At 39.6% G+C, this 124,397-nt stretch overlaps 7 protein-coding genes across 8 annotated transcripts; 3 read left to right on the top strand and 4 right to left on the bottom strand.

Annotated features, from left to right (window-relative positions):
* Positions 1-6,597: 6,597 nt before the first annotated feature.
* Positions 6,598-24,973, bottom strand: LOC122843955 (FH1/FH2 domain-containing protein 3-like). Its single transcript, XM_044139110.1, has 4 exons — positions 24,416-24,973; positions 15,419-15,528; positions 11,299-11,366; positions 6,598-8,269 (listed from the first exon to the last, which is right to left on the bottom strand). Exons 1-4 carry the CDS (start codon positions 24,578-24,580, stop codon positions 8,253-8,255), a joined length of 360 nt encoding a protein of 119 aa, XP_043995045.1. The 5' UTR covers positions 24,581-24,973; the 3' UTR covers positions 6,598-8,252.
* An 8,096-nt stretch (positions 24,974-33,069) lies between these two features.
* LOC122843954 (sodium-dependent neutral amino acid transporter B(0)AT1-like) lies at positions 33,070-35,843 on the top strand. Its single transcript, XM_044139109.1, has 5 exons — positions 33,070-33,489; positions 33,904-34,044; positions 34,345-34,482; positions 34,605-34,786; positions 34,882-35,843. The coding sequence occupies exons 1-5, from the start codon at positions 33,285-33,287 to the stop codon at positions 35,011-35,013; spliced, it is 798 nt and encodes a 265-aa protein (XP_043995044.1). The 5' UTR covers positions 33,070-33,284; the 3' UTR covers positions 35,014-35,843.
* A 1,426-nt stretch (positions 35,844-37,269) lies between these two features.
* LOC122843953 lies at positions 37,270-46,032 on the bottom strand. Of its 2 annotated transcripts, none has more exons than XR_006372803.1 (3): positions 45,691-45,867; positions 42,136-44,845; positions 37,270-40,695 (listed from the first exon to the last, which is right to left on the bottom strand). XR_006372803.1 is itself a non-coding variant. In XM_044139107.1 (3 exons), exons 1-3 carry the CDS (start codon positions 46,021-46,023, stop codon positions 40,015-40,017), a joined length of 912 nt encoding a protein of 303 aa, XP_043995042.1. In that variant the 5' UTR covers positions 46,024-46,032; the 3' UTR covers positions 37,270-40,014. The 2 variants fall into 2 exon arrangements, 1 of the variants encoding a protein (XP_043995042.1); XM_044139107.1 differs by lacking the exon at positions 45,691-45,867 and adding an exon at positions 45,970-46,032 and having other exon boundaries at positions 42,136-42,312.
* Positions 46,033-67,740: 21,708 nt separating this feature from the next.
* On the bottom strand, positions 67,741-72,806 carry LOC122843952. The gene is made up of 8 exons (XM_044139106.1): positions 72,721-72,806; positions 71,854-71,919; positions 71,511-71,536; positions 69,554-69,597; positions 69,394-69,467; positions 69,052-69,357; positions 68,825-68,972; positions 67,741-68,298 (listed from the first exon to the last, which is right to left on the bottom strand). Exons 2-7 carry the CDS (start codon positions 71,878-71,880, stop codon positions 68,826-68,828), a joined length of 624 nt encoding a protein of 207 aa, XP_043995041.1. The 5' UTR covers positions 71,881-71,919; positions 72,721-72,806; the 3' UTR covers positions 67,741-68,298; position 68,825.
* Positions 72,807-73,202: 396 nt separating this feature from the next.
* rpl14 (ribosomal protein L14) lies at positions 73,203-76,308 on the top strand. Its single transcript, XM_044139105.1, has 6 exons — positions 73,203-73,326; positions 73,837-73,938; positions 74,025-74,119; positions 74,528-74,627; positions 75,559-75,612; positions 76,215-76,308. Exons 1-6 carry the CDS (start codon positions 73,324-73,326, stop codon positions 76,272-76,274), a joined length of 414 nt encoding a protein of 137 aa, XP_043995040.1. The 5' UTR covers positions 73,203-73,323; the 3' UTR covers positions 76,275-76,308.
* A 4,066-nt stretch (positions 76,309-80,374) lies between these two features.
* LOC122843949 (SNF-related serine/threonine-protein kinase-like) lies at positions 80,375-102,371 on the top strand. The gene is made up of 8 exons (XM_044139104.1): positions 80,375-80,689; positions 85,130-85,502; positions 85,915-86,133; positions 88,176-88,422; positions 95,971-96,112; positions 97,697-97,909; positions 98,164-98,298; positions 99,556-102,371. The coding sequence occupies exons 2-8, from the start codon at positions 85,380-85,382 to the stop codon at positions 100,892-100,894; spliced, it is 2,418 nt and encodes an 805-aa protein (XP_043995039.1). The 5' UTR covers positions 80,375-80,689; positions 85,130-85,379; the 3' UTR covers positions 100,895-102,371.
* Positions 102,372-113,356: 10,985 nt separating this feature from the next.
* LOC122843947 (1-acylglycerol-3-phosphate O-acyltransferase ABHD5-like) lies at positions 113,357-117,548 on the bottom strand. Its single transcript, XM_044139103.1, has 7 exons — positions 117,369-117,548; positions 116,577-116,659; positions 116,081-116,489; positions 115,458-115,609; positions 114,053-114,164; positions 113,787-113,967; positions 113,357-113,702 (listed from the first exon to the last, which is right to left on the bottom strand). Exons 1-7 carry the CDS (start codon positions 117,410-117,412, stop codon positions 113,583-113,585), a joined length of 1,101 nt encoding a protein of 366 aa, XP_043995038.1. The 5' UTR covers positions 117,413-117,548; the 3' UTR covers positions 113,357-113,582.
* Between the last annotated feature and the right edge of the window lie 6,849 nt (positions 117,549-124,397).

Genomic DNA, 124,397 nt, shown 5'->3' with positions numbered 1-124,397 from the left:
CTTATGCAGCAGATTTTTACTTGGACGGTGGTTTCTCCTTTTTATTTTGAAGTTGTTTTATTTTCCCCTACACTAAGCTACTGTCAAGAAAATATATTTTCCCCCCACTGATTCTGTTGCATTTACCGTTTACCAAACCTGTTCTTTCTCCTAACTTGAAGCACTGACATTGACAATTCGTTCAACGTTGAGAAGGGGACAAAAAAACGAACAATTCACAATTTTCCCCCCCCGCACACACACATTCACCCCAGTGGATCCCTGAAGCCCCTCTAGCCTCCCCCTGGGTCGAGCCATTAGACGTGTTGACGTTCAGAGCTCTACATGTTTCTGTGCCGTCAAGGCTTTCTAAAGATAACACCTCGCCGTCATTCCACCTCTCTACGCCCTCCTAACGCACAACGACTCCGCCGTGAAAGAGACAACTAAAACTAAACCTCAAACAAGAGGCTCTCATTAGCAGAGGGGGAAAAAAAAAAGATGCGAGAGCGTACAGGGGTGTAAACAAGATCTGAACAGGAAAAATAATGAGCTCCTGGTTGAGCTAAAGCTGACACCTTGGATATCGGATACCCGCCCTGCATGAGAAAGACAAAACAGCCAGATTCCCTCGTGGGACAAAAAGCGTCTCTTTCTGTATGCGGAGTGGAGTTCGTCCCAAAAATGAACCTGGCCGTTTTGCTGACCTGACCACTGTTTCCCCTCGTTTTTTTGTTTTTTTTTCATCCACAACATAAAACCTCATTAGCTCTCATATACACTGCCACACCCTCACACACACACACATCAGAGAGCTTCTTTAATCCCAAGAAGGGGAGCCTGCATGTAATTTGATCTTTCTAAGAAATCCTCAGGAGAGTCGTGTTTCCCATAGTCATGCTCTGGTTTTTTTCTTCTTCTCACGCTTATGAAAAGAGACGAGCGGCGCACCGGGGAAGGCCGCGGGTTCTCCCTCACGTCCGACATCGACGCGAAAAACCGCAGGCGGAACTGAGGCGATTTGTGGAAAACTCTTTTCTTGGGTTTGAAAATGCCTCGCGGAACCGTTCGTACGCCCGGAACTCTTTTCACGGCACAACCAATCGGACGAGTCGCTTAATCCCAACCCACGGCTCGCAATCGACTGCCTAGCGACCACGCCGCGTCCTCCCCACGCAAACAATCTGGACGTGACAGATTTTTCATTTAGCGGAGAGTCGGTTGACCGCTGCTGAAGGGATTTGAAGGTCAACAGCCAGAGGGATTACAGAATAGTCAGATGCGTGGACGACTACAAGTTACGGGCCAGGAGATCTGCTGAGTGAATGGATCTGTTTAGAGTGTTTGTGTTAATTAGGATAGGTTCTCAGGTATTTGTAGCCAACAGGATGGTGTATCGGTCAGGATACAGGAAAGAGGACACGAGATCAAACTTCACTTTGGATGTGAGCTGGTTTATTTGTCGTGATGCTCAGTGTTGCCAGCAGTCTGTAATAACAAATAAATTGCCATTAGGCTAACATATTACAGGACCAGAGGTTCAACTAATACACTCAAATAAATATCCAATAAGGAATAAACTTAACTTTCCACTTTGCATGTAAAACCACGACATATAAGTAACTCAATTCACATAAAGGTTAGGCGCAGCCTCTATGATAAAACACGAACATAGACAGTCCTTCGGCTCAGCTGAACATAAAATGTACTTTGGCGCCATCATGTGGCTGGATAAAATCCCGGCACAATGGCGGCAGCTGGCAGCGCATGCTCTTAATAATGCCGCAATAACTCAACGGAAAACAACAACAGATACAACCGAAATGCAGTTAAATGGTATTTATGGTAAACCTATGAATTTTAAGCAGGCTCAACTTAGTTCCAGCGCTCAGAGCCCCCGCAACATCACATACCCGTCCTCTCGTAGCTTACACATATAATGACTGAATCTAGAGTAAACAAACAGCACGCTAGGTGCGATAACTTACGTTTTGTCATCAACTTAACACTGAGCATCACTTATCAGAACTACACCGAGAATGCGGTCTCACATGTCGAGAATGCAGCAAACTGAAGTATATAAAACTGCTTTCCTGAGCGGTGGCGCAGCACTAAACTGAGGCTTACGTCACTTCCTAGAGTAAACTAAACCAATATTACAAAATAAAATACAGAAATGTCAGAGCCTTTTATACAGCCGCCCCCAAATGTGGTTACACATTTGCTAAACATAAAAGGCTTTACTAAGTTTTGGGAGGTGACTGGCTTATCTTCTCAGTGTCCCTTTCTTCAGCTGGCACAGCTGGTAAAACAACCAACCGAGCAACTGGCCTAGTGTAGACATGTTCATTAACTTTCACGTCCGCTGATCTGATGAGTCCATCATCGCTACGATGAATCTTGACCACATGACCTATCGGCCATGAGGCGCGAGGCAGCTGGGGATCCACAATCATAACAATTGCATTCTGCAGAAGTCCAGGAGGGTTTGATTGCCATTTGTGTCTTGTCTGTAATCCAGGAAGGTATTCTCTGATGAACCTTGCCCAGAATTGATCAGCAAGAATCTGTGAGTGCCGCCAACGTCTTCGACTGAGGTTTTCTATCTCTGGGTAGACCACCTGGGGTAGGGATCCATCAGGCCGCCCCATGAGGAGACTATTTGGGGTCACAGGGTCAACGTCAGCCACGTCAGTTGATACATAGCCCAAAGGCTTTGAGTTCAGTATGGATTCCACCTCCAGAAGAACTGTGAGAAGTACTTCCTCCTGAAGAGGTTGGGAACCCACACAGCTTCGGAGAGCTGCCTTCACTGAAGCAGACCTCTGCTCCCACTCCACCAAAATGTGGGGCTGCTGGGGGGTTGAACTGAAACTTAATCTTCTGGGAGGCTAGCTGCTCCTGTAGCGTTTCTGACATATTGGCAAAGGCTTCTCTGAGTTCTCGGTCTCCTCCCTTAAAATTGGTCCCACAGTCAGACCATAGCTCTGCAGGCTTTCCTCTTCTGGCAATAAATCGTCTCAGGGCCATAAGGAAAGCATCTGCATCCAGGCTGCTTAGGAGATCCAAGTGTACTGCCCTTGTTGTCAGACACTTGAAAATGACACCAGCGCTTCTCCTGCCGTCTTCCTATTTTAACAATCATGGGCCCAAAACAGTCCACACCAGTGGAGTAGAAGGCTGGCTTGTATAACCTAAGCCGAGCAGCAGGCAGATCAGCCATCCTCGGAATAGAGGGTTGAGCCCTCCAACGCTGGCACTCAGGACAGGTGCGCTGATATTTGCGTATCGCTTCTCTTCCACGCAGTATCCAGTAAGATCTCCGCAGCTCTGCGAAGACCCGTTCAGGGCCTGGATGATGAAGATCAGTGTCATATTTCTGGATAAGAAGACGTGTGAAGGGGTGAGTAGGATCCAGGACAATAGGATGCAGTGTCGATTCATCAAGACTTCCTAGACGTCGTAATCGACCTCCTACTCTGATAAGGCCTACTGAGGTATCCAGTTCAGGTGCCAAGGTGAGTAAGCGACTTCTGGATGAAACAGATTTTGCTTCAGCAAGTAAAGCGACATTCTTCTGGAAATGACTCCTGTTGAGCTCGCCTAAGAATGGCCTGTTCTGCTGCCTGATATTCCTCTGCACTAGGTGGAGAAGTTGAGAGCGTTTGCCCTGGAAGTTCCTTAACAGAAGCATCCAAGAGCTCCTGCCATGTCTTGTACTCCATTTCACCCTGACAGATAGGTGTGGAGGTGGTCGCTGTTCCACAGAAGACAGCCTTTCGGAGCTCTGATTCTTCATTAAAGGGTTCAGAGTTAGGCTTTTCTGGCCATGTTTCGGGACTGTGGAGCAGAAAGGGGGGTCCATCTGACCACCTGTTTGGCACTTTGAGTTCTGCCAGAGCCTTCCCCCTTGTCAGGTCATCCGCTGGATTGCTTCCGGAGTCTACATAGCGCCAGGTGCAGTTTTCTGTCAACTCCTGTATCTCAGCTATCCTGGCTCCTACAAAGATTTTATAGTGACAGGACTGGGAGCTCAACCAGTTGAGGACAGTTGTCGAATCTGACCACAGGATTGTCCTTGTGATAGTTGAGGTGAGTTCTTTCCTCAGGATACTGCTCAACTGTGCTGCCACCAAAGCGCCGCAGAGCTCTAGGCGAGGGATAGAGAGGGTGCGTTTTGGAGCTACACGGGAACGAGCTAGGATGAAAGTGAGGTGAACCTGACCGCTGGACTTTTCAGTCCTCATGTAAGCTACGGCACCATAGGCTTTCTCAGATGCATCTGCGAAGATGTGCACTTCACGGATGTCCTCTTCTAAGTTTGTTTGAGTAGGAGCGTAAGCACGTGGGAAGGTAAGCTGAGGTAGAAACTTAAGCTCCTCCTCCCAGTCGTTCCAAGCTTGAAGGAGTGAGGATGGAAGGTTTGAGTCATCCCAACCATGCTTCTTATCCCACAACTGCCTAAGGAGGAGCTTGGCCCGAGTAGTGAAAGGTAGCAAATAGCCTAAAGGGTCATACTGTGACGCCAGAACTCTATAAATATTTCGAAGAGTTGGCATCTCATAGGTCACAGGTCTGTGCTTATAGCCCAAGGAGTCTGTATTCCAGTCCCAACTGAGCCCAAGTGTTGTCTCTGAAGAGTTGGATTTGTCTTCTGCCAGCCACAGATCCAGGCTTTGAGACCTCGCTTCAGGAGGCAAATGACTCACAACACTCGGATCATTGCAAGCCCACTGACGTAACTCAAAGCCGGCTGATTTTAGCAGTTCTCTCAGTCGGTCTACCAGGATTTTGGCCTCTTGAGGTGAACCAACACTCTGTAGACAGTTGTCTACATAGAAACACTTCTCAATGGAGAATCTCAGGTGGTCATCAGGCTGAGTATGTTCTGTCACATGACGCTGTAGGGCGAATGTTGCACAGCAGGGGCTTGAGGTTGTCCCAAAGGGCAGGACCTGCCACTCAAAGGTTTTAGGAGGTTCATCCACCTTCAAATCCCGCCAAAGGAACTTCAACAGGGGGCGATCCTCCGGGAGGAGAAGTACTTGATGGAACATACCCTTGATATCGCCACTCACAGCTATGGGGTATTCACGAAACCTAACTAGGACTCCAAGTAGAGGGGCTCCAAGAGTGGGGCCAGGCAGCAGAAACTGATTCAGGGACTGTCCAAGGTATTTATGAGAGCAGTTGAAAACCAGGCGATTCTTCCCATTATGACTGACGAGATGATGGGGAATGTACCAGCTCTCCTTTGATGAGGTGTTTGGTGTTACTTCTTTTACTACTCCAGAATGAATCAACTTCTCCATTTCTACCTTGTAGGCATCAGCCCGATGGGGATCCTTTAATAGGCGTCTCTCTGTGCTTCGAAGCATAGCCATGACAGATTCCTTTGGAGCATTCAGTTGTGGCATCTGTGCATGTCGGAGGAGAGGTGTGGCATACCTCAGCACACCATCCACCATTATGCGAACTGTTTTAGCTTCGAGCAGAGCTACAGCTTGAAGATCCTGCTTTGACCTGGTCACTTCCTTTTCAGATGTGTAAGGCACTGCATCCATCTGCCAGAGTCGCTCTACATGCTTAAAGAGCTCATCTGATTGGGAGGATGTGTATAAACTTAAGGTAGGCTGGGTTGGCCGCCCCATCAAAAGACTTGGTCCCTGAAGGGTCCACCCCAACCGAGTATGGACAGCTGCTGGACTGCCAGGTGGGCCAAGCCGAACCGGTTCTATGGGGGTAATCAGGTGTGGCTGGTCTGAACCAATAAGGAGCAATGGTTCGACTCGCTTCAACGCCGGCACTGGGATCCCTTGCAGGTGTTTATGCTTCCTCTGCAGCTGATCAACAGGATATGTATGATGGGCTAAGTTGAGGCTGTCAGCTGTAAAGGCTCCCTCAATCTTGTGTTGCAACCCAGGATTGGTCGCTGCAGAGACACTGAAAGTTACATTACGTCCATGTAACATCTGGATGTAAGTAACGGACAGTGCGTAATGGAAGATCCTCAGGAATGCCTGTCAGACCAAGGATTTTTGCAGCAGCCGGGAGCAACATGGTTCGCTCCGAACCGTCATCCAGGATTGCAAAGGTATTTAGGGTGTGTTGCCCATGACGTAGAACCACAGGTACAATCTTGAGTAGAACACGATGGCCGACCCCATGTCGATCTAAGTAGAGGGAACCTGACGCTGAATTGGTAAGGCAACTTTCTTCCTTTGCTGAGACGCCCATGTCGTATCTTTCAGTTCTGACATTTACCTCATGAAGAGCCAGCAGGTGTTTTCCCTGGCAAATACTACAGGGTTTCTTCAGTGTGCATTGAGCAGCTAGATGATTTCGGGCACAACGCCAGCATCGTTTGTTGGCTTGAATCCAGCTCTTTATTTCTTCTTTGGAGAGCTTAGACACGCCATCACATTGACTAAAATAATGTTCTGTGCTCTCACAATAGGCACAATAGGCTTTGCTCTTAGTCTTCCCTCTAGCTTGACTCTCCTTTGTTAGCAAAGAAGTCTGTTCTGAGGATCCTTTCACATTATGCAGGACTGTTAAGTCTGTTTGAAGGAATGGGCATCCGCCTTTCTGCAGGTCTGCTCTCTGCTACCCTTCCCACCAGCTTGGTTATCGAAGCCTTGACACCATGACTCTTGGCGAAGCCATTCAGATAAGTCATGGAGGGTGTAGGTGGTGCCAGGCTGTTTGAACTGATGTCGACGAAAATCAGCTCTTTGCTCTGGAGGGAGCTTGCTTATCAGGCGGGCAACGTGAGAGCCGCAATTCAGTTCCACTTCTCCCTCAAGGCCCAGTGTTTGCAACAGACCAACTAGTGACTGCACCTGGAGAGAGAACCTTTGGAAAGCTACTATATCACCTCTCCTTATTTCTGGGCCATCTAGGACACTTGCAATTTTTCTTAAAGCAAGTTGATGAGGTTGTCCAAATTTATCATGGAGGGCAGCCATGGTATCAGTATAAGGCTTTGGTGAATTCAGGTAAGCGTCAGCTATTAATCGAGCTTCATCAAACTTAAGGTGATCCACAAGTATTTGATACTTAAAGAGTTCGGTTGCGTTAGGAGGGAGTAGGTTCTCCAGGGCCATTCGGAGCCTGGCAAACTCAGTAGGATCTGAATGGATGAACTTGGGGATTGTGGGTTTGGGCCCCCTATATACCATCTCAGATGAAAGAGGTGGGGCTGAATCATGCCAGTTCGACATCTCACACGCCGCCCCTGTGACTGAAGTAGGGGGTTTAACCTGAACAGGGTTTGGTTGCAGCAGACCTGCATTTCTTGATGTCCGCTTTGAGGATGGCTCAGGATGTTGTGGAGGAGCGTAGAACTCATTTTCTCTATGCTCCTGAGCCTGAGGCATGCGTGTCGGCAGAAAGGATTTACGGGGCGAAGATGCTGTATTAGGCGGAGGGTAGTACTGTAATCCATGATCTGAATACTGTTCTTCAACCTTTAGTTTGGAAAATCCTGTAGGCAGCTCCTCTCCAGGTTCAGGCCACGGAGGTGGATCAGGCCACTCCTCCTCATCTTCATCTTTAATCGGTCCTGTGTTAGTGGTGGTAGTGTACACCCTTTCTGAGCTACTCATAGGGAGCTGATACGTGGTATATTTTGAAGCAGTCAGCTGAGCCATGTCATTTCTCAGTGAGTGGGCAGCTTCAATCAGTGCTTTGATGTCACTCCTCGCTTCATTAAGTTCTCTCAGGCCCTCCTGTAGAACTTCCTGTGATTGAAGTAGCTTCTCTCTTTCCACCTGCAAAGCTCTAAATCTTGTGTGAGGGGGTTGGATGGGGAACTCCCGCAGGTTGTAGGGGGAAAGTTCAGGTGTGAGATTCCCATAGTTCCTCCCTTGTTCACTTCTCTCCAGCCGAGGAGAAGTAGGAGGGCAGGTTACATCACTATCACCGTAGAAAGGTGGTGCATTGCTATACTCAGGTTGGCGTTCCACATGTCTTGGGATAGGCGGGGGGATTTCCCAATGTGGTGTTTCCCTAATGGAATGATGTGTGTACTCAACTTCGAAGTCATCAAATCGGCTTGGTCGGCGTGACTGCCGTTTAGGTCTCACATCAGGGAATGTCGCTCTGTCTGGCTCCATCCTGATAGCTTCTATCCGGCTCGAAGGACCAGTGTTAGTTAGGATAGGTTCTCAGGTATTTGTAGCCAACAGGATGGTGTATCGGTCAGGATACAGGAAAGAGGACACGAGATCAAACTTCACTTTGGATGTGAGCTGGTTTATTTGTCGTGATGCTCAGTGTTGCCAGCAGTCTGTAATAACAAATAAATTGCCATTAGGCTAACATATTACAGGACCAGAGGTTCAACTAATACACTCAAATAAATATCCAATAAGGAATAAACTTAACTTTCCACTTTGCATGTAAAACCACGACATATAAGTAACTCAATTCACATAAAGGTTAGGCGCAGCCTCTATGATAAAACACGAACATAGACAGTCCTTCGGCTCAGCTGAACATAAAATGTACTTTGGCGCCATCATGTGGCTGGATAAAATCCCGGCACAATGGCGGCAGCTGGCAGCGCATGCTCTTAATAATGCCGCAATAACTCAACGGAAAACAACAACAGATACAACCGAAATGCAGTTAAATGGTATTTATGGTAAACCTATGAATTTTAAGCAGGCTCAACTTAGTTCCAGCGCTCAGAGCCCCCGCAACATCACATACCCGTCCTCTCGTAGCTTACACATATAATGACTGAATCTAGAGTAAACAAACAGCACGCTAGGTGCGATAACTTACGTTTTGTCATCAACTTAACACTCGGAGCATCACTTATCAGAACTACACCGAGAATGCGGTCTCACATGTCGAGAATGCAGCAAACTGAACCGGAAGTATATAAAACTGCTTTCCTGAGCGGTGGCGCAGCACTAAACTGAGGCTTACGTCACTTCCTAGAGTAAACTAAACCAATATTACAAAATAAAATACAGAAATGTCAGAGCCTTTTATACAGTTTGTTTATTGCAACATTTCAAGCATACAGGCTTCATTTTATGGAGAGCTAAAAGGGACAAAATTAAAAACAATAAATACATCCGCAAATCATGAATTAAATATATCATGAATTAAAATAAATGTCTAACTGATATATTTGATTCTGGATCGGATTTCAGGTAAATGATTGAGAATTATCTCTACTGCTATCGATCCCTCTGATGCGATATATATTGTTACTGATTTATCGTCCAGCTCTACATCACCAGGAAATAACTTTGTAGGGGCGGAGTTAGAGGCGGACCTGTGGGCGGAGCTAATCCTTTTGAACTCCACTTTTTGATTCTTTGTACAACAAAATTGATAAATTAATTGTCTATTAAATACAATTCAAAATGATTATGTCATGGAACGGTTGGCTAATAATTTATTATGTATATCTTTTTATATGTCAGAAAAAATATATTTCAACCATTTAGGTCGATACTCAGTGTTGCTATTTCCTGAAAGCCTTCAAAAATATAATGCATCAAATATTATAAGGAAGAACCTTTTATCAGAAGAGACCAGAGGTTGGTTTTCCTCAAAACTTGTGCATTAAGTTTGCATTACATACATCAGCGTGATTTATCAGTGCACGGTTACGACCGTGTAAACCCATGGGATCAGAGTTTACAGTGTACAGAAACTGAATCAGACATTTTTACTAGATGTTGCAGCACACATAAAATATCTAATATTCTAAAATCAATCTCATATGTTTGATGCAGCCTGCTCAACTGCGTTTCAAAAAATAAATTATATTCTAATTTTCCTACATGAGCAACTTTTCTCTCCCTGACATCCGACGTCCCGGTTTAGAGCGACCTTTCACCTCGTCACGTTCTCAACCAATTGGCTGGAGCGATTCTGTGATCCAGATTTAGCACGGCTATCAGTGGCACGGGGAATGCTGGCCAGTCATGGAGGAAGCAGAAGAGAAGCGTTTACCAGGTAGAGAGAAAGCGAAAACCTGCAGAATAGCGAGCAGCATTTTGGTTCTAGTTTAAAGTCAAACAAATAAGTGTCCTTCCTAAACATTATTCAGAAACCTTATTGTGGAAAGTAGCAAGTGCTTGAACATTAATTTATTACAATAAATCTAAACAACAGCCTCAGATTCTTCATCTCATTTATTTTCAGTTTGTGTTTTTACATTTTTACTCCCCGTGTTGCCATCTGACATCTGCAAGGTTGGGGTTTTTTTTATTTTTTTTATTGCTAATTGGCTAGCATAAAAATGGATGGATTTTAGACTGGAAATGGAGATGACTAGTATGCTGTCCTCTGAAATTAAGTGAGTATTTAAGGATCTGCAACCTCCACGAAATACAAATAGCAACTGATGTTTATTGCTACATAAGCTAATGGGGATTACGAAAACATCGCTAATCATGGAGAAGTATAAAATGTTAAATAAATGCTTCTCGTCGGGTTTGAAAAAGTAAAATAGATTCTTAACTCTCCCTGTCTCAACCATTTTTAATTGTCACTGATTGTGTTTCTTAAAGACATATCCAAAACACCTACAATCAGTAGCTAACAGATGCTAACGGTGTAAATAAAAATATCGCTAATCACAAGGAAATATAAAATGCCATTTAAATCCTTCTGAGTTTTGACAAAATAAAATAGATTTTAAGTCTCTCTGTCTCCCAATCATTTCTAAATTGTGGGTCTTAAAAACATATTTAAAAAACCCCAGCTAATATCAGTAGCTAACAAGTGCAAATAAAAACATTGCTAGTCACAAAGAAGTTTAAAATGCCAACTAAATCTTTGTCTCTGGATTTGGAAAAAAATAAATGAGATTTTAAGTCTCTCTCTCTCCCAGCCATATTTGAATGTTATTAACTGAGTCTTGAAAACATATTCATAACAGCTAAAATCAGTAGCTAACAGATGGCCGTAGCTGTAGAGGAACTGGAGATCTGACTTCACCAATATTTGATTTGTGCATCTCTATTCTCTAAACTTCTGCAGTAAAAGGAGTGGTGAGCTGCAGTGTGTCAACACCTACCTCAAAGCTCTCACTGCTAATTTAAATCAGTTCACAGCCATTTGTTCTTAAATGATGGTAAAATTAGAGACATTTTCACACGCTAATCAACGCCGCACATGATGCCGCTTTTCAGGTCTTTAAAAGTACCTTGAACACAAGGTGTGACGTGTGTCTTTTTAGGAGACGGTGTTTCAGGTGACACGTGTGTGTGGGTGTGTGCGTGTGTGTGAGAGCGTCAGGAGAAATAAAGAGTGTCGCACAAAAGCAGAAACTCATCATACAGCACTCACCGATGCAGGCATGAACACGGACGGTCAGCTGGGTCCGCAATATAACACTGTGCTTCTTCCCTCTGGACCTGAAACAGTGGGGAGGACAAATCAACCATAAAAATTACTAATAAATAATCATTGATTTTTCTTTTTCTTTTGGACACATGTAATAATTTATGTTGCTGTGTGAGAAGTGACAGAGGTTTTGTATTTTGCAGTGACCTGCATCAAATTTGCGCCCCTATACTGATACACATCTGAACCTGGAGATTAGACAGCAGAAACGCAAGGAGACACAACAAACGTTTACACACATCCATCCATCCATCCATTTTCTTTACACCCTTGTCCCCATTTACACACACACACACATATGCAAAAATAAAAAAACACACACATACACACAAAAAACTCTGCATGCCAACATGTTGATGTGCTTTCACACTCAGCAAGATGTCCCCTGATCTTTCTGGACAAATCAGTGTCTTCCATCACCAACATGATAAAATCCAACAAAAGCAGGGAAAGCACCGCTCTGACAGTGTGTAGTACTGCTGCAGTGCTGCTACTTATGCAAAACGAGCAGAGAAGCAAAATCTAAAGAAGAGAGCAGACGGATTTCTGTTATCAGCTGCGAAGTGAAGGAAAATATCAACACAATCCAAAAGTGTTCTCTATAGTCTGTTGCCTCAGCAAAGCAACAATAATGTGGCGCGGATTTTCAAAACAAGCAAAGAAAAACTTGCATAAAGTGGATAAAAAAAAAAAGCAGCATTAAAGATCAGAGACTCAGTCTAGTTCAGATTTATTTTTAATGTTTTAATTAATACAAAGGCAGATAAATAAATAAAAAAAAAAACAGCTCAGAAGGAGGTCAGTGACATAATCTCAGCGATTTTCTCTCCCAGGCTGAGATGTCCGTGCCGTGGAAGGACTTTGTTTACTGCGAGCTGCGGTGAGCAGCGTCCCGCCACAGCTGGAGTCCTGACGCATATTTGACTTGTGGGAAAATTCGGAGTGAAAATCTGGTGACCAAAATGCTTTATCGTGTATTAGAAACTGCAGTTCTCTGGGCAACGGGGCTTTTTTTTTTCTTCTTCTAGGCCTTCCATCCATCTGAGAAGTTGAAATATTTAGTATAAAAATAATCCAGGTAAAACCATCTATTTTGGCGTGTGTTGTGTGTGTAATATAAAATGGGGATTTTGTCAAATGCAGGTATTGGAATTCCCCATTACGTAACCGAACAAAGAGCCACGTCCAATCAGGAATTAGCCTCGCCACATGTTGTTGATTTTCAAAGTAGTTCCAAGATCTTAAACTAGAGAACACAAATTAAACCAAAAATAAAAAAATAAAAAATTAAATAAATAAGTAATTCTGACTCTGCACAATTTACAAATTTGAAAAAGTGTCCATCTTAAAAAGTGACCATGGGGCAGGAAAGTCATACCAATACAAACCAGTCAGAAATACTTCTAAAATATTCTTCACCTGTCCATCCTCTGGACTCTTGGGCAGACGGATACTAAGAAATGTCCACATGGAAACAAGCACGCATACAAATAGACAAAAAGAACATCGCTCATCTGGGGGACAGCCAGCACCGATCACGCTCCCCAAAAGATCAACATACCGCAACTCTCCACGAACACACAATGTCCCAACCGTGCCAGCAGCCCCCATTAGCAGCTGCCGTGTGCATGCGTTTATTTCTAATACCTTGTGGGGACCATTTTCCTGACACATACTACGCAGCGGACCAAAGCCTGGTCCCCACAAAGGGAAGTGCTGTTTTGGGGTCAGGGATCAGATTTAGGACTAAGGTGTGAATTGCGTTTTGGTTAGGGTTAGGGTAAGGTTTAGGCTATAGAAAAGAATGGAAGTCAATGGAAAGTCCTCGCAAAGATAGCTGTGCAAACATGCGTGTGGGTGTGCGTGTGTGTGTGTGTGATACTCAGGGGTCTAATGGGAACACGCTTCAGGCGCAAAAAACAAAACCAGACAATAAAAAAGTTCCTCTAAAGTGTGTTTTAATTAATTTGCTAAAGATGGCCGGGGCTGCTCGTTGTTAAGCTAGGAGTTAGCTAGCGAACGTGGTTAAACGCATTCATGATTGTTTAGGGCTTTCAAACGTTTTGCTGCTTACAAAGTATCTTTTGTGTAGTTTCTTGTGCAACTATCTTAATTTTGTCTCATTTCAGGTGTACTAACTCACAAGTAACTTTCCAGTAAGATGTGTTAAGTCAATAATTCCTTAATTTTGATATAAAAAAGAAGCACTAGCTCCCCTGACAGATTTCTAATCTTTTGTACATGGGAAAAAATGTCTTGTTATTAGTGAAGGCAACTTGCCAGTGGGACTACAACTTTATCATCAATGTTAAGAAATTATTGACTTAAAACAAGCTCCAGTTCTGTCTTAATTTAAACGTATTGAAATGTTTAGACTAGAAAGCAAGTCAAAATTACTTTGTGTCTTTGTTTTTTTCTGCAGTGTGCTCAATATTTGTTTTTTTTTTATGTCACTGAATATCTTCCTAACCTCACCAAAGTATTTCCAGTTATAGAGAGAGAAAAAACACACAAGCTATTAAGGCTAACTTTGCTAAAAGGACATAATTTGTTTGGGTGTCTTGAAAACGGGGCTGTGAAAATGATTTCTAGTCACTTGTTTTTGGAAGGCACATGTATCTGTAAAGGTCATCGTTTCTAAGCGAGGGCTCAAACGGGAGACTTAGAACCTACCCTACCCTAACCCATAACCCTAACCCTAACCCTATGAAAACATTAAGTAAAACTGAGTCTAGCGGCGAGATTACGGCTGGACGATTCCCAACAGCGTGATTTCTCTTTCTTGTAAGAAGGAAGAAAGCGGAGTAAGTTGTCTTTGAGCCAGCTGACCATCAGTGCACAGCAACAGACGGGAGAAGGTCAGTGCTGCGCTACTCTTGACTCTTAATGGCTTTGGCCAAAAATGATAAAGATCTAACATTTAAAAAAAATATATATATACTAAGACAAAATTATTTCAGGCAATGTCTGCGCAGAAGTTCCACTAAGAAATCTCACTGTTAGTTGCTACGATATTCAAATTCAGACAACTTTATTAATCCCAAGGCCGTGCATTCACCGCTAACATTCATCCACTAACTAGAGTCACTGACTAATTGAATAACAATGTGGCGTGAATAAAACAAAAGATAAACACAATAGAAAAACAATATTAGCAGACAGATAAATTAATAAATTTTTTGCAGTATTTTTTTTATAAATATGTTAAACATGAAATTTATTTATTTTATTTTTGTAAAGGTTCGATGTTTTTTATACACGTATATTAAACCTAAAAATAGGAGTACAATTGTTCTGGAATTGAAACATGAAAGCAAATTTCCTAGAGCAGTTGTGGGGGGGGGGAAAGCAAACAAACAAAAACTAATCAAAATATTAACTTTTCGGGATTGTTTCCGCTTGATTACGAAAAAAATAAAAAAATAAAGAGAGATGACTCCTCGGATTGTAAAAGGTCTCTGACTGTTAGTCTGGAGTATAAAATCCTAATAAATTACATTGGATTTGTGGTTGCAAGTGACAAAGTGTGGAAAATCTCAGTGGGTATTAATACCCTCGCAAATGGCAACGAATGTTCTCATAGTTTCGGGTTTTATAGCAAATCCTGAAGCCTCAAGGGAGAGGTTTCTCTTGGCTCTAAACAGAAACACAAACTGGAAAACTACGGCGATGTACGTGACGACGTTTTGTTGCTACAATTTAGTGTCAGCACAACCTGTCCTTTATACCTTCCAGTTTTCTTTTTTGAAATTATTTTTATTTTACTACACTAAAGACCAGTGTGTCGTTTATTAAAAGAAGAAAAAGAAACAAGAGAGAAGAGTTATTGCTCTGGAAAGGAAAGGAGGGCACATCTGACCTGCTTTACAGAGTGCTTCATACTTTCCATGAACTTGTGCTTCCCAAAAAAAAAAAAAAAGAAAAGAAAAAAGTCCACATCCAGCAGCTTGTGATTCGGCTCGTTATGTGAGAAAAAAAAAAAAAAAAGGAACTCAGAGAATATGTTTTGTGAGGGGGCAAAGTGGCGGAAGAGCCTCTGTGGTGCTGAGCGGAAGGGTCTTACCCTGCATCGTCCGCCTGAAACCCCTCCAGCTCGTCCCTTTGCTCGGCCAGCGAGGACTCCAGGTCCAGGTAGGTCCCATTGTGGGACAGCTGAAGTGTGCAATCGTCGAGCTGCAAAAACACGAGAGAGACACGGCCGTCATGAAACACGGAAACGGAACCAAAAACAACCGAAAACGTCTCGTCGCTTCCATTTCACCGCAACTCACACCTCGCTTCCCGGCCGCCGGAAAAGGCCAGTAAAGTCCATCTGGTGATTGACGCAGGCGACTCGACCCGCTTTTCCAGCGGTCACTTACTTATGTCTATTTATGTTTCACACCCTTGAATTACAAGAAACAATGTGAGACTCTGAAATAAAGCCGCTCTATTGGGTCGAGCCAATGTCATGTACAAGTTGTCGGTGGAGGAGCGGCGGCCGCTTGCAGCGGTGGGGATTCTGCTTTTGGCATTACGGCGGAGCTGCTGAGGGAATTAACTCGTAATAAAGCTGCAGGGACGTGAAACCAAAACCAGAGTGCAACAAGGGGCAGCTCTTAGTGCATGTAAATACCAGCTGCGGGAAATGTGAGACTTGAATTTTGCTTCAATTGGTATTAGGCGAGAAGATCCAGCATTTTTAGCTGTCTCTGCATCTGTGGACAGGGTGCAGGGGGTTTCACCCAAAACCTTTCTCACATGTGTATGAGTTAGCACAGTCTGTTTCTCGTAAAAAACGAAAACAAAAACAAAAAAACTAAGCTCAGATCTCGCACCTAGACGCTGTTCAAACGACAAAAAAAGGAAAAAAAAGCACCCCACCGGCGTGGATCTTTTATGAGCGCAGTCACCAGGTGGGAGCAGGTGCAAACAACTATGGAGACGACTCACAAAAAGCAACTTACATCATTGTTGCAGACGAGACCCTGGGAGTGTTGTTCCCTGGTTAAAAGCCGTTCGTATCAAACCTTCCACCTGTGACTGGGTCGTTCTGGTTCTGGTTCTGGTTCTGCTCTGCTGACCCCAGAAGCAAATATGAGGAAGCAGCATCCAGCTTCTACGCACCACAAATCCAGAAGAAACGTCTAGAACAGCAAACAGCTGAAACACTGTCCAGAGTTGCTTTTGGTCAACATGATGTGCTTTTGCTTGATGATTCTGATGTAGACAGTTGACAAAATGTAATGTTTGTTGCTTGTTTCATAGTTGATAACTATCTGACGATTTTTTTAAAAAACATTTTTTTACGTTGTAAGGACCTTTGAACCTCCTGGTCGCTGAAATGTGCGATACAAATAAACTTGACTTGGAGATCAGAGGAGTCATCCATCGGTATTTAGCAGGTCGGTGGTATCGTTGGGAATCTCACAAGCTTAGGTGTGCCGCCAATAAACTCCCACCCACACACACACACACACACACACACACACACACACACACACACACACACATACCTCCACAGCCGACCATTCAAGTGGCCTGACGACACTTTGTGACCAGGGCAAAACCTGCTCCTGCTCCCCGTCTGTCCGTCCCTCCCTTTCACGTAGAAACAGGGACGGACTATCAGACGGACTCGCAGCATAAATATAACTCTTGCTATATTTACTCTGTTCTGAGGCAAGCGTGCACTCGGGCCGCAGAGGGTGAGTGAGTCCACAAGGACCTCAAGTCAAATGGGGGCACAACCAAGACAGACACCAACGTTGGCATGTTGTTTGATTTGAACATGTCCAGATCATAAACAGACAGGGCTTCTTTTTTTTTTTTTATGACTTTTGACCAACGATTAGCAAATGGAACATCAGATTTCTGGACAAATATAAATAAATTAAGTTGAAATCGAATGTTAGGACATTCAAATTAAACTGGATTGAGAACAAATTGTCATTATTCATTGGTGCTGATAGACTGGGTGAAGGACGTTCACCATTTTTATCATTTTGTTAGATTTTCTATTTTAATGGAAATGTTCCTAATTTAAAAAGACTAAAATCACAAACCCTAACCTCATAAGCCAACACCAAAGTTGTTTTTCTAAATTTCTTTTGCTGTACAATTTAATCTTCCACCAACACAGTTCCAGACAACCTTCTTTACCAAACTTGTTCCACAACGTTGACAAATATAATGCAGAGAACATATTATTAGCTTGCTTCCCCAGAAGCAGCCGGCCTGGTCGCTAAGCATATCTAAAAGAGAATCCCACTGATTCTCCAGTTTGGAACTGGAGCATAATTGGGTTTGATGCAATCCCCACATCCGAGTGCCAACCTCAGAGTTAACTGGAACGTAACACACCACCCATAGTGGAGTCAGAGTCCTCTTCTTCTGGAAGTTTCTGTATCAAGCAACACACCTTCCTTGGTTGTTGGTGGCTCTACAAGCAACTAAATTATTCGTATTTGTCTTGTAAATAATTAATTTGAAAATTTCTACAGAGTACCAATAAAAACAGGTACTTCTACTACAGATTGATCTTAATCTTACACAATAATCAGGCATAATGACAGCAGTCCTGCAAAAGTTTCCCTCTCTTTCCCTCAGAGGAACATTAATCCATCTGTGTCAACTAGCTAATCCACTTAGCAAAAGCACCCCTGATGCACACAGGTCCAACTGCAGAGATGTTTTGGCCCGCTAAACACCTGGGATTTGTGTATTTTCTCAAACAAAGCACACTACGGTAGCTGGCAAAACACAAAGGAAGCAAAGAATTGCAAAAGAAAATGGTTACAAAAGAAAAGCTAGCATAAAAAAGAGGAACCCAGAATGCTAAAGCTAGCTTAGCATCGTTTTTTTGAGGGGGTAAAAGGGAGGTTGGTGTTCACGGCAACATCAGGTCAATGTTAATGGAAAAAAAAGTGAAGCAGTTTTTAAATTGTTTTCTGTGCACATTTCAACAAAAATATTTACGGGTTGTTTACAGAAAGTGTCAGAATTTTATTCTATGGCCAAAATGATGCTGGTTTGCAGGGCTTTATGAAAGAGAAATCTGGGTTTTCATGCCTACAACACAGTGAGGTAAGGTGAATCCAAGTAAAGTTAATCCCAAATGTGAAGCCATTGTTGTTCACACTTTCTATGTGTGTGAGAACTGGTAAATCTGTCCAGGACTGGGACAAAAGGACTGGAAACAACACGTGGGGGGTGGGGTGGGGGGTCATGTCCTGTCCCACTGCCCCAGTTTTTGTGGGTTTTTTTTTTTTGCTGCTGTGAGAATTAAACAAAAGCATTTTTAATCCCATTCCACAGTCGTTCTCCAACATCACCTGAATTTTCACCAGTCAGGTTTTTCTTTATAACTGTTCTCTTATTTTTTTTCTTTTAAGGTTTGATTATTCCAATTTTGACCCATTCATTTGTTTGTTTGTTTTTCTCAATTTTTTTCTCTTTTTAATTTTTTTTTTATCCAAAAAGACAATTACTTGCAGGTTAAAATAAAAAAAGGTGGCAATAGTGGGAGTTCTTAGTCTTAATGACCTAATGCAAAGGTGTGAAACTCATTTTCATTTTGGGCCCAATGAAGATTATTAAGGCTCTTAAAGGGCCGGTTGTGCCAAATGTATTGATAAAACCATTCACAAACTGTTAATATATGAATGAATTCCTAAAAATAAATATTATTGTACATCTTTTCAGTCCCTCCAGGACTGCATAATTCATTTTGTAATTTTTTTGCAATTAAAAAAAACAAAGCGTTTGTGACACTAATTTGGAAATATTTGAAACATTTGCACTTCTATCGATGACAGCATATGTGACTTTTATTACTTGCTGTATGGATTACGGACTATAATCTGACATCAGTTGAAGCTGAGGCAGCTGTTCAGTACAAGTAAGAAAGTTTTTGACAATTTTTGAGAAAAATCTGCAATTACCTTCCAATTATATATTAGCTCAAAAAAAGTCAGAGGATCTGTTGATTTTGCATGAATTTCCACAATAATTCTCAAGGAGCCCGAGGGACTGATTGATTGATGTAATTTGGCAGTAAACAGATAAAAACAGCATTGATTTTATTGATAACTTTATGTTTAAGCACACTTAGTGTTTAGTCTAGAATCTAGGGGGCCACATAAAAAGCTACGGCCCAGCTTGAGTTTGGCCCAAATGAACAGGAGGCGGGGGAACTAAAACATTGATACAGAAAATGTCAAGCGCAGATAATAATCGACTGAATTTTCCTTGATGGATTCTGACTTTTGACCTATTGAAAGACGCATCTCTACTGGAATCTGGTTGGCAAATCAAAGACGGAAGAAATCGACTCTCATTAATTGATGCATTAATGAGAATCTTGCAATTCCATCATTTTTCGATGGACTCAAAACTCTTACATCATCCACCACAGCACCTACGACCTCCTTCTCTTCTATGTCACATAATCTTTCAAATAAAAAGATCAAGAAAACGTCACAAACACACCTCCTAATACAGCGTCAACCAAAGCCAGTCTCTTCCTATGAACTCTTGTCTCGGGGGATGCAGGTATTAATATACCAAAAACACGTCTCGCTGTTTGTAGATGGAAGAGAGTCGGCTCCACAAAACGGGGGCCAGAGGAACATAATGACCGATCTGCTTTACACCCATTTAACCAAATTCTCCCAGAAGGAGTGAAGCAAAGAGAGGAAGGAAGAAAAGCAAAAAACACAGGAGGGCGAGAGGGGCGGGATGTAATTACTTCCATGTTAAAATAACACCCAGCCTGCCGATGATCGTGGTCAGTCGACAGTTATAGATGCCCTTACGTAATTTAGCCGGCGACTTTTAGCGACGCAGGAGATTCTGTTCTAGAAAGAGCGTGGGGGGGAAGGCTTTTCCATGTGGCCATTAAGTCTCTCAGGGCTGCTTTAACAAGAGCTATTCGCTAATTCAATAAAAGTCGACCTCTGAAGTGCAGGATTTACTGGGGATTTTTTTGTGTTTTTTTTGTAGGGAGGGAGTTTCTTACTGTAAAAGTGTGCAGGCAAAGTATTCATGCCCCTTGGGCGCATTGTGTGGCATTACATCCACAGACTTCAGCGTATCTTACTGGGAAACTGTTTGGTGGACAAAAGCATAAACGACACTGAAAAGACAAGAATGCACAATTTTCAAATTGTTTATGACTAAAAATCTGTAAAGTGTGGCATGCATTTGCACTGGAACAGAGTTTGCAAAATGTCTTCAGGAAAAAAAAAAGATTTTGACATGGCTTTGAAATAATACTTTATTTGCTTGTTTTGTCATTTATTTTATTTTGATTCATATATTTTTAATACTATTATGCATTCTTGTACATTTTGTTATTGATCTGTTTCCCCCCCCAACATTTTTTAGCTTTAATGCCCATTTATTTAGATCAAATGAAGGGAGTGACATTTTGGGGAGCGCCTTGAGCTACGTTTGGATTCGTTACACACGACATTTAAACACAAGCTCATTCTTAATAAAAATCTTCAGAAATCACCTCATTAGTGGAGAGCTTCAACCTGTGTGTAATCGAACAACAATCGGCAACAGGAAAATCCTTTTTGAGGGTCAACTTTAAAAACAAAATAGTACTTTCTGGTGTACGTGCGAACCCATCCCCACCGCGAGACATGACAGCTTGAGCGCCGGCGATCAAAACAATGCATAAACTCTACCTTGATCCCACTGAAATTCACTACAGTTTGCTGTTGTGATGGTACAAGATATGAAAAAAAGTACCACTGCAGTAGACCGAAACCCGTGCGGTGAGCTGGATCTCTTTGATGATGATTTATCCGAACTGTTCTGACAGAAGGGCAAGAGCAGCTTGGACCAAGCAACACATCCAAGGCTCTCCGATTTAGCCCTAGCAACCCGGGCTGTGTGTTTATGCTTGTGTTTGGTCAGAGAGGTGGAAGAGGACGTAGAGGAAGAGGACAGGAAAACCACAGCGCCCAAAGTGAGGAGAACAAAGTGTCGTAAGGATCCAGGCCACGGCCACAGGAATTCTGGGACAAGTGACCTATACTTTACATGCAGCCGAGCCAGTCGAGCGCAGAATTCTCCCATCACAGCATAATAACCCAGGGAGAAAAGTTCAGGACGCTGAGGGTACAGTGAGAAGAAAAAGCCGCTTTAAAAGACTGAGAAATAACCCAAGAAGTGAAACAAATCACTTTAAAAAAAGTGTCATTTTTCAGATTTTTCCATGTTATCTCCAGAGCAAATCCTTAAAAAAGCCCCAAAGTTCGGATCCCGACTATGCGACGGGCAAAAGCGCAGCGATTCCATCCCATCCCTATAATCTAAGCACAATATCCAGTTGCCATAGCACACAGTCTTCCTCTGGGATGGGAATAAAATTGCAAACACAAACACAGACTGCACCATCTGTCCTTGCGTAAGTTGTAATCATAAGCTTTTCTGTGCTGTGGGCTATTTTTCATTTGTTTTGTGGCTTTTAAGGATCGGGCAGCACAAGATCCACTGGTTTTGGAAAAAGCCATTCCACTGTCGAGTGCTGGCTCGCCGATGGGGTCATGCGGCAGCACTTCAAACTCCCCGAGTCTCCCTTTGATTTTCAATTTAAACTTTACTGTCTGCTTATTTGAAAATCACACAAATAAGAGGGCGTATAATAAGGTCTGCATCACTTTGACGGCTCGCCTGGGTGAGTTCTGGGCATCGGCTGGTTACCGATGCTGAGGTACTAAAGAGTTACGATTTTAAAACCATTGGAATTCTCCATCATGCAATCCTACGGTGCAACGAGCTTTCAATGAGATGCCAGAGAATGTGCCGCCATAGTTTATGCTTTGAAGCATTCCCCACTTGTTGGTCAGCATTAGCAGCTAGGTTAGAGAGGGCTGCTACAGTTTATGCACGAGAAACAAGACTGACCACTTGATATTACACTGGACTATTGAAAGTATTTACTTGAAGGCTTTCTTCCAGGCTTAGCAGTGTGTTTACATGACTTTTTGGAGATTCCTATATCTGTGAGGTCAGACTCAAATCAATCAGCAATTATAAAAAGCTTGAATTGCCAATTGGTTGTTTTTGTTTTTGCTGAAATGTTGCTAAATATAGGAAGAAATTCACAGAGTTGGCAACAGTGGAGTGACTATTGCCAACTGCATTGCCAGCTGCAAACCTGAAGACACGACCCGTTGGGCCAATCCTCTCAGAGTACAGTGGCTAGTTTTTAGACCTTGAGGACGTAGATAAGATCAGCTTCACACTCATCGGAGTCCCAAAATTAAGGAAATCAGATCCAATTTATCGGCTGGTCCATTTTTCGACACACCCCTAATCTCTACTCTAATTTACCTACAAGGTATTCTACAGGGTTAAGCTCAAGAAACACCTATTGTGACCGACTATTCAGGCGCCGATATGATTTTTTCTCTCATGAAGATCGACTATTCATGTGAGAGTAAAAAATCAATCGTAGGAAATTGCTGGCGGTCTGCGAGGCCCCGTTACCTTCAACGTGTTCTAACTGCTGTGCAGATCATCCGCAAACTTGACTTGATGTTGGGGAATGTATAGAACATTCCAATACACTCTCTGCACTATCATAACCACAAAGAACAGCCAAAATGTAACATTGGGTAGGTTTATATTTCAGGTGCCATGCAGTAGAATTAGATTTTCCAGTGATGTATTCCACATTTATCCAAAAACGCCTTCTAATATCACGCAATCCAAATCAGAAAATCGGGGATCAGCAGGTCAAGTATTTTTTAAAAAGGGATTTTTTTCCCCTTGTTCATCAAGACATAAGAACTTCCACTGTTTTTTATTTCTAAAAATACATTAACTCAGAGCATAAACCTTTTTTTTTTTTTTTTTTAGCGCAATAACATATGAATATAAGGTTTAGGAACACATGCCATGATAAATAAATAGAAACCAACTTTGCCAAAGAACCTGCAGCAGAATCTCTGAGTTCTGATGTTATTTTAAAGCATCAGTCAGAACAGAAGCGGCCAGTCAGATCTCAGAGGAAATCAGAAATCGGTGTATCTCTAATAATAACTCTAGGAAAGGTTTGTGTTCATACCAGTATCAAGTGGAAACCATGTTATTTTTACTCGATTCTATCATCCCTGGAGAATGTCATACCAGCCCATGCCTGGTGTGATCATGTGTTCCAGTCAGCCTTGTCAGTGAGGAATGTACCGTTTTGTTTCAACGTCATCTTTTCTCCCCATCAAAACGGCCCTAAAGCTGCATCTTTTCTGCGCCGACACGCTCCTCTGACTGAGCCGGTCATCTGGGATTGGGGTTGCTGGGCGCCTGAGCAGTGGGACTGTCATTTGGGGGCAGAGGAGTGGGACAGCTAGGGATATATCTAGTCGCCCTGTTGCGTTTGCAGCCACCTGTTAGAGTGACGAGTAGAGCACAGATACGCAGCAATCGGGTTCACTTGGCTGGAGGAGATTTCAACCTGACAGGGTTCATTCTGAGACTGAGAAACCCCTAAAACGGCAGGGTCAAAAGGAAAGACCTTTTCTTTTTACTACTGTAGAACTGGTAAAGACAGTATACACATTAAGACCTCAATAAAAAGTGTACTTCATTGAGGAAAACTCCATTAAAATTGTGAAATTTCATTCCGGCTTTTGTTTTTAACGTGTGCCAACCCAGATTATCAGTGACCCCCTCTCTTTTTATAACCTTCCTGCGACCGCCCCTGGATATTTAATCTTTTATAAGTGAAGGCAGCGTTTCGAAGCTGCTGAAGGCTTTGTGGCAACCTTGTTTCATTCCACAGATTGGAGTCACTTGTGTTCTGAAAATAGCCTCTGAATACTGGCTGCTGGAGTGTATTTGCAGGAGCCTTGAAGGGGAGAAAAACAGAAGTCCAAAAAACTCCATGTGGTTCTGCTCTAACTTTTCCCCAAACACACCCAAACGTTAAAAATATAAACAAACTGATATTCTACAACAGATTTCTGTCAGATCAACTCATCAACACTCCTTGTTTCGTCTTGTTTTTGTTTGTTTCCATAAAGGAAGGTGATTCCAGCGCTGTTTACCAAAGGGATTATCCTACCTTGTGTGGAGCTTTGAGGAGCCGATGGACGCCCGCTAGCTGGTTGATGAGGGGGATGTCCTCCCGGAAGGTGTACACCGGGGGTCTGGTCGGCTCTGGAAAGTTAGTGCTGTTGAACGGATCGGTGTCATCTAAAAACTGAACCCTGCAGACGAACGTGGCCATGCTGCATCCATGCAAGTGGCTTCTTCTGAGGGGACGGACGGGGCAGGGTAGAGGGTAGGAGGGCAGTCGAGAGGTTTTGAGGGTGGAGGGTGGTAGGAGAAGCAGGAGCGCTCCTCAGCCGGTAACGACGACAAATCCCCGTCGCCAAGAACGCCCGGAGCGAATGTGGGGGGATGTCGCCCTTTCTCCGTCTGCGGCGAGGCTCGCTCGGTCCTGAGCGGTCGGGAGTTATTCTCGGAGAGGCAGGTGGCCGGTGATGAAGAGGAGGGAGCAAAGCGGAGAGTGAAGGATCAGCGCAGCCTGGCTGGGACAGCCGGTCTGCTGTCTGTCTGAGCCTAATCCATCCCACCCCTCTCTGACTGAGCTGTGTCTATTTTCCCCTCTGCCCTCCTTCTCCTCCTCCCTCACTCTCTCCTGCTTTCCATTGGCTTCCTCCATGAAAATCATCTGAGCACTAATCCGATAGTCATCTGAAACAACAACAGTAAAACATTTTAGACTGAATAACTGTAAAAATAATTAATAAATAACAATAATAATAATGAGAGGTTTCGGGATCAAATTTAGGCTTGGAAATTTTGTAATATATACTGCTTTATTTTAGTTGTAATTTATTCATTTATTTATGTCATTTATTGACACCAGAACTTTGTTTTTAACGTTATTCCTGTGGAAAACTGTTGATCTCTGGTGACATCTTGTGGCCACATCTTGCAGCTGCAGCCTCTTCAGTCTGTCATTACAGCAAACTGCGCTGTACTTTACTGGAATTTTCTATACTGGACAACAAAAAGTAATTTTTTTGCTTGATAATTTGAATGACCAATTACTGTATACCTCTTTACTAAAATTTTTTTATTACATTTTAAAGATAACAAAATATCAAATTGATTTTAAGTAACTTTGAATTAGCTTAAAAATATAGTTTTAAAATAATAAACACAAAATAAAAAATAAATCTAATTCCTATGAAAAATCCGTCAAAATAGATGATTCTATCTTTAAAAAAAAGTGTGAAAAGCATATCAGTATCGCAATGCTGCCATCTGCAGGCTGCCTCGGGAAGCTATTTTGATTACGCAGGACTCACAAATTTATCAACAAATTAAAAAAGATAAGCGGTTAAAGATTATAGCCTAAAAATTATATTTATATTTTTGAGTCCATCAAGTTTTTAACCGTTTTACCTGAAGACATGAAAAAAGGAAATAGAGTCAGATCCAGCTTTTACAAACCTCAGTAGAAACTGGGTAGGATTACAGGTTAAACACAAAGCACAATAATATATATATTTTTAACTAATCAAAATTAATACTGAAGATGCTGGCCGTCTGGCAGCTAAATCTAGCGTCAACTTCCTGGTTAATTAAAGAGACGAATTGGCAAAAATATCTCCTTCATACCACCAGGGGGCAGAAACCCTCTGTTTTAACCGCAGCTAAATTAAGTGAGTGGTTGGAAAACTTAAATTAAAACTGTGATTGGATTTTGTCACCAATCTGAATACAACTCCAATCACAGGACAATATTATGAAGATTGAATAAATAGGGCTGTTGAGATGTATTATTCAAATCCAATAAATATTTCACAGAATCTTTACCTGTAACAGACTTCATGTTTCTCACAACGACATGTTTTTATCTCTACTTTTGGCCTGAATGCCTAGGGGTGCAAGATGATTTCTCAGGGCAGGAAGTTAAACTTTGAAAAAAATCTTTTCTGCTTTCTTTTGCGTTAACTGTACCACCTCAACAGTTTCCAGGCGACTGCATGGCGTAAATAACTCACTTATCAGAGAATCCTGTTTTATTCCTGTTTTACACCGGTGAGTAAGTGACAAAGTCCAGTTTCGGCCGATTTTGCTGAGGATCTGGAAATCTGTTTATGTATTTGGCAGCTCCTCCGTCAACCTTTGGACGTGTGGCTTATGGCGTTCCTTCCTGGTCACACAGGCGGAGCTGGGTGAGGTTTTCTCGGATATTTTCTGTTTTGCATTTCTTTCAAAAATGAAATGTCGGCATCTTGACGGCAGAATTTGCGGGATTCAATCAGAACGGCCGAAGCCCAATCTTATTGTGTTGTCGCTAGCGTTTCAGAAGAGGATAGCATTTGCATTTTTCCCACAGAGTCTTTTTGTCACTCATTTACAGTTGCTCCTTACTTTAAGAGTTACTTAATCTTTCGAGCCCATTGACCTTCTGGTCGGGGGAGTGTGACCAAATCTAAATACATTTTTACGAAGCGAAAAGGTTAAAATATAGCTGAGGGATGCAGATTGTTTTATAACTTTTTTTTTAGAACATTTCATCATCATAGGTTTGGGGCTTGGAGACAAGCCAGACGATTCCTCTGGTTTTATTTATCGAGACGAACAACTGAATTTACCACAGCTGGACTCCATTTAATCTGACCAAACATCTCAAGGATAACCAGTGGTTTTGAGCGTTACTGTGAATACTTATGTAAATTAAATTTCTTGGGCGTCTTTTTTTTATTATTATTATTTTTTGATTAATTTGCAAAACAGGGGAGTTGTGTGTGGAGTTTCGAGGGGAGAAAATAATTCAACACAACTTGGAACAAGTGTAGCATAGTGTGGAAAAAGTGAAGTGCTTTGAATTCTTTCCAACTGCGATTAAAAAAATAAAATAAAAAATATTTCCATATTATTTATTGGACAACTTTAAGTATTTCTTGCTTTCATGAGACTTCAGTCAGAGGCATCTTCAAATTCGTTGCGATACAGATCGCTACAGGCGATCTTTCCTGCCCACTACAGCCATCACCATCAACAATATCTCTTCATACAACTGAGTCACAACAACATTAAATTGTCCCTTTGAGACCAATAAAGCATTTTTTCAATTGAATTGAATTAACACAGTGACATAAAATCATAATAAAACACATTGAGGTTTGTGTAGGGTAGAAATACTTTTTTTTTTTTAATGCTCTGCACTGATTTTCTTTCAGTGCTGGTGGGGATATTGTCTCATGTCTCTGTCATGAGACCGTCCTCTGAGGAGAAGCATGTAAATGTAAATAGAGCATGCTGTTGTTTTGAGTCTGTCGCCGTGTGATAGCCTCAAACACGGCCCTGAAAAACAGATCTCCCAACATGGGGGACAGGAAAAGCAAATAAAACACACAGCGACGGTACATAATGGCTCAGCAGCTGTTTATTTATGCAGCCTGTAATGTTTCTGACTTGTTTTGCTGCGTTTTAGACCTCCGGTATATCCACACAAAACAGGGAGGGAGGGGAGTACTCTCTTCAGCCAAGCACTCCATTTTAATGCTCAAAACTGATAAGGAAAAGTAGAAAGGTTAACATTTAAAAGGCTTGAATTAGAAATACTGAAAGCCAGCCTTATACAACTGGGATGTGTGACCGTGAGCCAGCATTTACATGCGCTTTGAAGCCATTTGTGTTAAATATTAACTCAGACGGATGAGATGTGTCTTTACAATAAAATGCTAAGAAACCAATTTAACAGAAATGAATGACTCGCACTTTAAGTCGTGGGTTGTAAATGCTTTTTAGGCGTGTTGCCGTTCTGCTGTATAAGGAGTGAAGAAATAACTGATTAGACGGATTCTGATCTTTGGGTTTTTATCATTCATGTGAAAGTTTGTGAAAAAAATGACAGTCGTGCTTCATCTGGTTTGGCTTTTTTTTTTTCCCTCCTACACATCTAAATGTTTCAGATCATCAAATATGTTGTGTATATATATATATATATATATATATATATATATATATATATATATATATACAACAAAGACAATCTGTGAAAATAGAAGAAAGCAGTTTTTAAATGATGATTATATTAAAATTACACCATGTAACTTGAATAAACAGTTTTTTTTGTGTTTTCTTTTAACAAATTTGTTAAAACTATTTATGAGAGACAATCTGTGAATAAATGAAGCTTTTCCTCCTCCCTGAGTTACGATAGATTCTCCAAAAAAAAAACAAAAAAAAAAAACCACGGTCAAAAGCATCCAATCAGCACCAGGAGGAGTGTCTCACTGTTAATTAGTGTTGTCAATCAACCTTATGTACACACTGCTAAACGTGCTAACAGCAGAGAAACAACTTACTGCTCCATTAAAGATGTTTATCCGCCATCATTGGTGGCCATGCTAACTAGCATGAGCAGTGCACACACAAGGATGACTGACAGGACCACGATTTGATTTTGCCTCCTTATTAAATGTGATTAACCACGTTGTTCTGGGCAGATGAGTTCAACTGACCTGTAGCTTCAGTTAATCATTTAAATAGCACCTGCATGACGACGTGAAGTAGGATGAAGGATCTAAAACAGCCACAAGTCACAGCCGGAGCCAATATGACAGAAGACACTGAGATCCATCCGTCTGGAAAGGAGTACAAAGTCTCTTCCAAGAGTCTCATTTGTTATTGTGTTTAATACGTTTCAATAAAGAACTGAACTTCTTGTAACGGCAGATGTTTGCGCCCCTCTGCACCACATACATCATGCTATTTACTCAGTGCACAAAACGCTCCCTAATTAAAACAAACACTAACCAGGCAGAGCGTGAGCTCCTACCACAGCTAAAAATTTAAATAAAGTCAAAAACATGCTGCGCCTCGTGCCTTATCGTGTTTTCTTTCCTTTCAAACCGCTCCTGTTGTTATTTGGGGATGCAACCTTTGGTTTCTCCTGCTCTGTCTCCACCAGCGTCATGATGCCACGTGAGCGGGGCTGTAAAAATGTCATAAATTCATTTTGCTGTCCTCTGCCTGTTATCCGTCTGTGGGCCCGAGCGAGATACGCGATCAGAGCCTTTACCGTTTTGTTGTCATCAATTTTAAAGGTGCTTTATCAACTTTTATTTGTTTAGAAAAAAAAAAAAGAAATCAACTTTCGTCGCAGCTCCACAGTGAAAATCCTTTTCAACAGCTAAATCTCCAAATCGAGGTGTTAGAAAACAACAGCCGCGGTTGGCATCTCAGGATTACCTTGTCTCCATAGCAACCATTAGAAGCTACTTTCATGCCAACCACTAACTGGGATGCATGTTGGGTGGGGGGAGCCTTGTCTGTTCTACCATGTGGAGTTTGTTGTGCCCTATTGAGGCTTTAACTGAATTTAAGAGATGACTTTTCAGCAACAGAAACTCTGTGCTTTAGAATGCATAAAGCTGTGGGTCTGTAGCTGGATCTTTAACAGGAAAATTATCCAATTTATAAGAGAAATTAGGTATTGGACACAAAATCAACCACTATCACATATGTCCCCCAGACTAAAATCCTTTGAAAGAAAAGATTGCGAGTAGAAGATAGCATTGAAGACCCTTGATGATGATGATCTTAAGAGATTGTGTAAAGATGAATGGTCAAAGTTCCCTTCCGTTGTTTGCTCTAATCTCGTGAAATGATACAGGAGAAGATTAGGTGCAGTCCTGCGGGGAAAAGTGCTTCTTGCCATAACAAAATGCATTAGAGGACAAAAATGCTTTCTAATGTGAGATTTCTAGAAGGTCTGAATGAGAGACGAACCAACTAAACAATATGTACAGTGGCAGAGGGAACCATTCGTAAATAAGCAGGTTTAGCTTGAAGAATTTCCAGAGGTCTTCAACAAATCACTGCGACATGTTTTGGGAGTAAAGATGTTGACAAAATTAAAAGATTACCGACTTAAACCTATAAATCTGCTATAGTTTATGAATAATTCAGGTCTTCTTGTTGAGAACAAGTAGTGAGAATGTCAACTTTTTTTTGTTATTTACATTTGACACTGAAAAGAAAGGGCAGTGCACTGTATCATATGACTGGGCTAAAGTGCCTGAAACGTGCACATTCCTCTGGGGAGAGGGGGTCTGTGATGAGATTGGTCAGTGTTGTGGTCTGACCAGAGACCTCCCAGCATCAGCCCTCCGGACACCAAAGCATTTCCTACAGAGAGTTCACCAGAGAATAAGAAAATGAAAAACACGACAGTTAAAAGAGGATATTCATGATGTTATGTTTTGCAGCAGGTGTTGCTTTAGAGAGGAAATAAGGCAGAAAATAAAATAATAAAAATAAAAAAGGAAATGCAATAGCTGCAATTTCCACTAGAAATTTGTGCAATATTCAATATTCCAGTAATGTCAAAACAGTCAAAATGCTCAATTTCAAACCCTAAAACCTAAAGGTAATGCTGTCATGTTGGGACTTTACAGAAACCGTGGCAATATGAGACAGTGTGAAATTTGTTCCGATCAAGTTAATTGGTTATCGAAACAATCGCCAAAATTGAGAGCGCGCCATACGTCTGTGTCATCATGACAATGGAAAAAGAAAGAATAAAATCAGCCAACAGTCGTATTTCCAGCGGCGTCAAGCTGAAGTGCTTAACATAAAACCGGGACTGCAGATGATTTACGTCTCAGCTCACTGACACCATTTGAAGTTGGCTGTAATCGCCACCTTCTTGCTCAAAACGTCTTTTAAAAGGGAAAATTTACAAGGACCATAATGTGGTGCGTCATTCATCGTTTCCATATCAGCGTGTTGACCTCGCCTACCCAAGGTCGCCGCGTGTTAACTGAATGAACTTTCAGCTTCAGGCCGGCTCCACCTTCACGCTCGATAATAAAAGCACCGGGGGCTTCGCACATGTTCCTTCGCTGACTGCTTCGCTGAATGAGCACCTGCCTCAGCGAAATGAGATAACGAGGAAATTAAGAGCAGTAATGTTGAAATATACAAGCCACTTTCTCATGTAGTGTTATGTTACTTTAAATTATCATGACAAATCTCTTTGCCTTATAGAACAAACTTATGTCCATCATGGGCAAGCAAACGTTTAGTCTAGCTTTGAAGGGAATGGAAACCTTACAAATATCTGTAGCTGGTATCTTACTGTAGTGCTTGAAATTTGATCCTTTGTTGTTTGGCACAGTCATGAGTCTCACTGTTGATCAGTTATTTCACTTGCTTCTACTTAGCTCACTTTCAGGCAGGTTTAGATGGGGATTATTTTTCAGCTATTTCAAAGTAGATTTCTGTTTTTGAGATCGCACACCTGTTATGACCAAAGGACAAAGCTTCAACCACCCATTCCAGTCACCTTGGAAGTTTGAACTGGGATCTGGGGTTTGAGGTCAGACCCGAAGTCACAACTTTCTAGTTAAGAAACCAGAATTTCAACGTGGTTTGTTTGCAGTAGCTTATGTTTAACGCTACTTTAAATGTAGAGCTCTAGGTGCTACATGTAACACTGATTTTAGACGTACTCTTACGTGCATGTCTTGTAAATTAAGCGTTTCTATTTACTTACTTACTATTCTTGACGCGAGGAGCGACCATATTGAAGCGCAAAGACCGCCTTAAAAGTCGTACCTGGGAGCTAGCCGTCGTGTAGTTATAAAATCTGACTGGAAAGCATCCCCGTTGACTTTTCCAACTGGGAAGTCAAAATTTTACAGTTCTGAGTTCAACTGGAAAGGAGTTCATGAACAACTGAATAGCTGTTTTTCCATTGACGATATCCACAATTCCACATTTCCCAAGAAATTTTACTCAATAGAAACCAATTTCAAAACTCATTTTGCAGTAAAATGTTTCGGGAATGTGATGAGGTGGGTGTTTTTTTTGGGGGGGGGGGGCTGTATTGACATTGGTTTATTACGCAAAACTACAACAGAAAAACTTTTTTCGCATCACACGAGTCACATGATCAACAACCGGATGTTGCCACGGAGAAGAAGAAAACAGGAAGTAGTTGGATGATGATGGCGAGGGATGATTTTTAACCTTATTCAAATGGGATTTTAATTGTGTTTCTAATGAAATAAAAACGTCACAATTGCAAAATTATGCTGTCGTTTTTTTGACATTAATGGAATACAGACAAAGTTTTGTGCATATTTGTAATGGCTGCAATGTGCCCAGGTTCTGCAGCTGATGAGCCTAAACCGTCATCCCAACACAAAAATGGACGTGTTCTCAAACCGACGTTGCATTTAAAACACAAAAAATACAAAATAAAAACATCTTAAAGGTGATTTTTAGAGACTCAGTTCAAATAAGCCCCACGCTAACCGGTTGGCCCAAATTTGGTTAATTATTGCAATATATAGAGACGCTGAAAATATTTGCTCGCACACATTTGGTCGTGACAAATTACACTACTGGTGAAGCGACATGAGTGCTACACAAAGAGACTGGACATCAGCTTTTTTTATTTAAAGAAAATAAAAAGCTGTCCTTCAAAAATGTCTTTGCATTGGACTTTAGTCTTCCCATGATTGGTCTTCTTAAACTTAAAGAGCAAACTCATCAGCAGAAAGACGTAGCTGCCAGCAGCTCCTGTGATGCATTAACCACTATCAATGAGGTGTTGCTGTTTTTTTTTCTTCTTCTTGTTTCGCCCGTGCGTACCTGCTGACATTGCATAATGCAACACAGACGGTAATGAGCTACTGATAACTGCAGTTTAGGTGCCAGATGTGGCAGTCAATACCTCACTGACTCTTCCATCCGCAGTCAGAAGGGACTGAGGACTCAGAGGGAGAGAGTCAGCAACCGTCTCCAGAGAGAAGGCTGTTTCTCAGAAAGAAAGAAAAAAAGAAGAAGGATACGGCAGCTGGGAGGGTTTGCAAAAGAGTAACAAGTGGTTAATCAAATTTAGGAGCTACTTTTTTTTCTTTTTTTTTTCTTGGAAGTTTACAAAAGGAGACACAATGAAGCTGAAGCTGAAGCTGCCAAATCCGGGATTGGATGACAGGATCCCATCCCACGGGGACCTGGAGAGGATGGAGAAGGACGAGGCTGGGGACAGACCCCAGTGGGACAACAAAGCCCAGTACCTGCTCACCTGCGTGGGCTTCTGCGTGGGGCTCGGCAACGTCTGGAGGTTCCCGTACCTGTGTCAAAGTCACGGTGGAGGTAAGAGGAGAGTCCTAGCATCTGTGACTTTAATGGAAATGCGTGGAGTTCGCTCTATTTGAAGAGATTTCAAGCATTTTTAATTAAGTGTTCATAAGAAAACGTCATTCCAAGTAAGTTTTAAAAAGAACTTTTGAGTGAAATTTTAATGTCCATTAAGTTTTTTGTGTGAAAACTTAATCCATTCAGAAAAATGGATTGATGCATATAAAGGGAAATAAAATTAATTACTCTCATTTGTTCCAAGGGGAAACAAAAATGTAAATCATGGTTTATAAAATAACTTTTTTTACAGGTTTGTTTATAACTGTTTCATGACTCACTGCTCAATACAAAAAAAAGAAGTGAATTAGTTTGTAGAAACACGCAAAATATAAACACTGTTTTTTTTGTTGTTGTTTTTTTTACTTACAGGAGCGTTTATGATCCCGTTCCTGATCCTGCTGGTTCTGGAGGGAATCCCACTGCTGCACTTAGAGTTCGCCATCGGTCAACGTCTGAGGAAAGGCAGCGTGGGCGTATGGAGATCCATCAATCCTTACCTGGCAGGAGTTGGTGTGTACAAAAAATAATAATAATAAAAAAAAAACATTAAAGCAACATGTGATTTTGAGAATTGTAGTTAGCAGAACAGCTTCAAGTAACTTTGTGTCAACATCCCTTACTGTTTCTTGTAGTTGCAACAATTCTAAAGTTGCTAAAATCTCGAGGATAATTATTTAATACAATTGGGTGTTTCTTATTAAAAGATATTGAATTACACAGTAACTAATTATGATTTTGAGTTACTTGGTCAAAGCGAGGCTGGAGGGACGTCAGTAGAAAATGTTTCCCTTGTCTTTCGTTGACTTTCAGGCATTGCCTCCATGCTGGTGTCCTTCCTGGTGGGTGTCTACTACAACACCATCATGGCCTGGATCATGTGGTATCTCTTCAACTCCTTCCAGGACCCTCTGCCCTGGAGCCAGTGCCCACTCAATGCTAACAGGACAGGTAGGTGCTTGGAGCGGAGCACCCATTTGCTTTTATGGCGCAGGGGTAAAACGTTTCCTGCCCAGGCTGTTGACACTCGGTTTCTGCTTGACTGATCTTGAATTTTTACCGCCCCACTTAAGGATACGTGGAGGAGTGTGCGCGGAGCACCACCGTCGACTACTTCTGGTACAGAGAAACGCTTAACACTTCGACAGCCATCGATGAGTCTGGGGGACTGCAGTGGTGGATGGTTCTCGCCCTCATCGCCGCCTGGACTGTGCTTTACGTCTGCTGCATCAGGGGCATCGAGACGACCGGCAAGGTTTGAAGGCCGTGTTGCATCTGAAAAACTCTTCTACTGCGGTGACTCCTGTGTCACTGTTTAAAAATCCATCTCTTTTTTTAATTTTATTTAAGGCTGTGTACATCACCTCCACTTTGCCGTATCTCGTCCTCACCATCTTCCTCATCCGGGGATTGACTCTAAAAGGCTCTACAGAAGGAATAAAATACCTCTTCACACCAGATGTAAGCGATATTATCGCCTAGTAACAAAAAAAGGAAGTTTTACTATTTTTGATAAATGTTGTGTGTCTTGCTTTCTTGGCACTATGTTGGTGTAGCAGTCTTTTGGCAATGATAGCATTCTGTTTGGGAAGATCATTTTCCTTGGTCTGAAAACTGTCTTCTGAGGGTTTTTAGGTGATTATCCTTCTGAAAGTGCTAGTAGATTAAAGAGTGAAACAGTGTTCAGATCTTCCACCACTTCTATGCTGGGTTTGACTTCTTGTTCTGCTAATCTGCAGCAGGAGAATGAAGTGACCACTGAGTCCAGTTGTTCCTTTAGCGATTGGTACTCTCATGTGGTAGCCTTATGCTGCCATTTAGCCCCAAGCAATTGCACAGTGTTCATCCATTGCATGCTTATTTATCTCCCTTTGTAGTTAAGTATTTGAAGCAGCATGTAGGTAAATAATGCTAAAACAATGCTCAGATCTCACAATGATTTAGTCTGACTGTAGGAATTTTCCCACGGTTTCGCAATATGCCTTTTTCCCCCATTTTGGGGGGTTTTTGTCCTCAGCTAGCCTAGTCTTACGATATACTTTCTTTATTTTTAAAAATGAGACAGGACAAGACATATCCATGAACATTCTGATGTCAATATGTTCGCTTCGTTTTCAATTCTAGTCCCATTGGCAAGATATTTTGACAGATTTTTGACAGACTATGATTCCTGACCAGCTATAATTTTGTGTTAAATTGCTTAAGTACAGTCAGGAGTTAATAGACTAATTTAATTTACGTGGCTATCAAGAATTTGTTATCTGATTTATTGCTATTTTAATAAATTACCCACTTGGAAGTTTACAAGGCTTTGCGGTTTTGAAATATTATTTAGTGTAAGCTATTGTTCCGAGTTAGACTCATTGACAGATATGGACAATAAGATAACTGACTTAATAGCATAAATATATGCTTTTAAAGCTAATAAACTTAAAATCACTGCCTGTTTGGGCAGCCATGTTGGATTTTAAACTTCAACTTCATGGTTTTTGTTTGAGATGAAATTAAAAATGAATCTTGAAAATTTAAAGTGCGAGGTTCAAGCTCAAAACAGCATGTCGTTAAGCTGCATCACAGCAAAGGATGGGGAAAGCGAACGTAACAAACACACAACACATTTTATGACTTATTGCTATGCTCATCTATCAGTTGGTAAATGATAAAAGTTGGCACCTGCAACCCTATATTTACAAGATGGCCGTAAAAGTGCTATTAATCTTATCTGGACAGGGCCCGTATGTCCAGAAATGACCCGCTATCCTCTTATATATGTGAATATGTGAAGTTCCAAAGTAATGGATTTGGATGGATGGTTAGGAAATGGATTAAAATGTATGGATTGGAGGACAAGGAAATAGTTCAGTTTAATCCAACTAGCGTTATTCCTCCATGGTTAATACCAGAGGTTAATGTAGATTTGAAAATTAGCATAATGAAAAATGATTGGAATTTAAATGAAATAGGGATAAAGACTGATATTTATTTAAGAAATACATATAATAATTATCTTAAAATTTATACAGATGGTTCTAAGAATTTAAAAGGATATGTGGGAGTAGGAATATATATTCCAGAGTTTAAAAAATGTATTTCTAAAAGAATATCAGATCAATTGTCGGTTTTTACAGCAGAAATGGTGGCAGTTATATTAAGCTTACAGTGGGTGGAGGAGATTCGACCAGACAGGGTGGTGGTGTACACAGATTCTAAAGCAGTAGTAGAAAGTATCAAGGGAGAAGGAAATAATAGAAAAGATCTGGTATTAGAAATTCATCATATTTTATTTAGATTATATAGGGGTGGCATTGATGTTTGGTTTTGTTGGGTGCCAGCACATGAAGGAGTAAAAGGCAATGAAAAGGCAGATAAATTAGCTAAAAGGGCTTTAGAGGGAGTAATAGCAATGTTAATTCCTTTTGGGAAAGGGGAAGGGAAATCACTTATAAAAAGTAAAGAAATGGAGGAATGGCAAAAAATGTGGAATGAAGATAAGAAAGGAAGAAGATTATATGAAGTACAGAAGTCAGTTCGAATTCGAAGCATTAATGAAAGAAACAGAAGAGAAGAAATAATAATTAGTAGATTAAGAATAGGTCATACCTACTTAAATGACATGCTTTATTTAATAGGGAGGAAAAATAATGATAAATGTGAGAGATGTGGAGAGAAAGAAAATGTAGAACACATACTGATGAACTGTAAGTCATATGAACACAAAAGGAAAGAATTAAAGAGAATAGTTAGAAGTATAGGGCATGAATGGAATCTTAAAGGTATATTAGGAAATGAAGGAAACATAACAGATATTCACAAATTAAGGAAAGCATTGTTTATTTATCTTAAGAATACAAAATTAAAAAGTAGAATTTAATAGATGTGAAGTAATGCAGCTACACACTCTTGTACAGTAGGTGGCGGTATGCACCTTAAAGTTGCTTGTGATCCGAATAGAAAAGAAGAAGAAGAAGACAGTTCATTCTGTAAAATGAGTCTCATGTTGTCCTGTGTTCCCCTTGATTGCTCCCAGGTGTTTCTCATTCCCTGATTACCTCCTGTGTATTTAATGTCACCTGTGTCTCTGTCAGGTCCTTGTCAATGCGTTCTTGTCCATTCCTGTAGCCAGTTGCTACCTGTGTTGAGCCCTGGTCTTCTGCTCAGCAGTGCTGCCTGGCCTTTTGGACTGTTCATAATTAAATACCATCATTTCATCTCATTTGGATCTGCTGCGTTTCCCTCACCACCAATTCATGACACAACCAGGGACAAAGCTTAATGAACCTCTAAATCAGTGGTAACTAGGAATGTTGTAAACAAATATTTTAGTAATAGAGTAATCTAATGCTTATTCTTACGATTAATTGAAAAAAAATTAAATAAAATACTGGTAAATTTGGCATAACACTGGATATCAATATCAGTCCAATTTTTCAGTTTTAAGCATCTCAAACAGTTACTTTAGAGGGGGGAAGACAAACGAACAAACCTAATGTACGACCGGTAGACCAGGTGACGAAAGTAATAACAGGGGGAGCAATATGGGAAGCTTAGTTACGATAACTTCGTTCATCACACTCAGAAACTCATCTACCAGCCATGTACTGCCACGATGCGCTTCGCCACCCGTTTGTTGAGACCAAGATGATATAAAATTTATTGTGCGCTTCGTCTGTAAAGCTACACTTACACTTTAACCATCAACTACTCAGCCGTCCGCCATGTTCAGTCTATCCGCTCACCTGTATAAATACTCCCACAGCGCTCGCTCTTCCCACCCAGCAGCTCCCGGAGGAGAAAGGCTGCCGTACTCCAGGCATCTCGCCAGTCATTTTAAGAATGTTTATTGGGCCACCAAAAACTATGAAAATCAGGGCGTTATCCGGGTTTTATTGATTTTTATCAATCAATAAAATCCCCACAGGCTGAACTTGAAAATTGGACGTTATGCCGCTAACACTTAGCTTTCGTCAACAACTCAGAGGCAGAAGTCAGAGCTCCGCACAACGCAAGTAATGTAACCCTAACCCGGAACATGGTACGCTAAATAATAAAACATAAATTAATGAGCTTCGAGAACACGAATTATTTGGGGAATCGTTTCAGCGTTAGTGGTAACAGCCAAGTCACAAAGACTACGGCCATCACCACCCAATGGAGGGGACCGCTGTCTTAGGAAAAAAAACCAAGAAGCTCCCTTTTGACTTAGACATTTCTGCCTGTTCTTTTTTAAATTTCCTTATTTTCCAATGTTCCCTCTTCGTTTTCCGAAGAGGGAACATCACCACCCAATGGAGGGGACCGCTGTCTTAGGGAAAAAAACTAAGAAGCTCCCTTTTGACTTAGACATTTCTGCCTGTTCTTTTTAAAATTTCCTTATTTTCCAATGTTCCCTCTTCGTTTTCCGTAAATGCAGTTTTGTGTGTGTACCAGGCGAATTGTGTGTACTTATTTAACATTTGTAGGTGTAGGAGAAGGTTTGTGAGGTTGTACTTAAAAAGTTTGAGTGTAGAAATTTAACTGTTGTAGAAATTGTAATTGTCATATGTAGCGGTGTGAGAGTGGTGAGGCAGACGCTGAGACCCAGGGAGGATGATTTTAATTATGAAAATAATCCAGAAAATCCCAAACCCAAAGTCCAGGCAGCACAAAGGAGCAGAGGCAAATGCTCAAAAGTAACAGGTAAACTGGACGAACGCGACATGGACCCGACAAAGACTCAGAGACACAAGAGGTAATCAGGGAACAAGACACATCTGGGAACAATCAAGGAGACAGGACAACACGAAGACTGAAACTCAAAAATAAACACACAGAAGACTCAAACCATAACAGTCATTGTGTGTGTGTACTTTTATTTTGTATTCGTAATTTCTTCATATTTGTGACCACATATTTACAAAAACCCAGAGTTCCGCACAAATTTTCTTTTCATGGTTTACAAATCATGTTTCACAGATACAACTCTCCAAAGTTATTTGTACACACACACAGAGGTATTTTGAGACTATTGTCACTCCATACAGACCATGGAGTCACTTTAGCATTGATTATGAGACCAAAAAACTGAATTGTAAAGCTTTTCTTGGATTTTTAATAAACATGCATGACTTTGCTACGTAAATAGTAACCAACAAAGTTCTTCCTACAATAACATTGTTCCAAGGTGCTTTAGGACAGAATAAATCAAAGAAAATACATGAAAAGATAACTAGAGACACAGTGTACAAAATATAAGTAACAGTGCAGAGACACATCTTGATTATGCAGTGAAGAACCATAAAGCAAAAAGATAAATGTGGCTCAGAGAGACATGGCCGTTTCAACTGATTTGCCATAATGAGAGGCTAAGCAAGGAATGCACAATGAATTAAATTTTTAACCTGAATAATATTTTTCCCCAAAAAATGTTATGCTTTGCATTTTGCAGAAAAGATTAAAAATGATTTCCCATTCCCAACTATTGAAATCTCTCAGATGTTTGTGACTTTACAGTTGAGTCATTGTTAATATCTGCTCTTCATCTTGTAAAAGCAGCACCTCAGCAGATGAAGCTCTTTGTGGAACGTAGAACTCGTCGTCCCATCCAAATTGAAGGTTCCTCAGTTCTGTTGTAAGCTTATACCTAACTTCACATCTAAGCCTTTTCTTGTTTATTTCTGTCCAGTTTCCATTTCTTTGTACTCTAACTTCATTCTCTCTAAGCAAGTTGCTCAAACTTTCAGCTTCAGCGCAGTTGCCATGAGGATAATTATGGTCGTCAGTTGTAGCCAAGCCAAACATTTTGTTACAAGACAAGCAGGGAATGATTGTATTTTCGCTTGTTAGTTTAAAGGCGTCACACCTGACACCTGTAGGAAGTTTGATGGTTACTTTAAAGTCTGTCCTCTTTTCATTTTTAAGATAGTAGCTCATCACTGCATCAACTACAGGTTCCTCCCAGAAGCTAAGGCAGGATGCAGCAACCATGATTCGGCTTGCGAAACCACTTTTGCTGGACATGGAGACTCCGTAGTGTTTCACTGCATCTCTGCTGTTAGCAGCAGAGATGCACATTGTGGAGGAAAACAATATCGTGTTGGAAGAAGCATCTATCATCAACTCTGTGACGAGTTTCCGCAGGGTATCTCTAATAGCTTCCTCATTTTCTTGACCTTCCAGATGAACAACCTGAGATGAAACAAGCATAATAAGACAAAAGCTGAAATTATTTCTCCAGTAGGATCATTTTTGGGGATACATCGAGTTCACTTTTCAATAAATGTGAGCTCAAAACTGCAAACACTAAGTTACTTTAAATTAAGGCGAAATCTTTGTGTTTATATAATTTAAAGCTCTTTGAACCGCCTTACTGCTGAAATGTGTTGTACAAATAAACTTGATTGGTTGATAGATTGAACTTTGATAGATTTCTATTTGTGAAAAAAGTTGATTTTTGTGACTGTGGCAGCTTCTTTCACATGTTTGCTCCACCTTCTACCTTTACTGTATAAAACTATCAACAAGTCATCATCATACTTCAAAACAGAAACAAGAGGAGAGTCGGAGTAAAGGGGCCAAATACACACTAAAACCTTCATGTTTCATTATAAAATTGGTTCTTTCATGTAATTTTTATTCCACTTCACAATTGTTCACCACTCACTGTCAGTCTGTCACATTGACCTCTGTGGTTGTAAAATCACAAAACCTTGAAAAATTGTTGGAGCATAAATTCTTTAGCAAAGCATTTGTCAAGAAAACCCTGAGATCATCCTGCTTCCCCATGCTGGAGATTTTAGTTTAACAGTAACAATAAATAAAGTTTCCTTTAAAATTAATCACACAAGTGACATCTAAACCTAACAGTAAGACCTAAACCTCAATAAAATCAATCTGGTTGTGTTGATTTTGTCTCCTGCAAACTTTGCTTAAATTCTACGTCTTTTTTCTATCTAATCATAAGAAATCATAGTCAGACAGAGGAAGTAAGTTTCCAGCCTGCAGATTTATAAAAATAGTTCAGACTATTCCTCATTACAGAACAAAAATGTTTTAAAGAATGAAATCTAAACATTTTGAGTAATTGGATAATTTTCAAAGTAAAATACTTTTATTAATATTGGTTTACTTATAATAACATTTACACTTACATTTGTGGAAATGCTTACAATTAAAACAAGTAGCTGTAACTTTGGTATCAAATAATTACAATAATAGATTATTCTTGGTATATTTTCAGAAAACATCTGTAATAACTCACATTAAGATTATAATAAGAGTAACTAATAAGTTATAGTTATCATAAAATTATAAATTAATGCTAAATCAAAATAAAAAAGGGTATGGATGTGATTTTGACATTGAACTTGAAATGGTGTAAAACATGTAACTGTAATTAAAGATCACTGATGTGTTGGAGGTAGATGGGAGGTGAAAGGTTAGAGAGAAAAAGGGAAACTAAGAGGAGAGCAGAGATGATCAACGCCTTATTTGGAGATAGATTGTTGAACAACCAATAGGGTGGAAACATATCTACCCTCTTTGAAGAGGAAGTAGAGAGAGAGAATATAGAGGGAAGTGAAGCACAATGACAATGTATGAACGACTGTACAAATAAATATATCTCACCATGTCCAGCACACATGAAAATGGACTCCGTCTTGGTAGACTAGAGGAATAAAGTCTGAAAGGCCCCGGATAGACTTTCTTTAAGCGATGAAGCAGGGCAGCATCATTAGCAAAAATCTCTCCGGGAGAAATCTGTGGAACGTAAATTTCCCCCAAAAAGAAGATGCTGTGAAAAATCTAGAGAGTGGAAAAAGAAAAACATAAAAAAGTTTATGTTCTACATGCATGAGAAACATTAAGTGAATGTGTGTGAAGCGTCAAACCACAATCAGACACACCTCATCCACTAGTTCTGTCGTGTCTTCTTGAGTGAGTGAAGCTATTACCATTTCCTTAATGAACAGGAAAACATTTCTTTTGAAAACGACTCTGTCCTCCAGATATTGCTGTCTACATTAATAATACTAATAAGAAGAAGAAGAACACAATTAAGCAAAATTAAAAATCAGGGGTCAGCTTTTGTATTTCTATAAACTGACTTACATCCGTTCCTGTTCAGCAGCCTGTAAATGTGAAACAAGTGAATTAATATGTTACGGGGAGGGGACCGATGTCTTAGGAAAAAAACCAAGAAGCTGCCTTTTGACTTAGACATTTCTGCCTGTTCTTTTTTAAATTATCTTATTTTCCAATGTTCCCTCTTCGTTTTCCGTAAATGCAGTTTTGTGTGTACCAGGTGAATTGTGCGTACTTATTTAACATTTGTAGGCGTAGGAGAAGGTTTGTGAGGTTGTAGTTAAAACGTTTGTGTGTAGAAATTGAACTTTTGTAGAAATTGTAATTGTGTGTGTACTTTTATTTTGTATTCATAATTTCTTCATATTTGTGACCACATATTTACAAAAACCTGGAGTTCTGCATAAATTTTTTTTCACGGTTTACAAATCATGTTTCACAGATACAACTAACACAAAGATGAGTTACAAATCCAGTATTTCGCAGGCGCAGATATTTTTACACACACGCACATGTATTTTTAGACTATTTTCACTCCATACATGATGAACTGAAAACTTCAGTTTAGCTGCAGCATTGATTATGAGACCAAAGACCTGAATCGTAAAGCTTTTATTGGATTTTCATAAATATGCATGACTTTGCCACAAATAGTTATTACTAACCAACAAAGTTCTTCCTACAATAACATTGTTCCAAAGTGCTTTAGGACAGAATAAATCAAAGGAAATACATGAAAAGATAACTAGAGACACAGTGTACAAAATATAAGTAACAGTGCAGAGACACATCTTGATTATGCAGTGAAGAACCACAAAGCAAAAAGATAAATGTGGCTCAGAGAGACATGGCCGTTTCAACTGATTTGCCATAATGAGAGGCTAAGTATGTGTTAGGTTTCAATACCTGAAAACAGACCCAAAGAAGAGAACAAGAGTCAGAATTCAGTTTTACCTGCAGGGAGGACACAGTCAAAACCCAGTGACAGATTTTGGCCTATGTTCTGAAGCTTCAACTGAGCCCCCTTCCTGCTTTTATTATAATTAGGAACGCCCTTGTTACATCACAGCGTGCAGCTCTAAAGGTATGGGGAGTAAAGCACAGCTGCACACTCAAATGCACAGAACTTAACTATACAACCTTCAAAAGCATATTTCATAAGATAAGAAAATCAGTTTGCAGTTCATCTGGATAAAGAGCTCCAGAACGTCTCATTCATGGTACTCTCCTTTTCACTCCTCAGCAGGCTGCTTCTCACAGCTTCCTTTTCTGCAAACACTTCAAAACTCTTAAAGCGCACCATTAAAATGTAAATAAAAAGATGATAATATAAGACCATGTAAAACAAATAAATGATAATAAGCCTTAAAATTATTCCAACAGCCTGGAATGCACAATAAATGACACTTTTAACCACAATAATTGTTTTCCAAATAAAATTTATGCTTTACAATTTTGCAGAAAAGATTTAAAATGATTTCCCATTCCCAACTGTTGACATTTCTCAGATGTTTGCGACTTTACAGTTGAGTCATTGTTAATATCTGCTCTTCATCTTTTACATGTAGCAGCATTCAATTCACAGAGTATCTTAAGCTGCTGCTCTTTGTGCAGTGTAGAACTGGTTGTCCCATGCAAAGTGAACCCTCTCCAGGTATCTTCGAAGCTGATCCCTAACAGCACGTCTAACCCTTTCCTGGTTTTTTTCTGTCCACTTTCCATTTCTTTGGACTCGCTCTCTAACTTCTTTCTCTCTAAGCAAGTTGCTCAAACTTTCAGCTTCAGCGCAGTTGCCATAATTCCAACGTGGCTCCTGTGCATCTGCAGGCTGTCTCAAGCCAAACATCTCACTACAAAAACGGCAGGGACTTTTTACTGTTCCGTCTATAAGGTCAGATTCTTCTGTTACTTTTATAAGGTCAAAGGCTTCACATCTGACACCTGCAGGAAGTTTGATGGTTGCATCAAAGTATGTCTTCCTACTTTTTTCAGGATGGTAGCTCATCACTGCATCAGCTACATGTTCCTCCCAGAAGTTAAGGCAGGATGCAGCAATCACAATTCGGCCTGCAGGATGACCAGTGGTGGACATGGATACTCCATAGTGTCTCACTGAATCTGTGTTGCCAGCAGAGATGCAGATTGTGGTGGAACTCAACCTTGGTTTGCGAGTTTCTCTCACCAAAGGTTTGATGAGTTCCTGCAGGGTTTTTCTAATAGCTTCCTCATTTTCTTGACCTTCCAGATGAACAACCTGAGATGAAACAAGCATAATAAGACAAAAGCTGAAATTATTTCTCCAGTAGGATCATTTTTGGGGATACATTGAGTTCACTTTTCAATAAATGTGAGCTCAAAACTGCAAACACTAAGTTACTTTAAATTAAGGCGAAATCTTTGTGTTTATATAATTTAAAGCTCTTTGAACCGCCTTACTGCTGAAATGTGTTGTACAAATAAACTTGATTGGTTGAACTTTGATAGATTTCTATTTGTGAAAACTAATCAATTTTGGTGACTGTTGCAGCTTCTTTCACATGTTTACTGCACCTCTACCTTTACTGTAAAAAACCATCAAAGTAAAATACTTTTATTAATATTGGTTTACTTATAATAACATTTACACTTACATTTGTGGAGATGCTTACAAGTTAAACAAGTAGCTGTAACTTTGGTATCAATAATTACAATAATAGATTATTCTTGGTATATTTTCAGAAAACATCTGTAATAACTCACATTAAGATTATAATAAGAGTAATAAGTTATGGTTATCATAAAATTATAAATTAATGCTAAATCAAAATAAAAAAGGGTATGGATGTGATTTTGACATTGAACTTGAAATGGTGTAAAAGCTGTAACTGTAATTAAAGATCACTGATGTGTTGGAGGTAGATGGGAGGTGAAAGGTTAGAGGAAAAAGGGAACTAAGAGGAGAGCAGAGATGATCAACGCCTTATTTGGAGATAGATTGTTGAACAACCAATAGGGTGAAAACATATCTACCCTCTTTGAAGAGGAAGTAGAGAGAGAGTAGAGAGGGAAGTGATGCACAATGACAATGTATGAACGACTGTACAAATAAATATATCTCACCATGTCCAGCACACATGAAAATGGACTCCGTCTTGGTAGACTAGAGGAATAAAGTATGAAAGGCTGCGGATAGACTGTCTGTACGTAATTAAACAGTCCAGTATAATTACCAAAAATCTCTCTAGGAGAAATCCTTGGCTTGTTAATTTCCCCCAAAAAAAAGATGCTATGAAGCATCTAGAGAGTGAAAAAAAGAAAAACATAAAAAAGTTAATTTTCTACATGCATGAGAAGCACTAAGTGAATGTGTGCAACGTGTCAAACCACAATCATACACACCTCATCCACTAGTTCTGTCGTGTTTTCTTGAGTGAGTGGAGCCATTTCCATCATTTTATTAATAAGTATGATAGCATTTTCTCTGAACTCTCTTCTTATGTTGTCCTTAATTTCCTGTCTACATTAACAATAATAAGAAGAACACAATTAAGCAAAATGAAAAATCAGAGATCAGCTTTTGTATTTCTATAAACTGACTTACGGTTTCCGCTCAGCAGCCTGTAAATGGGAAACAATTGAATTAACATGTTGCATTAAAAAGCACATTTTACTGATGATTACTACAACTAGAAATGTATTAATATCTATAAATATATATTAAAGATAAATCTAACAGTAACAGCAAAAATAATCACACACAAGTATATCTGCTTACCATCGTAGCTTCCAGGTAAATCGATCTGTTGAGTCAAGGGCAGGACTTAACTTTTATGTCAGATTTAGTTTCCTTTGTGTGACGTAAAGTCAAACCATGTTTGTGTGACCCACCTATCTGGTTATAAAGAGGAAGAAGCATGAATGCTTCAGTCTGTTCATGATTAAACTGTAAGTATTTGATCAAAGTTTGCCTACACACAAATATGATGTTAAAATTTGACGCTGCTCTACTGATTTCATTATGAACTCTTCTTTTTCCAGGGTTGAATGACTATAAGGAGTTTATTTATTTTTTGTTCCTAATACACACAGGACCACACTTACACCCACAGAATTAAATAAATGTTTTACATCTTGGCCTCACAGACCTAATATGACAATTGTGAAGGTCTATTAATTCCTTCTTTGCCAGAATGATTTCATCCATACAGGAAGTGAAGAGTGTTTCACTGTTTGTGAAACAGTTGCAGTGAACAAAGTAAATGGAATAATGAGGAAGGAGAAGGAAACTCAACTTTAAAAATCTTGCTCCTTTTGGTGGATAAGTGGGTTAACATTAACCACACTAAGCTTTGAAGACTAGTCCACAAATGTTCAATAAGATTAATATCAGGGCTTTTGGAAAATCATTCCAGTAACTTAAGGTGTAAGTTAATAAGGAACATTTAACCAGGAACCAATGAATATATTGGTTCCTGGAACATATCTTGACCATGTTTGAATTGGGGAGAATTCATTAAAAAGTTAAACTTGTGTGCAGAATCCTTGTATTTAAGTTATTTGCTCTACAACATAATCATTCCATTCCTGATAACAAATAGTTATAATGGAGAATTAAAAGTCCTAAAAAATACAAATATCCATTTTCAAGACTGGCAGCAAAATTTCTCCTCAGAACTGCATTTTTGTTGGTGTTTGGTGCAGATTTTGAATTTGATTTGTATCCCAGCTCAAACCTGAAGGGAAAGACTCTATAAAACATCTTTACAAACTTTTATTGAATCAAACTTAAAGTACAACTTGATTTTCAAACATGTTGTGAACGCCATTCGAGACGTCAGTATACAATGTGGATGGAAAGAAAATGTTTTTGTGTTGTATTGTGCAAACAAAGCTAAAGTAGAAAACTGAAGACCAAAGAACAGAAAAATACCTTCAGCATCCCAAAAGGTTCTAGATCACAGCTACTGGTGTCCAACACCACTTTTTGTAACTAAATGATAAAACCTTTATCCAAGCTAGCCTTTGTTGGTAATCCAGTGTCATGTGAAGCTCTTCACTTCAAGTGGAAATAGAGTGGAAACAAAGCAACCAGAAAATGTTTTATGTTTTGTGGAAATCTCTTCAATGTCTTTTTTTAACAAAATTTATTGTTTATCATCAAAGAGTGAATTGATAGATAAGAAATGTCTATCATTGTCAGTCACTAATTGAATGTCCATTGGTAGGTGTGAAGAAATGTTTCCCTCTTCTTTATTTCAGGACCTTACTGCTGAAATGTGTTGTACAAATAAACTTGATTGGTTGATAGATTGAACTTTGATAGATTTCTATTTGTGAAAAAAGTTGATTTTTGTGACTGTGGCAGCTTCTTTCACATGTTTGCTCCACCTTCTACCTTTACTGTATAAAACTATCAACATGTCATCATCATACTTCAAAACAGAACAAGAGGAGACTCGGAGTAAAGGGGCCAAATACACACTAAAACCTTCATGTTTCATTGTAAAATTGGTTCTTTCATGTCATTTTATTCCACTTCATAATTGTTCACCACTCACTGTCAGTCTGTCACATTGACCTCTGTGGTTGTAAAATCACAAAACCTTGAAAAATTGTTGGAGCATAAATTCTTTAGCAAAGCATTTGTCAAGAAAATCCGAGATCATCCCACTTCCCCATGCTGGAGATTTTAGTTTAACAGTAACAATAAATAAAGTTTCCTTTAAAATTAATTATACAAGTGACATCTAAACCTAACAGTAAGACTTAAACCTCAATAAAATAAATCTGGTTGTGTTGATTTTGTCTCCTGCAAACTTTGCTTTTTTCTGTCTAATCATAATAAATCAAAGTCAGACAGAGGAAGTAAGTTTCCAGCCTGCAGATTTATAAAAATAGTTGAGATTATTCCTTATTACAAAACAATAAAGTTTTAAAGAATGAAGTCTAAACATTTTGAGTATTTGGATAAGATTCAAAGTAAAATACTTCTATTAATATTGGTTTACTTATAATAACATTTACACTTACATTTGTGGAGATGCTTACAAGTAAAACAAGTAGCTGTAACTTTGGTATCAAATAATTACAATAATAGATTATTCTTGGTATATTTTCAGAAAACATCTGTAATAACTCACATTAAGATTATAATAAGAGTAACTAATAAGTTATAGTTATCATAAAATTATAAATTAATGCTAAATCAAAATAAAAAAGGGTATGGATGTGATTTTGACATTGAACTTGAAATGGTGTAAAAGCTGTAACTGTAATTAAAGATCACTGATGTGTTGGAGGTAGATGGGAGGTGAAAGGTTAGAGAGAAAAAGGGAACTAAGAGGAGAGCAGAGATGATCAACGCCTTATTTGGAGATAGATTGTTGAACAACCAATAGGGTGGAAACATATCTACCCTCTTTGAAGAGGAAGTAGAGAGAGAGAGTAGAGAGGGAAGTGAAGCACAATGACAATGTATGAACGACTGTACAAATAAATATATCTCACCATGTCCAGCACACATGAAAATGGACTCCGTCTTGGTAGACGAGAGGAATAAAGTCTGAAAGGCTGCACTGTTAGACTTTTTATTGTAATTTTACAGTACCTTACTGGCAACACTGTTGCCAGTAAGTTACTGTAATTACCATTCTACAGTACCTTACTGGCAACAGTGTTGCCAGTAAGTTACTGTAGTTGCCATTCTACAGTAACTTACTGGCAACAGTGTTGCCAGTAAGTTACTGTAATTGACATTCTACAGTAACTTACTGGCAACTTACTGGCAACAGTGTTGCCAGTAAGTTACTGTAATTGACATTCTACAGTACCTTACTGGCAACAGTGTTGCCAGTAAGTTACTGTAATTGACATTCTACAGTACCTTACTGGCAACAGTGTTGCCAGTAAGGTACTGTAATTACCATTCTACGGTACCTTTACTGTCATGATATTTCACAGTTAATTTTTACTGTGAGTGTGCTTTGCAGTTATAACTGCTTTACTGTAAATGTAGTTTATAGCATAAAACTGTAAATGTATTTTATAGTAAAGCTGGTCTACTGTAAACTTGTTTCACAACATAAAGTCAGTTTTACTGTAAATTAAAGTTTACATTTTTTAATACAAGAATATTTTGCCATAAACCGAAAAATTTCATAAAAGAAATTTTAGTCCAAGTACTGTGAATAAAAACGGGTATTTATTTTCATCAGATTTGTTGAAATAAAATCCATTTATATATTCACAATATCATAAAGAACAATGTCACAATACAATATAATGTGCTATAAAACAACAAAACCATAGAACACACTACAGGTCATGTCAATATTTTTTATGGCACATGTATGTATCAACATGAACATGTGTGCATCAAGTACCAGCCATAAACTATTTAAAGACTGACTTTTAAAAAATATATAGAATATACTTAACTTCATTTGAATATGAACTGTATTTCATTCAATATGGACACTTGAATGCATCTGGATCCAATAACAGTAACAATCTTTACATAACCTTTTCTATTTGTTGCACACTGTACAACAAAAGAACAACTAAAAAAACTGGGCACTACAAATTTTATGTACCACATCAGGTATGCACCAACATGAACACGTATATCATTCAAATGGTGAACAGTCAAAAACCAGCAGAGGCTGCATTGTCAGAAAGCAGTTAACAGTAGCTTAAATGTGCTCTGTTACACAATACATCACAAAAACAGTGCAAGTGTGATAATGTACTGTATGGTAGACATTCATATCAATAATTATTGTTATATCAGATGCATTTCCTACATCAGAAGAACTTTTATTCCATTCGTCAAACAAAATCAGTGAGATCCATCTTGTGGAAGCTGAACTGTAAAGAATAAGACAGACGATGTGGGAGGTCATGAGATGGTCAGGAAGTTATCTACATTTTCAAATCAACAGGAAGGCTGACAAATTAAGCTGAAGTGACAATGTCCAAATGCATAAAATCATTGGCATAAAGCAGCATTAAGGTGATAATTTGTTTAAAAAAAAATCAATTACACTGAAGTGATAATAGAAGCTGCATAAAGAATGAGCAGGACTGGCTTCACTTCAGGTTTTGGATTGTTTATGGCAAAAGCAGTCAGTCAGTCTTCACTAATTCAAACGATTTGCGTACTGTATTGAGACCCTGCAAATGTCCCCAAGGAGACGATGAAATACAACATGTCATAACAATCTTTTTAGTCATTTTGTTGGTGGACAATAAAATAATAAACATTTGGTAAAATGCTTACCTAGTTGGAAGTCCTCCATTCAAATTCAGCGAGTCGTTTGAGGAAGGTGTTGATCCGGGAGTTGACACTGACTACTTTCCTCTTGACTTCCTGTCTTGCAGCTTGTACTGACTTTGGCTGTGCATTTGGTACCAACATCTGGATTGATCCTCACAAAGAATCTTTTAACAGAAATAAAATATATTAATTGTATTTTTTTTTAAATGAAGACATACAATACAGCAATCAGCTATGGTTCTTCATCATCAGTCAAACTGTCATTAAATTTAATTCATAAATGGTTTGGTGTAAAGTACTTACCGTTGTATCATCTCCAGTGTGGTGGATGCTGACTCCTGATACTCCAGATTGAAGTCATAATATGACCCAAAAAGACAGCAAGGACGCTGGTAAAGTTATGTAGTTGCTCAGGCTTGAAAAATACCTTCTCCTCCATACTGACCATCCACCAGGTTGCAGACATCAAGCTATTTCCTAAAATAGACAAACCCTTGTCAGGCTAACGCTAGTGAGTAAAAGTACAGACTACCATAACTATTACATACATTGCTATATACACAATTATAGTGATAGAAAATATTCCTCTTACCAAGCATGATTACCCTTGGTGTTGTAGGTAAGGTCATTTCCATCTCAACAGACATCTTGGTGGAAGATACCTTTGAAACATAAAAGGAAAACTCTTAAATATGAATTACTGGTAGTAATTTATATTTAAAGGGCCAGTTCACCCAGATTACAACAGGTTTTTGAGAACCTCACCCCGGAGACTAGACTAGACTTTACCCCTACATCCTGCTACCACTCTGAAACAACGGATGTGAATGACAGTTTGTGAGGCTAAACGGATTTTTTAAAGCATTACATTCCACAAATACAGTATCTGAATGGCTAAGTACAATATGGGTTAACAAAATGTTTGTGATTTGGGTGAATTGATACCTTTAACAAATTAATTGAACAATTCTGATTTAAGATGTGTGTTTTAAGTTAAGAGTTGATATAAAATTACATCAACCAAGATGAAGATTGAGTCTTTTTCTTTGAAATGTTTTCTTTTTCTCTGACGGAAGTAGGACATTGCTGTATTCCACAACGAAACCAATAATTAGCTGTGTGTTGATGTTTCTTCACATGACTACAAAATTCTCTAAATTATGAAGTACAAATACTGCAGAATTTACACCTGTACATAATTGCACCTGTTAGTACTGACTTAACTTTAAATTTGTAAGAGCATGGTTTAAACAGGTGAACAGTCCTTATATGTAACCAGGGTTGGAAATTAACTTTTTTGTCCACCTGCTGAACCAACTCAAAAAATAACAGAAACCACTTGAATGTTTTCCACCTTTGTCCTCATTTACAGACTCTTATATACTATGTTGGAGATGTAATGCTACTTTAGCAGGCTAACTAGCTGTAGCAAGCTCAAAGTTATAGATTAGGTTAGCTGCTCCTCTACATTTCCAGACTATTTTGTGGCTTCAAATATGTTTGAAGAGCTGTCTTTTTACCTGTTGTCTTGTCTTTTCAAGAGTTGAAACTATGTTAGCACTCAGCAGGACAGAACTGCACAGCCACTTGGAGGGAAAAAGCTTGGGAGTTAAAAAAAAAGTCATCTGACAAAAAGAAAAAAAAGAACAAATTAGAATTCATCCTTGTTGACCTAGCTAATCTGCACTCTTAACATTTGCAAGGTCATGGTTTAAACAAATGAACAGTTAATAGATTATTTTATTATCTAATAAAATAATTAGATAATTAGTTATTAGTTATTTTTTTTAAAAAGGGGGATCAATTATCAGTTAACGTTATATTGTTCGACAAAGGATGTAACAACAATGCTAACAGACACTCAGCACTGAGCTTATCTCAACCCAAAGCTAGTCGTTCGAGGAAGATTTAGCGGCAAAAGTCAAGCTAAAACCTTCGGTAAAATTAGCACCTTAGCTAACGTTAATTCCGAACCAGCTCAAAAAATAACACCATCATATTTTTCTATCTTTCACCTCATGCTAAGTTATAGCATTACAGCATGATGCTATAAGTTACGTTAGCTCCATCTAAAATGTACATATCCAGATTAGGTTTTGGCTTCAAACAGTTTTCTAAGAAGTGTTTTTTTACCTGTATTGCGAAGAGCTGAAGCAGTGTGAGCCCACAGCACGGCGACAGAGCTGCACTTGCACTTGGACGGAAAAAGCTTCGGAGTTTAAAACAAACGTCATCAGAAAAACGTTGGAAGCCCCACCCTTGATGACGTAGCCAGATAAACTGCATATTAATGTTAGCTAGGATGTGAAAAAACAAAAGTACACGCTCTCTTTCTGCCTTAAAAATATGTTAACCACTAAAGGAGTAAAAATACAGAAACAGGGAACCACGATGAAACATCTATGATGACCGTTGGAAATCAAATAGAATTCTTACATGGCCAGCGCAAAGACATTATAAGTGCAGTACCACTACTGCAATGTGTAAACAGTAAATTACAACTTCAAAACATACAGTAAGTTAATGTAATACTATGTACTATACCCATAATGCAATGCAAATTACAGTAACTAATTGTAAAGATGTTTTATGTTAGTTTACTGGGCATTTTGCGGTATTTAGCTGTAAAAAATACAGCAAAGGCTAACAGTACAAGACATTATAAATACAGTACCACTACTGCAATGTGTAAACAGTAAATTACTGCAACTTCAAAACATACAGTAAGTTACTGTAATACAATGTCCTTTACCCATAATGCAATGCAAATTACAGTAACTAATTGTAAAGATGTTTTATGTTAGTTTTACTGGGCATTTTGCGGTATTTAGCTGTAGAAAATACAGCAAAGGCTAACAGTGTGCGGATAGACTTCCTGTAAGTAATCAAGCAGGTCAGCATCATTAGCAAAAATCTCTCCAGGAGAAATCTGTGGAACGTTAATTTTCCCCAAAAAGAAGATGCTGTGAAGAATCTAGAGAGTGAAAAAAGAAAAACATAAAAAAGTTTATGTTCTACATGCATGAGAAACATTAAGTGAATGTGTGTGAAGCGTCAAACCACAATCAGACACACCTCATCCACTAGTTCTGTCGTGTCTTCTTGAGTGAGTGAATCTATTACCATTTCCTTAATGAACAGGAAAACATTTCTTTTGAAAACGACTCTCTCATCCAGATATTGCTGTCTACATTAATAATAATAATAATAAGAAGAAGAACACAATTAAGCAAAATGAAAAATCAGGGGTCAGCTTTTGTATTTCTATAAACTGACTTACATCCGTTCCTGTTCAGCAGCCTGTAAATGTGAAACAAGTGAATTAATATGTTACGGGGAGGGGACCGATGTCTTAGGAAAAAAACCAAGAAGCTGCCTTTTGACTTAGACATTTCTGCCTGTTCTTTTTTAAATTATCTTATTTTCCAATGTTCCCTCTTCGTTTTCCGTAAAGGCAGTTTTGTGTGTACCAGGTGAATTGTGCGTACTTATTTAACATTTGTAGGCATAGGAGAAGGTTTGTGAGGTTGTAGTTAAAACGTTTGTGTGTAGAAATTGAACTTTTGTAGAAATTGTAATTGTGTGTGTACTTTTATTTTGTATTCATAAATTCTTCATATTTGTGACCACATATTTACAAAACCTGGAGTTCTGCATAAATTTTTTTCACGGTTTACAAATCAGGTTTCACAGATACAACTAACACAAAGATGAGTTACAAATCCAGTATTTCAGATATTTTACACACGCACATGTATTTTTAGACTATTTTCACTCCATACATGATGAACTGAAAACTTCAGTTTAGCTGCAGCATTGATTATGAGACCAAAGACCTGAATCGTAAAGCTTTTATTGGATTTTCATAAATATGCATGACTTTGCCACAGAAATAGTTATTACTAACCAACAAAGTTCTTCCTACAATAACATTGTTCCAAAGTGCTTTAGGACAGAATAAATCAAAGGAAATACATGAAAAGATAACTAGAGACACAGTGTACAAAATATAAGTAACAGTGCAGAGACACATCTTGATTATGCAGTGAAGAACCACAAAGCAAAAAGATAAATGTGGCTCAGAGAGACATGGCCGTTTCAACTGATTTGCCATAATGAGAGGCTAAGTATGTGTTAGGTTTCAATACCTGAAAACAGACCCAAAGAAGAGAACAAGAGTCAGAATTCAGTTTTACCTGCAGGGAGGACACAGTCAAAACCCAGTGACAGATTTTGGCCTATGTTCTGAAGCTTCAACTGAGCCCCCTTCCTGCTTTTATTATAATTAGGAACGCCCTTGTTACATCACAGCGTGCAGCTCTAAAGGTATGGGGAGTAAAGCACAGCTGCACACTCAAATGCACAGAACTTAACTATACAACCTTCAAAAGCATATTTCATAAGATAAGAAAATCAGTTTTCAGTTCATCTGGATAAAGAGCTCCAGAACGTCTCATTCATGGTACTCTCCTTTCCACTCCTCAGCAGGCTGCTTCTCACAGCTTCCTTTTCTGCAAACACTTCAAAACTCTTAAAGCGCACCATTAAAATGTAAATAAAAAGATGATAATATAAGACCATGTAAAACAAATAAACGATAATAAGCCTTAAAATTATTCCAACAGCCTGGAATGCACAATAAATGACATTTTTAACCACAATAATTGTTTTCCAAATAAAATTTATGCTTTGAAATTTTGCAGAAAAGATTAAAAATGATTTCCCATTCCCAACTGTTGACATTTCTCAGATGTTTGCGACTTTACAGTTGAGTCATTGTTAGTATCTGCTCTTCATCTTTTACATGTAGCAGCATTCAATTCACAGAGTATCTTAAGCTGCTGCTCTTTGTGCAGTGTAGAACTGGTTGTCCCATGCAAAGTCAACCCACTCCAGGTATCTTCGAAGCTGATTCCTAACATCATCTCTAACCCTTTCCTGGTTTTCTTCTGTCCAGTTTCCATTTCTTTGGACTCGCTCTCTAACTTCTTCCTCTCTAAGCAAGTTACTCAAACTTTCAGCTTCAGCGCAGTTGCCATAATTCCAACGTGGCTCCTGTGCATCTGCAGGCTTTCTCAAGCCAAACATCTCACTACAAAAACGGCAGGGACTTTTTACTGTTCCGTCTATAAGGTCAAAGGCGTTACATCTGACACCTTCAGGAAGTTGGATGGTTATATTAAAGTCTGTCGTATTATCTTCTACAGGATAGTAGCTCATCACTGCATCGGCTTCATGTTCCTCCCAGAAGTTAAGGCAGGATGCAGCAATCATGATTCGGCCTGCAGGACGACCAGTGGTGGACATGGAGACTCCATAGTGTCTCTCTGAATCTGTGGTGCCAGCAGAGATGCAGATTGTGGTGGAACTCAACCTCGGTTTGCGAGTTTCTCTCACCAAAGGATTGATGAGTTGCTGCAGGGTATTTCTAATAGCTTCCTCATGTTCTTGACGTTTCAGTTGAACAACCTGAGTTGAAACAAGCATAATAAGACAAAAGCTGAAATTATTTCTCCAGTAGGATCATTTTTGGGGATACATTGAGTTCACTTTTCAATAAATGTGAGCTCAAAACTGCAAACACTAAGTTACTTTAAATTAAGGCGAAATCTTTGTGTTTATATAATTTAAAGCTCTTTGAACCGCCTTACTGCTGAAATGTGTTGTACAAATAAACTTGATTGGTTGAACTTTGATAGATTTCTATTTGTGAAAACTAATCAATTTTGGTGACTGTTGCAGCTTCTTTCACATGTTTACTGCACCTCTACCTTTACTGTAAAAAACCATCAAAGTAAAATACTTTTATTAATATTGGTTTACTTATAATAACATTTACACTTACATTTGTGGAGATGCTTACAAGTAAAACAAGTAGCTGTAACTTTGGTATCAAATAATTACAATAATAGATTATTCTTGGTATATTTTCAGAAAACATCTGTAATAACTCACATTAAGATTATAATAAGAGTAATAAGTTATAGTTATCATAAAATTATAAATTAATGCTAAATCAAAATAAAAAAGGGTATGGATGTGATTTTGACATTGAACTTGAAATGGTGTAAAAGCTGTAACTGTAATTAAAGATCACTGATGTGTTGGAGGTAGATGGGAGGTGAAAGGTTAGAGGAAAAAGGGAAACTAACAGGACAGCAGAGATGATCAACGCCTTATTTGGAGATAGATTGTTGAACAACCAATAGGGTGAAAACATATCTACCCTCTTTGAAGAGGAAGTAGAGAGAGAGAGTAGAGAGGGAAGTGATGCACAATGACAATGTATGAACGACTGTACAAATAAATATATCTCACCATGTCCAGCACACATGAAAATGGACTCCGTCTTGGTAGACGAGAGGAATAAAGTCTGAAAGGCTGCGGATAGACTTCCTGTAAGTAATCAAGCAGGTCAGCATCATTAGCAAAAATCTCTCCAGGAGAAATCTGTGGAACGTTAATTTCCCCCCAAAAAAAGATGCTGTGAAGAATCTAGAGAGTGAAAAAAAGATAAACATAAAAAAGTTAATTTTCTACATGCATGAGAAACATTAAGTGAATGTGTGTGAAGCGTCAAACCACAATCATACACACCTCATCCACTAGTTCTGTCGTGTTTTCTTGAGTGTTTTTAACTTTTATGTCAGTTTCAGTTTTCTTTGTGTGACGTAAAGTCAAACCATGTTTGTGTGACCCACCCATCTGGTTATAAAGAGGAAGAAGCATGAATGCTTCAGTCTGTTCATGAGTAAACTGTAAGTATTTGATCAAAGTTTCCCTACACACAAATATAATGTTAAAATTTGACGCTGCTCTAATGATTTCATTATGAACTCTTCTTTTTCCAGGGTTGAATGACTAATAGAAGTTTATTTATTTTTTGTTCCTAATACACACAGGACCACACTTACACCCACAGAATTAAATAAATGTTTTACATCTTGGCCTCACGGACCTAATAAGACAATTGTTAAGGTCTATTAATTCCTTCTTTGCCAGAATGATTTCATCCGTACAGGAAGTGAAGAGTGTTTCACTGTTTGTGAAACAGTTGCAGTGAAGAAAGTAAATGGAATAATGAGGAAGGAGAAGGAAACTCAACTTTAAAAATCTTGCTCCTTTTGGTGGATAAGAGGGTTAACATTAACCACACTAAGCTTTGAAGACTAGTCCACAAATGTTCAATAAGATTAATATCAAGGCTTTTGGAAAATCATTCCAGTAACTTAAGGTGTAAGTTAATAAGGAACATTTAACCAGGAACCAATGGGAGGATGTGAACATATCTTGACCATATTTGAATTGGGAAAATTCACTAAAAAGTTAAACCTGTGTGCAGAATCCTTGTATTTAAGTTATTTGCTCTACAACATAATTGTTCCATTCCTGATAACAAATAGTTATAATGGAGAATTAAAAGTCCTAAAAAATACAATTCTCCATTTTCAAGACTGGTGGCAAAATTTCTCCTCAGAAGTGCATTTTTGTTGGTGTTTGGTGCAAACTGAATTTGATTTATGTCCCAGCTCAAACCTAAAGGGAAAGACTCTATAAAACATCTTTACAAACTTTTATTGAATCAAACTTCAAGTACAACTTGATTTTCAAACATGTTGGGAACGTCATCGGAGACGTCAGTGTACGATATGGATGGAAAGAAAATGTTTTTGTGTTGTATTGTGCAAACAAAACTAACGTAGAAAACTGAAGACCAAAGAACAGAAAAATACCTTCAGCATCCCAAAAGGTTCTAGATCACACCTACTGGTGTCCAACACCACTTTTTGTAACTAAATGATAAAACCTTTATCCAAGCTAGTCTTTGTTGGTAATCCAGTGTCATGTGAAGCTCTTCACTTCAAGTGGAAATAGAGTGGAAACAAAGCAACCAGAAAATGTTTTATGTTTTGTGGAAATCTCTTCAATGTCTTTTTTTAACAAAATTTATTGTTTATCATCAAAGAGTGAATTGATAGATAAGAAATGTCTATCATTGTCAGTCACTAATTGAATGTCCATTGGTAGGTGTGAAGAAATGTTTCCCTCTTCTTTATTTCAGGACCTTACTGCTGAAATGTGTTGTACAAATAAACTTGATTGGTTGATAGATTGAACTTTGATAGATTTCTATTTGTGAAAAAAGTTGATTTTTGTGACTGTGGCAGCTTCTTTCACATGTTTGCTCCACCTTCTACCTTTACTGTATAAAACTATCAACATGTCATCATCATACTTCAAAACAGAAACAAGAGGAGACTCGGAGTAAAGGGGCCAAATGCACACTTAAACCTTCATGTTTCATTGTAAAAATGGTTCTTTCATATCATTTTTATTCCACTTCACAATTGTTCACCACTCACTGTCAGTCCGTCACATTGACCTCTGTGGCTGCAAAATCACAAAACCTTGAAAAATTGTTGGGTCATAAATTCTTTAGCAAAGCATTTGTCAAGAAAATCCGAGATCATCCCACTTCCCCATGCTGGAGATTTTAGTTTAACAGTAACAATAAATAAAGTTTCCTTTAAAATTAATTATACAAGTGACATCTAAACCTAACAGTAAGACTTAAACCTCAATAAAATCAATCTGGTTGTGTTGATTTTGTCTCCTGCAAACTTTGCTTTTTTCTGTCTAATCATAATAAATCAAAGTCAGACAGAGGAAGTAATTTTCCAGCCTGCAGATTTATAAAAATAGTTGAGATTATTCCTTATTACAAAACAATAAAGTTTTAAAGAATGAAGTCTAAACATTTTGAGTATTTGGATAAGATTCAAGGTAAAATACTTTTATTAATATTGGTTTACTTATAATAACATTTACACTTACATTTGTGGAGATGCTTACAAGTAAAACAAGTAGCTGTAACTTTGGTATCAAATAATTACAATAATAGATTATTCTTGGTTTCTTTTCAGAAAACATCTGTAATAACTCACATTAAGATTATAATAAGAGTAACTAATAAGTTATAGTTATCATAAAATTATAAATTAATGCTAAATCAAAATAAAAAAGGGTATGGATGTGATTTTGACATTGAACTTGAAATGGTGTAAAAGCTGTAACTGTAATTAAAGATCACTGATGTGTTGGAGGTAGATGGGAGGTGAAAGGTTAGAGAGAAAAAGGGAACTAAGAGGAGAGCAGAGATGATCAACGCCTTATTTGGAGATAGATTGTTGAACAACCAATAGGGTGGAAACATATCTACCCTCTTTGAAGAGGAAGTAGAGAGAGAGAGTAGAGAGGGAAGTGAAGCACAATGACAATGTATGAACGACTGTACAAATAAATATATCTCACCATGTCCAGCACACATGAAAATGGACTCCGTCTTGGTAGACTAGAGGAATAAAGTCTGAAAGGCTGTGGATAGACTTTCTGTAAGTAATCAAGCAGGTCAGCATCATTAGCAAAAATCTCTCCGGGAGAAATCTGTGGAACGTTAATTTTCCCCAAAAAAAAGATGCTGTGAAGAATCTAGAGAGTGAAAAAAGAAAAACATAAAAAAGTTTATGTTCTACATGCATGAGAAACATTAAGTGAATGTGTGTGAAGCGTCAAACCACAATCAGACACACCTCATCCACTAGTTCTGTCGTGTTTTCTTGAGTGAGTGAAGCTATTACCATTTCCTTAATGAACAGGAAAACATTTCTTTTGAAAACGACTCTGTCCTCCAGATATTGCTGTCTACATTAATAATAATAATAATAATAAGAAGAAGAAGAACACAATTAAGCAAAATGAAAAATCAGGGGTCAGCTTTTGTATTTCTATAAACTGACTTACATCCGTTCCTGTTCAGCAGCCTGTAAATGTGAAACAAGTGAATTAATATGTTACGGGGAGGGGACCGATGTCTTAGGAAAAAAACCAAGAAGCTGCCTTTTGACTTAGACATTTCTGCCTGTTCTTTTTTAAATTATCTTATTTTCCAATGTTCCCTCTTCGTTTTCCGTAAAGGCAGTTTTGTGTGTACCAGGTGAATTGTGCGTACTTATTTAACATTTGTAGGCATAGGAGAAGGTTTGTGAGGTTGTAGTTAAAACGTTTGTGTGTAGAAATTGAACTTTTGTAGAAATTGTAATTGTGTGTGTACTTTTATTTTGTATTCATAATTTCTTCATATTTGTGACCACATATTTACAAAAACCTGGAGTTCTGCATAAATTTTTTTTCACGGTTTACAAATCAGGTTTCACAGATACAACTAACACAAAGATGAGTTACAAATCCAGTATTTCGCAGGCGCAGATATTTTTACACACACGCACATGTATTTTTAGACTATTTTCACTCCATACATGATGAACTGAAAACTTCAGTTTAGCTGCAGCATTGATTATGAGACCAAAGACCTGAATCGTAAAGCTTTTATTGGATTTTCATAAATATGCATGACTTTGCCACAGAAATAGTTATTACTAACCAACAAAGTTCTTCCTACAATAACATTGTTCCAAAGTGCTTTAGGACAGAATAAATCAAAGGAATGAAAAGATAACTAGAGACACAGTGTACAAAATATAAGTAACAGTGCAGAGACACATCTTGATTATGCAGTGAAGAACCACAAAGCAAAAAGATAAATGTGGCTCAGAGAGACATGGCCGTTTCAACTGATTTGCCATAATGAGAGGCTAAGTATGTGTTAGGTTTCAATACCTGAAAACAGACCCAAAGAAGAGAACAAGAGTCAGAATTCAGTTTTACCTGCAGGGAGGACACAGTCAAAACCCAGTGACAGATTTTGGCCTATGTTCTGAAGCTTCAACTGAGCCCCCTTCCTGCTTTTATTATAATTAGGAACGCCCTTGTTACATCACAGCGTGCAGCTCTAAAGGTATGGGGAGTAGAGCACAGCTGCACACTCAAATGCACAGAACTTAACTGTACAACCTTCAAAAGCATATTTCATAAGATAAGAAAATCAGTTTGCAGTTCCTCTGGATAAAGAGCTCCAGAACGTCTCATTCATGGTACTCTCCTTTCCACTCCTCAGCAGGCTGCATCTGACAGCTTCCTTTTCTGCAAACACTTCAAAACTCTTAAAGCGCACCATTAAAATGTAAATAAAAAGATGATAATATAAGACCATGTAAAACAAATAAATGATAATAAGCCTTAAAATTATTCCAACAGCCTGGAATGCACAATAAATGACATTTTTAACCACAATAATTGTTTTCCAAATAAAATTTATGCTTTGAAATTTTGCAGAAAAGATTAAAAATGATTTCCCATTCCCAACTGTTGACATTTCTCAGATGTTTGCGACTTTACAGTTGAGTCATTGTTAATATCTGCTCTTCATCTTTTACATGTAGCAGCATTCAATTCACAGAGTATCTTAAGCTGCTGCTCTTTGTGCAGTGTAGAACTGGTTGTCCCATGCAAAGTCAACCCTCTCCAGGTGTATTCGAAGCTGATTCCTAACATCATCTCTAACCCTTTCCTGGTTTTCTTCTGTCCAGTTTCCATTTCTTTGGACTCGCTCTCTAACTTCTTCCTCTCTAAGCAAGTTGCTCAAACTTTCAGCTTCAGCGCAGTTGCCATAATTCCAACGTGGCTCCTGTGCATCTGCAGGCTTTCTCAAGCCAAACATCTCACTACAAAAATGGCAGGGAGTTTTTACTATTCCGTTTATAAGGTCAAAGGCGTTACATCTGACACCTTCAGGAAGTTGGATGGTTATATTAAAGTCTGTCGTATTATCTTCTACAGGATAGCAGCTCATCACTGCATCAGCTACATGTTCCTCCCAGAAGTTAAGGCAGGATGCAGCAATCATGATTCGGCCTGCAGGACGACCAGTGGTGGACATGGAGACTCCATAGTGTCTCTCTGAATCTGTGGTGCCAGCAGAGATGCAGATTGTGGTGGAACTCAACCTCGGTTTGCGAGTTTCTCTCACCAAAGGATTGATGAGTTGCTGCAGGGTATTTCTAATAGCTTCCTCATTTTCTTGACCTTCCTTATGAACAACCTGAGATGAAACAAGCATAATAAGACAAAGCTGAAATTATTTCTCCAGTAGGATCATTTTGAGGATACATTGAGTTCACTTTTCAATAAATGTGAGCTCAAAACTGCAAACACTAAGTTACTTTAAATTAAGGCGAAATCTTTGTGTTTATATAATTTAAAGCTCTTTGAACCGCCTTACTGCTGAAATGTGTTGTACAAATAAACTTGATTGGTTGAACTTTGATAGATTTCTATTTGTGAAAACTAATCAATTTTGGTGACTGTTGCAGCTTCTTTCACATGTTTACTGCACCTCTACCTTTACTGTAAAAAACCATCAAAGTAAAATACTTTTATTAATATTGGTTTACTTATAATAACATTTACACTTACATTTGTGGAGATGCTTACAAGTAAAACAAGTAGCTGTAACTTTGGTATCAAATAATTACAATAATAGATTATTCTTGGTATATTTTCAGAAAACATCTGTAATAACTCACATTAAGATTATAATAAGAGTAACTAATAAGTTATAGTTATCATAAAATTATAAATTAATGCTAAATCAAAATAAAAAAGGGTATGGACGTGATTTTGACATTGAACTTGAAATGGTGTAAAAGCTGTAACTGTAATTAAAGATCACTGATGTGTTGGAGGTAGATGGGAGGTGAAAGGTTAGAGAGAAAAAGGGAACTAAGAGGAGAGCAGAGATGATCAACGCCTTATTTGGAGATAGATTGTTGAACAACCAATAGGGTGAAAACATATCTACCCTCTTTGAAGAGGAAGTAGAGAGAGAGAGTAGAGAGGGAAGTGAAGCACAATGACAATGTATGAACGACTGTACAAATAAATATATCTCACCATGGATAGACTTTGCAGGTCAGCATCATTAGCAAAAATCTCTCCAGGAGAAATCCTTGGATTGTTAATTTCCCCAAAAAAAAGATGCTGTGAAGAATCTAGAGAGTGAAAAAAAGATAAACATAAAAAAGTTAATTTTCTACATGCATGAGAAACATTAAGTGAATATGTGTGAAGCGTCAAACCACAATCAGACACACCTCATCCACTAGTTCTGTCGTGTTTTCTTGAGTGTTTTTAACTTTTATGTCAGTTTCAGTTTTCTTTGTGTGACGTAAAGTCAAACCATGTTTGTGTGACCCACCCATCTGGTTATAAAGATGAAGAAGCATGAATGCTTCAGTCTGTTCATGAGTAAACTGTAAGTATTTGATCAAAGTTTCCCTACACACAAATATAATGTTAAAATTTGACGCTGCTCTAATGATTTCATTATGAACTCTTCTTTTTCCAGGGTTGAATGACTAAAAGAAGTTTATTTATTTTTTGTTCCTAATACACACAGGACCACACTTACACCCACAGAATTAAATAAATGTTTTACATCTTGGCCTCACGGACCTAATAAGACAATTGTGAAGGTCTATTAATTCCTTCTTTGCCAGAATGATTTCATCCGTACAGGAAGTGAAGAGTGTTTCACTGTTTGTGAAACAGTTGCAGTGAAGAAAGTAAATGGAATAATGAGGAAGGAGAAGGAAACTCAACTTTAAAAATCTTGCTCCTTTTGGTGGATAAGTGGGTTAACATTAACCACACTAAGCTTTGAAGACTAGTCCACAAATGTTCAATAAGATTAATATCAGGGCTTTTGGAAAATCATTCCAGTAACTTAAGGTGTAAGTTAATAAGGAACATTTAACCAGGAACCAATGGGAGGATGTGAACATATCTTGACCATATTTGAATTGGGAAAATTCACTAAAAAGTTAAACCTGTGTGCAGAATCCTTGTATTTAAGTTATTTGCTCTACAACATAATTGTTCCATTCCTGATAACAAATAGTTATAATGGAGAATTAAAAGTCCTAAAAAATACAAATATCCATTTTCAAGACTGGCAGCAAAATTTCTCCTCAGAACTGCATTTTTGTTGGTGTTTGGTGCAGATTTTGAATTTGATTTGTATCCCAGCTCAAACCTGAAGGGAAAGACTCTATAAAACATCTTTACAAACTTTTATTGAATCAAACTTAAAGTACAACTTGATTTTCAAACATGTTGGGAACTTCATTCGAGACGTCAGTATACAATGTGGATGGAAAGAAAATGTTTTTGTGTTGTATTGTGCAAACAAAGCTAAAGTAGAAAACTGAAGACCAAAGAACAGAAAAATACCTTCAGCATCCCAAAAGGTTCTAGATCACAGCTACTGGTGTCCAACACCACTTTTTGTAACTAAATGATAAAACCTTTATCCAAGCTAGCCTTTGTTGGTAATCCAGTGTCATGTGAAGCTCTTCACTTCAAGTGGAAATAGAGTGGAAACAAAGCAACCAGAAAATGTTTTATGTTTTGTGGAAATCTCTTCAATGTCTTTTTTTAACAAAATTTATTGTTTATCATCAAAGAGTGAATTGATAGATAAGAAATGTCTATCATTGTCAGTCACTAATTGAATGTCCATTGGTAGGTGTGAAGAAATGTTTCCCTCTTCTTTATTTCAGGACCTTACTGCTGAAATGTGTTGTACAAATAAACTTGATTGGTTGATAGATTGAACTTTGATAGATTTCTATTTGTGAAAAAAGTTGATTTTTGTGACTGTGGCAGCTTCTTTCACATGTTTGCTCCACCTTCTACCTTTACTGTATAAAACTATCAACATGTCATCATCATACTTCAAAACAGAAACTAAAGGGCCAAATACACATAAACCTTCATGTTTCATTGTAAAAATGGTTCTTTCATATCATTTTTATTCCACTTCACAATTGTTCACCACTCACTGTCAGTCCGTCACATTGACCTCTGTGGCTGCAAAATCACAAAACCTTGAAAAATTGTTGGGTCATAAATTCTTTAGCAAAGCATTTGTCAAGAAAATCCGAGATCATCCCACTTCCCCATGCTGGAGATTTTAGTTTAACAGTAACAATAAATAAAGTTTCCTTTAAAATTAATTATACAAGTGACATCTAAACCTAACAGTAAGACTTAAACCTCAATAAAATAAATCTGGTTGTGTTGATTTTGTCTCCTGCAAACTTTGCTTTTTTCTGTCTAATCATAATAAATCAAAGTCAGACAGAGGAAGTAATTTTCCAGCCTGCAGATTTATAAAAATAGTTGAGATTATTCCTTATTACAAAACAATAAAGTTTTAAAGAATGAAGTCTAAACATTTTGAGTATTTGGATAAGATTCAAAGTAAAATACTTCTATTAATATTGGTTTACTTGCAAGAATACTTTCATTTCCACTTACATTTGTGGAAATACAATTAAACCAAGTAACTGTAACTTTGGTATCAAATAATTGCAATAATAGATTATTCTTGGTTTATTTTCAGAGAACATCTGTAACAACTCACATTAAGATTATAAGAGTAACTAATAAGTTATTACCATGCATAACTTAGTAGTTATGCATGGTAATAACTAATAAGTTATGCATGTCACACAGTCACCATCATATCACAATCATACACACCTCATCCACTGTTCTGTCATGTTTTCTTGAGTGAGTGAAGCCATTTTCACCATTTTATCAATAAGTAGAAAAGCATTTCTTTTGAAAACGACTCTCTCATCCAGATATTGCCGTCTACATTAATAATAATAAGAACACAATCAAGCAAAATGAAAAATCAGAGATCAGCTTTTATATTTCTATAAACTGACTTACTCCAGTTTCAGCTCAGCAGCCTGTAAATGTGAAACAATTGAATTAATATGTTACATTAAAAAGACTTAGACAGACTTTATTGTCATTTTGCATGCACAGGGAGTATACATAACGAAATTTCGTTGCATACGGCTCAGACAATGTTTTGAGGTTCCAATGAGGTTACTCCAGAATAAATAAAATACAATATAAAATATAAATATTAAATATAAAGTGCAGGAATGACAGTAAAATAGAAGTTATTTAACTATGATGTTTATTGATGTTTACTACAACTAGGAATGTATTAAGATCTATAAATATATATTAAAGATAAATGTAATGGTAACAGCAAAAATAATCACACACAAGTATATCTGCTTACAATCATAGCTTCCAAGTAAATGAAACTGACAGAAGAGTTAAACCCTTCTTCTTTATTCAACAGTCAAAGGGAATAGAAACAGGAAACTGTTGTTACACAAAGAAAATTTTGTGTGATAGAGATGATTTCATCCCTACAGAACAGTGAAGTGTGTTTCACAAAGTTTCCTTTGTGTGACGCAAAATCAGACGATGTTTCTTCTTCAATAATAAACACCATAATTTACCAGCTGCATTTTGTGTTTATGTTGTCTTTAACTGATATTTGATAATATGAAAAAAAGATGGAGCAACACTGAAAAAAAAGGAAATCAGGAAGGGTGTAAACACTTTTTCATACCACTACAAATTTTCATACAGAAATTCCCCTTTTTCATACGTGAATTGGTATTTTCACATTGACAGCTGATGTCGTTAAAAACAAGTTTTAAAAACAAGTTTCAGTCTATATGACAACAGTTTCTGAGGTTCGCTAAAAATGAGCATAAATTTAACAGCCAGGTTTTAAGCCTCAAAACTGTTTAACTACGTTTAAGAAGAATAAACTAATTAAATTAGGGTTCATGTTGAGGTGATTCTGAAAAATGATTTAGTGTCTAAGATCTCAATACTGTATTATACTGCAATATTATAAACAGTTAACAGCTGGTTCCTAACCAGATGATGTAATTTCAGGTTCCAGATCAGATGACCTAATTGATCGAGGTAATCACTTAGACAAAACTGTTACAGAGTCAGGCAGGAACCATCACAGTCTTAGATTGTGCAGATAATTTATTTACTAAACTGTATCTGATTGGTTCCCAACTGTTCTGCTGAGAGGAAGAAAACACCAGAAAGTTTATGTCATTTATTATTTAATAACACAATCCATAATTCTCAAAATTATGTAAAACATCCAGAGGAACAAAATTACTGAAAATGGTTAGTTTCTTGAAACTTTGAGCTGCAATGTCAAATTTATTTATGTAGCACATTAAAAACATGTGTAAAACTGCACTGAAAAGCTCTACAAGAACAACACAAATTGATCAAAACAATACTTCAAATAAATGCAAAAGAATAAAAATGAGTTTTTAGAAGCGATTTAAAATTATCCAAGTTGTGGGCAGATCTAATTTGGAAACGTAGATCGTTCCATAGAGTAGGAACAATTTTTGTCATTGCATGAATGACAAAAACTTTAATATTTAATTAAAACTTTAAACTATTTAATAACACAAGCCATAATTCTCAAAATCATGTAAAACATCCATACAGGAACAAAATTACTTCAAATGCTTAGTTGTTTTTTATAACCTTGAGCTTTATGAATGACTAAATGTCACGTTCCACCTTTCTGTGACTGAGTCATGTTGCTTTTGGGGAGGATGTTGCCATTCTGCTGATGACACCTGCAGGGAAGAGAATAGAAAATTATGACTATGCTGGGTTTACCCCGGTACTATGAAGAGCTCCACTGCTTTTTATGAATCCAAATGGACCCAACAGTCGGTCTCATCTGTAGGAGGATCCAGTATCATTTACTGGTCAGTTTCAGTCTAAGACTGTTAGTCGTATTTAGAGATGCAACACACAGAACTTTCATGCCTCAAGTTGGGTTAGCTCAGTGTTTCTCAATTCCTGTCCTCAGGCCCCCCTGCCCTGCATGTTTTAGGCGTTTCCCTTCTGTCACACACCTGATTGAATCTATGGGTGAATAACAGGTTTCTGCAGCACTTGATGGTCATGCAATCATTTGAATCAGCTGTTCTGGAATAGAGGCACATCTAAAACATGCAGAGCAGGGGGGCCTGAGGACTGGAATTGAGAGGCACTGGGCTAACTAAAGAAAGACAGTTCCAAGTTTTAAAAAAAGACATGTTTGTGTTTTAAATATATAAAAATCTTTAATGTTTCATCACTTATCCTGACGCCCACCTTAAATACACGCCAAACTCTGTCTTTCTTGGATGATTTTGAGATTCTTCAGGAGAGTGGATTTGTGAGAAGCCACCAGTTTACGATGCTCCTCTTCCAGCCTCTTCCCCTCAGGGCTCAGCTCCACCTTCTCCCAGTCCTCTGTGGTCTGAGCATAAAACACATTGTTAGGGATCCCAGGCTGGCATTCAGGATAAATGTTCACACATTCACAGTCAATCACTCACCATGTCTTCGAAGGTCTCCCCATGGTAATAACTCTGTAATGCAGGATCGGCTATTCCAGTATCTAACACCTGAATCGGGGATGAAGCCACCAGATGCAGCTCGTCTCCGTCAAAGCCGTACACCTTGTGGTCCCCACAGATCATCAGGACAAGCTGGTCACATGGGTACGGAGTTCCCTCCACATAGCCGATAACCTCCATCTCTGTTGTTTTGGGAAGATAAAACATTTCCCATGCGTCCACCACTGCAGGCCTGTCCTTGTACTCTGTGTCCTCCACTGGTCCAAAGGTCAGTTTGGCCCCAACGGTCGGTTTGGCCCCAATGGTCGGTTTGGCCCCAACAAGACAATCCAGATCGACTTCTGTGTATCTATATTTAGACACAATCTTTGACACTGCTTCCAGATAAGCTGGACCTGAAGGATATCACAGACATCAGGAATTTGTGAAGAAAAAAAAATACTTTTCATTTTCAAATACAGCAGAAATATATGAGCCCTACCTCTTTCTCCGTCGCATTGTTGGAAAGCCTGCTTAATTGTTGATCTGAGAGATACAAAAAAAAAAAAAGAATACCTCAAACATGTTATAAATAACACAACCAGCCTCATCAAAGCATCTATTTTGAGTCTGTATTATACATTTCACACTTTTTCACTCAATTTAAATGATGAAAAAATAACTTTAATTATCTGTTTTCCTTAGAAGTAGCATCACTAACAGCAATGGGCGAGAATTTTTTTTTTTTCCAAAAAATGATGTTTGACTCTTCGGCTTCTGGTTCTACGAGTTTATTCAGAGATAATGTACAACACAGGTATGGGATCTGGAGTTTGGGTTCTGGGTTTTATTCTTCTCCCTCTTCTTCCATCTGCTCCAGTGGAAACAGAGTCCTTAGACCAGGGGTCTCAAACTCCAGTCCTCGAGGGCCCCAGTCCTGCAGTTTTTAGATGTGCCACAGGTACAAAACACTTCAGTTCTCCAGAGATTTAATTATTTTATTCAGGTGTGGTGCAGCAGAGGCACATCTAAAGGTAGCAGGACTGCGGCCCTCGAGGACTGGAGTTTGAGACCCCTGCCTTAGATGAACATCATCCACTTTAAACGAGTGGATCATCATCCCAGAACATTCCACAGCTTCTTCCTTAATCCACATTCTGAAGATTATTTAACTATTGGAGCAAGGGGCCTTCCTGGATGGAGTCTTCATGCTCTCCCAGTCCTTGTGTGGGTTCACACCAGTTTCTCCAGCTTCTTCCCAACATCAAAGCCGGAAAAGGGTAGAGTGCCTTCTCCGGGTCAGGGGGTGTGTCATGCCCCATGTGGAGGAGTTCAAGTATCTCGGGATCTTGTTCACGAATGGGGGAAGAAGGGAGCGGGAGATCGACAGGCGGATTGGTGCAGCGTCTCTGCGTCAGCGGCGCTTGTACCGCAGTCCGTCGTGGTGAAGAGAGAGCTGAGCCAAAAAGCGAAGCTCTCGATTTACCGGTCGATCTACGTTCCCACCCTCATCTATGGTCATGAGCTTTGGATGGGTTCAATTCCAGATTCCTTCCATTATGGGTCAATGTTGAAGTCTGGACAAGACTTTAAAAGTGTTCATCTACGTTATTGGGCCTGGTAACTCATCCTTCCCTCAACAATACTCCACAGATTTTCTATTCTGGAAAAAAAAAAGCTATTTTCAACATTTCAGCCATGAGAATTGAGAAAAGCGCAACAGATTTCCTGGGGTGGGTTTACGTTCCAGCTGATATGGGGTCAGTCTGGCATCATCTTCAGAATTTATTTCAATCCCCTCCTGGGGTTATCCTGAGGACTTTATTCAGGTCAGATCGTGTTTCTTGTCATCAGTTATGCAAGAGGCTTCTTCTCAGATTGACGTCGCAGGAACAGCTCCAAATGAAGAACCAAGGCTGCTTCTAGTTAAATGCCGTACAACATCAAGAACCATGGTTCTACTCACAGAACTCCTGACACGTTTCTGGGCTTCCTCCTTCAAGTTTACTCTGTAAATCTAATTCTACTAGATAAGTTCTATGTAATTCATATTCAAAAACACATTTAGAAGAAATCTGAAAATTGAGTCTATTGTTCCAATCCTGTCAACAGTCAATTGTCCTGATATTCTCCACACATTATCTAGTGTGTTTTCACTTTTCTAATTTATCCAAGGGCAAACACACTGAATAATTTCCTTTCACAAGATATGATCCATTACGCCAAATAAACTAAATAATAAAAATAACTACTGAATCTTGAAAAAGTTTTTTGTGAAAGTAACATGTTAAAATAAATCCTGATAACCTCTAAGGGACGGCTGTGGTGGAATATTTTTCAGACTGACTCAGACTCATCACATAATGAAACTATTTGTATGACTCACTATTAAAGTCACACTGACGCACTTTTCATGTCAGTTTACAAAGCATCAAGTTTAAGAGAAAACTGGTACTTACTTTAGACTCTCTGCCATTGTGGGGTTCTGTCAATTTAAACAACAAGCAAATAAATAAATATTCTTCAAATATGGATATACATATAAAATGCAGATAATTTGATGAAAAATCCAAATAAAAAAGGCCAATTTTAATAGACTTTATAAAATTATTTCATAATGATAGTGTCTTAACAAAAACCAAGGGTATTTTGCTTTAATACCATATTTCAAACAACACACACATACAAACTTGGATTTATTTTGTAAGTGTGTTATTGCCAGTATTTCTGCTTCGATTTAAACTAACAAAAATAAGAGTAATAAATCCACATGGGCATGTTTGTATAAATTAAACCCGTTACCGTGAGAGTAGCAGTAGCAGTAGCCATCAGATCAGATTCTCCACACCTTCGTGCTGCTTTCAGGGACTGATGGAATATTGTAAACAGAAACACCATAAATACATTAAGAATGAAGAATAACTTAATCAAATTATGAATCTAAGCAGAGTGACTTCAATTTTAATTAAAACAGCTCAGAGAGTAGCTGTGTTAGTCTTAGCAAATCTGACTTTTAAGTAGTGTTATATAAAATCGTAACAATCAGTAGAAACAAATCTACAATAACAAAAAAAAGTTCTTCAGAGAAAATATTAAATTAACAAACAGTAAAAGTCTTTTTTTTTAATAGCTTAAGACTCAGAACCTAACCAGCTTTATTTGGCAAGATTGTCGTAAGAGGAATCAAGCATATGCTTTTTCTATAGTTTATTTATAATTACATTTATTGTAAAACGCTGCAAAGAGGGTTGAGGAAAAACTAAATACATTTTTATTCCATCTTACCTACCTTTAATGTGTCTGCGTTTGATTATATAATTTTTGAACAGATGTTTTTTTTAATTATTTTTATGGAAACATTCTGTATGGAAAAAAACGCTTCGAAAATTTCAGCTGCGCAACAAACAGACTCTCCTTAAAACGCCATCTTTGTTTTCACTTCCTGTTGTTGAAAGCCTTAAAAACCTTTCGACTTTCCGCTTTGCTTCTTTTAAGACTATATCTCAGATGTACCTAAAACATAAAATATGGGCATTCTTACTTTAAAAATGTTATTTTTCACCTCCTTATGTTTTTGGTAAAATATTTTGAAATGTAACTTAACAGTTTTGGACTCAACGTGGAATTAAAATAATCACAAATTAGTTTAAAATAAGACCGTCTACATACCTTTAACAAGTAGTTGTTAAGAATGTCAAGAAATTAGACTTGTTAGCTTTAGAGCAACAGCCTCGTTCTTCTTGTTGCCACAAATGAACTTCCGCACTTTGATCTGTTTCGCCACACCTTCGTGCTGCTTTCAGGGACTAACGGAATATTGTAAACACAAACACTCTTGTTCAATTTGACGTTGTGCTAGCCAAGAGGTTGGCTATTTTGACGAAACCCTTTGACTTAGAAACTATTCACAAGTTAACTGTAGGTATCAATCCCTTGGTGTGTAACACTCTATTTAGATTTGAGTTTAGCAGTTTTAGCTGACGTTGGAATCGTCTTATATCCCATGAAGGCAACAAAAGTATTACGTAACCACATGTTATTTAACCCGTTCAAGGGTATAAATAACACATATTAAATACACCAAGATGACAGTTTTGTTATCCGTTTCCTATTTTCAATTATAGTTGACACTCACGGTTCGTGTACATATTTATAAATGTTTTATTGTCCGTGACTTCGTGATAATTTCACTGCGCATGTGTGTAGCGAAGGGAAGTCGTATGAGCGCCGAGCGGAAGCTGTGACGTCCTTTCTGCTCCCGGACTGCCAACCATGGTGAGTTCGCCATGAGAGTCGGAGAAATTTTTACGTGAATTTCGTCTCATTTAGAGGTTCTCACATCGCTGAAGTTTCCACACGCTTTACTGAGATCCTTATAAACCTACAATTGACACATTATAAAAAGTCTGGTTAGTTTGTGATGGGTTTTGTTGCCTTGTCGAAGCGTGTTGTCGGCTACTAGCCGCAACACAACGTGGTCTGTCAGGCCGTGTAGGCCCAAAGCTACCCGGTGATCGACTGAAATACACTGTTTATGCATTTATAACTTCAGTTTCATTAAGTGTGTGTTTTCGTGTTGTGTTGTTACTTATTTTAAGGTTCTCAGTTGTAGTTTGCAAAGCGTTAGAAACGATGCATTAGCGACGCCAGCTAAGCTGTACACTGCTGTTGTATTCGCACTTTAATATCCATTGTCTTCTTGTCACGACATAAGAAGTTAATTTATTTTCATGCAGCCGGTTACTCTCAGATTGAGTTATGTCTGTCTTCTTATTTTTTCTGTAGGTGTTCAAACGCTTTGTAGAGATCGGCCGTGTCGCCTACATATCTTTTGGTCCCCATGCTGGCAAGCTGGTGGCCATTATAGATGTTATTGACCAAAACAGGGTAAGTAATTGGAGGATTTTGTATTATTGACCGGGGGGAGCAGAGCTAGAGTTTGATCAACTGAAACTTGCCTTTGCACCTTCCAGGCGCTTGTCGACGGTCCCTGCACAGGAGTGAAGAGGCAAGCCATGCCCTTCAAGTGCATGCAGCTCACTGACTACGTCATCAAAGTTCCTCACAGGTGAGCTCAGACACCTCTCTGCTTTAGATTCAAAGATTCTGTCATTATGGCTGCCGAGGAAAATGAGATTCGACTGCATGTCGGCTTTGTTTGCAAACGCTGCAGGAGATTACGTTGACTGCATCTTTGCTTTTCTTTCACCAAACATTTACGTTTTCTGTGTCTGTGGGCTTCTCTGGGAATGTCGTGGTAGAAGTTTGTTTCATGAAAACATCGCGATTGCCTTCGCCAGCGCTACATGTCTCGCTTTCTAGTTTTAAGCTGCACTATTTGACATCCCTTTCATGAGAATTTCAGCAGGTTATTGTTTGGTATCCAAATAAATTTCGGTAGATTTTTGGGGCCCTTTCCCCCCCAGTCTGCAGAAAGACTTTGTGTGTTTCCTAATGAGTGTGTGACGGTTCCCAGCGCCCGGCAGAAGTTTGTGAGGCGAGCCTGGGAGAAGGCCCAAGTCAACGAGAAGTGGTCTCAGAGCAGCTGGGCCAAGAAGATCGAGGCCAGACAGAAGGTAAAAATCATGTCACAATCTGTTCCTTGTTTGTTGTTTTTTAAAAAAGTTCATTTTTGTCTTAATATTATTAGGGGTGGTCGATATGAATTTGAAGTTTTATTATGATTTTATGTGGTACTATTGTAATAATGGTTTTTATTACTACTTTTCTTGGGTGACTGTATGACTGACTGACTGTCACAAATACTGATGTTGAGAAACACACATGTGTAATGCACTTTTTTAGGACACCAGTCACATAAAGCAGTGTGATGAGCTGCATATAGTATCTGTATTTAGTCATATTTTCAAATGGAAATGTATTTATCGACCCTCTCATTAACCAAAGGAGAAATAAAATAGTAAAATTAACAGACAATACGGACAGTTTTAGGGGTTTCAGTGGCATTAATTGTAATTTTTCGTGACATAAATGTTGTCCATCATTCCATTTTATTTTACCAAATCAAAGTTAACAGGGAGTTAATCTCAGGTGTTTTGTTAAAGTATTCATTTGGATTTTTTAATTTTTTCCAATAGATATTCTGTTAATTTATTGGTAATAGTTCCTTACCTATAGTTATAAAAATACATCGACTTGCTGGGAAGAGTAAAGACCTCCTCTGAGTGTTGGGAAAATGGCGTACAGCTTTAGGGGTGTGTGCTATACAAGTCTGCCTCACTGCGAGTTTGCTGGGATGAGATCTGGAAAGCAGTAAAACGCACCAACTAACGGATAGATCTAACAGGTAGATCTAACTAGTCTACACACCAGCAGGCCGAACCAAGAGAAACAGTCGCTATTCTCCAGGTTCCATGTTAAAAACCAAAATATGTACTTTTACAAAAGAAAAGAAGAAAAACTCTGGAAATTTGAGTGTTGAAAAGAGAAAAGTTTTGATATAAAGGATGAGTTCTGTCTCTGACCTCTGGATCTTCATGTTCACAGAGGGCCAAGATGTCTGACTTTGACCGCTACAAGGTGATGAAGGCCAAAAGGATGGTGAGTACAACAGACACAGGAGCCGCCGCGATCAGGACGTTCTGATTAGTGACGCAAAATCCAACAAGACTCACATTTTCACACTGAGGTCCTGAATGCTATTTCTACAGAACTTCCTGGATCTTGTCTGGAACCTTAGTCCATTTCTTGTTTCCGCTTATAAACCAGATTATTTATGTAAATTACCACTAAGCAACTGATTCTTCTCAGTCTGGGTACGCAGATTTCTGAAAACGTCAACAGCAGAGTCGTGATGCAATTCATTTTGTCTCATCTGATTATGATTTCAAAGCCTCATATCGCCAGTACATATATAGATAGGCTGTTCAAATTCATAATCGAATCCATAAGCAGTGATTGATCAAGAATTGAAGTAAGTTGTTGGTTTTAATCTGTACCTCAGAACATAAACGTTGTAAAATGTTCCTACTTAACAGACATGACTTGTTAAAAATGTTTTTATCAGATGGTTTCTGAAAGCAGAATTCCACTTTCATTTTAAATATTTCCACTAAGACTTTGATATTGTCAATTACAAAAATTAATCATTTTGAAGCAGCACATTAATCAGAGCACTATTTTTTATGTTTTTATTTGTGCAGAGGAACAAGATCATCAAGCATGAGGTGATGAAGCTCCAAAAGGAGGCGGCAAAGAAGTGAACAATTTTCACAAAATAAATTCTCTGTTCAGTTATTCATCTGTCTTCTGTGTATTAATTTATTGTAATTTTAATATAACTCACTATTGAACATAGTGGGTTATATTCATGAAGTTTTGCATCATTCAACAAATAGGCACAGACTTCCTTGAACTTTAATGGGTCAATGTGTGAGTCCATTTGTTCAATGTAGCCTGTTTCCCTGCATCGATCGACTCCTTTCAAAGGAATTGATTACCATGGCAACATTACTTTTTTCTTTTTTTTAAAAGCAGTGAAATGCATAAAACTTGTATGGCAGTGTCCTGTGAGTGACCAGGGTTTAACACAAATTTAGGCAAAATAGGGAAAATATTCTACCCTGTTACGTCAGAGGTTAACATAAAGTATATTGTCACATGTCAAAACATCTGGCCTGTAATATTGGCTTCTTGTAAAATTTTGTTCTATCGCAATAATAATGTATTTACTAGTCTGGAATATTGAAAGTCATTCTGCTGCAATATAAATTTTTTGTAAGACTTTCCATATATGTTAAAGTTTTGTTTGTAAGATAGACTAAGTTTTATATCTTTAGGACAAAAACGCACCACAAAATGCAAAATGAAGGTAAGAGATCAAATGTGGGCTTTACATCCCTACTCCAAAATATGAACTTTATGTAAGAAGAAAATAAAGAAAACAGGCTATTACTTTAAAATGAGGCTCCCCTTGTAAAAGGTTAGTAAATAGTTTAGATATACAAATTATGTCCAAACATTTATAAATGAACTGTTTATGTATTATTTAAGGATGAGAAGGTACAATCTCTTGATAATTTGCCAAATAATTAGCCAAATTTGTCCTCCATTTCAGGCTGCTTTGTGAGCACAATAAGCATTTGTAAATGTAATTCTTTAGCCTATATTCTCCTTCTCACCATTACTTAATACATAAAAGTTGTTAATGATAGATGAATATATAAAGCATCTATTTGGCCATCATAAGGGCAGCCTTATTGTGAAGTGGTACCGAAAAGAGCTCCCCCAATTTATTTTTGAGCTATTTTCATGGTTAATACCGCCATCTGCTGGCAGTTTTGGTTGTGTGTTTTTCGAGTTGGTAGTATACTTCATAATGGACCCGTTTTCATGTGCAGTCCCGTCTCCTACTTTTTATTTGTAGTAGGAAGATATTACACAAACATGAACACTAAACCTGTTTTCCGCACCAAATAATGTATAAACAACACCTTTACATTAAGCACTTCCAATGTATACATAGTGCAGTTTTTAAATGAATATTTTTATAGCCGTAGCTGTATGTCAGTGTATTTACAGATTTATTGCAAAGGGACGCTTGAATTGTCCCCCAAGGGACTCCGTAAGAACAAAAACCAGGAATTTTACCACAGCGCAATTTTATTAAATGTCCACTAGGGGGCAATGTCTACTCGCTCTAGAGGAGAAAACAAAGCAAAATTAAAATTTCAGCTTTGAAGAGAGAGGAAAAAAATGCTGTTTTAAACCAAGTCCGGACACGGTGTGTTGTCTTTTTTGTGTTTGTTAATTACTATCCGCTGCTGCTGGTGGAAGGAGCCATCTTGGTATCTTTTTATAGAGCCTGCAGTCTGGACCTGGCTGAAACAGGCCCGCGTGCTGAGAGACAGCGCAACCAGCCAAACAGGTTGCTGCTCAGATCTCAGGCGGAGCTGGTAAATATTGCATAATGGTACACTTGAACACGGCCCAGCTGGTTGAGTGAAGAGAACAGGAACAAAGAGCGTTGCCAACACACACACGCACACACACACCCTCTGTCACTACCGTGAGCCAGCCGTCTACTTCTGTAAAAACAATTAAGAGGATGAGCTGACCGGAGAGGTCAGAGGCTGTTTTAATCCAATCACTGTGTTTTCATACATCTGAGCAATTTGATTTATAATTTAATTCATGTCACCTTCACGCTGTTAGTACGTTTTATAGCGTTACAGCAGACTTTGAAATGAACAGAGATCAGGAGGAGAGAAGTAGGCTAAAGTTATATCTGTTCATTATCAGGGCAGATAAACGCGCTGCTTTCCGTGCGTAGCTCTGACGTTTCAGCTCACGGCGCTGTCATTCATGGGCACCAAACCGGAAACGGCAACAATTATTCTTTCAAGATAAAAGCACAGAATCTATTTCAGTTTTAGTACACAAAAGAAAACCAGTTTTCATGTCCGCATTTTATCCTGTTCTAATTGGGTTATACTTCGATGCCCTTTAATTCTAATCTCTACAATTAAACAGTTTTATTTGGAATAATTGTTCACGAAGTATTACATATATTTCATTTTATTTGTCCAACTTATTACTTAAATAATTTGTAAAAGGCTCGTCTGAAACATTGGCGGCTTTTAATATGAGTGGTATGGCTCTCTGCGAAGGGTGGCATGACTTAGGGGGCATCCTAAGCATTCGGGAGTCCAATTAGATGTGCCGTAATGAGCTTTCTATTCCATTGCTGAATTTTAAGTTTATTTTAAGCCTGTTTACCCCCATGTTTCACACACTAAACCTTACAACAAAACATGACTGACTAATGACTGAAGACTGAATAAAGATTTTGTCTGATTCGTTGCCTCTAGTTTAATTATAACTTAAAAAAGCGATTTCACTGACTTTTCTTTAAAGCATCTTAGCATGTTTGCTAGTTTGTTTTAGACATTTTATCCCCCTTTACTATTAGTCCTAACCAACCTTATAGATGCATCTATAGATTCACTGATAACGTTTAACACTGCAACAGGTGAAATTAATAACTTCAACAAGGTTTCATTTTCGTTTCATCAAGGTACCTGTCAGTGTGTGGGATTGTTTGGCAGTTGGGATTTTTCCTCAAACGTTTCTGTACTGCATCATAGGTGGGCAGAATGGGCAAGATATTGATTGGTGGAGTGAGTTTGACAGGTGATAAATTGTGATGGTTAGACGACTGCATCAGAGCGTCTTCAGAACTGCAGCTCTTGCTGTTTTGAGGATATTGGGCTGGTGTTCCCAGTCCGCTCTGGTCAATATCTATGAAAAGTGACCCAGGGCGGGAACACTGATGACTCAGCAACTCAGGGTCGTGGGGAGCCAAGGCTCATTGATGCATGTGAGAAGTAAAGGCAGACCCGATCTAATAGATGAGCTACTGTCACCCTTACTGCTGATGAAGTTGATGCTGGTTCTGGAAGAACAAGGCTATTCTTAAGCAAGTGGTCATAATATTAGCACTGATTGATGGATATACAGTCTTATGAGCAGCTATCAACTAGGTTCAATAGATCCCCTGGGCTTTAGCTCTGTGCTGTTCCCAAAAGTGTACTATCACATCATATTTTTCAAATACTGAAATATTGTCTATATTTATGAAAATCCTTAAATATTAATACAATATTTAACATCAGATATGGGCCTTTGAGTTTAATTTAGAGCACAATGTTTTCAAAACACAAATTCATAAAAAAAGGAAAATATTTTTTTTTCTCTCTCTACCTGGAAAACAAGTTGCTGCCCCCTATTGCTAAAGTCTGACTCAACCTTTTCTCATCTTAATATTTTTTTCCTCTGTCGGTGGGCATTATATGTACAAATATCAGGAGAGTCTGACAATACCTGTTGAACTTAAAATGTATCTGATTGTCCCAGTGCCTGATTTTGTTTGTTCCTCCAATATTTTTTTCTAATTGTAAAACTGAAAAAGAAATGCTTAAAAAATAAGAAATAAAAAGAAAATTATGTTTGGCAAAATAGAATGTTTTGGACAACTTCCTTGATGAAAAGTTTTTATTTCAAAAATATATTTTTCTTTTTCTATTTTCTTGCAGAATGGGCCTTGTTAGTTTAGTGTAGCTGAAAGAGAGTAGGGGGCTGAAGAGACGTAGTTTGCCCAGGGCACCAATAATAACAGAACCGCCTCTGCTTTAAGAATAGTTTGAGTTTGAAGATAAAATCGTGTGGATTTGAGATAATTGCTGACATAAATTTAAGATGCTTAGAGTTGTTGTTGTTTTTATTTACTTATTTCTAACAATTAAATTAAATCAAATTATCCACAACAGTCTGAATCCTTTTATTTTGAAAGCCCGGAGCTCCGCATCATCCTGCTACCTGTGTTTACTTGGCGCAGCTAATAGCGCCAGAGCGAAAGGGAAACAGAGGGCTTGAGTTGACAGTGTGACAGATTAACTCTGGACTGTTTGGGAGCGACCTTCCGCCGGTTCTCTCAGTGTAAGCGGCAGCAGTGTGTTGAACTGAGCGGTGACGGATATCAACCTGGTTGTAAAAAAATAAAGAAGAAAAAGAAAAAGAGAGAAAGAAGAAAAAAAAAAACGTCCGAGAGCCGCGTACAATCCTGCAGCGTTGAAATGGACCAGATAGGACGCCTGGCGCTGCTTCGGATTCCTCTGTGGTAAGTCGGGCTGGTTCTTGGTGGGAGAATGCAGGCAGGTAGAATCCGGGCTGTTTGCTGTAAAGTTGGGTTGTGGTTCTGATGGATTGTGTGTGTTTTGCTTAATGCATCACGTTGCAGCGCGCTGCCCGATGTGCCGTTTGGCGCAGGCTGCTGCTTCTGCTGCTGCTCTCCTCTGCGCTGTCATGTTGTTGTGGTTGCAGCCAGCAGGCGTGTTGACAGCAGCAGATTTCATGTGCAACCACAAACTCTACATTCAGTGTATAAGTCTCGACACTGACCTGATCTGGATGCACCATATTATAGATAAATCACACACACGATGCTCTATTTATGCTGAGGGAGCTTTACTGTAGCGTTGCATGTAGAGCGAGGACAACATTGTTCAGGCAATGCTTGTATTAAATTAATATGTAGGTCATCATACACAGTTATTTAAGGTTGTATTGTGTGTAAAGGAAAACATGACACACTAAATCGTTTTTTACCCCTGTGGAGATATCACACACCTCATATATCAGGTCATAAAATATCCTGATGCAACATTCATGTCTACAGTGACATTAAGAAATCTGTAAAAAATAATAATAATAATAATTGAGCTGCACTTAAACGAAGCTAGAAATGTTCTGGTTAAAACCAAAAAGATGCAGCGATTCCTTCTTCCGTTATAATAATTAAACATATTGATTACTTCCTGTGTAACGTCTGCAGAATATTGTATCTCTTAACGATTTTAATATTAGCTGGTTAATTAGCAAATCCGAAGTTGGCGTCTTCACAGGTGCCTGTCTCAAAACGGAGTAACTTTAAGAAGACGGGTGTTACCACCCCAATGCTAGTCATGTGTCTCACATGAAATAAGTCAAATTAGTCTTCTTCGTTTAGAGTAGATTTCTTCTTTTGTCCAGCTGACAGACAGTGTGCAGCAGCCTGTAGAGGCTGTGCAACTCGGCATTACTTTTTGCTTTAAATGGATACATTTTTGTCATCCTCTTTGGTAAAAAAAAAAAAAAAAAAAAGGATTCCAAACTGCATACCACCAGAAATAGTTGTTCATCGTTTTGGAAGAGTGTAACTTTTTAAAACCTCGATAAGCTGAAGCTTGGGGAAAAAAGAAAAAACAAGGAAAGGAATTTGTCAGATTCGATGGAACAGATTCAAAAGTGTGTCGATTCCACACAAGCGTCTGTACGCACCAGGTTGCAACATGCTTCTAGAGAAAACGAGGCCGCATTTTAATCTTACGTTAAAATTTTCCCCCCGGGGCTTTTTTCCAACTGCCACCTGGAGAGTGCAGCCATATTTTCCTTCAGAGGTTTGACGGTTCACTCTGTCTGCCATTGATTGAGCAGACAAAAGAAGCAATAAAAAAGAAATGACTGCAACTGACATCTCAACTTTTCTTTCTTCTTGTTTTTTTTTTGTCGACCACCTCCAGGCCTGTCACGATAACATTTTCTAGACAATAAATTGTCCCAGAAGTTATCGCGATAAACGATAATATGCTTGCTTTGAGACCCTTTTGAAATGTTATAATTCTACTGGCGTAATGACGCAAGAACACACTCTTAAACATCAGTAACCTTTACGTTCTAATGATCATTTAACTAATTTTCCAAAATAGATAACCAAAACATCAGAAACGACAAATAAAATGAATTATGACGACTCTGTAAACAAAATTCTCCTTCACTGGCGGCTGTTTGAGAGAAAAGCACCAGACTGAAGACCAATTTTGGTAGAAAAAATCAAGCAAATGGAAATTATGGAGCTAGTTTTAATTTATTATGCAATCAATAGATAAATTGATTTATTGCTTATTGGAAGAGGCCTAATCACCTCTCCTCCCTCAAGTCTTGCTGCCCTGGATGGAGAGCCATATCATCCATAATAAAAATCAACCACCATGTTTGATATTTTGGCGGTTTTATACCTTTACCGTACAAAAGACATAAAATATCTACGCTGTAAAGGATTATGTCTCATTAAAAGGAGTTTAATTCAAAGGAAAGGTAAATTATTTAGGTACACATCCAGGTTTTTATCTGTTGCTAAAAGTGATCCATGTTTCAGTTTTTCCTTGGCTACTCTGAAGCGACATGTCTGGGATGTTTCATCACCTGGGTGTCAGAGTTTCTGCTTATAAGCCTAACAGTCAGGTAACACTCTTATCTGGGATTCATCAGAAGTTGTGGGAACGGTGCAGCTGTTAAAACACGCCTTTGACCTCAGATGTACGTGTGTTTCCCTGAATACACACACACACACACAACTTACATACAGCTTACTTTGTAAATCAATACAGCACCAGCTAACTCCCAACGTGTTATGCAACCAACACTGAGGCGAGTGCGGCCTGTGAACAGACGTGTCACAAAAGCCTAGCAGAGAGTGCGTATTTAACGATTCCTAACTTCATTCTTAGTTTGCAGATTTGTCAATCGGCTTCTCTGAGCCAATCAAGTGATTAAACACTCCCTGTTTAGGCCAATAAGGAGTCTGGATTTAGACCAGCAGATCAGCCATTTGCGGATAATTAGGAGGTTTGACTCAGGCCAGCTCGGCCGCCCAGCGCCGCGCCGTGGCCAGCATTGATCTCACCTGGCCTGCCCCGTCATCAGCACTCTGAGTGTGTGTGTGTGTATGTGTGTGTGTGTTTGGTCCTTTCATCGCCTCGGTTACTGGAAAAATCAGCACGCTTTTGATTGGCCATGTCGAAGAGAGAGAGGGGGTATATAAGAGTTGTTTTAACTTTTCTCTCAGTGTGTGTTTGTCTGCATGATGTTTGGTTGGAAAACTGACAAACTCTTTTTCTCACAGTTACAGTTTTCCAGTTTTGGATCAGGCCAAACGCTTTCCCAGCATTTTATAGTTTCCTTTGAGCAACCACAAGTTTCCATATAACCACAGATGGCAGATCTTTCTTCATTACCACTAGCTATGCCCACAGGTGTGCTCCCTTGGCAACCTTTATTTAGTTTTATGTTGTCTTCTTCACGGAGCCCGTCGAAAAACGGGGCACGCCTCGGAAAGCATCACCTCCCTGGAATGTTCCTCGCTGGTACATTTTGTGTTTCGTGCTGCAAGTTTTGTTCTTGGCACGCAGGTGAATTCCTGGCAGTGGAATGGCATCCTTGCCTGCAGGGTTTTTCTTTTTTTGCTTTGTTTCACAATCAGACTGATGAAGCCACATGCCGCACGACCGGAGAGCATGAATGAACCGAGCGAAAGGTTAGAAGAGAGCAAGGCACGCAGCGTCTCAAGAGAAGTCAGCGTTGAGTCACTGCTGGGAGAAAATATGCATTCATGCAACTTAGGAAAGGAAAAAAGCTGATGAGTCATGGAGGTGGTTGCTCGTTTTTAATGGAGCAACAACTGGATTAATGATCAGGCCTGTCACGATAACAAATTTTTTTCTGGATGATAAATTGTTCCAGAAGTTATCGCAATAAACGATAATGTTGTTCTGAGACCATTTTAAAGTAACGTAATGGTAATGGCAAAATAATGTTGCAAGAACACATTCTCACAGATCAGAAAGATTCTAATGATCGTTTAACACTGGAACCGGAAGGCATTTTAAATATCCAAAACAAGAAATAAAATGAATTTTGAAGTCTTTGTAAATAAAATTGTCCTTTAAAAAATTAAAGGGCTGGTTGAGACTAGAGCACCAAACTGAAGACTTTTATCATCCAGATTTTGGTAGAAAGAGGGGGAAAAAAATAGATAAACAATAAATCACGGCAATGGAAGTAACTGAGTTTGTTTTTAATTTATAATGCGATTAAAACAGTGTGAGTTGTTTTCCAGAAAAGTAGACTTAGAAGATTAGAATGGATTGGAATCATCTCTGTTTTAATGGGCTTTTCATGGTCCGGACAACCAGTTTTTGAAGACTTTGCCTCAAGCCAAAAACATTTTTATTATTAGTTTGCATAAATAACAGGATATATTTGTGGTTTGGTAGCCACAGCGATAGATGTTTATGACAAAAAACTCAGAAATGTTTCCTCAGGTATTAAAGAGCCAGTGTTTATTTATTACCACTCTTGAATAAAACCTTATTATAAAAATACCTAACATGTCAAAAACCCATTGATAGCACAGAGTCATCTGCATATTAAGTGAACTTCAGCTAAGGTTAAGTATATATTTTTATCTAACGATTATTTTTAAATACACATTTTTATTTCTACGTGCGGGTCAAGAAAGTTAAACTTTCATAGTTTTAAAGAATAAATGGTCACACATGATTTTTATTTTTTTTAACATTAGCTACAGTGGAATAGCTGTACACTTCTGTACTTTGAGTGAAGAATCGCTCGTTATTAGAAATCACGATCTTATCCAGATCGCGTTTGTTCTGCCACTTACTGTCGCATTTGAGGTGCAGTCAATTTTAATATGTTTCCTCTTTACTTTCCTCACCCTCAGATCACAAATTGATGGGACTGAGTTAAGGCGAGTGCTAGTGGCACGACGACACAAGCCTGAATATTTAGCGCGCCAGAGGAGAGCCCTGTCAATCCTCAGACTCTGTACGACTACCTCAAGACACGGGAACAAAATAAAAGCTCCCAAAACAACTTCATCTAACTTCAGCCGACTCAGGGGAAATGGAGAAGTGACAGCTGAAGACCAGCAGGCGACAAAAGGCTGATCCTTCCACCAGTCCGCCCGAGACATGTCAGGGCTGAAGCGCCATCATGACGGGAAGATCGCCGGGCTGTACGATCTCGATAAGACACTGGGCCGAGGACACTTCGCAGTGGTCAAGTTGGCACGACATGTCTTCACCGGAGAGAAGGTACGCTCGTACATGAAGCACAAAAAGGTGAACGGCTTTGTTCCAAAGAGCATCAACTGTAGCTGCGTCGGAAAAACACAATTTCCCAATTGTGGTGTTTCCATTAAATAATAGATGCAATTAAAACCAGACGTGAACAAGCTCGTTCATGCAATGAGTCACTAAAAGTCACGGCAACGACAAACAGTTACATGAGATATATTCATAATTCAGCCATGGCGACAAGCCCCTTTTACTCGGGAGTGATGACGTATGCTGCGTTTTGGCGAAATTGTAGTTGGCCATTTTAGACCAAAGTTATGGATTCATCAACACAAACAAACAAACCATCATCTCCCTCCTAATACTTCCTGTCGTCTGTCCTGCACACTCGCAGTTTGTTTCTTGACTTCTGCCTCTGACTCTCCTCCAGGTTGCAGTGAAAGTCATAGACAAGACCAAGCTGGACCCGGTGGCACGGGGCCACCTTTTCCAGGAGGTCAGATGCATGAAAATGGTCCAGCACCCCAACGTGGTGCGCCTTTACGAGGTCATCGACACGGCCACCAAGCTCTACCTCATTCTCGAGCTGGGCGACGGGGGAGACATGTACGACTGCATCATGAAGCACGACGGAGGCCTCAGTGAAGAGGTGAGAGGGCGGGGAGAGAGGATGGACGGCGTTGGACTATGTGGTTACCAAGAGCTCGTCAACCTATTGTTTGTCTTTCATGTCATCATCTGACCTTGGACTTGCCTCAAGAGAATCAAGAGTGATAAAAAAAAGTTCAAAATTAATGCTCATTATCTTGGGACAGGATGAAATTCTGCAAATGGGAATTTGGACGGATTAAAATCCCGTGTTTGAAGTGAGAACAATGTTTTGGTCGAAGGCAGTGCAACAGAGTTCAATGTTTGTCTGGCGCTCGTGTTACTGTGCAGACAGATCCTTTGAAGTTCATTAGTTTAAGACCCCCAGGGGTTAGTCTGTGGCATTTAGCAGTGAAGCACTGCAAGTCAGGGCATAGAAAGGGACGAGTTGTTCAGTTGTAATAGACTTAAGTTGAACCCATCCATCCACTCATTTTCTGTTCAACCTTGTCCCTTAGTGGGGTCAGGAGGGTTGCTGGTTCCTATCTCCAGCTACGTTCCGGGCGAGAGGCGGAGTCACCCTGGACAGGTCCTTTAGTTGAACTGTTTCTTCTTTTTTTAGGTCTCCAGTGGCTTCATTCTATTTGGAAATAATTTGCTTTCTTGGCAGAGTTACAATTTACAAAGTACATTTTATTGTTTCTTTGAGTCTGGAGTTAAGTGAATTGGGTTTTAAAAAGGTATATTGTGCCGGTTCTAAGTTTTTAGTTGATATTATTGCTGAAGCAACATGTTTTAGCTTCTTCCTCTTTATGGGCAGCTAAGCCCACTTTCCTCTGACTGGCCAACGTCCAGAAGCCTGCTGCAGTGCTCCACAGAGCCCCATTAGCTGTGCTCCCATTACATTGTAGGTATGCTGTAGTCGGAGTCTGTGGCCATATAAAGAATTCCTTTACTAGCTGACATTAGTGTGGAATGAAGTTGGGGGGAAAATAGCTGTAAACCTAATACTTAAAGCAGTCCTGACACTTTTATCTGTGGAGGTGGAAACTTTTTTATTGCATAAAGTTATTTAAAACCTCTACTAAACGTTCCTATCTTTGGACTGGGTTAGTTGTTTCTCACCTAAATGTTCTGCTATTTTAGCAAGGTAATAAAAACTATGACTTGTTTCTACAGATAACTCTACACTCTGATAGTTATTTCTTTACTATTAATTTGGAATAGCACACATTACTTCCAAAAGTGCAATCACAATCTTCCTTTTTAGGTTTGTGCCAAAATGTTTCTCTTGCTAACAGTTGTCTTTTTGCTGATAGCTAGTTAGCAGGTTTTCTCTGTTCTTACTGTTTGTTTTTCAGCAGGTTGAAAGTCTTGACAGATTTTTAACCCTTTAATGCCTGACATTGTGTCACACTTGTGTTTTTCTCAGACATCAGTTATTTTACGTATATTTATTTGTAACTTCTACCACAGTTTCAGCGTGTGCTAGCATGATTCCCACCAAAATGTTGAAGCTACTTCAGCAACGTGAACGCAACAAATCTGGTTTTTTACAAATTCACATACAGAAAGTCGCTAAGTTTAGCGTTTGTTAGTATGAAATTATGTTCTTGACCCTGTTTTCCATTTTCAACAGTTTTTAAAAGATGCTTGACTTTATTACTAATTAGCTGTTTATTGCTTAAATATTGCTAGCTGCTTAGCGTGTTTTATTTTCTGTTCTTACATGTTGTTTCTAAGCAAGAAATACTACAAAGGAAATATTTTGCTGGCTATAATGTTGGAGAAAATGCTTAAACATCAAACTCAGCCGTTCTGACGTGTATTTGGTTGAGATAAATTTTACAATTAATTATTTAAGCGCTCTATAAAATCATTTTTCAACCAGAACTTGCTTTTTTTTCCACACCATCATGTTGCATACGCATAACGGCTGTGACATACAGTGTTCATCCTAACCATGCTAAACGGCTAATAATGGTTTTTATCTGTTTTTGTAGTTTATTTTGGGTGGTTGAAATGCCCACCAGGTAAACCGAAAGGCGTCCATGAAACCACATTTCTAACAGTGTTTCTCCCTCACCTCTCGTCTTTTTCAAGGTGGCCAAGTGCTACTTTGCCCAAATCGTCCACGCCATCTCCTACTGCCACCGGCTCCACGTGGTGCACAGGGACCTGAAGCCTGAAAATGTTGTTTTCTTCGAGAGGCAGGGTGTCGTCAAGCTCACCGACTTCGGCTTCAGCAACCGCTTCCAGCCCGGGACGACGCTGAACACGTCCTGCGGCTCGCTGGCTTACTCGGCCCCTGAAATACTGCTGGGGGACGAGTACGACGCTCCGGCAGTTGGTAAGTCCGCAGCGGGAAGGACGCCAGCTTGATTCCAGCAGCCATTGGAATCAGTTGCTGCTGATGCTAAAAAAAATTAAATAAAACGATGGTCTTTCTGCTAAAATGACCCAGAGTAATAGTGTTGACCACAGTGTTTGACCTTTTCCACTTTATGGATGGACTCTGCTGACTACTTTGGCCTCCTGGCAGCTTATCAGCCACCTGATAAAAGGAACGGAGGTGTTCGATATCCAGATTGTGCAAGTCGCAGCTTAGAAAGCAGGTGATCAGCAACAATTCAGTCCTACACCTGTGATCTGTTTTTGTTTGTATTTTGCCTTCATTAACAGTATTGGCCCTTCTACCGATAACAATATATCTGCCTAATCGGGATAAAGCAGATTTCCTCGTTGTACTTCTGCATGTACCTGAAGCAGCTTTCGTAGGCTTTGTTTCCACCGCAAGACGCGTCCCTCGCAAAGATGGCAAGCATTTGGGTATCAAATGAAATCGTAATGAGAAACCAAATCAAAACAGAGGCATCGCAGACCCCTTTCTCTCTCTACGAGGGGAGAGAAGGAGGTGCAAGGAACAAGAGGGAAGTAGACGGAGCGAGAAGAGGCGTCAGCAGTTCTTGTGTCTGCCCAGAGGCCACTGCGTCAGAGCAAATGCAGGGGAAAGAAAAGGCAGCAGCAAGAGAGAAGCAGTTTCTGTTTTTCTGACTGAGTGGATTTGCTGTGGCTATTTCCATCTGTCTTCCTCTCTCTCCCTCCCTTTGTGCCGAGCATCTTCCATATTCCAAAAAGTAGAGTAATCATAGGGCTCTTTGGTTGGATGTGTGTGCTCTGTCTGAGGACTTGTTTGTGTATATTGTCAGTGCACAGATGCGTGTGTGTGTGTGTGTGTGTGTTCTGTGCTGTGGAGCAGCTGCATCGCCCCTGCGTTATTGTTCATTCGGCTGAGATGATGATGTTTTGATTGTTGGGATTATCCACCCAGCCGGCATGTAATATCGTTCCCCGCCGTAGCGGCGGCTAAAGCCTGATGCAGAGCAGTCTGGACGGAGGCCGGCGGTCCTGACATTTAAGAGGCTCCAGGTTACCTGTTCGTGGGTTACAAGCAACAACGCCGACAGACTCCGCAGGACGCCGAGGTTCCTCTCAAGTCACGCCAAGTGGCACGGAGCCCAGTTTGCAGCAGAGATAAAGAGGCTGTTAACACTCGGGCGTTATGGAGCCGGGTTCGCTCGGAGGTTGTCGGTCGGGGAAGGAAGACCTTGAGAACACAAGATAATTTGACCAGGAGTTCATGCAACAGAGTGGTTAATAAGTCACAGCTCAAGATTCCAATGAAAAAAAAAAAAGCTACACGCACAAGTAATGACACAAGTAAAGTTGTTGCCACCCTTTCGCAAAGATAATCTCCAACCTTTAATTTTGAGGGGAAAGAAATGCCACATTAAGAAATAATTGTTTTTCACTAACAAGCTTGGGGAAAAAATCTATAAAGCTCACTGTTGGAGAAGTACAGCCTAGCTTTGCTTTTTTTCAGTTACCTATTCTCCATAAGAACCACTGGGCTTAGCTATGCAGGGTAGGAAATAGTTTAGTCTGTCCTGGAATGAGGAACATAAAGTTTGTTCAGCAATCTCGCTTGATTCTCATTTCCCTTCAGTGCTGCTTCTGGAATTTCTCCCAATGAGTTGGATTTCAACCTTGGCCAATCAATGTGCAAATTGTGGACGATGACATAGAGTTTCTGCTCTGCTTTTGAATCGTTTTCTGCTCATGGATTTAATTAGCAAAGGCAGTAGAGGAAGTGAACAAAGCCATTCAGTCCATGTTGGCCAGGCTTCTAAATATTGAGCAGTTAAAGTCTGAGCAATGTTTAAGACATTTTATAACAGCCAAAAATGATTCTACTCCATCGGGGTTCTGCAAAAGTCTCTGCAGTGGGAGTATTGTTGTTTCTTGACTTCTCCGCACATAATTTCCGCTAAACTTTATAGCGTCGCTTCTTCACGGCTCTCCTAGCTTGTTACATACGTCACGGCCAAATGTTAGCAACTGGCTAAAATCCAGTACGACTGTTTGAAACTTCAATAAAGTCCATGCCTCTGGCAAGCAATTGTTTCTAAGCTTTGGAAGCGAAGCGAAGCATAAAGCAAGAGGCCAGTTTTTACCAGGTTAAGCTTTACTGGGACTTTAAATGGAATTTTCCGCTTTGGTCAATCATTTCTATAGCAACAAACATTGCAGGTGGGTTTGATGTGATAGCAACAGATTCATTTATTTAATTGCTACTGTCAAGAACTATTTATTTTCTTCTCTTCTAAATACCTGGAAATGTTTTGCTTAAACTGTATGATCTCAGGAAGTCTTTGAAATACCAGGAGGTTTGAAAATCTAATTAAAATTCAGACATTAAAAAAAAAGAAAAAAAGACATATTTACATTCTGTTGAATTTATTGCTGAAAAAAAATCAGCAATAATTCCCACTCACAAAAAATCAGTTTAAAACCGTATTACTCTGATGCCCTACAGTTTAAAATTGTGCAAACACTTGGCGGATTATTTTCTAATTTATCTTCATCTTTTCTCCCCAGTCCTGCAGAGTAAGTTTATTTTTCTGGCAGGATTCCACTCTCATACCTGCACCAAAATAAATGGATCTCTTAAAAAACTCATAATGAGCAGAGGAGGCCCCTGGTGCTTAATGTTTTTGGGTTTTTTTTCATTCTAAGATCTTTAAGGAAATTGGGTCTGATGCGCTTTTAAACCCATGAGGAGGCAAACTTGGACTTGCTCCAATTAGTGGAAGCAGCCAGGAAGAGGAGCGAGGGGTTATGAGGTGACCGCTTTTATAGACTCACCTTTATGTAGCAGGTACTGAAGAGCATGGGCGTCGTCCAATCTTTTTAACAAAACCTAATATTGGGGAACTTTTGTTGTTTCTCGCCTCGTTGATGAGGATTCTTTGTCCTCGTCATTACTTTGTTAAAACCTTAAAATGTTGTGAATTTTGTGTCGCTTCTGCTGATGGCCAGATTGCTGCGAGAGCCGTTCTGTTTTATTAGTAGCACTGGAATCTGTTCCATCGTTATTTTATTAATTAGTTGTTGTTGTTTTTTTTTAATCTATGCTTATTTGCTTAATAATTATGCTATTATTTGAGAAGGATTGTGTCTTTAAATGAGAGCATTTGCAATTCTGTTCTTCTAAGAAAACCTCGAAGGATGTCGGAGATTTGCTTTTTTGTGTTTTTATTTTTTTTTGTGTGTGTGTGTGTATGATGTCGGACTGATAAGTGCTTTTTCTTCTCTGATGTTCTCCGCTGTGTGGGCTTTCTTTTTGTCTCCAATAAATGGGAAGTTAAATATAGCTCTGCTCCTCCTCTTCAAAAAAGCTCAAGCTTCTCTTAAAAATAATAACTTACCTAATAGCATTCCCAAAGAACACAAGCAAGGCGCATGCATCATTCAGAGTTGCGTCTGTGTATAAAATGGGGGCATTTTGTGTCATTAAGTGTTGCATAATGCAGTGGCAGGCATATTTATTGGCGCTGTTGGTAGAGATGGTTAAAAAAAAAAAAAGAAATCCTAAAATAAAGTCAATATTTATTGAGTAAGCACTAGGCCTATATTTTGCCGGTTTGTATTTAACTGGCAGATGTTGTATTTTCAGAGTACAACCAACCGTCATGTAGTTCTTGCTCCACAGTTTGAGAACCGTGCTTCATGATAATGAAAAAAAAGGTTAATTTCTGTCTTTATTAGGCTAGATGAAAGGCTCTTGATCTTTCAAAGAGTTGAAATGAAATGAAATGAAATTTATTCGAACATGATACAAATATAAAAATAAAATAGTGCACAGTAACAAGAAGTGCATAAGAAAGAAGAGAAAATACAGATTTTTTTGTTTCAGTTAACATATCATGCTCAAAATGGGGTAGGAAGAAGTGAGAACTTATAAACTCCTACCCCTAGTTCAAGATGATAATTTCTTTTAGATGGGTATCTGTTAGGGGTGCACCGATTGTGGTCTTTTGGCCGATCATCATTTACCGATCTTTTAAAAAGCTTAGTTTAGATCATCTTTTAAAAGAGCTCACACTCTTCTGAATGTGTTTGCCTAATTAAAGTCTCGGACTGAATTGTTGCATAATAAGATTTGGAAAATTCAACAATGTGCCGGAGTTTGTTTTGTTTTTGTTGGGGTTTTTTTTCTTTTTTTGGCTTCTCCGTTTGGCTCATTTTAATCCTACGTACTTGCTCCAGTTAGAGACGTGCGAAGTTTGTTTATTTTTATTTATTTTTTTTTAAGAAATAAAAATGAGAGAAATATTTCTCAACATAGTACAGTTTTTCTTTTTCTCGGCGAATAAATGTACTCTGAATATTTTTGGTGTGTGATTTTGCTACTGCAATAAAGTCTAAATTTAACACGGGGCTTTTTATAAAGTATAACCAAGAGAGACAAATATATTTATTCTCCAATCAGCGGGACGAGGTTGAATTTAGCGCATTTTGGCGCAGGGTTAAAAATATCAGCACACAAAGGACTGCTTATTGTTGTTAATTTCGAGAAGCAGTTATATAAAAAACAATATTCTGGGCTGCAGTAAGGAACGTTCACTCTGAGAGCCGTCAACACCAAGCAGCCTTTATTCAGTCTGTCAACCATCTGGTTTATAAATAAAGTTATCGAAAGGAAGTTCGAACGAACGGCTGACGTAAGTAAATGAGGGAGCGGGGCTTGCCGTTGCTAGGCTACGCCGTTGACGGGTTGGGGGGTAAAGAGAGGGCCGCCGCAACTTTCGCTCCCTCCATCAGCAGAATGAGACGCCGCCGCTCACGGTGGGGCAACACATTTTTACTCCGACAGATTGGATTCTCCGGCGTGTTCTGGCAAAGTGGAGCGAAGCGGAGACACGCAAAGATGAATCACCGGGGGTCCGAGGATGATAAAATGATAAATCCACTAGGGCTCCTCCGTATTCAGACTGCTACAAGTTACAAAAGCACACGTTTTGTCAAGGGGAATAACGGATAAATCAACTTCTCTTTGAAAAGAGAGCTGTCACTTGGTTTTAATTTCCACCCTCAAGCACTTTAATGAACAAAAAAAAAAAGTACACAGTTGTTTCAGGAGGTTCTTTAGACACGCACCACGGCAGAATTTAAAACATTCACAGTGAATTAAATGAATGTGCTCTGTGAGCCAGGGGCGGTCCTAGCCTGTTCGGTGCCCTGGGCAAAAAACATTCAGCACCTCCATTTTCTCCCTGCTTTTTCAACCAACCATGTCACATCAATTAAATTCCCATACACTCTGAGAATTTCTGAAAAACATGAAAATGTGATACAGTGTAGGCTTATGGACTGTTTGAAGCAGAGAATGAAACAAAATATACATGTAATACCTATGATATTGGTAAATATAATATCCACAATTGAAGACCAGGCAGCACTTCTTAGTTAATGGCTATTTAACATGACCCACGTTACACCACAAGATTGTTGTCGTTAGTAATTCTAGTTTCACTTTCCTATGTTGTAGTTCAGTTTCCGAAGAATTAAAATCTTAAAGTTAATTTTTAATAATTTTTTTTTTGCAGAAAGTCAAATATGTCGCCCTAAGCTGCTAACCGCAAACAACGAAGCTCATGCCGCCCATGACAACAGGCCGCCCTGGGCCGCTGCCCGGTCTCTCAATCTTTCTTGGTTTCTTTTGACCTCATTGTTGCTGCTTTAATGTCGTCTACATCTAATTCTCACAGAGGTCGTGTCCACGCGTTTTACACCTTGTTCCAGTCCGTCACTGATCTCCACAGTGACACATTTGAATAAATAAAAAATTAAATAATGAATAGACGAAAGTTAGTCAAACCATTATGTTTGATAAAGAGGAAATCTGCGACCTAATTCACAATAACCTGAAGGTCTTTCACAGCAATCTGAATGTATCTGGGCAGGCTTTCAGCTGATAGGCATATAGATTTATTTTTGTTTTTATGTTTAAATAACCTAAGAAGTAGCACTCTAGTTAATTAAAGCAGGAAGAAAAGAAACCCTCCCTCCTTAAATCAGTCAGATTTTGCTGAGAAGGGCCCGAAAAGTCACTGATTGTGCGCTTCTACAGGAGTCTGAGTACGAGTGTGTGATATGTGTGTCAGTGGAGCGTCCTGCTGACCGGAGCAGCAGCGACAGCCCAGAGCACAGAAAGCTGTGCTGCTTCTTCTCCTTTTTTTTTTAATAATCAGACTAAAAGAACTGTTCCATGAAATTAGCATTTGCATGAAGCTCTGAGGGATGAACATGTTAACCCACTTTCCTGTCGACTGATCGAGTGTGTGTGTAGGGGTGTGTGAGTGCGTGCGTATGCGTGTGTTGACATGCGAGCCCGCCGCTGGCTGCAGGCAGCCGAGCAGAGCCTCATCTTCGCTTAGACAGACGCATCCTGAGCTGGCACGTATTTATGGAAATGGTTTCTGATCGAATGTGCTTCGCGCTCCGTTTTAACCCAGGGAGGAGACGGCTCATATGTACATACATACATATATATAAATATATATATATATGTATGATGTGCACAGATGTTTTGGAGGGCAAGTGGAAAAAAATGGCCACTTTGTGCAGCACATGCAGCAGCTTTAGTTGTGCGATATTTATGACACAGATTGAACGTCATGTATATCTGCCTATTCCAAATAAAGGATCCATTAGCAGGCCTATCGATTAGTGAGATTTGTTTGCAAAAACGCAACCAGCCACAAATCTAGCAACTTTTTTTCCTGCGGCATTGGAGACTTTGTCGACATTAGCCTGCGATTCCATTAACCATACTTTTGCGCAGTTTGTCGTTTTAAAAAATGAATTTGCTTAATGGATTTTTTAAAAAAGAAGTTTTTTGCCAAAATATTTTGTCACAACGAGATGGGGTTTTTTCCGGGGGCCATATCAAAATTGGTTTATTTTGCAAAACTGCGAATGGAAATGCAGTCACGTGATTAACAACCGGATGTCACTACTGGCGAAAACCACAAAGAAGACGACAGGAACTAGTTGGATGATCACAGTGCTGCATGTTTTTTAACGACTTATTGATTCATGTCTGATTTTAATTGTGTTTGTCATATAATGGAAACACCGCAATTGTAGAATTGTGTGTTTTTTTGACATTAGAGGAATATAGACAAAGATTTGCACACATTTGTAATGGAAACGCAACTACTGTCTATCTTTTTTTTTTTTTTTTTTAAAAAGGTGAATCGGACAGAAAACTGGCATGTGTATGTTATCTGATGTAAATAAAAAGCAAAACACAAACAATTTCAGAAGGTCAATTCTTTTGTTCAGAGGAAACCGGGTAGATGCTCTAGCACCACCTAGTGTCTATCTGTATATTATCTAGGTCACTAACCAGTGAAAACATACACGCCTCACTTTGTATTTTCTTCCTTTTAAAAATGACCCTTCTTGCTTCACCGTTGACAGTGTTCCCTCTCTCTCTCTCTCTCTGTGTGTGTGTGTGTGTGTGTGTGTGTGTGTGTGTGTGTGTGTGCAGATATCTGGAGTCTGGGGGTGATCCTCTTCATGCTGGTGTGCGGCCAGCCCCCCTTCCAGGAGGCCAACGACAGCGAGACCCTCACCATGATCATGGACTGTAGATACACGGTGCCTCCGCACATCTCCCCTGCCTGCAGAGAGTGAGTAATGCCCCGGCAACGCAAAACCCACACAGATGGACGGAGTACTCTGCAGGTGCTGCATATTTCATGTTTGGAGATGTGTGAAGGAGGAGAGGAGAGCGGAGGAGCGAAGGGTGCGGCCGTTCTTGGTTGTGTCCTGCTTTTTCTCCACCCAGCCGCTGCAGCGAGCTGCTCCAGCAGGGATGCGGCGCTGCGTTAAGTGGAACTAATGCACCCGCTTCCGAATCGCCGCTCTCTTGTTGTTTTTTTCTTTCTTTCTTTCTTTGAGCACAGTGAGGGTTTAATGTCGCATCCAGACAGAAAGAAAGAATTTCCAGCAGCCGTAGCTCGGAACGCGCGTCGTGTTTGTTATTCTGTGTGGACGTCAACACAATGCTACAAACGGTGGCACTTACCCGGTTTCCCATGAGGCCTTGGGGAGTCAGGGGGGGGGAGGAGGACTTCCTTCTGCTTGTGTGACTGAACAATTTATCCACGGAACATCTGCTGGGGTGATGGGCGTATGATTTCATGTTTTAAACCGGGTGAGCAGAAAACACAAATGTAAAAGAATGCTGGGTTAACATTAGTCTTATCATTAACTGGCTTAAAACAGTAAGGTTCAAAGGTTAGTGTTTTTGTTAATTTGTTGTATATATAAACATTTGAACACTCCAATGCTTCCAAGTACTAAATTTAAAAAATTTCTGGAAACCTTAATTGAATAATAATTGCAAAACTATGTATACTTCTTGGACTTTTCAACATTTTATTATATTACAAGCCTCAAATTTGGGTTGTTTTATATGATAAACCAACACAAGCTGGTGCATAATTGTAAGGTGGGAGGAACACAACATGCAGCTTTCAAAATTAGTTTTACAAGGAAAAATCTGAAAAGTGTGGCATTCATGTGTACTCTGTCCCCTCTTTTAGGGGTTTACAATCTGGCTGAGCGGCTAAAGCTTTTCTTATGCCTATATCTCCCAGAATGCTGTGCAGTTCTGGATCAGAATTCAGTGAATATTAATGAATATTGAATATTTTATCAGACGTATTATCTATCAATATTTATTCCGTGTCTATCCCAATATGGATTGTTATTGATTTATTGTCTAGCCTACTTTAATCTTACGGTGGATCTTTTCTTAAATGTTTGTCAGGGAATATGAAGCTTCATCAAGGTCAGAGAACACACCAGATTGGTTCAGGGACAAAGTTGGGAAGACGTTTCATAAGAAGTTTCACTCTTAAATTTTTCAAGACTTAATGGCTCCAGAGCAGAGACTCAGAAACTACCGAAGCCCCTGGAAAGCCTCACCTGGACAGAGGAAAGACGTTTAGTCCTTTAGTGACACATAAATAGAAATGAAGCTGTTCAGTTTAATTGCAAGAACTCACAAGCAGGGTGGTAAAACTTTAACCACCATTTGGCCTGCTGCTACGGCTCAGTTAAATGGTCATTATCTTTTTTTAACATACATTGTGTAAAACTTTATACTATTACAAATAGGGGGGGGGGAAAGATCCGCTCTATATTTTAAATTTGGAAATCATCGATTGAAACTCCATGATGCTAATCTCCACTGTGCCTCCCTCCAGCCTTATAGGCCACATGCTACAGAGAGACCCAAAGAAACGAGCGACACTAGAGCAGATCGAGGGCCACGAATGGCTCCAAGGTGTCGACCCCTCCCCGGCCACCAAGCTGTCCACCCCTCTGGTGTCGTACCGCAGCCTATCGGAGGAGGAGCACGGCTCCATCATTCAGCGCATGGTGCTGGGGAGCATCGCCGACAGAGACGCCATAACCGAGTACGTCCCTCCTTCCGTTTTAACCATAAACACACATACACACGCTGCAAAATAATCTCCACTAAAGCTTCAATTGACTGTTTAAAATGCAACTAAGCCGCTAATTGTGAGTTGCTGCCAATGGTGATTTCAATCTCATTTGCTGTCCTCGACCTCTTGGGTTATGGTGGTTATTCAACAAAACAAAAAAAGAAGAAGAAGAAGGTGATATGCGAGGGGAATTCTTGATTTAGTTCTTGTAACCACTGTCTCAGGGCTCTGGAGTCGAACCAATACAACCACATCACAGCTACCTACTTCCTGCTGGCGGAGAGGATGCTGAGGGACAGGCAGGAGAAAGAGCAGCACAGCCAGACGCGGTCGCCCAGCCCAAGCAAGGCCCAGTTCAGGTAAATACATACGTCCCACATCGTCACACACACACACACACACACACACACGCACACACACACGTACACGTGTTTCTTGACGCAGACAGGGAGCTGTCTCTGCAACGTCGCGTACAGTCAAAGTAAATCCGACAGAAGATAGAAAGGCAGAGCTGTTTGCTGAGCGGGAATTGAAGAGCAGACAGAAAAGAGAAACAGCGAAGAAGAAAAAGCAACACTGTTTATTCCTTTAGACGGAAAGACATGTTGAAGCGTTGAGCTTAAATCAGAAAAGATTTTCATTTAAATTGTGATACAAACTTTCTCAATGAAATCATTACATTTTTTTGTTAGTATCGATGTGTTTGTGAAATTAGCTTGGAAGCAACTAACCAGCTACCTAATTCTCCATGTTAAAGATGTGTATTTAAAAATATGTATATTATTATTATTATTGCTTAATAAAAAAGCGTCAAACTGAAACTTTCCCATTTCCATCTGTATTCTTGAGTTAGCTAAGAGATAGTGCTGCAGCAGTGCTTATTTAGCATTTTCAAACATCAGCTATGGCAAATATAAAATATATTTTGTAAATATACAATTTTATTTATAAAAATGAACTCTGTTAGCCTATTTGTTTACTAATGCTCTTAAAGAATTTGCTGGTGAAATAATTTCTATCTGAGAGCAAGCTAAGCTCTAGCTGGCGTAGCTTAGCATAAAGAGCTGGGCTCAGCTGTTGGTCTAGCACCACTTATTAGGGATAATTAAATGTAAACTATATAATAATAGTCAATAGGAAACTGTAGGCAGAAGCAGAAGCTTTCTAGTTTGCCCACAAACCTCTCAGATAAACTACATAGGATGTAACTGTTAATTTTTATTAATATTACTGAACAATATGTTAGGAAAAGAAACATTTTTCTCTGAAAGAAGCTAACAGCTTGTTAGCATGCACTAGCACAAGCCAGTAAATGGATTTTTTTGGCTACATCAAAGGACTGGAAATGCTTTGAAATTGCCTCTTATGTTGAATTTGAGGTAAAATGATTTTGCGATTTTCTTTTTTTAACTACTTTGAACAAGCACTTATATGATAGCTTTTTTATTGGCTCTGTCTTTTAGCTTTTGAACATGGAACATTTGTGTTTTCTTTGCTAGCATCTCTCATGCTTAGCTGATATAAGATTTTATTCTCTAATTATTCATCTGAGATCAATGTAAATAACCTTTCTTGTGTATTTTTTCAGTAACATTATTGTGTGCAATCCTTCACAGGCAATCTTGGCCTACCAGAGTAGATGTTCACCAGGAAGTCAGTGACGGGATTGGAGGTCCTGCCATATCCCACCCCGGAGGGCCCCAGTCCCCCGCCCGCAGCGCTGAGAGCCTCCACAAAGGTCCTAGACCTAAAACCGCACTGCTGGACCTCAGTCAGCGCCAGGAGATCCAGACGCCACCTTCCTGCCAACCGCAGGCTGCACGACAAAATCAGGAGAAGAGTTTGAGGCCCCTGGCGAAGCCCCACTCCAACCCCCTCAGGCTGGGCTCCCTGGGTTCTGTGGGACCGTGCAAACCACGGAGTCCCAGTCTGTTCAGCGTGGAAGAGGACGAGGAAGAAGAAGGAGCAGAGGATAAATGCTTGCCCCCTTCTGCTCTACCTTCGCAAGTAGTCCTTCGCTCCAAAGCCTCCTGCTCCTCTTCCTCCATGTCTTCTTCTAGCAATCGTATGACTTCTCGAATGAGCGCTCCGGTTCTAAACCAGATCCACGAGGAAGACAAAGAAGACGACGAAGAGGAGGAAAGTAGAGAATTACGTGGATTTGGTCCTCCTAAACCAAGTCTTAGCCTCAATTTGAACTCTAGAATTCCATCTCCATCAACGCTAATATCCTCTCCCAAGACGCCGACAAACGGCACTTTTACCCCCAGCTCAGAGACGAGTGACGAAGAGACGGAGAGTCATTTTATACCTCACGCATTGACTGTGGTGGGACAAGAGGACGACAGGGAAGACAGGAAAGGGGACGGAGAAAAAAGAGGGGCAGGACAGGGCAGTCCGCCCAACTGTGCCAGTCCAGGGTCAGGGTCAGTACAGGGGAAGGGTACGGCCAAAGCAGCCAGTGGGCTGGTGGAGAGCCTAAAACTCATGAGTCTGTGTCTGAGCTCTCAGTTCCACAACTTGACGGGTGGAGGTGGAGGCGGAGGAGGGGGCGGAGGAGGAGGAGGCGGCGGTGGAGGAGGAGGTGGCAACGTCGGCGTCAGCAGCAGCGTCGGGGCCGACTCCCAAGAGCGCCCCGTGTGGCGGATGTGCATGGGCGGCTCCACCGGCAGCCTGGACAAAGTGTCGCTGCTCGGCGGGCCGTCGCCAAAGGGGAACCTCTACCTCCAGCCGCCGCTGGGGGACGTGCTGGCGGACCCCCTGCTGGACGGACCCTGCTCGGGAACCCTGAGACTGGGGGAGCTGGACTTGGCCCGGGAGAACCACAGGAACATAAAGAACCGCGCGCTGCAGATGCCGCTGAACGAGAAGACGCTGTCGGTCAACATTCACCGTGGCCCCAAGGAGGGTCTGCTCTGCACCCCGACCCCACACAGCTGCTGCCAGGTCATATAGCCCCACGCGGCCGTGTCGGTCACACTCCACCCCCTCTCCCGTTCAAATCACTTCTCTTCCTGCTTTTTATTCAGCTTACAACGACCGGTTGTCGTGAGTTCACACTGATTTAATTTATTTTGATTATTTTCGTTCTTGTTTGGTGTTGATTAACACCTAACGGTGGGTCGCTGGGTGGGAATCCAAACGGCAAAATTGCACATTTGGAGACGTAAAACGTCTCCGCGGAGGAGACGGCGCGTAGGTACGTGAAGCACTTTCAGTAATATTAAATGGAACACTAAGGGGACGTTTCGACTTGACGGTGTGTTTAATCTGAGTCTTTAAAAATAGAAGCAGGTAGAGGAGGAGCTCGAATCCGCTCCGCTTCTTCACACTTCTTCTTCTACTGTATGTACACAGTGTTCACACCTAGATCACTAAAATAAGCTGACGACTGAAAGCTGGCAAACTTTAGTATTGTGTTACATATCATGATTTGTGTTTTTTTTTTTTATGTTTTTTTTAGACAATCTTTTATTAGCGTAATGTTTAGCTTCCGTTTTCATTTGTACGAGGGAAAAATATACAGGGCGAAAACGGATAACGGCACTTAAGCATGATGGAGGCACACGATATATTTTTTATCATTGTTAAATGTTTTATTTATTTTGAACATGGCCTGCAGAAAGAAAATGCACACTTTGGTTTTTGTGTTTTGTTGTGTTTTTTTTTGTTTTTTCTTTTGTTGTTGAATCTCTGCAGATTTTGTACATATGTGAATAGCCTGACAGTACTCTCCGTACCTGTAGTATTAATGGTAAAGTCGTATCGCAGTAGAGACCCGAATGCTAGATCTTTGTACACCATTATCCTGTCATTCCTACTGCATCGTCAAGAGCTGTTGGTTTTTTTAACGCTCGCAAAAAGAAAAAAAAAAAAAGTAAAGAAGAAAGAACATTAAGCGGAATTGAAACTTGGCAAAGGCAGCTCTGAAAACTGAAAAGCGACCCTCGATCGCGTGAGGAGAGGGACAAAAAAATTTTAATAAATAAATAAAATCAAACTCTGGGTGCAGACACAGACCGCGTCCATCCTGTAAGTTCTCCAGGAGCACAGTAGCCACTGCTGTAGCGTATTCCAAGACTACAACAAAAAAAGGGGGTTTTACAAGAACACAACAACACTACCCCGCCCACCCAAGTGTTGATCTTTGTAACTGAATGTGTGATCCACCCCTAGTGGAATATATAAACCCATGACAGTGCATGTGTTTTTGCTGTAGCAACCCTCATTTCTCACCCACGAGGTCCAAAACCACCTGTTGTCTCTACCTAAGTAAACGGATAGAAGTGGTCACTTTACTGTAACCTCACAGCAATACCAGCAACTGCAAAATGTACAATGGATGTGCCATAAAAATCTGTCTGAAGCATATTGTACTGTATGTATATGATAGAGATCTATTACAATAAAAAATGATGTGAATGATGTCTAAGAGCTGGTGGCTTTTCCTCAAATAAGCGTTCAGTCCTGACAGCTGCAGTAGGGAGCTCTGAGAAAACTGTGGAAAATGTGAGCGAGGCTCCTCCCCTTTTCCTTCCGAAGCTCCTCCCCCTCAGCAGAGAACTGAAGACATCACCAGTTTCCCTTTGACTTTAGGTTGTTTCTGTGCCATTAGCCCAACCGCAGCACACCGACAACCTTAATCTTGAAAGGGGGTACGTGTTGTGCGGGGTGAAGGTGTGAGCAACGCATACACAAGCATGACTGACACTACTACAACACTCCTTCTGGCTCTGGTTGGCTGTTTCGGACTGGGAGCGGTGAATTTCTGCAAATGGCAGTAGGACCACTGGGAGTAGCTTCAATTTTTTTTTATTTTTTTTTTATTTTTTGTCAGGACATAGTGACGGTTTTAATAAATATGTTTAAATAATATACATTTTTACAAAAGGTACATGAAGCTTTAAGGTTCTACTTACTCTGACATACTGTGTACGTTCAATTTTTTTCCATCATGGCACTCACTGGGAGAGACAGCTCAATGCATATGAGAGAAAAACAACTGCTTAGGGTCCCAACACCGCCCAGGTGTGCTCAGAAGCATCCTAGATTTGATTTGAATTAACAGATTGCACGTTTTCCACATTTTACATACGTGTTTCAAATTCTAAAAACAAAAGCTGTTGAACTTGCTAACCTGTTTACTGTAAAATCAGAGTTTGTCAGCAGATGCTACTTAAATTAATGTGCCACACTTAAATACCACTCTGCATTCCACAATGAAAATTAATTGCAGCCTATTTTCTTGTTTGCTCTCCCAGATGCCACCAAATCTCAAAGAGGGGCCCCAAAAGACATTTGCCCGTGGTCTCATTCAACCGTGGACCAGCCCTGCTTTAGCCATCAACTATTATTACACTGGAAAAAAATATTTAATTGTAACAACACATTAAGATATTAAGCCGTAATGCTTAAACGGGGAGGGGGGGGGACATATTGAATGAGCACATCTGTGTGTGTTTATTTTTCCTGAATGGTTCCAGCGCTTCTCTCCTCTAACAGGGGAGCAGCGTAATCCCTACAACATCTGGGCTACTGTCCCACATCAGCCAGCTGGGAGGAAATCAGACCAGACCAGATGAGATCTCGGGCCGCTTTATGAACCCATGTGAGGAACTGGCTTACACACACTCACACACACACACACGCACACACACACACACACACACACACACGCACACACAGACACACACACACTCACACACACCCACAAATCACATGCAGACTCATGATGCCAAGTGCAATCGCAACCCCTACATTAACAGGGGCACAAAAAAAGACACGCGGGATTAGATACACAAAGTGCGCAGGCGACAAAATTTGTCATGTGGCTTCCAAACCTGTGAATGGAACACGAAGGGAACCGTGTCAGAAACCGGATGTCACGTGCGCACCGATGCGCGTGCTGGACTCGGATCGTCCCGTCGTTCTAAAAGCGTCTCGCAGCTGCAAAACACGACAAAATCACCGGATATTCCACTAAAAACGGGCCTTTTCGGCACCAGCCGTCTTACTTCTTGACAATAATTTACGGTTTAGATTGTAAAAGGGAAGTACATTTGTTCTGTGCTGTTTTTTTTATTTTATTTTTATTTTTTGGTAACGTTTGTTATCGTCAACAAACACATTACAGTGCATTGAAGTCCTTTAACAGCAGTGAGTTTTAATCCCGTCAGACCTGATTTTTATTCTCCTGTCTGAAGATGCTCCAAAATAAACCATGTCCACTCAGGTGGACGTGGGACCTGAAGGGATTAAATGAGCTAAACGTCACTGTTGTGGTTGATGTATGAAACTTTTGGACTCTTGAGGTAAGTTAGGAAGCTGCACTTATATCGCAGCTTTTAGGCAGCAGTTTTCTGCTGGATTCAGTGGAAAACACATAAAAATCCACTTTACAGACAAAGCACATTGAGACAATGTAGCTACTATGGAGCCAGATGTAGGTGCACAGGGCTTAAAAAAAAAAAAGAGCAAACAATACAAAGAATGTTTGTACGTCTTCCGCATGTACAAAAAGCAGATGTTCGTCCAATGGTTGTTTGATTGTCTCCAAATTCATGATAGTATTTTCCCGAAGTAGTAGAGTAGATTAAAATCCAGTGGTGGGATTTTTTCCCCCTCATTCAGACGTTTTATCACATGCATCTATGAAATCACATGATTTGTATATCTGAGCAGGTTTTTGCCATAACAACTGGCAAATAAACTGCAAACTCTGGCTTGTCATTAGTGCAGTGGTCTGTATGGCAAGCTGAATGGGCATATATTCAATGTCTTTGATACTGAGGGTAATATTCCCCTGTTAGTTTGTTCTGTTTAGACATTTGGTCGCTGCTTCCTTGACTTAATAATGCACCAGTTGATCCGACACAATTACTATCAACCACGAGCCACTGACAATACCTGGAAAGTCCAGAGTTGTGGATGTTTTGGTTCTCTAGTTGGCAACTACTACAAAATGGTGGACATCTTTGTTGTACCTTTTTGGACCTTCATATTTGACGGGTAAAACTAATAATTTCAGCTAGTTTAAAATGTTCAAGAGCTGCTCTCATTGTTTGAAGGACTAACCTTTGATTTATAGGTTAATACCTGAAGCCCAGCTATGTTAACCAAGCTTATATAAAGTATGAACTCTTCCCTCTGCATAATTTTAGAACAATTTATGAGTAGTTGTATGAAACTACTCATACAACTACTTCCCACCTTATCTACTTTCTTGTCAGCTTTGATGGAATCTTCAAAGAACCTCAGTATACACATTAGATTGTCAGATTTTAACATTTCAAAAATGTTGTTTATTGTACTGTTGATTGTGTAATACTGTAGGTTTGTGTAATGATGGTTAAGGGGATAATTTTCTAATTTATCAGGCTTTCAGCTCAAAACATCCATGTTCTGTCCTTTGTCAAAACTCCTAAAAAGAGAAATGTGTACGTCAGACACACACAATTCCAGTTTTAGATTTCACATGTGCTATTTTTAAAAAAATAAATAAACAAATTGAGGATGCTTTCCCAAAGCTGAAGACTTGTGAATACTTTCCTTTTATTAACAGCTTCAGGTGTTAACTGTAGATTGTTTTTATTGACGAAAACTTTGTATATTACTGAAATGTTCGTGTCCAACCCAAATTTTTTACCAAAGCTAGCTTCAGGTTCTGCAGGCTGAAGACAGGGAGCTGTTGGGTCCAGTTTGTGTTATAATGTGACAACAGAGTGGGCTGGAGACGCAGCAATATCTTCTTTAGGACGCTTATGTCCTTTAATCTTTTAGGTGATTTTTTTTTTCATGGGCATTAGCTCATATGTCTCCAGCGAGCATTAAAGTTTTCATTGCTTCCATGATAAATTGCAACAAAAATAGCTGTTGTGAAACGCCTCACAACAGAGCTACACCACCGGATTGCTAAAGCGCGGTTTTGCCGGCATGCGCTGTGTTTGTTCTGTGTGTGGGTTAGGCTCCAGTTTGAAGTGTGTGTCTGTCAGCGGGACATTAAATCTGACTGCCAGTGGAGCTGATTGTGGAGGCTTAACAGCTGCCATCAGGCTGCCATCGCTGCTGCAGATGAAACACTCCCTCAGTCATCTCTTATGCTAGCAAGGCTGACTTTTTGGTGTCCAGGCAGCTGCCTTGCACACATCAACGCACTTTTCTTCATCTCCCCCAGGACAGGCGTTCGGTGTGCGAAGTGTGTGTGGTTGATGCTCTGCCTGTCCGTGTCTGCTTGTGCTTTGAGTTTAGCCAGAGTGGAACATAAAGCTTCTGTTTGCTCGGGCCGCGCAATGAGAACGCAACGTCTGCCAGAGAAGGGCGAGCCGGGGACCCGAACGCGAGCCAGAGCGAGAGATGGAACTTCTTAAACAAAAAGATGTCACAAACTGAAACAGAAAACAGGGGAAGCAACAAAAATGATCATTTTTTAAAGGGGAAGTGCTATGTATTTTCTAGCCACATTGTGCTATAAAATGGCACTATCAAGAAACTGTAAAAATGCCACTTGACATCCTAATTTAACACTTTGAAATTGGGCCTGTGTCTCTTTAAGAAACTCCTGCTCTGTCTGAAACTCCGCCCTCAGCAAGTCATTACAACATGGCTCCTCTATGATCCCTTTAACATCATTTTCACCAGCGTTTCACTTTGAAGTAGCTCCTGTGATGACCTCGGCTGATGCGCAGTTCCACCAGGCGTTTGCTAATTGCTGCTGGCTAGTCTGAAGGAGCCGAGTGGGGGACTGGCTGCTTTGTGAGGCAGACGTTTGGAAGCCCGAAACCACATCTCCGAGGAGGAGCTTTGTCCTCGGAGGCGGGGCTAGGTCCTCCCAGGCGTTTTTGCACAGCTGAGTGGTTGCCATGGAGATTGAAGGCCTTCTATTTTTTTCAAAAACACATGAAAGAATCCAGCCAGCAGGTATGTTGTTGACAACTGTGGTGTTAATGTTACGCATGGTTAAAAACTACAAATGGCCACCTGTGATGACATCATAAAAGAGCGTCAGGCTCAGGTAGTCCAGGCGATACTGATTGTTATGATGAAGCCCCAGCTGGAAGTTTGGTGATCCTGAATAAACCAATAGCGATGATACAGTTTGACTCAGCACACTCTTTTTAATAACACGACAACGACGGAATAACATTATAACATGACGTAGAGCTCAAAAAAGTTGATCTTAATCCCAAGATGAAATGACTAATGGCCTAGTCAAAGTGCAATGTAAAAATCTGTGACCAGACTAGAAAATTGATGCTTATCCATCTTGTGAGTCAGCCAAGTATTAAAACAGACCAAATGAAAACAATTACACAATAATCTAAAAAGAAAAAAAGATGCATCATTCATGCAACACTTTGTGGTCCACCCCGTAAAAACCACAACAACACATCGAGGTTTGTGGTTTTAACATGATGAAACATGAAGGGCACACTTTTGCAAGGCGCCGCGTGTCCACAGGCTCCTGCTAACGACCGCTAATGTGAAAACGTCCTGCTGTCGGTCTTTCGCTCAGAGCTCATGAAGTTCTGTGTTCAGATGTGAAAATGTTGAGGAATTCTCAAACCGAGTGAGAAGAAAACGCCCGCAGAGTGATGCCACAGTCTAATTGCTCCGTATTGAACGTAGCAAAAGACGACTGCTGCTATGAAAACAGAAAAGATAAAAACATGCATATCTGTTGTACTGAGCAGTGGTTCGTAAGCAGAGGAATGTGAGGAGAGTGAGGCGTTTGAGGTTTGAAGCAGAACGGTGCCAAAAACAACAAAACACTAGTAATCCCAAATGTATATACACCCTGTTAAGGTTAGGAGATTACTCTCAAATTAGGTTTATTCACTTACTTCTATGTAGTGTGTGTGTGTGTGTGGGAGGGGGGGGAGGGCGCATTGTGTCTGCTAACACGGACACAATGCTGTTGAAACCTTTTTTTTTCTTTCTTTTTTGGAAAACATTTAAACTCGGTCACAGGGCAAATGCAAAGATTTAACAACGGAAAAAATGAGAACCCGACTGACGAAGATTGATTGCTTTTGGTTTGACAGAGAAGCGCAAAGTAACTCTTAATAGTGAAGCAGAAGAAAAACATAATTTTCAACAAATTTTACAAGGATAATCTTAAAAGTGCGGTGTGCATGTGTACCAATCCTTTCTAGATAATTTTTAATTTAAATTAAAGCGGCAGATGTTTTTCAATTAAAGTTCAAGTTCAGTGAGATTAGATGGAGCAATTCTGTGAACAATAATTTAACAGGCTAGCTACTGGATTTCAACTGGATTTAGCTCTGTACTTTGACTAGGCCGTCCTTATACGCAATTCAGCTCTGCATGTATTTTTGGACTAATTGTCCATCTTGAAAACAAACTTCCACCTCAGCCTCAAGTCTTTCGCTGCCTCTGGCTGTTTTGTTTGTTTGTTTGTTTGTTTGTTTTGTCAGGATTGTCCTGTATTGAGCTCCATCCGTTACTTCAATGTTCCTAAATAAATCCTAGAGCAACCAGTTCCCTCCAGAAGTCACACAAGTAGAGCCGTCAACTTCCTCTCTTTACTGACTTCCATTTTTCATCGTCAGACGGATGAAAAATGCACACCACACCTTTCAGTTTTATTTATAAAAAGGTCTTAAAAACGTCCATCCATCCATTAATTTGTCGCATCCCCATAAAAACACAACGAATGAATAAAGTGGGAGGGAGGGAAATGTGGGGAAAATTACTTTTTCGACCCCCTGTGTAGAGTTACGTAACAATTCAGTCGAAATGTCTTCCTTTAGCTTCTCTGTGAAAGGTTTTCTGGGAGGAATTTGTGCCCTTTCTGTCTCCGAAACGCCTATTAGTTACGCTGCTCTTTTTTGTTTTTTACGCAACAACGCCCCCAAATACACGAGGAGGGAAAATGAATCGAGCAGGCAGATCAGTCTTTTAGCTTTCAACTGGAAATTGAAACAATTTCGATTAAAGCATGTGAGGTCTGACGAACGAGGCCAAATATGGAAATGTGCTCGGTGACAGGAAGCATAGCTCGGAGGCCAAAGTCAGATCTGCAAGTCTCAGCGATGAGAGAGAAGAAATGAGCAGCTCCGCAGGGTTTCACCAATCAGCGGGCACTTTCGACTTTATGAATCGGCACAGAAAAGCGTCGACGCTTCCTCGGATTCCTTTCATTCCTCCCGCGAGATGAAGAGAAATCATCGCCATCCAAACCCTTTTTTTTTTTTTTTTCCTGCGCCGTGCATCGTGCGCAGAACAAGCAGCCAGCTGGCAGGCAGTGGGGGCTGTTTAGCCTTTTCCTGATGCACTCAGTCAGAATCTAAATGCTGCAATCATTAAGAGAGTCTGTCGCCTTTTGGTGTAATTTGAGAGCAGCGCGGCGCTGTGAAGTGCCCTCGCTGCATAATGTCCCAGAACATTTCTTCTTCTTCTGTTGCTATTTGATCTGTGGTGCAGTGACGAGTGAATTTATCGGAAATGCAGGCTGGAAAAAAGACTTAGTGCATCAGATGTCTCTTATATTGTGCAACTGTCACTCTGGTTGCTTCTTTGACTGAATGATTGTCACATTAAAAAAAATATCTTAAAGGAAGAAAGAAGTATAGTTTGGAACATTCTCATTCTTATAAAATGAAACAATTTCCTCAAATTTACAAATGGGAAGGCTTTGCACGTTTTTCACATTTTGTCACATGACTACATATTTCACAGGGATTGACTAAAAAAGTATTGCGTAAAATAAAAATCTGAACAGTGTGGCATGCTTTTGATTCAGCCCCCTTCGCTCTGAAAGCGCTAAATAAAATCCATTGCGACAGTTTGCTCTAAAAGCGCAAATTTCTCAGGTCTCTAAATCCTTGGTTTTAATGCCAAAGTGACACAATAGAACGAACAAAACAGAAAAAATGATCATGTCATGCACATATATATGTCTGATACCGTCTTGGAAGGACAAGAGATATTTCCCAATGAAGAAATGTTTAGTTGGTGGAAGTTTCTGCTTGGCCTTTTGCAGTTGGCGCCAATTTGTGAATTGGTCTGAACGTCCACGTGAGTTTTACTGTGGTAAAGTAAAACAAAAAGTTGAAAGCTGCTGTGGGTGTTGCCTTATTGATAGTTTTTTCTGAATGTCAAACTGGTACTCTGTCTAGATGTCACATTTCTTACTTACCATCAAATCCGACTAGTTTCTTTATTCCTGCTAAAGAAAATCTCCACACCATGATACTGCCACCACTGTGTTTCATTGTGCTTCTGCCACACGCAGCGGTTCGCGTGTCCAGTTTTGTTCTCATCTGTGTAGACAACCTCCTCCAGCACAACTCAAAACTATAAATTTTTATTCCATAAAGGAAAAATCTGTGGGTAGAACAGCTAATAGTTGCCCTTTCAACACATTCCTCCATATAAGTTACGGGGCTCTTGACTGCTCCTCTGATTAATGCTCCCCTTTCACGGCCCGTTTAGTTAAGGTCAAAGGTCACGTCTCTGTGGGTTTGCGGTTGTGCTGAAGTCATTCCATTGCTGTATGATGGATTGACCAGAGCTCTGAGGGACGCTCAACGCTGGGATGTTGCTTAATAATATAACTTCACATCTTTCCATGAGATGGTTTGTTGTTTGTTCACTAATGTTCTCTACCAAACCAGAGAGATTTACACAAATGTAGCAGTGGAGGTAATTGTACTAATTTGTTGGGATTTAAAAGCAACTGGTTGCGCTAGATCTTATTATAGGGGCGCCAAAGCAAAGCAAACTGCACACTAATACCAAAATGTGGAAAAGTTCAGTCGGTGTGAATAGGGTTTGGCGTTTATTGTATCGTTTATCACTTATTGTGATAAATTTCTTACCACGATAAGAACTTTGATTTATTGTTGTGACGATAAAGTCCAATTAGTGATGTTCAAAAACCCCAAAAACTGTCCATATTGCTGTGGGATTGTTCATTTTGTTTGTTTAATGAGCGCATCAACAAATATCAAATTTGAAAATATTATTCAATGGATTATGCATTTACATCACAGGTGTCCTAAAGAAGCGCATTACAAATGGGAATGTTTTTGTCTGTGGGGGTTTAATTGTTGTGCCATGTACTTGCCTAAAAAAAACCAACCCAATAATAAATCGTTATTTTATCACAATAGTTCTACAGAATATCGTGATAAAAATGTAAGCCCATATCGCCCAGTCCTAGGTGTGAATACTTTTACTCTGTCGGACTCCGTACGTGAGAAAATGCGGACTGAAAACCGCCAACAAACCTCGGAACATAAACGATTACGGCCTTATTAGTGGCCTGACAGCACAGATCTCCCTACAAGCTGTTTCTAGTTTACCAACAGCATTAAAACAGTGTGCCTTCCTGTCTGCAGCCATCTTTTTATGTGCGGCTATTTCAAGCCACTGTGCTTTCAATTATATCCAAGCCCAGCATGAAAGCGGCTGTCACATCTCTCGCTTGTTTTCTGTTTCATAATAAAATGATTTCATGATCATGTGACTGAGTGGGTGACAGAGATAGACACACACAGAGAGAGGGAGAGAGAGAGACGGAGATGTGGGGGGGGAAAGCTCGCAGCCTTTTGAAGTGAGCTTTATGTGGACGGAGGCCCGGGTACGTTGCGCGCGCACGTTTTCCTCCACAAGAGGCCGCGCGCACATGGAGCTGCCTTGAGAAACAGCCAGACAGACAGGCAAGCCAGCATCTTCAAGAAAACAACCCATAATTACCTTGTCCGACCGCGGGATCACTTCCTGCAGGTCGGCTAATCCAAAAGGCTCGGTCTCCGTGGCTACCCTGTTGCCTGGAGACAGCTGGGGCGGGCTGGGTTGATGTTTCAGGAGTGACAGAGATGGGCAGAGGTAACTGAGCCGCAGGAACTGGTGAAGGCCAAGACACTCAGGGTCTTTGGATGATTACATTCACGACGATTACTATTATTAGTAACTCACATTTCCATTTTCTAAGCAGTTCCAGAATGCTGCATGGAAATCCAAACTTTATTTCACTTTTTTTGCTTCACAATGCTCCGCCGGCACTTCCGATAAACATGTGGGAAAAACTTTAAAATATATTGCAGCCTATTTTTACACATGGAAAACATTTAATTGAAGTGCATTTATTCTGTTTGGAATATTTGAACCAAGATTTTCCTCATCACTCTGGCTTTCAACAAATGGATTTGAATAAAATTATGCAATAAACTACTGTAACACTTGTGTTTAAGAAAGTTTATGAATCAAGAATTTACACCACTTTAGCTGGCTTAGCGTTAGCACTGTTGCTAAAGTCAAACTTGCTAGCAAACTAAGCTTTTTACCAAACAACACATATGGTATTTTGGCACTTAAATGGATTTGAATACAAATTAGACATGGCAAAGAAATAACGCAACACTTGTGTTTAAGAAAATGTGTGTTGAATCAAGAATTTACGTTTGTATCCCACTTTAGCTGGCCTAGCGTTAGCGCTAATGCTAAAGTCAAATTGCTAACAATGAGCTTTTTGCCAAACGGCACATCCTATCAGGCTTTTTTTTTTCTTTTTGGAAAAATGTTACATTCCACCTTGTTAGAGATTTAAGAAGTTACTGACCAAGTCATTAAAGTTTATTTTTAACGTGTAATACAGACCAGATTTAATGTTAACTGTTACTTATAAAGTAAAAGTGGAGCCTACTACTTATTTTATTCATGTAATTAAGTTGATTTATGTAAAACGATATAAAAACAAGCCACAATTGAAGTGCATTTTAATGATTTCTTGTAATTTAGCCATTTCATTTGGTTGTTTTTGTTGTTGTTTTATTTATGAAAAATCTACCAAAATAAAAGCTATGCTAGTTCTTATTTCCCTTTTACCAGTGACTACGAGACGAGATAGAACATGTCCCAGATGATATGTCAGAGTGACGCTCAAACGTCCCCCAACGAAAAGATCAACTTCATTTTCTTTCTTGACCCATTCATTTTCTGCAGACTCAAGAGTTTCTTTAAATCACAGCGAAGCCTCTTCGAACAGGCCTATTTTTAGTCCGACACATGCCTCTGACCCGATTCTGTCACGGCAGCTGTGACTTAGCGGTGGGCTGAGTGTCGAACGGGCTCAGAGAGAGCATCGCTGTCCAGGTCTCCTGAGTGGGTCACTCAGCTCAATATGAGGGCTGCTGCTTTGTGTTACAATTTGCTGTTGATCCCCCTGCAAAGCGTGACGTCCCTGTACCGCCATCTGCTGGCCGTGCTCACTCCATGGTTCCAAAGAAGTGAGAATGCTTCCTGAGAATGTCAGCGGCCCCCTTTGCCCCGTTTAACTCTGCCACATATTCCCCTCCCTCCCTCATTCTGTTTATCCTGCCTGCATCAAAAATAGCAAATTCCCTGAACAGGAGAGCTGCCCAAAAAAGAATTCAAAGAAACAGCATCGGCAAGTACAGAGAAATCAAATAAATTTCACATTTATTTACAAGAAATGTTTCAAATAACCCTTGGAACTTTTTGCCCAGAGAAGTCGGCTTTGGAAGAATTGGAGTGATGAGAGCCTCCAGTTTGTCAAGGGTCTTTCTCGTACAAATAAAGTGCATGATAAAGAAGGTATTTTCTCTAGTAGTGGAATGGGTTCAGCTTTGGTCAATCTGGGGAGTCTTCTGTCAGCGTTTCACCGCTTTGTTTCGTCGTTTGCGCCTTTCCGCTCTGTCCAGGCGAGAATCCGAAGGACTGTGTGGTTGAAGTCCTCTGGTTGATCAGCGAACACGTAATGGCCGGCGCCTCGGATCACCTGACAAACACAGACACCCGGGAATCGGTTTTTGACATCAAGTTTCAGGCTTTTGCAGCGGAAAGCCGAGGAAAGACAACTTACGACGATTTCCGCATCTGGCCTGGTCTTCTTCACCGCATATCCAGAGTTGCTGTCGATGCTGGACCGAGATCCGTAAATGAAGGAGATGGGAATGTCGGCTCTGACCCCATCGATCCGCTCCAGCATCGGCCTCTTGGCCCACCCGTAGGGGATGGTCATGTTCCTAAAGGCCGTCTCGCCACTGACGCGCAGAGACATCGTAGTTTGAGGGATTGAATGGAGTTAAAACAGCCACAGGCAGGAGGGCAAGAAATATGGTTTTTCACCTTGGCGTCTGGGCATTGAGGTGGTAGATGTAGTCAGACACCGTGTTGTCATCGAACACAGAGGAGTACTTCTGCTTGAAATCTGACCGGATAGTCTGGACCAGCATCGGACCTGAGGGAGGAGAATGTCCGGATGTTATGGCACCAAGTCGAGCCCAGATCATCGCCATGCTGGTAAGCTTAATATCAGGACTTTGTGCTGATGTGCATCGTTTGATTTCCTCTCAATTTACTGCCAAACAGCTGAAACTTGGTCTCATCTAAAAGTTTCTGGCTTTCTTCAAATACAAAATTGAAAACCTACACTCGTTGTTAGTGACAACCTTTCCACAAAAAAATACTTTTTTTGTTTTGTTTTGTTGCAATTGAATTGTCAGACTGCTGCATCCTAAGCGCACAAAGCAGCGTTAATGGAGATCCTTCCTCCCAGCAGCTGTTAGACTTTATAACCATCAATGATCCCAAAAAAACTCAAATATTTACATACATTCCTTAATTTGCACAATTTTTATTCAGTTTAAATTAAATTTTTTATGGTATCTCCACATCTCTGCTGTTGCACCGTTGTTTTAGTCACTTATTGCAAATATTGTTATTGTTTTTAAATTAACCTACCCAGTAACACATTCCATTGGCTCTGTGTTATCTAAAAACTGCACAGTGTTTTTTTTTTTTTTTTAAGTTTTGTCCTTGACATGCATTTATTCTTTATTCTGTTCATATACATTTTATCCTCTTATCTTTGTGTGAAACCAGCTTGTTTTGATTGCTTGTCACTTTGCTGCTGTCGCAACAGAACTTCATCACTGTAGGACAATAAAGAAATTTCTGTTCTCTAAATTGTGGATCTGAGAGGCAGCACTATGGCTTTTTGCAATTCTTCTTGGCTTTACACAGTTTGACCCCCAGGTGAACTTCGTGGGATGTCCACTTCTGGGAAAACCAGGAACACTCCAGAATGTTTTCCTCCGCTAACAGAGCTGTCTCTCAGCAGAATAGTTTATTCTAAATTATTTAGAAATAGCCTTGTTTTATTTTTTTCCCCGTTCTTCATTTTCTTTTCACAATTGCCCCTTTTTTTTCTCCTTTTTAATTCCTATATAAACTGTTGAAATGGATTTAGGTTTCGGACTAACATTAGTTTTGTTCTTGTTGTTACCTCAGTATAACAGGCTATGCAGTTTTCCCCCCTTTTCAGACCTACTGAGGATCAGACTTTTTTAATTTGATCCCCAATTATGTAATAGGAACTGGAGAAATAGTACATGTATGTTTGGAGCTGTAATCTGATCGTCTGTGTAATAAACCTAAACTTTAAAACACATGCAATAAAACAATAAAAACACCAAGGTCCCAGGAATGTTCAAGTGCATGTGTAGGTTTGTAAAGGTGTGTGTGTTCTGACCCAGAGGTCCGGCCAGCCTGAGACCAGCCAGCGGGTTGAATGGGCTCATGACGGCCCCGATGGCTCTGATCCACACCGGGATGGAGTAGTGGTTCGGGTTGTCTGGCCGGGCCGGGAACCCCCACGGTTCCACCAGCAGCAGATGTCTCACCCTGCACAAGCAGAAACACTGTATTACTACGGGTTGGGTATTTATCGCATCGTTTATCGCGATAAATTTTTTATAATCATACAAATTGTGATCCATCGTTGTCACGATAAATTCCAGTTAGCAATGTTTTAAACACTCCAAAACTGTTGGGATTGTTAGTGTCACTATTTTCTCCTCTGTTTATTCATCAGACAATATTGATAAATTTGAAAATATAACTAAATGCAGTTACTGTGTGCAGTTTCATGATACAAATTCATGTAACAGGTGTCCTAAAGATGAGTATCACAAATAAATATGTTTTTCAAGTTGTTTTGGTGGTACATAGTTCTTATTGTCACTTTTAATGCTATCGATAGTAGCACAAAATACCGTGACAAAGCCTTAGGTCCATATCGCCCACTGCTAGCAGTTACTTCATAAATGTATTAAATTAAGTTAACTAAAGCATAATCTTGAAAAGAAATAGCACCTGTTTGGGTATTTGAGCGTGTAGGCCGCAGACAGGTATCCTCCGAGGTTGTGTCCAAGCAGAACCATCTCTTCCAGGCCCACCTTCTCCCTCCAATCCTCCAAGGCCGACACGAACTCCTCCTCGGCCCCCTCGGGGTCGGTGCTGAACTGGGGGCGGCTGCTCCTGCCGAACCCCAGCAAGTCCAGTGCGTAGACGGGTCCGCAGCTGGACAGCGCGTCCAGATTCTGGGCCCAGAGGCCGACGCCTCCTCCGAATCCGTGGAGCAGAACCACGGGCGTCCTGGGCTGGGAGAGAGGCGGCAGGAGAGATGACGAGTTCGGATGCAGGTGGTTGGAAAAGGCTACGGTCCACAGGTAGTTGCCGTTGGATATGCGGATGTGCTGCCTGGAGTAGGGTCGCCTCACAACTTCAGCAGAGAGAAGGGACAATAAGACATGGAAAAGTAGAGGAAACATAACTTCTTCTTTTCTTTTTCTTTTTTTTTTTTGCTTACTTTTGAGCATTTTTTCCTCTGCATCTTTCAGCTGAGTTGGAGAAGTGGGGCACCAGGAGGGGAGCCAGTTTGCTATCCACGAACTGAAGTCAGAAAACACAGAAAACACAGAGCTCAGCAGGCGGACAGGAGAGTACGCACAAACAAAAACCATACACTGAACTTTGTCCATGTGCTTTTTGTTATCAGTGCTCCCTGGTTATCTCTGGACAAGAACAACAACAACAAAAAACCTTGACAACAGCAGGCAAAACACACGAAACTTTGCTCTGAGGTGTCTCAAAACTCATCAGCAGTAACGTTTATTGTAAATTTTATACTGAATTTCTTTACCAAATAGACATATTTCTTTAAAATTACTCAACACTAGCAGAAATCCCGACAGTTCAGGTGGGTGCGTATTAAATACTACGACGGCCTGCCATACTTTTAGAAACTAAACATTGAAAACAATAAAATTTAGAGTTGGGAGATTTAGTTAAGCAGTTTTAACAAGAGTAAACTTTAGCAAAGACCATAAACTGGGTTAAAACAAAGCATTTTGTCAAAATAAACAATATTGAATATGATAATCTCGTACTGAAAGAAAGTTGGAAATGTTTCAGGGACCAAATATAAACAAATACAGACTTCAAGTAAGACTGGTCAAAGTTTCAGGCAAGTGCTGATCCTGAAGGAATCATATAAGGATCAAATACAACATTTACGGTCCAAGGGTTTTCGCATTTCCAACAAAAATATCTATTCACTTTGAATAAATTAACAAAAAACAGACAATGAAAAATAACTAACCTTTGTTCAGTTCGAGGCTGGACCTCCTCCGCCATCCTCCGCATTATGTATTGGTGGTCTGAAAAGCTGTGGTCAAGCGAAACAGTGCTGTTGAAAAGTTACTGTGATGCCTTCAAGTACCTGCCGTAAAATTATGGAGTAGTTGTGTAGCCGAACACGACTAAAAAGAACGAGACTTACAGAAGTGTATAACCGTAAAGGACATGTAAATAAATTAATAATAAAACTATAAATAAATTAATGATAAAACGTTTTATTATAGTTGGCGCGAGGCGGTATTTGAGGGGTTGCTCGTTCAATTCTATGTCGGACTGTATTTGAAGGCAGCATCAACTAGTTACCAAAAGCTGCTCAGGTGAGCTAATTAACTTCGTCGAGGAAAATGCGTTATTTTTATCATGGAAACGAGAAGCTCGAGTGGTTCCGTACACGTCGGTATGTATATTTAAAGTAAAAAAAAGTCTTATAAATGTATGTTTCACTTTAAAATTTACAGTTGCCTGTAAAAGATACTTTGTCCGTGAAAGTATGTACATTTTCCTCGAACCTAGTCACCCTTTTATAAGCAGAAACTTTGAGCTGAGTTTGACTTTATAGAACGTCGTGTGAGAAAACAATAAGTTAATTTATTTACAAAAGATAATTTAAAATAAAAGCAAGGAAAGAACAGTAAAGTATATTTACGTTCAAATGAGTGGGTAAATAGAAATTTATTTGTGCAGCCACTACGTTATGTAGCATCATCCAATAAATTACTCTTCATATTAACTTGATCATAACATTTTTAGTTAGTATTTTATACAGCCACGTGTTTAACTGGTACGGTTCACTTTAATGTACATTATTGGTCCTCAAACTATTACTGAGGAAAATCTGAAAAGTGTGGCTATTAGGTTAGTGTTCCTAACTATTAGCCTAATAGCTGTTTTGTATACCCTCCTCTGAAACCTCAGAACAGCTTGACATAGATGGGGACTTGTTGCACTGACTTTTATTTAGTGGTATCAGAGTAAAGTAGATAAAAATGTACTAAACAGAGTTTTTGTCACAGAATTTTTTGCCACATAAAATTCCAGGGAAATATTTTTGAAGTATTTTGATTGCTTTTGTGACAACATGTGAAAAGGTTAAAGCGTTTTTGTTTGTTTTCTGGCCTGTATGAAGACTTTCCTGCTTTATAATGTTAGTGTTTGTGCAAAATTGCACATTTGATAATTCCTTAATTCAGACAAGGACTTAAGGATTGATTCAGTATGGGGGTTTTTTTTAGCCTAAAAATGAATCTCTGTATATTTTCAGAGTCGTGTGTAATTAACAAACTCAAACGAAATCTATAGATTAATACCTGGCAGCTCACCTGAACCTTTCCTTATCTTTCTTTCCCCCCTCCTTTAATTTAAGATAAGGCAGAGATTAAACACAGTTAATTTATTTTATTATCCTTCAGCACTTGAGTGTACAGTATGATTACATTGCCACAGGAAAAATTCACCTTTATCTTACCTCTTCCTTTATTTAACGTCTACACTTGCACTGAATCTCATTAAATCTTAAAAGTGGGATGGAGGGGTTTATCTTATAGATTTATGGACGTGTTATCCTTGAAAAGCTCAGGAGTATCCTTCAAGAAATAGTTCTCTCGTCGCCGTGTGCTGACTTGACATTTAGGAGTAATTTGTGTCTTTTGGAGTCTTCGAGAGCAGCATAATAGTTTGTACGGTGCCTGTGAAGGGTAATTTATATCCTTTGAATGTTTTCCCATTGTGCTACATTGCAGCCGCAAACCTAAAAGAAATCTTATTTGGAATTTATGTGATGGAGCGAAACGCCATTATGGAGAGAAACCTCCTGTTTGAAATCAAGTAGGTGTGAAAGAAAGTGTTCTAGTTAAAATTACACCGTGCATCAACCTGGACTCATTACATCTACCTAGAAACAAGGTGGTGGCAGTTTTATGTAGTGGGGATTATTTTCTGTTGCAAACTGGTCACAGAAAATAAGAAGGATAATCATTATTATTCATTTTTAAACTGCTTAATAAACAGCTTTTTTAAACTATTTTTTAAATTCATTATTGAAGCTTTTTGACAAAATTTCACTCATTATGTACATTTTAAGTGTGCAGTTGAATTACAGTGAAGTCAATGTGTATGTGTTCGAGTGGCCCAGTTAAAGTCTAGGTCTAAATCCAGTTGAAAATCTGCGTCACACCCTGAAAATTGCTGCTCAGGCAGTCAGGGTGTTTTGCACTAATTCAGGGCTGGCCCAAGTTTTTACAGAGCCGTAAGCAGAATGTAGTTCAGGGGCCCCGCATCCCCACCGCTAACAGCGTTTCGGTACAGGTTTGGTGGAATCGGTGACAGGAGGCCGAGTCCGACTGGCTAAAAGCAATCAGTGATACTGGGTTCTGATTTGCTGGCACGTATTGGTGAACAAACGGAGCTCAAACACAAAGATTAAACCCATAGCATCAGATTGCTGCTATGGTTACACAACAGTCAAACTGTGAAGATGACTATTTGCACACTTCCAGAGTAAATTTGCCAGTTCTTTTAACTCTTAAATGTAACTTCTAAACAGTTTAAAATCTTTTAATTTATCTATGCTGTGAAATCAAATATAATAGCACTCACTTTCGCAAACAAATGTTACGTGAGGCTTTCATAGAGTTGCCTTGGTCCGACTCTTCACTAAGTTCAACTTGGCAGCCTAACCTGAAACTACTGGAGGTTCTACATAGTACTGAACCATGGAGGTTGAATGGAAATGAGCAAATCAGTTTGATTTTTAGTTGTCAGATCTTCTCAATTTGATCTTTTACATAAAACCCCTGTAATGGATAGATTTATGCTGCCATAATATGTCAGAATGTGAAAAAGACTCGAGGTGTGAATGTTTTTGCAAGGCACTGCAAATCTTTATTCGCAAAAACTAATTTCTATATAAAATCTGATCATCCAGAATATTATAATATATGAATGTAGATTAATTTTTGCAGGTTAGAGATTAGTTATTTACCTGGTTTCACTCCTCTGAAATGTCCCAAATCCCAGTGAATTTTTGTCAGTTTGGAGAGAAAAAGGAATTGGAGGCGAAAGCTACCGGCTCTGGTCCACAAGGGGGCGCAGCCACGCTCCAGCAGTGCACCACTCACTCTCTGGCTGCTCTGAGCTTCTTCCCTCTAACACAATTTTCCTCTCACACCACCGCCCACTTCCAGCGGCTCTCAGACTGTGGCTTGGCTGAGTGGTTCCTGAGTGCTCCATTTCCTCTGCTCCCACTGATGCACACGCTTCTTCTCGCCATCCCTTCACTCTGCTGAGAGCTCAGAAATTTCATACGCCAGCAGACGGCGAGGCCTCGGTCGGGCCCGTGGACCGGCAGAGGTAGCGTGAGACTTCAGCTGTCTGCGGACCGAGTAACTGAGCCAAGCTTTCAGTGAGGAGACGACATAAATCTGCAGCAGAGAGGCAGCAGCTCCTTATTGTTTGGTAGAACTTGAAAACAAGCCTGAGGTTACGCATTACCACCCGGCGATAAAACACTCGTAACCTGTGGTCTGGCAGTAGATTGACTTTAAATTTCAACAAACAAGTGCAATCTAGTATGAAGGATCCAAGTCCTGTTTATAATCCGGCAGTAAAAGTAGTAATGTTTAATTTTGGGTTGTGTGGATTATTAGCATGCAATAATTAGGAGAGTAACTGCTGATGCATTTGTGATATCATGGAGAAACATTATGAGGATTGTTGGTCAGGTTTTCATGGTTGTTTTTTTTACTAAAAGCTGAGATTTGAAATGCAGTTTCTCTCTAATTTTTCCACTCATGTTTTTTCTGGTAAAATTTGGCAGAGAGAACAAAACATTTTGACATCAACTTGGTTGAGAAAGTCTGCTTTAGTTCTACAGTTCTGCTCACTGGCGTACATTAATTCATCACACGGATGTATTTCTTGCTTTAAATGATTTATTTCAATTTCTCCTTTTCCTGGGTGGGATGATAAAACTGCAAACAATTTCCGTGTTTTTCAAAACCAAGGTTCAAAATGATTCTGTTGTCCACACAAGGTCAAAAACGAACAAATCCCATGAATACTTTATATTTCTGGTCCTTAAAGAAGGTAGACTTGGACCACGTGGTTTTGCTGGCACTGATGAGATTCTGACTGGATGGTCAGCCATTTTTCTTTGCAGCAGTTAAATTAAAATGTTTGTTCTTGTCCAGCTTTTAAACTTGCTCCACATGTTTTTCTAGAGATCTAGAACCAGGGCTCTTTTAGAAGCTTAATGTTTGGTTGTGTTTGTTTGAATGTGTGTTTGACAATGTTGTTCAGTTCAATGGTCCCACTGCATGACTCTACCACCACTATGCTTGAAAGTTGGGGCACTGTTCCTCTTCTTTTTTTTTTTTAATGGGGGGAGGAGGAAAATGAAAGCCCCTCCACTCTTCTGGACATGTTCTTGTAATTGTGGCCAAACGGTTTAGACTCTGTTTGATCATAAAATGTTTTTCTAGGAGGCTTTTGGTTTGTTCACGATGGTTTATTTTAGAGCAGGAGTTTCTTTCTTGGTTGGCGCTCCCTCAATCCAAACTTTATTCATCTTAGACGGTTGACTCTTGGGTTCCAGCAACTTCCAGTTTATGTGTTTTTGATGCTTGGTGATTCACGAGCATCCTGACTATTTTCCTTTCATCTCTGAATCTCAGTTTTGCTTAAAAAGTTGATATATGGCTAATATTTTATGTTTCAGTGCAACAATTAGCTAAATAAATCTTATCAAGACTAGTTTGGGAACAAAGAAAGGAACCCTGACCTCAACCCCATTTCAAACTTTATGGACTATACATAAGAAAACCAACCATAAATGAACTTTACTGCTTCTGCCAATAAATATTGTATCAAAATCATCCCCAATCACCAAAACATGACATTCAGAAACAGGATAAGTAGATGTAAACATCTTGCTGGACATTTTATTGCTCTGTTTGAGGATGTTATGTTTTTATGACCCTCATGTAAACATATTTATGTGCACTGTAAAAAGGAACCAGTCGGGCTCCATTAAATGTGTCCCAGTGAATAAAAGAAAGCAGAAATAACAAATGCAGACATCGGAAAACATGCCAATTTAAATATGATTAGCTCGCATGTTAACAAAAATAACACGAGAGATTCCTGAAAAGCAGATTTACAGACACATCGGGGTATTTGCTCGGATTATATCGTCCCCTGACTTTTATCAGGTTGAAAGGCCTTTAAGGTAAATATCTGCAGGACTAAAATGAACCTTGACAGGCTGATGAGATAATGCTGACTAATGCTGAGTGTCGTGGTCCCGTTGAGCAGAACGGCTGCAGTGCCACCATCATGACAAAGAGAGGAACATATGACATCCATAACCATAATGAATGAGCTACATTAGCTATTCTACAGAGAGAGAAAGACATTATGCCTTTGTCTTTGATTGTCTAGTCAAACATTGGTACTATGCACATACCTTGGTTACCAACTTTGCTTTCATTTGACAGAATGGGAAACATGTTTTGAAATCTCAGTGTCCACCTCTTAATTCCCGGCAGAGGTGATGACTGTTGTTTACTTATTTATCCGACACGCGGCCCTGCATCATCAATTTCAGGAAATCTGCTTGTTTGTCTTCGGTTAGTCATCCTAATATGTTTCATTGGGACGGGAACTAACAGAGGCTTCAGCCTCCTCTACCCAGATTAAAGATTTATCACTAAATCAGCCAGTCATCTGCAGTCCTTCAGTCCGACTCTTCAGCCCACTGGAACTAGTTTTTTTATTTTTATTTTTTTATCAGGGAGGAATAATAATTTTAATTCATTTATTTTATGTTGCCTTGTTTTCTTCTAATTTATTGCATTTGAGTCACAAAAATTAACTCTTGCAGTCATTTCTCTTTCATTTCTTGCTCACCATCTCTTGTATAAACTACGTGGGTATAGTGCCTTGGGAATTAATTAATACCTTTTGAAATGTTTCACATTTTGTCATTAGTTTGTTTTTGTTTGTAGCGGTACGGTATGCCTTTGTTTTCAGCCCCACTAGAGGGAATAGCTTCTTCCTTTTTCTGCTGTTACAGATCTTGTGAGGTAATGCTCTACTAGCTTTGCACATCTGGAGACATTTTGATTTATCAAAGTCTTATAGAAACTGAATTTAGGTCTGGACTTTAACTGGGCCATCCTAACAGATGAGCATACTTTGATCATAGCTACTCCTTATCATGTTAGCTTTATGTCTTTCAGTTGTTGTTCTGCCAAAGTCTCACGTCTTGTAATTGGCTCCATCAATCTTCACATGGACTTTGACCAAGTTCCTTAGCTTTCCTGAACAAATGCACCCCACCCCACAGCATGATGCCTCCACCACCATTTTGGGGGTGATGTGTTCTGAATTATGTGGGGTGTTAATCTGAAGCACTATCTTTATTTTCCACCATTTTATGTAACAAAAAGCTATGAATGACTAAAATCTGTTGCTAATCCACCAGCCTTAGTAGTATGAAGTTTATGATTTTGGTTAAAGATGATTCCTAAATTTAAACCTGAAATGCTTCGCTTTTATGAAGGAGTGGTTTTTCTCACTCAGCTCCACGAGGGTGTACCTTTTTTTTTTTTTTTAAAAAGAAAAGCATTGTGTTGATGTGTGCCACTGCCAGTGGGCGTTCTCCATCAGAGTAGGCATGATAATATGTAAATTCCTCCACATGAGGGACTTGATGTTCTCTGCAATTAAGTGGAAATATATGTGCATATATCGGCATCTGGATCAGTGCCTGGACAAATGGAGTTGGAAAACATTGTCATGTTGGACATTAATAATGTCCAACATGGTGTCGTTATTTACCTGACTTTGTCATGTGCGGTTAGTTTTAGAGGACAGACCTTTTGATTCATTTGTAATCTGCTGTGTTCATTTCTTGCCCTCATTAGGCTAACGTTAGCATTTAAACTCAGCCAATTAAATGGTCAGCCTTCATATTCTTGCATGAATATCTGCC

The sequence above is a fragment of the Gambusia affinis genome, linkage group LG14 (assembly GCF_019740435.1).
Source record: "Gambusia affinis linkage group LG14, SWU_Gaff_1.0, whole genome shotgun sequence".
NCBI lineage: Eukaryota > Metazoa > Chordata > Actinopteri > Cyprinodontiformes > Poeciliidae > Gambusia > Gambusia affinis.
This window is presented reverse-complemented; position numbering and strand designations above follow the sequence as displayed.

Coding starts and splice junctions, on each gene's coding strand:
- LOC122843955 (XM_044139110.1), bottom strand. CDS start 24,580: ATGGCCACGTTCGTCTGCAGGGTTCAGTTTTTAGATGACACCGATCCG. Junction 15,529..24,415: donor TCCTCAAAGCTCCACACAAG/GTAGGATAATCC, acceptor GTGTTTTTGCAG/CTCGACGATTGCACACTTCA. Junction 11,367..15,418: donor TTTCAGGCGGACGATGCAGG/GTAAGACCCTTC, acceptor CCACTGTTTCAG/GTCCAGAGGGAAGAAGCACA.
- LOC122843954 (XM_044139109.1), top strand. CDS start 33,285: ATGAAGCTGAAGCTGAAGCTGCCAAATCCGGGATTGGATGACAGGATC. Junction 34,045..34,344: donor TCCTTACCTGGCAGGAGTTG/GTGTGTACAAAA, acceptor GTTGACTTTCAG/GCATTGCCTCCATGCTGGTG. Junction 34,787..34,881: donor GCATCGAGACGACCGGCAAG/GTTTGAAGGCCG, acceptor ATTTTATTTAAG/GCTGTGTACATCACCTCCAC.
- LOC122843953 (XM_044139107.1), bottom strand. CDS start 46,023: ATGATGGAAATGGCTCCACTCACTCAAGAAAACACGACAGAACTAGTG. Junction 42,313..45,969: donor CGACAGAACTAGTGGATGAG/GTGTGTATGATT, acceptor TCCACTCTCTAG/ATTTTTCACAGCATCTTCTT. Junction 40,696..42,135: donor TTTCATGTGTGCTGGACATG/GTGAGATATATT, acceptor GTTTCATCTCAG/GTTGTTCATCTGGAAGGTCA.
- LOC122843952 (XM_044139106.1), bottom strand. CDS start 71,880: ATGGCTACTGCTACTGCTACTCTCACG. Junction 69,468..69,553: donor ACAATGCGACGGAGAAAGAG/GTAGGGCTCATA, acceptor GATATCCTTCAG/GTCCAGCTTATCTGGAAGCA. Junction 69,358..69,393: donor AAGTCGATCTGGATTGTCTT/GTTGGGGCCAAA, acceptor GCCAAACCGACC/GTTGGGGCCAAACTGACCTT.
- rpl14 (XM_044139105.1), top strand. Junction 74,628..75,558: donor AGATCGAGGCCAGACAGAAG/GTAAAAATCATG, acceptor TCATGTTCACAG/AGGGCCAAGATGTCTGACTT. Junction 75,613..76,214: donor TGATGAAGGCCAAAAGGATG/GTGAGTACAACA, acceptor TTATTTGTGCAG/AGGAACAAGATCATCAAGCA.
- LOC122843949 (XM_044139104.1), top strand. CDS start 85,380: ATGTCAGGGCTGAAGCGCCATCATGACGGGAAGATCGCCGGGCTGTAC. Junction 97,910..98,163: donor GACAGAGACGCCATAACCGA/GTACGTCCCTCC, acceptor CCACTGTCTCAG/GGCTCTGGAGTCGAACCAAT. Junction 98,299..99,555: donor CCAAGCAAGGCCCAGTTCAG/GTAAATACATAC, acceptor AATCCTTCACAG/GCAATCTTGGCCTACCAGAG.
- LOC122843947 (XM_044139103.1), bottom strand. CDS start 117,412: ATGCGGAGGATGGCGGAGGAGGTCCAGCCTCGAACTGAACAAAG. Junction 116,660..117,368: donor CAGCCTCGAACTGAACAAAG/GTTAGTTATTTT, acceptor TTCTGACTTCAG/TTCGTGGATAGCAAACTGGC. Junction 116,490..116,576: donor AGAGGAAAAAATGCTCAAAA/GTAAGCAAAAAA, acceptor TCTCTGCTGAAG/TTGTGAGGCGACCCTACTCC.